This window comes from Oratosquilla oratoria, chromosome 30, assembly GCF_046742065.1.
Source record: "Oratosquilla oratoria isolate Oo_2021 chromosome 30, ASM4674206v1, whole genome shotgun sequence".
Classification (NCBI taxonomy): domain Eukaryota; kingdom Metazoa; phylum Arthropoda; class Malacostraca; order Stomatopoda; family Squillidae; genus Oratosquilla; species Oratosquilla oratoria.
In genome coordinates, this window is record NC_134806.1 from 46,584,876 (window position 1) to 46,696,966 (window position 112,091).

The 112,091-nt window shown below is 40.2% G+C and overlaps 1 protein-coding gene across 6 annotated transcripts; it reads right to left on the reverse strand.

Annotated features, from left to right (window-relative positions):
* Positions 1 to 26,024: 26,024 nt before the first annotated feature.
* Positions 26,025 to 101,574, reverse strand: LOC143041149 (uncharacterized). Of its 6 annotated transcripts, XM_076212949.1 has the most exons (14): positions 101,357 to 101,564; positions 94,499 to 94,591; positions 92,415 to 92,515; positions 76,191 to 76,340; positions 73,834 to 74,019; positions 72,186 to 72,501; positions 62,988 to 63,145; positions 51,874 to 51,998; positions 43,802 to 43,956; positions 40,795 to 41,513; positions 33,393 to 33,761; positions 32,564 to 32,674; positions 31,569 to 31,621; positions 26,025 to 27,622 (listed from the first exon to the last, which is right to left on the reverse strand). In XM_076212949.1, the coding sequence occupies exons 1-14, from the start codon at positions 101,364 to 101,366 to the stop codon at positions 27,502 to 27,504; spliced, it is 2,667 nt and encodes an 888-aa protein (XP_076069064.1). In that variant the 5' UTR covers positions 101,367 to 101,564; the 3' UTR covers positions 26,025 to 27,501. The 6 variants fall into 6 exon arrangements, with proteins under 6 accessions (XP_076069064.1, XP_076069066.1, XP_076069069.1 ...); XM_076212951.1 differs by lacking the exon at positions 31,569 to 31,621 and having other exon boundaries at positions 101,474 to 101,574; XM_076212954.1 differs by lacking the exon at positions 32,564 to 32,674.
* Positions 101,575 to 112,091: the final 10,517 nt, after the last annotated feature.

A 112,091-nucleotide genomic window follows, 5' to 3' on the forward strand; every position in this document is an offset into this window, starting at 1 on the left:
GTCTTCTCCTTTTCTGAATGAGGGGATGGAGAGGGGGGTCACCGAATTTATGAAGTGGCCTTGCTGTGGATGTGCTGCGTATTGCAACACTACTTCTGACCCAGGGCAGTGGACAGGATGCAGGGATGACCCATCATCCAGGAGGTGCCAAGATAAGAGGGAAGGAGGAGGGTGGAGGGGAGTGGAATATATAGGAAATGGAATGGGTGGGAGTGGTTTCTATGCCTTTTTCTTTTTGGCTACCCCCCCGTGTAAGGGGGAAAAACCCTTTGGTATATGTATGCCTGTATTTGAGACGAGATAATTTTGTACAAGATAATTTTCATGATATTCTATTGAAAAAAACTTCAGGTATTAGGAGTGGCGAATATTGGCTGGTTCAAGTCCTACCTTACAGGTCGCAAACAACTTGTACAGGTAAATGAAGCCTGCTCAGATGACAGAGAGATAACTTGTGCTGTACCACAAGGTTCAATTCTAGGACCGCTACTGTTCCTGGTCTATATTAACGACATGCCAGGTGCGGTGAACTGTAAGTTACTGCTATTTGCAGACGACTGCGCACTAATTGTCTCAGGTATGGACCCAGTTGAAGTAGAGGAGAAACTGAGTGTCGAACTGTCATCGGTCCAGGACTAGCTCATAGATAATAGGCTGTCTTTATGCCTCGGTAAAACGGAAAGTATTGTCTTCGCATCAAAACCCAACCTCAGGAAACACAGCGATGTACAGGTCAGATGTGGGGTTAATGTCTTGGTGTCAAAATAAGAGGTAACCTATCTTGGAATACCCTTAGATCAGTCCCTCTCAAGGAATGCTATAACGGATAAGATTGTATCCAAGTGTTCACATAAAGTCAAAATTTTGTACAGAAAAGCCAGAAATTTTGATCTGGAAACAAAGAAGCTTCTGGTCTCAGCCTTGTTACAACATCACTTTGATTACGCTTGTATCTCTTGGTACAGTAGTCTGAGCAGAAAAAAACAGTCTCGGCTACAGGCTGCACAAAATAAGATAATGAGATTTATACTAAATTTACCTCAATGTAGTCATATTGGTATAGAAGAATTTAGCAAGGTAGAATGTTACCTGTAAAATATCGTGTCCAGCAGCTGAAACTAAACCAGGTTTACAATGTCGTTCATAATTCTGCTCCCTCATATGTGAGCTGTAATTTTACATTATCAGCTGAGAACCGAACCCAGAACAGTCAAAAGTCTCTTATTGTACCTCATGCAGGTCCCTTCACCAAAAACAGCTTTCACTTCACAGGTGCTCAACTATGGAACTCACTACCTGTGTCCATTAAGAAGTCAAATAGCAAGGTTAACTTCAAGAGAAAAGACAAGGGTTACTATATGTCTCAGCTATGGAGAGAACAGACTTGATTTTATGTACTACTAGCTTAGTGAGGGATACCTGATTCCATGAGTAATACCATCCAAATCTGCGTTCACTCATAACTGTTCTGACCTCACCCCTTTTTTTGTCCTTCAGATGTTTAGTTTAGTATAACAATGATTGATGTTACAAATTGGTTTCCACCTTTGTTTTGCTAGTCATAATATGGTATATGTCTCAGGTAGGGTCCGAGAACAGTTATGATATGACCTTTTTCCTCATTCTCCTTCTTGTTTTACTCATACGAGTACTGGTCCCCTGTACCCTACCTCTGGTGCTTCAGGTTATAATATACTACTCCCTAGTGCACATACTAATTGCCCACTCCATCCTAAGATTCAGGTAAAATGTTAGATTTAATTAATAGGTGACCCTAGCTGCAGTGTAGCATTCACTATAACAACATGTTGATACAGCTGTAGAATATTGTAGTATATCATTAATGCTACTACTCTGATATAGTACTCACTCATACATGTTGATACAGCTGTAGAATAATGCAGTATATCATTAATGTACTACTCGGATATAGTACTCACTCATACTGTTTTGTTACAATTTAACATTATTTCGTTGTTCCTTTGCTTAATGCAATGTTCCTTTTTGTGATGGTGCTCAATTTTTGGTCTCAATATCTTATGCGTACAAACATTTTAGTAATATTAGCAAAACTATAACAATGTTTATGTGTCATATGTGTACTGACTGGTATTACTCATGATTGTCTCTGGTCCCCTTAACCCCCTATGTATGTTGTCTGTGTGACTTAGTGTAGAATAACAATCTGATGAGGACCACAATGGAAATAAGCGTACATGCTTTTTGTGTTATCCTCGGCAATTTGCAATTATTATTCTGAACCATGTGTTCTTGTCATTATTTGCACTTCATGGACATTGATTCAGTGCCAAATAAAGTCTATCTATCTAATGATTCTACATAATTTTAAGTATTCACAAAGATGTTTGCCAATCTGCAACCCTTCCCTATATCATCTGCTAGCCCATGTTTATATATAATAAATTCATAGTAATGTCGGCAACGATTTTTAAAACACTAAGACGAGCATCTTTACAGTTACCAAGAATTAGGTTGGGTTACATCATGCTAAATCTCAAGGCTGCAATTTTTGCCTGCATCATTAACTAGCTTTTATCAATCTGAGTATTTTCAACCCCAGATATAAATACCACAAATCTGTAGTAACATCAGTGGTGATTTGAAAAAAAAAGACAGGTAAACATCTTTACATATACCTAATTCATTATTCTACACTTAAGTCAAAATGTTTATTTACAACTTGGAATTGTTCTAAAACTTCAGTATATACTGTTAACTACTTCCTAGCTCTTAAATGGCTATTGTTATTTGAAATGCTTTCTTTGAATTTTGAGTGTCCGAACCCAAAACAAAATTTAACGTCCCTGCAGACAGCCCCCTATACAATTTTTGAAACGCTGGGTTTCTTTCAACAGAATAATATCTCATTTCGGACAAATTATAGTTTCACCCAATCACAGAATTTGATATGTGGCTTATGTGTTTCTGGTGAGAAATGTTGTGATATGAACGATGGTGTACATCACTCCCGTCGCAAATCCGTACTTTTCAAGTAATTAAATATTAAAGTGATGCACTTTAAACTTTTGAGTATTCCAGGCAATAATCATATAATGCATTAAACCCCGGTAGCCCATCAATACGATACCCTTAGAAAGTCTACTAGTTTGTAAATTTGCCTATAGTAATTGCACGTCTGATGTGAGAGAATGTAAACAGTGACTAAAGAAGCATGTGGTAATTCGCCTTCATTCTGTCTACAAATTTGGTGGCGGCGATTGCAACCCATGAAAAACCAGACCACTTCTACCAATCTTTAAGGTGGCGGCACACTACGCATTTCTTAATAATTATACTAGCTTGTGGTACTTACTTTGCTATCAAACTCTTGCGTACCTGTCACATAGGGAGTGTTTTGCTTGATAGTTTTTTTGGCTGGCAGCAAACGAAAACAATAGCAAAGCTTGCGGCTACGGTCTCACTAAACGCCGACCAAAGTCGACCAAAACCACGCAATGACGGTTTTTGCTCAAATGCATAATCTATATATAAAAATAGCATGTGGTTGCATTATTTGACCTATTTTCTTTAAAATGTGTGATTTCCATGTAAAATCATCAAAGAGAAGTTACGTTTTTATCCTCTGCAAAATTACCAACCGGCAACCAACGCCGACCAAACCCAAACAATGACGGCTTTTGCTCAAATGTATAATTTCAAATAAAAATTAGCATATGGTTGCATTATTTGACCTATTTTCTTTAAAATGTGTGATTTCCATGTAAAATCATCAAAGAGAAGTTATGTTTTTATCCTCTGCAAAATTACCAACCGCCGACCAAAACCACACAATGACGGTTTTTGCCCAAATGCATAATTTATATATAAAAAATAGCATATGGTTGCATTATTTGACATATTTTCTTTCAAACGTGTGATTTCCATGTAAAATGATCAAAGAGAAGTTACGTTTTTGTCAGTTGAGCAAAAGCCGTCATTGTTTGGGTTTGGTCGGCGTTGGTTGCCGGTTGGTAATTTTGCAGAGGATAAAAACGTAACTTCTCTTTGATGATTTTACATAGAAATCACACATTTTAAAGAAAATAGGTCAAATAATGCAACCATATGCTAATTTTTATATATAGATTATGCATATGAGCAAAAACCATCATTGTGTGGTTTTGGTCGGCGTTTAGTGAGACCCTGTTTTCTCGTATGTTTACAAACAATCTGTAATTGATGTGGTCAAATGAAAACCAAACGTTTCCATATTGTTTTTCACATTTTAATAGGTGTATAGTGATAATTAAAGATAATAAATGAATATATCAGCCATAATCACTTATATACAATTTTATTAATATTCTATACATACACCCCAGGAATTGTAGCTCATTTTTACACTGACTTGACTAGCAAACATCACCGAGGTGTCCGCACATTATGAATTTCTCGCTAACACTATTAGTTTTTCTGACGAGTTTTTGGCCTGCTGGTAGCTAAAACAACAACCAAACTTCCCGCCATTTTTTCTCCTACCACCCTGTAGAATATCACCACATATATTCCGAAAGCCTGGGTAATAGTACTTCATTTGCTATAACTTATGAAAGCTAGAGTTTTTTGGCCTGCTGGTAGCTAAAACAATAACCAACCTTCCCGCCATTTTTTCTCCTACCACCCTGTAGCATATTACCACATATATTCCGAAAGACTGGGTAATAGTACTTCATTTGCTAAAACTTATGAAAGCTAGAGAAACTGAAGCTGAAGAAAAGATTGTCTCGGCTTGGATGGCAAGATGTAGTGATAGAAGCGTTGTGGTGACGCGCCGCTGGTCAAATACAAAAAGGGGAGATAGATACTTTGAAGCTGGGTATGAGGAGGAGGGAGGGATGTTAGTAGAAGACGACAGTATAGAAAATGAAGTAAGTTAATTGGAACAGTGGGGCAGACCCGCTTGCATTGTTTTCGGATTGGTTAGTAGGACGTATTTTGGTTGACCAAGGGGTGCGTTCGATTTTTTTTTTCAGAAGTTTAGTTCAGCATAACAATGATTGATATTTACAAATTGGTTTCCACCTTTGTTTTGCTAGTCATAATATGGTATATGTCTCAGGTAGGGTCCGAGAACAGTTATGATCTGACCTTTTTCCTCATTCTCCTTGTTGTTTTACTCATTCGAGTACTGGTCCCCTGTACCCTACCTCTGGTGCTTCAGGTTATAATGTACTACTCCTTGGTGCTCATAGTAATTGCCCACTCCGTCCTGAGATTCAGGTTAAATGTTAGATTTAATTAATAGGTGACCCTAGCTGCAGTGTATGATTCACTATAACTACATGTTACAGATGTAGAATATTGTAGTATATCATTAATGGTCCTACTCTGATATAGTACTCATACATGTTGATACAGATGTAGAAAATGCAGTATATTATTAATGGTATTACTCCGATATAGTACTCACTCATACTGTTTTGTTACAGTTTAACATTATTTTGTTGTTCCTTTGCTTAACGCAATGTTCCTTTTGGATGGTGCTCAATGTTCCTATGTGTACAAACATTTCAGTAATATTAGCAAAACTATGATGCCGCGTCCACACGGTCGAGCTATGCCTGACAGACTTTGCCCTTACCGGGCAAAGTCCGCAGACTCTGCCCGCAAAGTGTCCACACGGCTGACGATGGTGGTTGGAGGTTAGTTGGCCGCAAGCAGAGGTTGGGAGTGGTTCAGTGCGGTACGATAACCATGGTTCCCGCCATACTTGGAAAGAAGGTAGCACTTTACAGCATTATAATTGCTGCCTGCCTTAAAAAGAAAAATAAGAAATCACGGAGACATGTCTGGTGCCGGGAGTGGTTACAAAGACGTGATTTAATGGGAAGCTCGGTGACAATCCTACGTGAATTGCAGGATGAAAATGAACAACTGTTTTGCAATTACATGAGAATGAACATAAGCAGTTTTTCTGTTCTCCTTTCGAAAGTGGAGCCATATATACAAAGGCAAGAGACAAATATGAGGAAAAGCATAGCACCAATAGCACGTCTTGTCGAAACCATTACACACTAGCACTATGTGCTGAGCGGGTTTGCTAACTTTGCTCGCACCTCACCTCGTGCGTTTGGCAGCGATGTCAGCCCTCCATCCATCCACTGCCCACAAATGGCGCCGGGAACGGACAGTTTGATGGTTTGCCCGATGAAATTGCCCGTTGTCGAGCAAAGCCCTCGTGCCCGGCGGCCAGTGCTCGACCGTGTGGGCGTGGCATAACAATGTTTATGTGTACTGACTGGTATTACTCATGAGTGTCTCTGGTCCCCTCAACCCCCTATGTATGTTTGTCCGTGTGACTTAGTGTAGAATAATAACCTGATGAGGACCACAATGGAAATAAGCGTACATGCTTTTTGTGTTATCCTCGGCAATTTACATTTATTATTTCGAACTATGTGTTCTTGTCATTATTTGCACTTCATGTACATTGATTCATTGCCAAATAAAGTCTATCTATTTATCTATCCATCTATCTCCATCACAAACCTCCGCCCCATTTCACTTCTTGAAACACATGGGAAAGTATTTGAACAAAATCCTTACCCGACGCCTCCAAGCACACATCAGAACGCACAACATACTGCCTCCTAACCAACATGGCTTTCGAGCCTTACACGGCACAGACGCAGCTCTTGCCACAACATACCAGACGACTGCCGCTGCTAAAGCCCGAAAATGCAGGTTAATCTGGTCTCGCGGGACGTGACCAAAGCCTTCGACAAGGTGTGGTGGCTCGGGCTAAAACACAAACTCATACAGATGAACATGCACCCAACCTTCACTAGAACACTGTGATTTCCTTACAGACCGAACCGCTTGCATACGTATACAAAACCACTATGGGCCATACTTCGCTCCACTCTGTGGAGTACCGCAGGGAAGCGTATTAAGCCCAACATTCTACATTTACCTAAAAGACCTCCCTTCACCACACCCACACTGTCAGAACATAGTATACGCAGATGACATCACACAGATTATAACCTATCCTGGCCGCTCGGAGCGTATGCTTGCGATAACAACTGCGAAAGCAGTCGAGCAAGTAAATGCATACGAGGGGAAACACAAAATACGAACAGACACAGACAAATTTAAACTCATTCCCATACAGGGACGTAGGCGTGAACCCGTCATCATTGACGGGGCTCCGCGCAATTACGCAGATAAGAGCAAGATCGGCTGGACGATTACCACCAATGGTGGGACGGCCTATGTACGCGACAGGAGGGTGCTTGCATCTCTCGGCCTACAACGGCTGCAGATTCAAAAACCTCTCTGGTAAGTACAAATACGGAGCACACTTACGTACCCGATGATACCGTAACACACATTATCAAAGACAGGCATTCAAACACTGCAAGCGGTTCAAAACAAAGCACTAAAATTCATTACAAACAGGTACTACCCCAACATAAAAACAGCACAAGCACTATACGAGGAAGCCCACATTCAACCACTGAACACTTATCTACACGAGCGTGTCTCCCGTATATGGGAGAAGCTCATACAAATCAACATTGAAACTACACGTTCACTTATGGACAGAGAACAGCCTTGATTTTGTGTGCTACTAGCTTAGTGAGGGATACCTGATTCCATGAGTAATACCATCCTTATCTGCGTTCACTCATAACTGTTTCTGACCTCCCCTCCCCCCTTTTTTCAGAAGTTTAGTTCAGCATAACAATGACTGATATTTACAAATTGGTTTCCACCTTTGTTTTGCCAGTCATAATATGGCATATGTCTCAGGTAGGTTCCGAGAACAGTTATGATCTGACCTTTTTCCTCATTCTCCTTCTTGTTTTACTCATTCGAGTACTGGTCCCCTGTACCCTACCTCTGGTGCTTCAGGTTATAATGTACTACTCATAGTAATTGCCCACTCCGCCCTGAGATTCAGGTAAAATGTTAGATTTAATTAATAGGTGACCCTAGCTGCAGTGTAGTATTCGCTATAACTACATGTTGTTACAGATGTAGAATATTGTAGTATATCATTAATGGTCCTACTCTGATATAGTACTCACTCATACATGTTGATACAGATGTAGAAAAATGCAGTATATTATTAATGGTACTACTCCGATATAGTACTCGCTCATACTGTTTTATTACAGTTTAACATTATTTTGTTGTTCCTTTGCTTAATGCAATGTTCCTTTTGGATGGTGCTCAAATATTTGGACTAAATGTTTCTATGTGTACAAACATTTCAGTAATATTAGCAAAACTATAACAATGTTTATGTGTCATATGTGTACTGACTGGTATTACTCATGAGTGTCTCTGGTCCCCTCAACCCCCTATGTATGTTTGTCCGTGTGACTTAATGTAGAAAAATAACCTGATGAGGACCACAATGGAAATAAGCGTTCATGCTTTTTGTGTTATCCTCGGCAATTTACATTTATTATTTCGAACTATGTGTTCTTGTCATTATTTGCACTTCATGTACATTGATTTATTGCCAAATAAAGTCTATCTATCTATCTATCTACAGACAACCCACTCCCACTACATGCGGAACACGCTAGATTACCGCTGAGCTTCGAAAGAACACGAGGTAGTAATCTACCCACCCCACAATATACACTATATACGTAGGAATAGAATCATGACCGAGGAAAGTATCCCCCCCCCTTTGATCGCAACGTAATCACAACCCTCCCCCTGTTTTTCAGACGTAATTATAGCCCCCCCTTATTTCATGAACAATAAAAAGCGAGCATAGGCACACATCAAGATATCAAAATTCAAAACTTAGAGTTAAGTAATAAAAAAAATAGGTTTAAATCATTAGGTTTAAGTACTGCCTCAACAACCAAAACACACACACACACACACACATACTCACACCTTTCCGTCTTCGGCAGTCTATCTATCTCTCTTCCTTCCGTTATTTCCATCTGTTCTTCCCCTTTCCCCCCCTCTCCCTCCCTCCGTGGTGCCATGATATTATATATATGTAATGTTAAGTGTAATGCGGAGTCATTTCGCCTCTCCCGAAAATAAAGGTCTTGCTCTCACCACCGTCGCCTCAGTTTCCTATATCCACCGTAACCATCTAACTTATTTCAAACTATTTATTCACGTCGATATTGATCGACGACACAAACTGTATATAAATTGCTATGATAAAGGTACACGTGGCTATTAATGGTATGATGTGTTTGCTACTATTATATCTCATTCAACGGCTCATCAAACGATTTACTAGAACAGTGGTCCACAAACCCCGGTCCGTGGATCAATTAGTACCGGTCCGTGGATCAATTAGAACCGGGCCGCACAAAAAACATTTAATTACTTCCATTTTATTTATATCCGAGTCTAACGATTTTTTATATTCCTTTTATTTCCCAGGTTACATCTCGGCACTTGAGGGGTGAAATTTAACCCACAAATTAGCAAAAAATGTTGAGCCAAGTTAGTTAGCCTTTACGCTGAATTCTAATTGTTCCGAGGTTGTATATTTTGGTAGTGAGGGTAAGCTTTGGGCTTTTATCTTGTAGTTTGCTTGTTTCCAAGTTCTCTGGGTGTCGTGGGGTCTTCAAAGAGATTCAACTTGCCAAGCAGTAGAATCTGTTGTTGAGTGGTTTAGTTTTTGTTATTTTGTGTGTTTTTTTTCGGTTTCTTGATATGGTGGTGCCTGCCCAGTGGCAAATCTGGGGATATTGTTTTGAAAGTTTTGTAATTTCTGAAACCGGATTTTGGATAGGGTGTTGTGGGGTACGTGTGGATATTCCATCATAGGACTTGGTAAGGTTTTGTGTAGGTGCACCTTGGGTTTTCTCTGTCATTGCTTTCAATCTTTTTAGTTTTGCCGCGATGACTTTTACTTGTTGCTGACGTGTGTTATTAAGCCCCATTTTGTACCCCACTTAACATATCCAGCATCCCAGATGGGCTCCCAGATGACTTTCTGGATCCGATAAGAGAAAATTAAATTTATGGAAGCTGTATTAATAAAGAATCACCTACCAGCAATTAATATACAATTAAATATGTGTGGAACCCTGGAGCTGTTCGGGGCATCCCACGGGGCGCCAAGAAGAATTTAAACAAAAAGTACCTATCCTAGTTCATTTTGTATACATTGTATATATGATCATGATTTGTAGATTTAAAAATTAAAATTACCAGAAGATACCTAAAGCATAGGCGAAACGTTGTAAGTAATGAATTTGTTTTTATTTCCAAAATCACTATGGTTCCATTTGGTGATATTGTGTTCTCCCTTCCTCCTACAGAAAGGAAAATAGCGAGAAGGATAGAAAGTTTAAGGAAGAAGATTTCCAGTGCTGAGTATGCTGTATTATTTAATAGAAAATGTCTCCAAGAAAACCTGCTCCCTAAATTTACCTATATATATGTATATATATATATATGTATATTTAAGTATATATATATATATATATATATATATGTGTGTATATGTATATGTAGATATATATATAAATGTACATATAATAATATATATACATATATATAAATGTATATATATACACACACATATATATATATATATTAAGATAACCCAGAGGAAGATGTTAACCCAAGAAATGAAAAGACATGCAGTCATTGTTGCTTTAGCTGCGAAACATAGTGATTTAAAAATCAGTAACTTTTTACATGTTGCCAGATCATTTGTTCATAAGGCTCGGTTGGAGCTAGAGGGATGTGATGGCAACGTTTCCCTTGTAGCAAAAAGAAAAAAAAAACATTCACAGCGCTCTGATACTGTGAGAACACCAGAATTATACCGAATGTTCAAAACATCATCGATGAGAGCCCCGGAAGATCAATGAGGTCCATCCCCAAAAAACTCCAGGTGTCAGAGTGGACTATCAGAACCGTGGTACATCAGGATATTTGATATAAGTCATATGTAATGAGGAAAGGCCAATTCATATCAGCGAAGACACAGGAAAACCGTCTCATGCGTTCAAACCAGTTGCTGAACAAAGTGAAAAATCCCCGCGGACATGGCATGCTTTGGTTTTTCTCTGACAAAAAAATAACTTTGACCAAGATCAGAAAACAAACAGGCGGAATGACAGGTGGCTACGTGCATCTCCTTCAGAAGTACCCAGGGTGATGCACACCAGATATCCGGCTACTGTGATGTTTATAGGAGTTGTGAGCAGGGAAGGTCATATCATGCCACCTTACATTTTTCCACAAGGTCTTAGGGTCAATACTGCTGGATACATTAATGTTTTTAAAGCGGTTGTTAAGCCCTGGATGAATAAAGTATGCAATGGAAGGCCATATGTCTTTCAACAAGACTCTGCACCTTCTCACAAAGTCATTGTAACCCAGGATTGGTTATCAGAGAATTTTCACGATCATGTGACCCCCAACATGTGGCCCCCTAACTCGCCACATATAAATCCTATGGACTGTTACGTGTGGAGTGTCGTTGGAAGAGAGACTGCACTGAAAGCCGTCATTGTCCAGGTGATGTCCTAAATGAATAGGGACCATTTAATCGCAGCTTGTGGACGGTTTCGAGCTCGAACAGAAGCAATCATTGAAGCCAAACGTGGTTTCATAGAATAATTAGATAAAGAAGTATTGACGAGGTAAACACCATATGAGGACGGAGCCTTTATTTGTACGACGTTTCGCTTATTACAGCTTTTTCAAGTACAAGTTGAGATACAAATGCTTGAGACTAAGTAAGGGGAAAGGAGGGAACGGGGAGAGAAAAGGGGGGGAGGAAGAGGAGGAGGAGGAGGAGAAGGGGGGGGGTTGGACACTTCTCCTCCTCCTCTTCCTTCCCCCCCCCTTTTCTCTCCCCGTTCCCTCCTTTCCCCTTCTTTAGTCTCAAGCATTTGTATCTCAACTTGTACTTGAAAAAGCTGTAATAAGCGAAACGTCGTACAAATAAAGGCTCCGTCCTCATATGGTGTTTACCTCGTCAATCTTGTCGGCAAACTGCCACTTTTAAGCATAAAGAAGTATCATGAAGGATATTTGTGTCAATTTGAATTAAATATATACATTGTTTCCTAAAATATTGCTGTTTACTTAACATACTAAAAATGTCCTCAAACAGCACTAGCACCCTGTAAGTATATATATTTATGATGGGTTTTGCCTCAAATAACTACTGTTTGAGTCGCTGAAATGAAAGAATCAGTGCTCTAGATAATTGTCTGATGAGCATCGATGAGACAAGGCTCACCGTTCAATACGACATTAATGCATCAAATATATCACTTCGATACTCGTTACAGTCCGAGCATAAAAGGTTTTCATGATGGTCAAATGTTGTCGATTACGATCGACGGAAAAAATATGGAACAAACTAAACAAATTTTAGTGTTAGGACAGTTACTACACGATCATAGGCAAATATATATAAGATTTTATTTTAAAATACTACTGCAATACAAACTTATATAAATAAATATTGTTCGTTACATTATATAGAATAATATTATAAAAGTAATAAATTTTTATATATTGAAACATATATAATAAACAATAATGTTTTTTTTATTAATATGAATGTTCTATTTCCCCAAAAAAAAATGTATAGGCAGAGTTAAGGGGGTAACTTTAAAAGATTTGTGCAGCGACAAATGGAACGAATGTGGTTTGTCAACACGATTATATTTCTGTATACGAGTATTCCTTACTAAGGAAGCACATTGGGTTGATAAAAAGAGGGACGACACTCCTTGTACAGTCATCCATGTGGGGAAAACGATTTACAAGATTGAAACAGCAAGTTGAAAAACCTCAGCATGTACAAAATCACAAACAAACCCACAACCAACCAAACTGAAACCGCATGAATAACAACCACGAAATTCCTCAGTGTTTCCAATCAAACTTATTGAAGTTTTTAGTTGCCAAGAACGCAATTTCGCCTAAAATATGCATCTTGCTTATGAACACTACATACCAAACTTGCACGGACAACGAAGGCTGTAAAATTGAAATTTATCTAATTAGTTTGAATTGATTTCATCATCTATTACGTCTTTAAGAAATTACTCAGTCTCATTAGTCATTAATATCAGTTATATCTGGTTTTCCATATTAATACGATCCATTCATATTGGCAACATCTCAAATATGACAGAGAACAAATCAACGTGGGTAGAGGATAAGAATGAGTGCAAAGAAAAATTTAAGAAGAGCTAAGAACTATGATGAAGTTTGGAGTGTGACAGAGGTCAAATGTGATATATATATAATACTGATGACCCACTTTCGGAGAATAATAAGTGAAAGTATAAAGATCTGTATATTTCGATCACTAACTGTGATCCTCTTCAGCAGATGTGAATTACAGAGTAGAGAACAATATGTATTTATACAGAAGCAGTGAGGTAAGCAGGAAGGGACCGGGGCTCAGGTCACGTGTCCGGCGTTGCATGGACCTTGGTGGCTTTTGTCCACTGCTAATGTGGAAGGTAACATTTTATCAATTACAAATAAAGATATACAATCTGGTGAACATTGACCATAAGAAATATTATAATTTGGAAAATTGTTTATCAAAGAGGATTTTACCATTTCTCTTCTGAAACTGCATTTAGATTTGTAAATTATTTCAGCAACGTCCCAATTTATCCGATGGTTTTTGTTGGCGACATGCTGAAATACGGCGTATTTCAGCATGTATAAATACATATTGTTCTCTACTCTGTAATTCACATCTGCTGAAGAGGATCACAGTGATCGAAATATACAGATCTTTATACTTTCGCTTATTCTTCTCCGAAAGTGGGTCATCAGTATTATTTTACAAAATGTGCTACGACATAACTTTGTGATATATATATATATATATATATATATATATATATATATATATATATATATATATATATATTCCACTACAATAATGTATTGTAACCTATTATAAAGTATTTTTATATTATCGGTATTAAAGCAATGATTGGTATTAACTAAAAATGTTTATTAGCATAATCATTAATACAGTGTAATTTTGTAGTTTGAAATTATTTTTAAATGGTCTCTTCTACTCCAGCAGTAAACATTCACCGACCCCCTGATTATTCATCGACCCCCTTTCGACCCCTTGGCTATTCATTGACCCCTTGGATGTTCCGATCGACCCCTGCGGGGTCGATATCGACCACTTTGAGAACCCCTGGTCTATATACTTTGGGAATACTATTGTCGCCTGGCCACGCCCTGATTCGTTGCATAGTCTATCTCAGATAGGCTATGCATATATATGTCACACATTACAGATAGGCTATCTGTAATGTGTGACATTTCTACAACGGGTTACAGGTGATTTGAGGCGTGGGTCATATATAATGAAAGCAGTTGAACTTGCATAACGCCGCAATAATACACATATATTGTCCTCATTTCAGATGGGGAGGGGGTTAATGGTAGGGCTAGCGCTGATGGCTGACAAATTTTTAGACCTGGCCATTAAAAATTCCACTTAATAAAATTATTTTAATGAGTGTTTTAAATTTTCAATTTGCTCATTTCAGTTGGGGTGGGGGGGGCGCTGACCACTTTTTTGGGAAGGCTTTCTCCTCTCTTTCCAGATGGTAGGTAATGTATCCAAGGTTGAGGGAGATAGTGCTGTAGTCGCTGAAAGCCGACCCTCCTTTCAACCCCTCATTTCGTTTCGTTTCCTCTCTTTACTTTTCCGTCTAATATTCCATTATTATTTCTTTGTCGTGTTCTGCCGTGTCATAACGTATTGCACGGAAATACTTTATTTGATGGAAAGGTATTTTTAATATGAATTTTTATTCATGAGTATCGGGTCCTGACGTTTCATTTTCACAATTTATCATTATTTCGGGAGGATAAGAGTGATATATATATATTTCGGGAGGATAAGAGTGATATATATATATATATATATATATATATATATATATATATATATATATATATATATATATATATATATATATATATATAATATTATTCTAAACAGGCATGTTCGTTTTTCAACGGCATATTCCCCTCAAAATTAGTCAAGATCTAAATTCAATATGACGACATAATTTAGCCAATCATATTCTAGCACTGCCGTCGAGTTGCCAATAGCCCATTTTCAATCAAATTATTACAACATTTCGCATTACTTCTCCAAAACAACAGTATGTATAAGCATGGAATTTTTTTTACTATATCAGTTAGATAGTAAGCATCGTTTTGGCAAGACAAAAACTAAATGAAGTAATGATTATGCTTTTACCTTAAGCTAAAAAAAGAACCATGTAACAATGCACAAGAATACGGCAGTGTAAGGGTAAAAAGTTTATTTTGTTTAATAATTTTATGGATCTATTTATTTATTCACTTATTTACATATTTTCGTTTAATGTGATTTAATTTTTATTTATTCCTTTATTTTTTCTTTATCAATTCTGTTTTTTTATATCTATTTATATTCTGAAGGGACAAAAACACCTTTACGGGTTTTGGGGGGGAAAATATCGTCTGTATTTTTGTCATGTCTGAAGGGAGTCCATGTGAGCAAATATTTACGGTATTTCTGTCCCGTTGAAGGATTTTTTTTTCGCGAATAGAACAAAAAATATACGATTTTTCTGCCAAATGACATAGAAAACCAAAGTCGACGGCAGTTTTGCCTAGTGTGAAGATGGAAATCGACGGCAGTTTTGCCTGGTGTGAAGGAGGAAATCGACGGTATTTTTGCTTAGTATGAAGATGGAAATCGACGGCAGTTTTGCCTAGTGTGAACATGGAAATCAACGTTATTTTTGCCTAGTATGGAGATGGAAATCGACGGGTTTTTTTGCCTAGCGTGATTATGGAAATCGACGTCATTTTTGCCTAGTATGAAGGAGGAAATCGACGGCATCTTTACGTAGTGTGCAGATGGAAATCGACGGCAGTTTTGCCTAGTGTGTTCATGAAAATCAACGATAATTTTGCTTAGTTTGTATATGGAAATCAACGTTATTTTTGCCTAGTGTGAAGATGGAAATCGACGGCAGTTTTGCCTAGTGTGTATATGAAAATCAACGGTAATTTTGCTTAGTGTATATGTAAATCGACCTCATTTTTGCCTAGTGTGTAGATGGAAATCGACGGCAGTTTTGCCTGGTGTGAATGTGGAAATCAACGTTATTTTTGCCTAATGTGTAGAAATTGACGGTATTTTTGCCCAGTGTGAAGATGGAAATCGACGATACTTTTGCCTAGTGTGAAGATGGAAATCGACGGTATTTTTGTCCAGTGTGAAGATGGAAATCGACGGTATATTTGCCTAGTGTGAAGATGAAAATCGACGGTGATTTTACCCCGGTTAAAGATGGAAATCGACTGTGTTTTTGCCTAGTGACGACGTTAAAGGGAAATCAAGATGTCATACTATCATTGAGAGAAAATTTCAGTTCAGCACGTGGCCTTACGTAACACTGAACGAAAAATTCTGAGAAAGCCTGTAGAGAGAAAAATATAGAAAAGACGATGAATTTTGACAATTGTGTTCTTATTCAAACTAAGCGAAACATTCTGAGAAAATCCTTGTATACATTTAGAGAGAAATGTTTTGAAATAGAGAAAAGACGATGTATTTTGACAATTGTGTTTATATTAACACTGAACGAAACATTCTGAGAAAATTTATAAACACGTGGTGAGAAAAATGTTATAAAAAATATAAAAAACACGATGAATTTTGACAATTGTGTTCATATTAACACTGAGCGAAACATGAGAAAATCCTTAAACACGTGTAGAGAATTTATTTAATATAGAAAACATATTAACACTGAGCGAAACATTCTGAGAAAACCTTAAAAACTTTTTAGAAATATAGAAAAGACAATGAATTTTGAAAAGTGTTCAAATTAACAGTGAATGAAACATTCTGAGAAATCCCTTAAACACGTGGAGAGAACAATGCTTTAAAGATATAGAAAAGATGATTTTTGACAATTGTGTTCATATAAACACTAAGCGAAACATTTTGAGAAAACCCATAAACACTTGTAGAGAAAATGTGAAAAACACTTGTACAGAAAATACGATAAATTTGGACAATTATGTTCATTTTAACAATGAGCAAAACATTCTGACAATTGTGTTCATATTACCACTGAACGAAATATTGAGGAAATTCTTAAACACGTGGAGAATCTTTTTTTAATATAGAAAATACGATGAATTTTGACAATTGTGTTCGTATTAACACTGAGCGAAACATTCTAAGAAAATCCTTATACACGTGTAGAGATTCTTTGTTGAATATAGAAAAGACGATGAATTTTTGAAAATTTTCATATTAACACTGAGCGAAACATTGAGAAAACCTAGAGAAAAACCTTTTAAAATACAGAAAAGACGATGAATTTTGAAAAGTGTTCATATTAACAATGAAGGAAACATTGAGAAATCCCTTAAACAAGTGCAGAAAAAATGCTTTAAGATATAGAAAAGATGATTTTTGGCAATCGTGTTAATATCAACACTGAGCGAAACATTATGAGAAAACCCTTAAACACTTGTAGAGAAAATATGAAAAATACTCGTACAGAAAATACGATAAATTTTGACAATTATGTTCATTTTAACACTGAGCAAAACATTCTGACAATTGAGTTCATATTACCACTGAACGAAACATTGAGAAAATCCTAAAACACGTGGAGAAAAATGTTTTAAAATAAAAAATACAATAATTTTTGGCAATTCTGTTCATATTAACACTGAGCGAAACATTGAGAAAATCCTTGAACGCATGGAGATTTTTTTTTAAATATAGAAGACGATGATTTTTTTTCATATTAACAGAGCGAAACATTGAGAAAACAGAAAAACTTATCAGAAATATAGAAAAGACGATGAATTCTGAAGTGTTCATATTAACACTGAACGAAACATTGAGAAAACCGTTAAACACGTGCAGAGAAAAATGCTTTAAAGATATAGAAAAGATGATTTTTGACAATTATGTTCATATTAGCGCTGAGAAAACATTTTGTCAATCTCTAGATATCTCGTGACGGATATTGTTGTTTCGAAAATATATAGAATATATTTTAATACAAATTATATGCTTGCAAGTTTATGATTACTTATATCATATAATTTGATATAAAGACAATAAGATATCCTACATTGGTAGTAGATACTATTACCTCCGATATCTAATAAATATACCAAGTACCTTTGTTCATTGTATAAGGAGACACTTTAGTAAACATTTCAGAATCCTTGTGAGGCGACAGGAAGCATAAATAGTTGTTAACACTTCAGCCCCTATGCTAAACGTTCATTATATTAACAAATAGAATGTATAATAGTGGTACAAAAAGAATGTTGCATTTCAACACAATGACTCTGAGTTCAGTAATGATTCTTCGTTTCTGTTAGTATTATTGTCGACTGGAAAATTAGATAAATGGTGACAGACCGTTTTCGTCTGCTTGAGACATCTTCAAGGAATGTCAAATGTAAACTGGGAAATATGGGCCAATGTGTTTTCGTTTCCTTTTTCTTATGCTTAAAGGGGCCGCTGTTTCTATATGTACGGTTGGGATTGAATCTTCCAAGTCCGGTACTATTTTATGCTTCAAGCCTGCATCTTACACCAATGGCTACTCAGTCGTTTTCTTTACTCCTATTCCGCTGCTACACTGCACATTAATTGACTGTAGATCGCATAGCTAAGTAGCACTTTTTTGTGGTTCCTACATGTTTTAACATAGTTTCTGTTGAATGACCAGTATAACAGTGTTTACGTAATCTATATATATACATTTCTAATGTAGCCTTGATCTCTGTGTGTTTCTATCGCTTTCTATTTGATATTATTATTGTGTAACCGTTTGTACGTAATGATGGGCAATAATTAAATAGATCTTTAATTGGACCTCATGCTCCTTGAGGTAATTTCACCAAACAACAGTTAGGCGTTTAGAATACTAAGGTTAAACCTAGGAAATGCAGTCTTTGAAATCCACATTATAATTACGATCCATTCATATTGGCACCATCTCAAATATGTCAGAGAAAAAATCAACGTGGGTAGAGGATAAGAATGAGTGCGAAGAAAAAATAAAAAAAAAGAGTTAAGAACTATGATGAAGTTTGGAGTGTGACAGAGGTCAAATGTGATATAACTTAGGTGCGTCGAATATATATATAAACTTTTTCCGACTGTGGGGTAAAAAGTTTTATATATATATATATATATATATATATATTGATAAGTATTTTAGACAAATTATTTGGATGATGGAGAACATATATACAGGGGAAGGCTCGGAACCCTATACACTCTAACGTTTCGTTCGCGTAGAACTTCTTCAGAGAGTGTATGTAGAACTGCAATTGGAGTTTATGTACTAAATCTAATTATCTTTTCGGACACTTGGGAAAGGTCGTTTTTCTGGCGTGTTTTAGAATTAAAATACTAGTAATTCATCGAGGAGGGTTTATCAATTTAGCTAAAGAAACTAGTATTTTAATTCTAAAACACGCCAGAAAAACGACCTTTCCCAAGTGTCCGAAAAGATAATTAGATTTAGTACATAAACTCCAATTGCAGTTCTACATACACTCTCTGAAGAAGTTCTACGCGAACGAAACGTTAGAGTGTATAGGGTTCCGAGCCTTCCCCTGTATATATGTTCTCCATCATCCAAATAATATATATATATATATATATATATATAATACTGATGACCCACTTTCGGAGAATAATAAGTGAAAGTATAAAGATCTGTATATTTCGATCACTAACTGTGATCCTCTTCAGCAGATGTGAATTACAGAGTAGAGAACAATATGTATTTATAGTGAGGTAAGCAGGAAGGGACCGGGGCTCAGATCACGTGTCCGGCGTTGCATGGACCTTGATGGTTTTTGTCCACTGCTAATGTGGAAGGTAACATTTTATCTATTGTAAATGAAGATATACAATCTGGTGACCATTGACCATAAGAAATACTATAATTTGGAAATTTGTTTAACAAAGAGGATTTTACCATTTTTCTTCTTAAACTACATTTAGATTTGTAAATTATTTTAGCATCGTCCCAATTTATCCGAGGGTTTTTGTTGGCGACATGTTGAACATCTGCTGAAGAGGATCACAGTTAGTGATCGAAATATACAGATCTTTATACTTTCGCTTATTCTTCTTCGAAAGTGGGTCATCAGTATTATTTTACAAATGTGCTACGACATAACTTTGATGTTATATATATTTATATGAATTCCACTACAATAATGTATTGTAACCTTTTATAAAGTATTTTTATATTATCAGTATTAAAGCAATGATTGGCATCAACTAAAAATGTTTTAGCATAATCATTAATAGTGTAATTTTGTAGTTTGAAATTATTTTTAAATGGTCTCTTATACTCCAGCAGTAATCAATCAACCGACAAAGTGAGTCTGCCCCACATCTGTCCTAACTCTAACTTCCTTCCATTTCATTCTTTCCATCCACTAAACCCCCCCCCTCCCTCATCTTATCTATCCTGCCCTCTAAGCAGTAATCATTCACCGGCCCCCCTGATTATTCATCGACCCCTTGGCTGTTCATTGACCCCTTGGATGTTCCGATCGACCACTTTGAGAACCCCTGGTCTATATACTTTGGGAATACTATTGTCGCCTGGCCACGCCCCGATTCTTTGCATAGTCTATCTCAGATAGCAGATAAGCTATCTGTAATGTGTGGCATTTCTACAACGGGTTACAGGTGATTTGAGGCGTGGGTCATAATGAAAACCGTTGAACTTGCATAACGCCGCAATAATGCACATATATTGTCCTCATTTCAGATGGGGAAGGGGTTAATGGTAGGGCTAGCGCTGATGGCTGCCAAATTCTTAGCCCTGGCCTTTCAGTTGAGGGGGATAATGGGGGGGCTGACCACTTTTTTGGGGAGGCCAAAGCCCCCCCTTGCACTTCTACTTCCAAACTGTCACTTAAATTCTTCATGTACATCGGATCATAGAGGGCTGCTCAGTCATCCTATTACAGTGACCATTGGGCCTACACTACCCCTCATATGGGTTGTGACATTTAGACCTTCCTTCTTCCAGGGATGATTTCTCCTGTCCATTATGCAACATTTGTGGAGAACTCTTGGGTGTTAGGTGAAAGGATGAAGTTATTTTTGGCAAACCCTACATGGGAGCATGTCCTGAGAAGCACCATTTGAAGGAGGTTGCAAGGCTGATGGTCTTCCTCCAGATGTCTAGTCCCTGAGTCTTACCTAAAGTTCCTGCCATCTTCTTAGTAAGGATAACCTCAAAACAAGATTCATGACAGGGGCAGGCAGGATACCTGGGGAAACTAACCTTCACTCCCCGATACAACAGCTTGCATTCATTCATCCTTTGCCGAGTCAGCAACTTTGGACTTTTCAGAACATTCAGTGCAACAAGCAAACTAGTATTCCAGATAACTCCACTTCTCCTACTGTGGCTTCCTCAGCGGCTATCATCCTATGGACTTACTGTGACATCACTGGACTTGGACTTAGTCAACCTGGAATGCAGAATAGCACCAGATTTCTTGCAGCTATTCTTATGTATATCAATATATGGTGTGCCTCCTTTCTCTCTCTCTCTGGAGGAAATGGATTGTTTACTTGGGGTAAACTGAGACGGGGGTGATGGGGAGGGGGGGTTGCCGATCTAATGAAGTGGCCTTGCTGTGGATGTGCTATGTCTTGCGACACTGCTTCTGACCCAGGGCAGTGGACAAGGTGAAGGGATGAACCGTCATCCAGGAGGTGCTAAGATAAGAGGGAGGGTGGAGGGGTGTGGAGTGTATTCAGGGATGGAATGGGTGGGAATGATTTTATGCCTTTTCCTTTTTGGCTATACCTCCCTTGTAAGGGGGAAAAAGCCTTGGTATATGTATGTATGTGCTTGGGGTAAAATAAAAAGATAGCTCTGCCAACTACAAATCACATTATTTGATCCCATGCTATTTGGAACCCCACTCTATGGTGCATTTCGACAACGGTTGTTGCGATAAAAGTTGCTTGATTAGGGAACATTCATAAAAACATCAACAAAAACTTTTTATTGCCATTAATGTTTGACCAGATCATACATAAAGCTTTCCATCCTTTGGCCAAAAGTGAGATTATTAGAAGCAGCACATCTGTCAAAACCTACCCATATATTGTTTCATACAGTACAAATCTCATGGTTATTTTGTAGAAATATAGTCTTTTCAACCACAATATTTTTGCTATTATTTCTATAAACATATTTGTACCAACATATCAAGTACCCAGTATGTTTAACAGCTATTTTTCAGGCAACATGAACTTTCCTAATTTCAGTCTTAAAATGAAAGAATGGACTTAAACATTCTACTTCTCTATAACTTTCATGAAAAAGCTACAAGAAATTAAATCAATTTGGTCACAGTGGTTTTTCACAATTAAACGATATTCTGCAAAAGAACACAGATGGGGTTCTGGCCACAATGGAGGCAACAGTTGTGGCAATCACTTCTGAAAACATTACAGTACAAAAGTGTACAATTGTAGAAACTAGACTTTTCATAAACATCAGGAAGGACAAATTTGTGCAATAACAATTCAATCTGAAGGCTTTACACAATTTGCTGCATTAAAAATAGCCTTTCTAACTGAGTAGTGAGCAACTTTATGCAGAAACATCTATTCAGAGGCTGTAGTGTTCCCCATCATAATGTTCAAATAACACATATGGCACATGTACTCAAATCTGTTGAGCTCTCCTGCCTCATTCACTCCCACCAAGGAAACAGACTCTTAAACTGAAAATAGTGGATATGATGGTTTCACATTACTGTTAACAGATGGCCATAATGTGCAGCTGCATCCACTTTCAGACTACAAATTTCAATATGGTGGATATGCAGAGGGGGGCGAGTCAACTCTTATAAGTGAACATCTCTTGCACTACAATCCATGGACCATGTCCTAGTACAAAACAAAAATTGACCATAAAAAAATTGATTACCTTCAAACTTGGACTGGTTATTTCATAACTAAAATAATTAATGTCAGTTACTTATATAGAGCAACATTAATAATTCAACATAATGTACGGTAACATTAATAGGCATGCATGAACTGAAGCATAAATTAGACAATGACATTAAAAGAACATGCAAGAAAAACACTGGACAATCAAACAGGAAGGAGGTATCATATTTTCCACATAAGGTATGCTGGGAAAAAAAAATCAGGTATTCATCTAATCAAGTATACAACACTTGAAGATTATTTTCAATTCTATCACCACTGCAGGAAGGCTACCTACCCCCCTCACCAAACATATAATTAGTGATATTGTTTCTACTTGTTTTATGGCAAGACTTGGAGCGTAACAGTTGATGTCCGCTGTTTGTCGTTTCATTTGCATTATGCAGGCAGAGCCCTTGCATAACTAAGTGCCACCCGCCCCATGGCAATGTCCTCAGTGATATCCCCCCCACCCTTCCCCATCACCACCATTTCTTACTGCCTATTATAGCTACCGGCTTCTGAAATAATTAAACAGATTTTAAAAATGTTATTTAATGTCCCTATTGCAGAAATGACAAGGGAAAAATATTTCATATTTTGTTGATTTTCATGCAAAATTCGTATATTACAGTATAATATTCAGGGCTCCTTTGACATTTTTTTTATTATAATTGTTTTGTGGGCTGCATGTCCAGACTAGAATTGCCACCCACCCCCCTAAATGTGCCTCCCCAGGGCATATGCACCCCCCCCCCAACTGAGGGCCCTGTATGCAGACCTCCCTTGGCCAGTACACGTAAGGCAGATGTATTGGACCTTGCACATTTGAAATGCTAAATCTCATCCACACACTCACACAATGTCTGCAACTACAACTGAGAATTTTGTTCAGTGATGAATTTACTGCCATTGTCTGCAGACGACACAAAACTTTCCAAGTTTGTCTGTATACACAGGCAGTCTCCTCTCAAATAAGTTTCTTGATTGTGTATGCTCCAGGAGCCAAGATAAGAGGGAGGGAGGGGTGGTGAATGGGAGTGGAGTGGGTGGGGATGAAATGGGTGGGAGTCAAATTATGCCTTTTAACTTGGGCTACCTACCTCCCTTATTGTAAGGGGTAAAAAGCCCTTGGTATATGTATGTGCATTTGTTTGCAAACACTGTATGTTCATGTGGACAAAGCTTTATATGTATGCTGAACGAGGTCTGGCTGGCACAGTGAGAGATAAATGATGAAGTTATGGGGCCACTAAACAAGAAATGCAGCAGTTTGTTCAAACCACATGTTCCTTATAAGGGTCTCCTGGCAATGTCTTTATCGGACCCCATATAAGAAGTCTTATAAACCCTGAGTAAATGAGCAATCCCCTAAAATTCTTTTCATTTTGCAATCTCATTGATCAGGTTTACCACACAGCCAAAATATTGATCACATTTATTTTTGTGCCTGCCTGTCTCAATATTGACCAATGATGGGGGGGACCTGCACATGGTGGTCCTGCCTCCCACATGCGTGGAGGAGGGATCTCCCTGCAACTGCAACTCATCTCCATATTCCATAAATACCTACATCTCCACCTAGAAGAGCAGCCTTGCAGGGTTGGCACTCACTCTATGGTTGGTCTCATCCCAAGATCTTCAACTTGACTCTTTCTTTCCTTAAATTGATCACATAGAGAATGCCGACATCTGGCGGCAACTGCTCCCTTCCAACTAGTGACACAGACCATACCCACACTAATACTACACAGACAACAGTCCAACATATCTTCCCAGTCGGATCTATGGGAGAGTCATTATTGCTGATTATTGTCGTCGAGTTGCTGGTTTCCAGTCAGTTGTATTCAAGGCAACAATCATTATTACTAACAAATATCAAATTGGCTTACTGAGAACATTCTTTTGAATAATGCATCAAGATATGATGTGTAAGTCAATAGTTTTTGTCTAAATATTTTTGGTTCTTTGTGATAGACAGCAAAGAGTTAGCTTCTGGGGATCTTAAATTAGGGCCCTCTTCATTTGCTGCCTTAGGCACTGCTCTTGCAGGAAGCCTTGGCATACTGTATACAAATATCTTTAATTTCAATATTATTCATTCCTGTAAGAATATTAATGACCCCCCAAAAAATCCTGTATCAAATGTTCCCCTCACATGTCTGACTAGGGATAAGGTCTTCAAACAAATCTATGCATATAACTTTCACAACAAATGAACTTGAATATATGAAATTAGATTAAAAAATACTACATATTCAAAGTAGAACTTTCCACAACCGATTCTGTGATAAAACAAAATTAGGATCTGCATTAGCATTCCAGCTGACCTTCACAAGCCATGTGGTCAAGTTTAAATACAACTTTTTCAATTTAACAAACCAAACTGTTGATTACGTCTTATGAAAAAATATAGGAACCAGAAGGATTACAAAAGGACAACTGAAAGCTTTGGCTTGGAAGAGTCAAAATGGGGTCTTGTTCTGGGGCCTCACATTTAAGCTCTAGTATTTAGCAAAACAAAACCTCTGACATGAATGCAAAGCTTTCCTTGACTTAATATTCAAAGGCATCATCAAGATTGTATTAAAATAAACTATACTAATTTCCTGTCTAGCCAAAACTGACATATCAACAGGTGATCACTATTTCTAGAAGCTCTATTTTCAATCAGGAACTCTGAAGATCTAGCATATTTTTATTTCCTGCTTTGCTGAAAATGACCTAAGGATGTCAGTACGCTCAAATTGGAATTTTTCAACATTTTACAAAAACTTAAGGAAAAATAATTTCAAGTATGCACAACCTATTGGTGAAGTAAGAGTATTTTATGGCATCTTTACTATTTTTGATTAATTTTTTTAAGTGTCTCGAGCGGCGATGTCCCTATTCAAAGTGAAATAGCGTAATACTAGATTTCTCTCTGACATTTACATTTGATGCTTTTCTTCATTATATCAAATTTTAAAAGGGTATATCGCACGTCTGCCAACATATACTGACAGTGAGATTTGAAGGCAAGAAATGAAAGTAACAATTCAGTGTGCATTGCTCAAGTGTTGCTAGTGACATTTCTCTCTCTCTCTCCTGTGTGGATCATTATATAACTAGGGACTGTGCTGAATGCTGGCAAGTGGTTCATCTCTGGTGAAACAAAACCCCAATATGAATCACATTCTTTCTGTCATGCCCTAGAGGTAATGCTCCGGTAAAAGTCAATCAAAATTTTGGGATAAAGTAATATGAATGTGAAAACTATCAATTAAAAGACACTGCACTTCATTTACAATATCTAATTTATCAGTTTTTATGCTTTTTTCATCTATATTGCTGATAGTTTTTCATATGGAGGGTCATAATTTTTGTTTTACCTTTGCTGCTCAATATCTTTAACAATATTTTTGTCACAATTATGCTAATAACTAAGAAACTTCTTTCTCTATATAAATTATTTTTTGCTTATAAAATATTCTTTTTTCTCAATCATCTTGTTGAATTATGTCTCCAAGGGTAAAACTATAGCTTTTAGCAATACAATTACACAAACTTTTTACAAAATTTGGGTATTCACAAAGAGAAGTCCACTATGGTGTAACTTTCAGACAAAGTAATACATTGAAAAGATAATCTTAATCAAAGCTCTTAGTTTTCTAAAAAAGTCATCAGATCACAATTTCTATTAGTTACTAAGATGAAAAATATAAGACATGAAATGATTCAACTTTTTTTCATTTTTCAATGGATTTCCACAAAAGTTGGCACAGATCATTTTACACTGTCTACAAAAAAAGTCTACCTTAATTATTTCTATATATGCATACTGACATCCTTAATGAACAAAACACGCCAATTGTTAACTCAAGCAAAACTTAAATTCTAGAAAAAGGAGTATGAGTTGGAAAGAAAAAAAGAAAAGGAGATTTACACAACATATCAAAACAGGTTAACAGTATCAACTGAGTTTAGCCTGTACATTTAAATGGAAATACAGGGCATGAAACCACAAACAACATCAACTATAGATCACAAGCTCAGAGGAATTGTGACCAATATTTGCACAGGCATGATTCCAGATCCTACATTTTAAAGTATACTGCAACAAGTTTAATAGAGCACAACAAAGACTTCATGTGCTGTAGCTGTAAGAATGGCAGTTCAGCCAGACAAACTGCCTATGGACTGTATGGAAAAATAAAAAAAAAATAAAAATACAAAAAAAAAAAAAAACTATAGAATAAAACTTTAGATACTGCAGCATGATGTCTCTTTTACATATTTTCCATGCTCTACTTTAATCATTTGATGACGTAATTTACCTCCACCACATTTAACAACACAATTTAACACATTTCTTTTGATGGACTACTAGGAAACAAACATGACTCTAAACATGAACTTGTGACCGTGCATGAGTTACTTAAAACTTTGCACTCTGTGGAGTCGGTTCAGATGGCCACCTAAAGTTGCTTGAACCTTTTTCAAAGAATCTTCCTCATCTAGTGAGAATGTAGCCTGCCGAACCAAGGGCTGCCCTGGCTTGGAAGAACTGATATCACATCTGGTCGTCTCCAAGTTTTCACTATGGTGGCTTGGCTGGAAGTTGGATGAGGTGCATGCCTGTGTATAAAATTCAACAAATCTTATTCACTAAAAAATACATCATCATAGGAAAAGTTATGCAAAGTGACGCTGCCAATACACCTGTGGAGAAAAGACAATCTTCATTATTCAATCAATCAATTAATGTGTTGTTTTTATTCTCTCTTACTAGATGCTTGTGTCCTCTAGGAAACTGGCCATGATTGCTTACAACAGAAGACAAGAGCAATGCAGTGCTTTTTACAGAACCGTGAAAATCTCAATATTATCTCTTTATTTCTGATACTCTTAGTTCAACATTAGATTTGTCTTTGCGCTCCTGAAATCTCCCATCTGGTAGGGACTGACCGTGTTCATGATAAATTCCAGCCACCCAACAGGATGAGAATAATGGCTGTTGTAGTTTCAAGTCACTTACCCAATGGATTTGACATATTCACATGGGGATTTACCATCTGATTGAAATTTACCCACAGCCTACCAAATGACCCAAACCCTCCACCTAACACCATCATCCCAAAACAATTTCTTACAATGGTGTGATCTTGCCTACAAAAATAGAGGCACCGGTGAAATGCAGATGACAAAATACAATACAAAATCTTTTCATGTGTAGGGACATTGTATAGAAGATAAGTGCAACTGTTGCATGTACCTCTAGCACAAAAGGGGACAACATTAATATCCTCATAGCATGCAACAGAAACAAGTTAAGCTCTTTCCTCCATTTCCTTTCATCACTTTAGAACAAGGACAAACTTAAACAAGGCCTCACTAAAATAAGATAACACATCTCAGAGTTTACAGCCCTTGTTAGCATGCATTCCCAAATGTCTATTTCTCATTACACTTTTTAATACACCAAGGCATTTACTTGCTTTTCTCAGTCTACATTCTAACTCCACCCCTACTCCTCCCTTTCCTGCCACATTCGCACCCAAGTATCTAAATCTATCCACTTCCTCCAGCCGCTCTCCCTTAATGCTCACTTCCAGTCTGGTGTCACTTTCACCCCTTGTACATCTCATCACCTTACTTTTACCCACATTTATCTTTAACTTTCTTCTTTCACACACTCTCCCAAACTCTGTCACCAACTTCCTCAGTCCCTCCTCTGATCCTGCTACAAGCGCAGTGTCGTCCGCAAACAACAGCTGGCTCACCTCCCACTTTTCTCCATTTTCTTTAACCATCTCCAACTACACCTAACAAGCTCCCTCTGAAACTACTACGCTCACACTTGTCCCCTTTTCCTTTGTAGAGTGGAACTATACAGGCACTCCAGTCCTCCAGCACTCTACCCTCTCTCTTACAAACATCAAATAACCTCACCAGCCAGTCCACCATCACTGTACCTCCTTTCTTTAGGCATTCTGCATGACATCCATCCAGACCAGGTGCCTTACCTGCTCTCATCATCTTAACAGCTGCCTTCACTTCATCCTTCCTTATTTCTCCTCCATTTTCCTCACTCCTCATGGACATTTTCTTAGCACTTCCCATTGCAACTGTCTTTCCCTCACTATCCTTCTTCAGTTAACAACTCCCTAAAATACTCTGCCCATCTTCCTCTTACTGCCTTCTCTTCCATTATCATCTCTCCATCTGCAACTTTTACTTTTTCTTCTCTACTTGATTCGCCTCCTCTTCCTCTCTTAATTTCTTTCCAAAACATCTTTTTATTACTTTCAAAAGTTTCTGTCACACTCTTACCCCATTTCACGTCTGCTCTCCTCTTTGCCTCCTTTACCTTGTGCTTTACTTCTCTTCTCTTTTCTTTGTACCTCTCGTATGACTCTCTCATCCAATTTTGTAACCAATCTGTCAAAGCTTGCTTCTTCTCTTTTGCAACTTTCTTTGTTTCCTCATCCCACCAATCACTACCCTTCCTTCTATTTCCTCTCATCCTTCTTATTCCACACACCATATTTGCACACTTTGTGATTCCCTCCTTGAACCATCCCCATTCCTCCTCCGCTCCTAATTCTACTCTATCCTTCACTCCATCCCACTCCTCTCTCAGCTTCTTGTACTCCTCCTTTTCCTTCTTATTTAAAGAGTTCACTCTAAGCACCTCCCTACCTTTTGTCCTTTTCCTCTTTCTCCATCTATCCTCCACTCTCAACTTACCTTCCCCTAAAAAATGATCTGATATTCCCCCACTCTCTCCCCTTTGAACATGTACATCCTTAACTCTTCCTATTATACTCCTATCTACCACTACATAGTCCATAAATGCTATCTTCCACCCTTCCATCCATCACCCTCTCCTATGTGTACTTATGCTTGACTTTCTTCCAAAACACAGTATTTGCTATCGACTCTCTAGACACATCACCATCAACTCTCCACTACAATTCTTTCCTGGAACTCCATATTTCCCAACTACTCCAATTGGTTCATTTCCTACCCTAGCATTAAGAACTCCCAATACTACTACATTGATGTTCCTCCCTAATCCCTCTATGCATTCATTTAAATCTATCCAAAAAGCCTCCCTTCTACACTCTTCTCACTACCAGGCCCATATACACTTACAAAAACCCACATCTCCTTTCCCAGTTTCACCTTCATCCACATTAACCTTGAAGAAACCTCCTTCCACTCCACTATACCTTTACTCTCTTCACTTACTAGTATAACCACCCCTTCTCTCCCTCACCCTCTCTTAACTCCTGAGACCCTCCCAACTACACTTCCAAACTCACACTCGCCATTCCCTCTCAACTTAGTTTCACTCAAAGCCAACACATCCATCTTTCTTCTCACAAACATATTACCTATCTCTTCCCTTTCACTCTCATCTGTACCACATCTACGCACATCAAAAGACCCAAACCTTAGGGTGCTAGTTGGAAAACTCCTGAGACCCTCTTATGCCTTTACTTTTTTTAGGAATGTCCCCGTAAAATACAACTTGGTAAATACATGTACGATACAACCACACCCCACTCTCCAGAGATACAAATCGCTTCTTTCGCAGATGACATAATTATATGCACACGTCTGGCTGCAGAGCTGCAGAAATAATACAACCATACCTTGATATGCTCAACCTCTGGTTCACTATAGACTTTAAATAGCCCCAACCATATCCACAGTGATATTTCTCACCAAATGGACAGCAAACAAATATGTTGTACCATGCCTCATAATCAATAACACACTCATACCACACACATCCACTCACCCAAGAGTCTTGGTGTAACATACAATACATCCATGTCATTCAAACAACATATCACAAACATAAAGACAAAATACACATCTAGACAACACAATTAAATGACTCACAGGTACAGCATTCAGACACAAAGATACCATTACAGTATACAAACAAAATATATGCTGAATTATGCAAGCCCTGCATAGGCCTCTAACCTCACTCAAACACACAACACCCTGCAAACTATACAAAACAAAGCCCAATAAATAATTACAGGGAGCACAAATACAACACCTACAGACCATCTTCACCATGAAATAAAAGTCTTTAAAGCCAAGGATCACCTTGACATGAACACAGCACACCCACTATACAACTAGGTAAATACATGGCAGACCACCCACACATGCCAAGAAACATCAAAACAAAACTCAAATACCTATATCACACACATATACTTTCTCCTCTTCCTCACAACCACAAGATACCCACCTCCACAAACATATCCATCATCACATTGCTCATGCTCTATCAACAGATTGAAAAACAACACACTATTGCATGCCAGACCCTCTGACATCCATCCTTCTGAATCATCTCCCCCTTGAGAGAATGGAGACCACCTGGCCAGCCACCATCCAGCCCTTCTAAGCTACCACAGATGAGATGAACACATTGCAGATATCTGTCCAAGATACTTCTCCACATACTATTCAACACATTATGTAAGACTGCATTGTACACAATCACACATGCCAACAACACAACATATATTCTATAAGGGATTTATGGGAAAACCTTGTTCCACCCATGGTGTTCCTCAGGGAGATGGGACTGCTCGGCCAGACAGCCTAGGGAACAACAACAACAATAACATTATCATCCCCCTTATACAGGAGGTAGCCAGCCAGCCAAGGCATGCACCTACCCCACCCCCCACTCCCATCCATCACCCTATTTGTTTCCTATTTACCTTAGCTCCTTGTGGATGATGGGTCAACCCTGTCCCCTACCCACTCCCCAGGTCAGAAGCAATGCAGCAAGGCACAGCACATCCATAGTAAAGCCCTACCATTTCATTTACATGGCAACCCTCCCTCCTCCTCTTATGCAAAAATAGAGAAGTTGAGGAGAAATCCCTTTGGGTTCATTTATATTCCACCCACTCACACCTACCTCACCTCTCCCATCCTTGCTCAACAGACATTCCCCTTTTACTAATCCCCCCCCCCCCATTTCACCCCATCTATCCATCTCATTCTTGGTCTTCCTCTCAAGTTCACTCCACCACTCCATACATTTAATGAAATAGTGCAGTTAAACCAGCTTTAGCTATTGGCCTCCTGTGGAAGTGCTGTGTCTCACTGCATTGGCTTCAATCATGTGACAGGGGAAAGACTCTTCCTCCAGAAGATGCTGGGGTGGGAGGGGTTTTAAATGGGTTTTGATAAGTATGTAGTCAGAGTGTACTTTGACTTGGCCACCCACCTTATAAGGGCGAAAGGGCTTTTAGCATGTATGTGTAGATATATCTAATCTGAACTTTAGAAAAAATCACTAGAATTAGCTCAAATTATGCCCAAATGAAAACTTTGGTGCATTACACATCTAACATTAAAATAGTAATCAAAAAATGTCACTAAAATTAAGCTCATACAGCATAAAGTAAAATAATAATCAGCCACTAGAAAACTGCAGCACAAATTCAAAAGATTTCCTTACAAATATTGATAGGAAGCCAGCCGATAGGGAAATCTAGATAAGCAGATATTAATGATCTGATATGAAAATACCTGAACACCTCCCACAAGAATTGGTTCCTCGTTTAAGAGCTGGTTTACTTTATGCTGGCGTCTCAAGTGGGAAGACAGTAATGAATTCAGCAACAATAAGTTCTCCAACCTCTGAAAAGTTATGATGAAAAATAAAAATCAAATATTTGTTCAGTGCTGATTTAACCTTAGCATAAGGAAAAAGGGACATATATAAAATGGGATAAGGTGCCTCATAAATGGCTTGGCCTACTATGGTAAATCCAAGTGTGGTAGTCATGTTAGAACTATAGGGAAGTAATCTGACTTTACAACAATTTGTGAGGTGGCTAGTATTCATTACAAACAAAGTTAAAAAAGAACAGTGATAGTGCTCAACGAACAAGTAATTTCAAATTGAAGTATGATTGAGGCACTTAAAAAGTACTAGAAAAAAGTAAACATGCACTCATCTCTACATTGCAAGACACATAAGAGGAAAGCACAATCATGTCTACATATGCTCATACTCACCCACATGCAAATTTGACACATTCTTACTACACCAAGGGGAACCTAAATGATTCAAGAGTTGAAAGGCACCTATCGTAACAGAACAATGAAAAGTAGTACACAGGGTATATCATTGTTGATTCAATCCTGTAGATCATGATTACGTGATTACTATATAATTATGAAATCTAAAAGTGGAAAGCTGGAGAAAACATAAATCCATCCAACAAATTCATTAATACATTATTATCACAATGAAAAGTACAGTAAAGAGTATTGAGTGCCAAGGAAGGGTTAATAATGACCTAATGAAGTTTCTTCATGAATGGTGTATAATATTTTGTCAACCAACACTTACCTCCTGGTCACTGGATGAGCGGGATATGCGACCGACTTCCTCATCTACACAGATGGGTTCAGCTGCCATTAAATCTTTTTCCTCTCTTTCTCTTCCTTCCAAATCCCTGTACAGGTCATCCTTGAGCTCTTCCTCAGCTTGCCACACGACATCCTCTCCTTCCTGCTTGATCAATGTTACTGTGTTTTGCCGAATCAACTTATCCTCAACTATCACAGTCCCCTCTTTTTCTTCCTGAGGTTCATCTGGACCACTAAGTGTTATTGTCCTCTGTCGCACCAAGGAACTTTGGTCAGAATCTTCAAGAATGCCATTTTCATTATTATTTTCAGCCCTTCTGTCTCTCTCTTTTCTCTGTTGCTTTTCTTCCTATGAATCAAAATGAAGTGGAAAATATGAAACAGGTGACAATATTCTATATACATTTACATACATGTCCTCATCAATCTTAAAAACAGCCTTCTCCCAAAGCTATTGTTGCAAGCTGAAATGAAAGACAAATTGTTATATTCAAGTACGTGTCAAATTGTTAGACTCATGAGCTGGTACCAATAGTCAACTTAAGGAAGTTTCTAACAATTCCACATAAATTTCTTCATCTCAACAATCTGCTATATATATCTTTCCTACGGACAAAATACATACATACATACATATACCAAGGCTTTTTCCCCCTTCCAAGGGAGGTAGCCAAAAAGGGAAAGGCATAAAAACACTCCCACCCATTTCATCCCTAAATACACTCCACACCCCTCCCACCCTTCCTCTCATCTGAGCACCTCCTGGATGACGGGTCATCCCTGCACCCTGCCCACCGCCCTGGGTCAGAAGCAGTGTCGCAAGACACAGTACATCCACAGCAAGGCCGCTTCATTTAATCGGCGACCCCCCCTTTCCGTCCCCCTTTGCATATAAGGCGAGGACGGGGAGAAATCCCTTCAGGCTGCGTCAAAATTAACTCACACATACTACCCCACCCCCCAACTCCCCTCCCTTTCCTCCTCATGCAGTCACATCATCATCCATATACAACCATTCTCCACTCACCTCTGTCTTCCGTCCTCTCCCTTCCTACCTCAACAGACATTCCCCTCTTCCCCAAAGCCCCCTTCACCCCATCCATCCACCTCATCCTAGGACGTCCCCTCATGTTCACTCCCTCCACATCTGCCTTCCATACCTCTTTTACTAGTCTTTCTTCACTCATTCTTTCCATGTGTCCAAACCATCCTAATATTCTTTCATCAACCCTATCTCCCAAATCCTTTTTCACCCCTGTTCTCCTCCTCACCTCCTCATTTCTCACTCTATCCAGCCTAGTAACCCCCACCATACTTCTCAGACACCTCATCTCAAACACATTCAAACTCCTTCTCTCTTCTTCTCTTATGTTCCACGTTTCTGCCCCATACACTGCTGTTGGCACAATCACTCCTTCATACAGTCTCCTCTTCGCATCCATTCCCAAATGTCTATTCCTCATTACACTCTTTAAACCACCAAGGCATTTACTCGCTTCTCTCAATCTACATTCTACCTCCACCTTCACTCCACCTTTTCCTGCTACACTTGCACCCAAGTATCTAAAACTATCCACTTCCTCCAGTCGCTCTCCCTTAATGTTCACTTCCAGTCTACTGCCACTTTCACCCCTTGTACATCTCATCACCTTACTTTTACCCATATTTATCTTTAGCTTTCTTCTATCACATACTCTCCCAAACTCTGCCACCAGCTTCCTCAATCCCTCCTCTGACCTACGGACAAAATAATGTACATAAATGATTTGGACAATGGGATTAATGGTGATGTTAGTAAGTTTGTGGACAACACTAAAACAGGATGTCTAATTAGGTCAGGAGATGATGCTAAGATTCTGTATGATGATCTTACCAAACTATTCACATGATCTGTGAAATGGCAAATGTGCTTCAACATCTCAAAGTGCAGTGTGTTAAACATAGGGCTACATAACCCCGAAAACAGATATAGCTTAGATTACACATCTTTAGAGAAAACTGAGTGTGAGACTTGGGAGTTCTAGGGAGGCCTGACCTTAACCCTAGAAAGGAATATGTCCCATTTTGAAATGTTACTGGAAAACCTGTATCCAATTGGCATCACTTGTGGGGAAAAAAAATTGAAACTTTGTCATACTGGAGAACAAAAATAAAATTTCTGGTACCTATACACGTATAAATGAATAATAATTAACTGAAATAAACATAATTGCCAGATAGCAATTTTTTTTGGACGCAAGTGACCGTGAAACTCAAAATCTCCTTAAGCATGTATCCAACTGGAAACTGTATTCCTTACTAGCGTTAAATCTGGGAAACATTGCATTAGTGCCAGGAATAAAGCCAACAGAGCATTAGGTTTCATTGCTAGAACAGTTACAAATACAAATACAGAGGTAAATATCAAACTCTATCTAATGTTAGTTTGACCCATCCTTGATTGACTATGTGGTACAGTTTTGGTCTCCATCTTATAGAATGGACATCAATTCACTAGAATCAGTACAGAGGAGAATGACCAAAATTATATGTGGGCTCAGAAATTTACCTTATGAAGAGAGGCTTAGGCACCTTAACTTACACTCTGGAAAGACACAGAGTGTGGGGTGATCTAATAGAGGTGTTCAAGTGGATCAAAGGCTTTAACAAGGGTGATACAAACAAGGTCATCATATTAAGATAACAGGGCAGGACTCATAGTAATGGATTTAAATTTGACAAATTTAGATTTAAGAAGGAAATAGGAAAGAATTGGTTTACTATAGGATGGTCAACAAATGGAATAGACTTAGTAACCATGTAGTGAATGCTGAAACTATCTGTTGTTTTAAGAAACGGTTAGCCAACTTTATGGATGGGGGTGATGACAGGTGGTAATGAACATGGAACTGCCTAGTGTAGGCCTTCTGATCTCTTGCAGTCTTCTTCATGTTCATACACCCTCACCTCCAACCATTGCTGTGACCTCAACTTGCTGGCACCCAATCTGGTACCTAGATCTATCAACTTCACTATTTTCCGCCATTTCTTTCTTTTTTCACCCAAGGAGAGTTGTCAAACAATGACTGCCCCCCTCATCCTCCTACCTGTCAGATCTTAAAAGGAAGTGACTACTTCCCTACTCAACAGACACTCACTTTTTGCTCAAAGCCCCTTTCATCCCCATTCATCTCATTTTTGGGTGTCACCTCAAGTTGACTATCTACCTCTGCTCTCCAAACTCTTTCTGCTGAACTTTCTTCACTCATTCATTCCATATGTCCAAACTATCCCATTGATTTTTCATCAGCCCTATCTGCCAGCTCCTTTCAACCCCTGCTCTCATCATTTCTCACTCTATCCATCCTTGTAACCCCGACCAAACTTCTCTGACACTTAATTTCAAACATATTTAAACTTTTCCATTTTGTCTCTTAAATTCATCAACATCAAAAGTGACAAAATTTTCACACTGAATGAGAACCTGACAAGAAATAATGGTCTCACACTGTCAGGAAATAGATTTAATTTGGAAGTGGGTAGAAACAACTTTGCCAACTGTGTAGTTAATGAATGGAATAAACTTCCTGCAGAGGCAGTGTAACATAGTTCAGTTCAAAGCTTTAAGATTAGATAAACACCTAAGCAAGATGCTGTAATGCCTTCCATTTATTTTACATTATTCATTTGTTTGTTTGATATTATTTGTCTATTATTTCCTTGATTATCATTTACTATTATCTATCTGTAAATTTATTATTTAACTTTACAACCCGTGTAAGGGGAAAAAGCCTTTGGTATATGTATGTATCTATGTACCTATTTATTTACCCTGTCTGGGGTATTGGCTGCATGTTGTTATGGCAAAGTAGCATCATTTTGTCTGTGATAGAGGAGGGCTTTGTTCACAGAGAAATGATGAAACTTTTATTTTACTACTACTGTCCCTCTGTTATGCTGTCCCCCAATCCCTTGTTGCTTTCCTGTACCATTTCTCTGAATTTCATTTCCTTGTTTTGCCTACCCTGTGGTGAGGGGAAAAGAATACTGTCACCAAGTATTTCCACTTGGATCGTAAGAGGTGAGAAAAAAGGGACAGGGATTGGGACCAGGCATCCTTCATCCTGTAGCCCCACAGGGGACATTCCTAAAAAAAAGTAAAGGCATAAGAGGGTCTAGGAGTTTTCCAACCAGCACCCTAAGGTTTGGGTCTTTTAATGTGTGTAGATGTGGTACAGATGAGAGTAAAAGGGAAGAGATAGGTAGTATGTTTGTGAGAAGAAAGATGGATGTGTTGGCTTTGAGTGAAAGTAAAATTGAAAGGGAAGGGCGAGTGTGAGTTTGGGAGTGTAATTGGGAGGTTCTCAGGAGTGAAGAGAGGGTGAGGGAGAGAAGGGGTGGCTATGCTAATAAGTGAAGAAATAGGTAAGGGTGTAGGTGAGTGGAAGGAGGTTTCTTCAAAATTAATGTTGATGAAGGTAAAACTGGGAAAGGAAATGTGTGTTATTGTAAGTACATAAGGGCCTGGTAATGAGAACAGTGTAGAGGAAAAGAAGGCTTTTTGGATGGATTTAAACAAGTGCATAGAGGGATTAGGGAGGAATGTCAATGTAGTAGTATTGGGAGACCTTAATGCTATGGTGGGAAATGAACCTATAGACGGAGTGGTTGGGACATGTGGAGTTCCAGGAAAGAATCGTAGTGGAGAGCTGATGGTGGAGATGTGTCTAGAAAGAGAGTTGATGATAGCAAATACAGTGTTTCAGAAGAAAGTCAAGCATAAGTACACATGGGAGAGGGTGGTGGATGGAAGGGTGGTAGATAGGGCATTAATGGACAATGTAGTGGTAGATAGGAGTATAATAGGAAGAGTTAAAGATGTACATGTGCTAAGGGGAGAGTCGGGGAATATTAGATTATTTTTTGGTGGAAGGTAAGTTGAGAGTGGAGGATAGATGGAGAAAGAGGAAAAGGACAAAAGGAAGGGAGGTGCTTAGAGTGAACTCTTTAAATGAAAAGGAAAAGGAGAAGGAGTACAAGAAGAAGCTGAGAGAAGAGTGGGAGGGAGTGAAGGATAGAGTAGAGCTAGGAATGGGGATGGTTCAACGAGGGAGTCACAAAGTGTGCAAAGATGGTGTGTGGAACAAAAAGGACATGAGGAAATAGAAGGAAGGGTAGTGAATGGTGGGATGAGGAAACAAAGAAGGTTGTAGAAGATGAGAAGTGAGCTTTCACAGATTGGTTACAAAATAGGATGACGTAGTCATATGAGAGGTACAAAGAATAGAGAAGTAAAGCACAAGGTAAAGGAGGCAAAGAGGAGAGCAGATGTGAAATGGGGTAAGAGTATGACAGACACTTTTAAAAGTAATAAAAAGATGTTTTGGAAAGAAATTAAGAGAGGAAGAGGAGGCGAATCAAGTAGAGAAGAAAAGGTAAAAGTTGCAGATGGAAAGATGATAATGGAAGAGACGGCAGTGAAAGGAAGATGGGCAGAGTATTCTAGTGAGTTGTTAAATGTGAAGGAGGATAGGGAGGAAAAGGTAGTTGCAGTGGGAAGTGCTAAGAAAATGACCATGATGAGTGAAGAAAATGGAGGAGAAACAAGGAAGGATGAAGTGAAGGCAGTTGTTGAAATGATGAGAGCAGGTAAGGCACCTCGTCTAGATGGATGTCATGCAGAATATGTGAAAAAAGGAGGTACAGTGATGGTGAATAGGCTGGTGAGGTTGTTTAATGTTTGCTGGAGAGAGGGTAGAGTTCCCGAGGACTGGAAGAGTGACCGCATAGTTCCACTCTACAAGGGAAAAGGGGACAAGTGTGAGTGTAGTAGTTTCAGAGGGATTAGCTTGTTAAGTGTAATTGGGAAGGCTTAGGGGGAGGATCTTGATTGAGAGGATTAGGAGAGGAACAATGTGGATTTAGGACAGGTAGAGGTTGCGTAAATCAGATTTTTGTGGTAAGACAAGATATGTGAGAAAGCTATAGGAAAAGGTAAGGATGTTTTGGGCTTTTGTGGATCTGGAAAAGGCTTATGACAGGGTAGACAGGAAGGCACTGTGGGAGGTTTTGCAGGTATATGGGATAGGAGGAAAGATTTTAGGAGCTGTCAAGAGTTTTTACAAGAGTGGTAGAGCATGTGTCAGGATTAGAAATGGAGAGAGCGAGTGGTTCTAGGTAAAGGTGGGACTTCGTCAGGGATGTGTTATGTCACCCTGGCTGTTCAACTTAATGAATGGGGTGGTGCGAGAGGTAAATGCAAGGGTGATGGGTCAGGGATTGGAGATGTTTAAAGAAAATGGAGAAAAATGGGAGGTGAGCCAGCTGTTGTTTACGGACGACACTGAGCTTGTAGCAGGATCAGAGGAGGGATTGGAGAAGTTGGTGACAGTTTGGGAGAGTGTGTGAAAGAAGAAAGTTGAAGATAAATGTGGGTAAAAGTAAGGTGGTGAGATGTACAAGGGGTGAAGGTGGCAGTAGACTGGAAGTGAGCATTATGGGAGAGTGACTGAAGGAAGTGGATAGTTTTAGATACTTGGGTGTGAATGTGGCAGGAAAGGGTAGAGTAGAGGTGGAGGTAGAATGTAGATTGAAAGAAGCGAGTAAATGCCTTGGTGGATTAAAAAGTATAATGAGGAATAGACATTTGGGAATGGAGGCTAAGAGGAGATTGCATGAAGGAGTGATTGTGGCAACAGCACTGTATGGGGTAGAAACATGGAGCATAATAAAGATAGATGGAGTTTGAGACGAGGTGTCTGAGAAGTATGATAGGGGTTACTAGGCTGGATAGAGTGAGAAATGAGGAGGTAAGGAGAATGGGGGTGGTAAGGGAGTTGGGAGATAGGGTGGATGAAAGAGTATTGGGATCGTTTGGACACATAGAAAGTATGAGTGAAGAAAGACTAGTAAAAGAGGTATGGAAGGCAGAGGGGGGGGAGTGAACATTAGGGGCGACCTAGGATGAGATGGATGGATGTGGTGAAAGGGGCTTTGGGGAAGAGGGAAATATCTGTTGAGGAAGGAGGTGCCAAAATAAGAGGGAGGGTAGACGGTGGAGGAGAGTGGAGTGTATTTAGGGATGGAATAGTTTTTATGCCTTTCTTTTTGGCTACCTCCCTTGTAAGTGGGAAAAAGCCTTGATATATGTATTATTTATATCATTATAATTTTTATTTATTTATCATTATTATATATATATTTTGCATTTGACCTGGTTATGGACTAAAAGGTCTCCTGTCAGCATGCTCCTCCTTTGTAATTCTAAATCTCCACCCATTACAGTATGTCAGTCCCCTCCTCGATTCAAAATAAATCATGAAGCTTGCCACTAGTACATAAAAAAGTAAATTGTGTAAACACTGATACAGAATTCTGAATGAGTCACCATGACAAATACTCACCTGGTATTGCTGTCTCTCACTAAGCTGTGGTGACTGAGGTGAGCTTAAGTTTTCTGCCTGGTCATGTCTACCCATTGTAGACTTTGGACTTTGCACTTTTGAGGGTGAACACTGAGGTGATGAAGCAACTGAAGATGACTTTGATGGGGATGACTTGGACGGCGATGATTTGGTTGGTGATGATTTGGAAGATGAGGTTTTGTTTGGTGAGGAAGCAGACTGTGATTTTGAAGGACTATATTTAGCCGGGCCTCTTGAAGTGGATCTTGAGCTACTTCCTGACTTAGAAGGAGACCGTGGAGAAGGAATAGATTTGCTGCCAGTGTGAGAGAGTGGTGGGTTGGTTGCTCCTTTAACCTGAGGTGTCTTCTTAGGTGAACTGTACTGACTTGACCTTGACGGTGCTGTCATTTTCCCGGTCTTCCCATTTCCTGCAGCAGACCTATTGACAGGGGTGGGCTCCACTGGTTGCTGCCGTGGGGATGACTGCGACCTGCCCCTGCCTCGTCCAGTCTTCCTATTATCATTATCACTTCCTCTCCCTCTTCCCCCTGAAGAAGATACAGATGAACTGGTCTTTATACCCTTCTTGCCTTCGGGGACATCACGTGGCTCACTGGATGCTTTGGAACTTCTGCCAGGCCGTGGAGCTGCTAATGGTGGCCGAGCACTGGATGGGCGTGATCTCCTAGTTGGTGTTGTTGAAGTACTGCTAGAACCTGTGAAACAAGCTGTATCACTGCTCAGCTATCATAAAAAAAAAAAAAAAAAAAAAAAAAAAAAAAAAAAAAAAAAAGATGCCTACATAGGCATCATGGGGCATGAGTCGGTATGCAAAGATGCCGGCATTGGCCTCTTGATTATATTCATTTTGTAGTTGTAGCTGAGTAATCCCTGTATTCTGTGAAATGGTTTGATAATATTTTCTGTGGATATTAATATTCAGAGTGAAAGAGAACTAGTATTACAGCTGGAACTATATTTCACAATGCACATATTGTGATGCATTATCAAACCATCATACATCAGGCAGCCAATGTTGCCTGCAAGAATTTTATTCGTATTAAGAGGTTACAAGTATGTGTCCTTGGAGATAAATTTGGGAGTGTTGAGGAAAGACAACCTGTCACATGACAGACATATCAGTAGGATTATGGGAGAGACTTACAAACTGCTGCAGAAGATCACAGTGCCTTTTCACTATACGATGCTCAACATAGGATTGGTCTGCCAGGGCTGCAAAGGACCAGTGTAATGTCGAAAATGGAAACACCCTTAAGGGGGTGAATTTTCGTGCCATTTGAATGTGCTGTCTACCATTGCAGAGTTGTGGATAGAGCTAATCATCCTGTCAGAAACCAACAAGCTCAATTATTGTCTTGCCACTGTAGGGGGAGGATTTGTATCAGAGTGTCTTGTGTGTCCCCACCTCTTGACTCCCACTGCTGCCTGTTCTAAACCCCTTAGTGTTGTGAATATGGGCTCTAGTAAGGATTTATCACAGGAAACCACTGCCCAGATTGTAGCCCTAAGAAAATCAGGTGATACAACCAAGGGATAGCCTCTGTTTAAGGGTGAGAGGGGCTTCTTGATGGGTCAGTAACTCATGTACCCAAGTGCTGTGATCCTACAGTTCACAGTTTGGACTGACACCTTGCCAAACAGTTCAGGGTTACTTTCCTTGATTTTCCATAAAGTCACTCATGGATTAGACTCATCCTGACATTTTACAGTTGTCTAGGCCCTTTTATTGGTCTTCAGTGTCTTTCCAGGCCTCTTTTTCTGAGTGGGAGAGGAGAGGTCACCCTCCTGGTCAAACTTGGCAACCCACCGTCTAATACTTTGTGAACACATGCCAACCTGTTCAGCTCTTTCCTTCATTGCACAATCATATTTCTTTAGGGCTACGATCTGGGCAATGGTTTCCTGTGATAAATCCTTACCAGAGCCCATATTCACAACATTGGGCGGTTAAAAGAGGTAGCAGTGAGGGTCAAGAGGTGGGGTACAGGACACATGCAGCACAAATCCTCCCCCATGATGGCAAGACAACAACTGTGTTGGATTCTGGTGGGATGATTAGCTCCACCCACAATGCTATGATGGTAGGTGGTACATTCAAATGGCATGAAAATCCATCCCCCTTAAGGATGTTACCATTTTTAACATTGCATTGGTCAACCATGGCCTTGGTGGATCCTATGTCAAGCACTGTATGGATGAAGAGATAATGAAAAGACTCATAGGAACCCTGATCCGTCCAAGAATGGAATATGTGTCAGTGGTATGGTCTCCACATAGAGTGAAGGATAAAAGCAAGATCGAGAGAACACAAAGGGCAGCAACCAAACTGGTCCCTAGCCTGGCAAATAATAAATCATACGAGTTGAAACTTAAAGCACTGGGTCTACCAACTTTGAAATATTAAGGAGAAAGAGGCAATACTAATACAGTATTCAGGTCACTAATGGGGACAGATTGCAGTGACAGAAGAGATCTCTTGATTAATGACAGGAGGGCTTTAAGAGGTCATGGGAAAAAATTAATAAAGTGTCTTAAGGATGTTCAGAAATGCAGTTTTCCATTAGATGCACAAATACTTGGAATAGCTTAGAGGGTGATATGGCCTATGCTGGAACAATGCATGAATACAAATCTAAATATGATATTTAGAAAACAAGGATGTAGATTAAGTTGGAATTGTACGTGAATTTGAGGCTATGATAAATTGGAGAGTAGGAGATGGGAACCAACAAGCATTGCTCCTTTCCTGTATACTACAATTAGGACAATACATTTAGACAGACATCCAAACTTTCTTCCCAGAGAGACCTATGGAAGGGCACGAAGACTACTACCAGGTGTTGTGAAGGTGCAGGATTCGTTAAAGAATCTGGAGTATACAATTACTACCAAGTTCATTAAGTGACTACATTTCCAGTAATCTATGCTAAATAAACATGAAAAACCAGTGCTAAATAATCACAAGTTCTATAGTTTTACTGACTTGAGGTTGTGTGCCGCTGAAGTGGGTGTGGTGTCCGTGGTTCTCGTATGCTTGCAGAAGATTGCTTGAACATTCTTATACGCTCAGCCTCCTGTAAATCTAGAAGCTCCTGTTGAATGGATGCCAATTCTAGTCGGAGACTCTCCAGTTCCCCACTTGAAACAAGAATAAATAATTGCAAATAAAGTATACATATATATATGCACACATGCATTGAATACATATAATGCAAGAAAGGGACAGATGGGCAGACTGTACTTTCCTGGACCTACAAAAGGCATTTGATAAAGTATCACACAAAAAACTATTAAGAAAACTTGAAACAACAGGAGGCGTACAAGGAAAATTATTGAAATGAATGGTAGATTTCTTGCATGGGAGAAAAATGAGAGTGCTGCTCAGAGATAAAAACTCTACCTGGGAAAAAATGATAAGCAGAGTCCCACAGGGTTCAGTATTGGCCCCGATAAGGTTTACTATACATGTAAATGACATGGATAAAGGTGTATAATATTTCATGAACTTCTTTGCAGATGATGCAAAAGAAGGAAGTTCAAAATAAATGTGGGTAAAAGGTGATGAGATGTACAAGGGGAGAATGTGGCAGCAAATTGGAAGTGAGTATTAAAGGAGAGAGACTAAAGAAAGTGGATAGCTTTAGATACTTGGGTGTGAATGTGGCAGGAAGAGGAGTGGAGGTGGAAGTAGAATGTAGATTGAGAGAAGCAAGTAAATGCCTTGGGGGATTAAAAGTGTAATGAGAAACAGACATTTGGGAATGGATGGTAAGAGGAGATTGTATGCAGGAGTGATTGTGCTGACAGCACTGTATGGAGCAGAAATATGGAACATATGAGAAGAGAGGAGTTTGTGTTCAAGATGAAATACCTGAGAAGTATGGTAAGGTTTACTATGCTGGGTAGCATGAGAAACAAGGAGGTCAGGAGGAGAGGTGGTGTGGTAAGGGAGTTGGGAGATAGAGATGATGAAAGAGTATTGGGATGGTTTGGGCATATGAAAAGAATGAGTGAAGAAAGATTAGTAGATGAGGTGTGGGAGGCATAGGTGGAAAGAGTGAATATGAGGGGACAACCTGGGATGAGATGGATGGGATAAAAAGGGCATTGGAAAAGAGGGGAATGTCTGTTGTGGGAGGAAGGGAGAAGACAGAAGATAGGGTTAAGTGGATAATGGTTGTGTATGGATGATGCGGTGTTGCATGGAAGGGAGTGGGTGGGGGATTGGTAGGGTAAGGGATTATGTGTGAATGATATTTTGATGCAGCCTGAAGGGATTTCTTCCCGTTTTCTCTTTTTCTGCATGAGGGGATGGAGAGTGGGGGTCACAGCCTTGCTGTGGATGTGCTGTATCTTGCTGCATTGCTTCTGATCCAGGGCAGTGGGGAAGATGCAGGGATGACCTGTCATCCAGTTGGAGCCAAGATAACAGGAGGGGGGTGAATGGGAGTGAGGTATGTGGGGATGGAATGGGTGAGAGTGGATTTTATGTCTTTGTTTTTTGGCTACCTCTCTTGTACATGCATACATATACCAAAGCCTTTTCCCCCCTTATAAGGGAGGTACCCAAAAAGAAAAAGGCATAAACACCACTCCCACCCATTCCATCCCTATCACACTCTACTCCCATCCACCCTCTTATCTTGGCACCTCCTGGATGACGGGTCATCCCTGCATCCTGTCCACTGCCCTGGGTTAGAAGCAGTGTTACAAGACACAGCATATTCACAGCAACCCCCTCTCTCCGTCCCCACATTCAAAAAAAGGAGAAGATGGGGAGAAATCCCTTCGGGCTGTGTCAAATTTTTTTCACACATACTACCTCACCCCCCATCCCCCACCCATTCCCCTTCATGCATCACATCATCCATATATAACCCTTCTCCATTCACCTGTCTTTTGTCCTCTCCTGTCCTTCCTCAACAGACATTCCCCTCTTCCCCAAAACCCCTTTTACCCCATCTATCTATCTCATCCTAGGTCGCCCCCTCATGTTCACTCCTTCCACATCTGCCTTCCATACCTCTTTTACTAGTCTTCCTTCACTCATTCTTTCCATGTGTCCAAACCATCTCTTCAACCCTATCTCCCAACTCCCTTTCCACCCCTGTTCTCCTCCTCACCTCCTCATTTCTTACTCTATCCAGCCTAGTAACCCTTATCATACTTCTCAGACACCTCATCTCAAACACATTCAAACTCCTTCTCTCTTCCTCTTATGTTCCATGTTTCTGACCCATATAAAGCTGGTGGCACAATCACTCCTTCATACAATCTCCTCTATTTCTCATTACACTTTTTAATCCACAAAGGCATTTACTTGCTTCTCTCAATCTACATTCTACCTCCACCTCCACTCCTCTATTTCCTCCCACATTTGCACCCAAGTATCTAAAACTATCAACTTCCTTCAGTCTCTCTCCCTTAATACTCACTTCCAGTTTGCTGCCACTTTCACCCCTTGTACATCCCATCACCTTACTTTTACCCACATTTATCTTCAACTTCCTTCTTTCACACACTTTTCCAAACTCTGTCATTAATTTTCTCAATCCCTCCTCTGATCTTGCTACAAGTGCAGTCTCTTCTGCAAACAACAGCTGGTTTACCTCCCACTTTTCTCCATTTTCTTTAACCATCTCCAATCCCTGACCCACCACCCTTGCATTTACCTCTCGAACCACCCCATCCATGTATAAATTGAACAGCCAGGGTGACATAACACATCCCTGACGAAGTCCCACCTTTACTTCAAACCACTCACTCCCTCCATTTCTAATCCTCACACACGCTCTACTACTCTCGTAAAACCTCTTGACTGCTCTTAACAGCTTTCCTCCTATCCCATATTTCTGAAAAACCTTCTACAGTGCCTTCCTGTCTACATTGTCATAAGCCTTTTCCAGATCCATAAAAGCCCCCAAAAAATCCTTACCTTTTCCTATAGCTTTCTCACATATCTGTCTTACCACAAAAATCTGATCTATGCAACCTCTACCCGTCCTAAACCCACACTGTTCCTCACCAATTACTCCCTCTCTTCCTCTCCAAATCTTCTCAATCAACACGCTCCCATAAGCCTTCCCAACTACACTTAACAATCTAATCCCTCCGAAACTACACTTGTCCCCTTTTCCCTTGTAAAGTGGAACTATACAGGCACTCCTCCTGTCCTCTGGCACTCTACTCTCTCTCCAACAAACATTAACCTCACCAGCCAGTCCACCATCACAGTACAGCCAGTCCATCATCACAGTACATCTTTTTTCAGACATTCTGCATGACATCCATCCAGACCAGGTACCTTACCTGCTCTCATCATCTTAGCAACTGCCTTCTCTTCATCCTTCCTTATTTCTCCTCCATTTTCCTCACTCATCACGATCATTTTCTTAGCACTTCCCACTGCAACTACCTTTCCCTCCCTATCCTCCTTCACATTCAGTAACTCCCTAAAATACTCTGCCCATCTTCCTCTCACTGCCTTCTCTTCCATTATCATCTTTCCATCTGCAACTTTTACTTTTTCTTCTCTACTTGATTCGCCTCCTTTTCCCCTCTTAATTTCTTTCCAAAACATTTTTTTTATTACTTTTAAAATTTTCTGTCATACTCTTACCTCATTTCACATCTCTCTCCTCTTTGCCTCCTTTATCTTATGCTTTACTTCTCTTCTCTTTTCTTTGTACTTCTCATATGTTTCCCTTGTCCTGTTTTGTAACCGATCTGTGAAAGCTCGCTTCTTCTCTTCTACAACCTTCTTTGTTTCCTCATCCCACCATTCACTACCCTTCCTTCTATTTCCTTCCATCATCCTTGTTCCACACACACCTTGTGACTCCCTCCTTGAACCATCCCCATTCCTCCTCCACTCCTAGTTCTACTCTATCCTTCACTCCCTCCCACTCCTCTCTCAGGTTCTTCTTGTACTCCTTTTCTTTCTCATTTAAGCAGTTTACTCTAAACACCTCCCTACCTTTTGTCCTTTTCGTCTTTCTCTATCTATCCACCATTCTCAACTTACCTTCCACCAAAAAATGATCTGATATTCCCCCGCTCTCTCCCCTTAGAACATGTACATCCTTAACTCTTCCTATTTCGCTCCTATCTATCACTACATAGTCTATTAACGCTCTATCTACCACCCTTCCATCCACCACCCTCTCCCATGTGTACTTATACTTGACTTTCTTCCTGAATGCTGTATTTGCTATCATCAACTCTCTAGACACATCTCCACCATCAACTCTCCACTACGATTCTTTCCTGGAACTCCACATTTCCCAACCACTCCATCTATTGGTTCATTTCCTACCCTAGCATTAAGGTCTCCCAATACTACTACATTGACGTTTCTCCTTAATCCCTCTATGCACTCATTTAAATCTATCCAAAAAGCCTCCCTTTCTTCTATACTCTTCTCACTACCAGGCCCATATGCACTTACAAAAACCCACATCTCCTTTCCCAGTTTCACCTTCATCCACATTAACCTTGAAGAAACCTCCTTCCACACCACTACACCTTTCCCTATCTCTTCACTTACTAGTATAGCCACCCCTTTTCTCCCTCCTCTCTTCACTCCTGAGAACCTCCCAACTACACTCCCAAACTCACAATCATCCCTCCCTTTCAACTTAGTTTCACTCAAAGCCAAAACATCCATCTTTCTTCTAACAAACATACTACCTATCTCTTCCCTTTTACTCTCATCTGTACCACATCCACACACATTGAAATACCCAAACCTTTGGGTACTGGTCGGAAAACTCCTAGACCCTTTTATGCCTTTACTTTTTTTAGGAATGTCCCCTGTGGGGCTACAGGGAGAAGGATGCCTAGTCCTAATCCCTGTCCCGTTTTTCTCACCTTTTATGATTTAAGTGGGAATACGTGGTGGCAGCATTCTATCTCCCACCACAGGGTAGGCAAAAAAGGAAATGAACATTTAGAGAAATGGTACAGGAGAGCAACAAAGGGTTGGGGGACAGTGTAACGGAGGGACAGTTGCAGTATAATAAAAGTGTCATCATTTCTCTGTGAACAGAGTCCTCCTCTATCACAGACAAAATGATGTGTGGCTCTGGTCCATAGGAGCGCCCCATATAGATCCTAAAGTACTGCATGCTACTTTGCCACAATAACATGCAGCCAATACCCCCCTTGTGAGGAGGAAAAAGCCGTTGGTATATTTATTTACCTAGCTGTATTACATGGGAAGGGAGTTATGCTTGTGGTGACCCATCTTTATATCTTTCAGCATAAATTTTTTTCTTAACCTCTTCACTCCGGGCCAAAATCTCGCGGGCAGCATTAGCTGCCAGACGTACGATGTGTCGTAATAATACTCGCGTCATAAAATATAGTCACTGCTTATATTGATCGTTCTCTCTTTCACCCGTGAATTTTGATAACCATAGAAAATGTGATGAAGACAGTTTAGAGAGTATGTCATTACGTAGGGGCAACTACAATAAATATAATCACATTTTTTTATTTTTTTTATTACACCAAGTGGCTATTGTACTTACGTCAAGATGTCACTTTGCAGTTTCCTTATCACTAAATTCTTTGTTTATTTCATCGATTGTTGTTACTGATCGTGCAAATATAATAATTGAAAGAAAGATACAAAGACTTTCGGTCACATTAACTATGATACTCCCTTCCCATATGTAAACAACCAGGCAGCTGTTGTAAACAGATGAATGTAGAGATGGTAGGGAGGAATTGATGGTGGGAGTAGGAGGAACTAAGAAAACGATGTTGATGGAAGAGGAAAATGGAGAAATAAGAAAAGATGTGGCATAAAGAGTTTTGAAAATGATAAGAACAGTAAGGCACCTGAGTTGGATGGACGTCATGTGCAGTGTCTGGAGAAGGGAGGTACAGTAATGGTGAAGTGGCTAGTCACATTATTTAATATGTGTCTGAGGGAGGGGGAAGTGCCAGAGGATTGGAGTGCCTGTATAGTCCTGCTTTACAAAGGAAAAGGGGCAAATTTGAGTATAGCAGTTTTAGCAGGATCAGTTTGTTGAGTGTAGTTGGGAAAGCTGGGAGGGTTTTAATTGAGAAGATTAGGAGAGGAACAGAGGGAGTAATTGGTGAGGAACAGTGTGGGATTTGCATAGGTAGGGGTTATGTGGATCAGATCTTTGTGATAAGGCAGATCTGTGAGAAAGTTTTAGCAAAATGTAAGGATACGATTTGGGCCTTTATGGGTTTAGAAGGGGCTTATGACAGGGTAGGGAGGAAGGCACTGTGGGAGGTATTGCAGATATATGGGATTGGGGGAAAGCTTTCAAGGGCATTCAAGATTTTTTACAAGAGTAGTTGAGCCTGTATTTGAATTAGAAATGGAGAGAATGAGCATTTAAAATAAATGTGTGACTGCATCAGAGCTGTGTCATGTTGCCATAGCTGTTCTATGTATACTTGATGGGAAAGTTTGGGAGGTAAATGTGAGAGTAAGAGGCTGGGGATTGGAGATGGTTAAAACAATGGAGAAAAGTGGGAAGTGAACATGTTTTTTGCTAATGACACTGCTTGTGGCAGGGTTGGAGGGGGGATTAAAGTTGTTAGTGATAGAGTCTGGGAAGGTATGCAATGGAAAAAGTTGAAGGTAAATATGAGTTAAAGTAAGATGTGCAAGGGGAGAGGATGGCAGCAAGTTGGAGAGAGGCTGGAGGAAGTGAACAGTTTTAAGTACTTGGGTCACATGTAGCAAGAGAGGTAGGAGTGGGGATTCAGGTAAATTGTAGGTTGATCTATCTATCTGTACACCAAGGGCTTTGTCCCCCTTACAAGGGAGATAGCCAAGTCAAAAGGCAAGTACCCACTCTCACCCATTTTAGTCCCACCCATTCCATTCCCATCCACCACCCTCTCTTCCCTCTTATCTTAGCTCCTAATGGATGACGGGTCATCCCTGTATCCTGCCCACTGCTCTGGATCTCATACAGAAAACAGAGATGGGGAGAAATCCTTTCAGGATATGTCAAAATATCATTCATACACAACCACTCCCTACTGCCTCATCCCCCACCTTCTCCCTTCCTTGCATCAAAGTATCATGCATCTACAGCTATTCTTCACTTACCTAGATTGAAACAAGCAAGTAAATGCCTTGGGGGTTTAAAAAGTGTCATGAGAAATAGGTCTCTGGGAATGGATGCAAAGAAGTTATACGATGGGGTGATTGTCCTGACAGAACTGTATGGGGCAGAGACTTGGAATTTAAGAGAGGCAGATAAGAGAAGTTTAAATGTGTTTGAGATGGAATTTCTGAGAAATATGGTAGGGGATACAAGGTTGAACAGAGTGAGAAACAGAGGTGATAAGAACTGGGGTGGAACAGGTGGTGGAAGATTGGGCTGATGAAAGAGTATTGGGATGGTTTAGACACACGGAAAGAATGAGTGAAGAAAGATTAGTAAAAGAGACATAGAAGGCAGAGGTTGATGGAGTGAACTTGAGGGGACAACAGAGGATGAGATGGATGGATGGGGTGAAAGAGGCTTAAAGTAAAAGGGGAAGATCTGTTGAGCAAGGAAGGGAGAGGGCAAGGGATAGCCTGGGTGAGTTGAGAATGGCTTTGTGTGGATATCATGTTGTAGCTTCAAGGGATTTTCTCCCCATCTTCTCTCTTTTCTATGTCTGTCAAGCAAGGATGGGAGGGGATGGGGACAGCCCAAAGGGGCTTCTCCTTGTCTTCTCTATTTTCCACATGAGGGGACAGAGAGGGGGTTTGTCATGTAAGTGAAGCAGCCTTGCTGTAGATGTGCTGTGTCTTGGTGCATTGCTTCTGACTTGGGCATAGGGCAGGAGACAAGGATGACCCTTCATCCACATGGAATTAAGATGAGAGGGAAACAAGGGTGGTGGGTGGGAGTGAGATGGGTGGGAGTGTGTGTATTTGACTTGGCTACCTCCCTTTCATGGGGGAAGAAGCCTTTGGTAGAGAGATTGATGGCTAGAAGCAAATACCACACCAACACCAAAAAATTATGTCACATTATTTTCCACACTGAACCACTACACTACATCATGACTCACTCCTTCTTCTGGGCAGCTTCCTTATAAAATATGCGGTCATCCTTAAGAGTTGCAACAAGTTCCTTCAGACCAGCACGTTCCCTATGCCATTCAACCTCCCGTGCTTGCAACTCGGCAATACGTGCCTGCAAAAAAACAATAAAAAGAATTATCTACATGCCATTACAGCAACATAACAAAGGAGATAATCTGGCTCAGTATATTCCTTGGGGATGAAGATCTCTGCCATTAGAGATCCTAGGCAAGAGCTGAATATACATCTTCCTTCAGGGTTTCATTTTAATTTTCTACCTGTTCGTAGATGTCTATGACTTTCTACCTGCTCCATTTATTCTCCAAGCAAATGTATATAAACCTTGTACCTTCTGCTCTTTTTGGGGCAGAAACATTGAGTGTAGAAGAGTAAGATATCAAATGCATTTGAGATGAAATGTTTGAGAAATATGGTAGGGGTTACTTGGCTGGATAGGGTGAGAAATGAGAAGAAGAGGAGAGTGGGGGTGGAAAAGGAGTTGGGAGATAGAGCTGATGAAAGAGTATTGGGATGGTTTGAACACATTGAAAGAGTTAGTGAAGAAAGATTAGTAAAAGAAGTGTAGAAGGCAGAGGTGGATGGCCTGAACAGGAGGGCAGTGACCAAGGATGAGATGTATGGATGGGGTAGAAGGAGCACTGAGAAAGAGGGGGATATCTGTTGAGGAAGGGAGAAGACAGAAGATAGGGGAGATTGGTGAATAGTTGTGTTTGGATGATGTCGTGATGCATGGAAGGGAGCGGGTGGGGGATGAGGGTCAGGGAGTGGTTATGTATTTACCTAGTTGTATTATATGGGAAGGGAGCTATGCTCGTAGTGACCTGTCTTTGTATCTTTCAGCATCAAGTTCTTTCTTAAAATCTTGAATAGTGTTTGCACACACTGTTTCTTTATCCAAGTTATTCCAGATATCCAGCACTCTGTGTGGGAAGCTATTTTTTTCAGATATCTTCTATAGTTATCCTTTTTGAGTTTCTTTTCGTGTCCTCTTACTTTTCCATTGTCATTTTTTAGTAAATCATCCCTATCAAGGATTTCCATTCTTTTCATGATTCTATAGTTAGTATATCACCTCTTTCTCTTCTCTGCTCCAGTGTTGGTAGTCCCAATTTGGATAATCTTTGTCCGTTCATTTGGACAGAGCTGGAGCCAACTTTGTCGTTGCTCTCTGTATTCTTTCTAATTTCCTTATATTCTTTTTTAGTACTGGGTGTCCATACTGTTGCTGCGTATTCCAGTTTTGGTCTTATTAATGTAACTAATATTTCTTTAATAATTTCTTCATCCAAATAGTCAAATACTACTTTCATTGACCTTAATAGGCTGAAGGTCTCTCTGACTATTTTGTTGATATGTTTATCTGGTGTCATGTCTCAGCAAAGACATGACACCGGAAAAATGAACTCGGAAAGAGATCTTGGAGTAATAATTATTACTCCAAGATCTCTTTCAGAGTTCATTTTTTTGTTTTTTCACCAATTTTATAATTTTTTTATATTCTGTTTTTACTTTTTCCAAACTCCATTATACTACATTTCTTGATATTGAAGTTCACTTTCCACTTTTGAGTCCATTTTCAGATTTTGTCCAGGTCTCATTTTAATGATTCAGTCCTCCTCTGTTCTTACTTTTAGTATTTTAGCGTCATCTGCGAAGAAATTCATATAACACTCGACTCCTTCATCCATGTCATTTAGATGTATCAATTTTCAGTTTTCTTCTTCAGCAAACTTTATTAAATTCACTCACCAACTAACCTTCTCAAGCCATCCTCCATCCCTGCTTACAGAATATCATCAAGCCAATAAGTAAATAATATTTACTAAATCACATAAAAATTAAAGTAAATCATATATACCAAGGCCTTTTAATTCTTACCAAGGTGGCCAACTCAAGAGCACAAACCTATATACACAATTAAAAGCTATTTTTATGTAAGTAGCAGTTGCCAACAAGACTGACAAGTTATAACACCATATGAGGATGGAGCCTTTTATTTGTACGACGTTTTGCTTATTACAGCTTTTTCAAATATCTGAAAAAGGTACTTGAAAAAGCTGTAATAAGCAAAACATTGTACAAATAAAAGGCTCCATCCTCATATGGTCTAAAAGCTATTTATCACCTCTCCAATCTCAGCCAGCACTTTACAAATCAAGGGTCTTCACTGTCCCTTGTCAACAAGGGTCAGTTCCTCTGCAGCAGGGTGTGATTGGTAGAGTACTTTACCATAACCACCACTTCATACTACCTCCCTCCTCAACCACAGGGCTCTGTTCTATCCCCCACGCTCTTTAATCTATACATGCATGACTTACCCACACTAGACACCTCAGAAATACAAATCTCTTCCTACGCAGATGACATAACAATCACATGCACACATCGTAACACAGACAAAGCTGCAGAAATAATCCAGCCATACCTTGATACACTCAACACATGGTTCATCACAGACTCAAAATAGCTCCAACCAAATCTACAGCAACACTTCTCACCAACTGGACAAAAGAACACAAATACATACCTCATCTCTACATCAACAACACTCTAATACCACACACAAACACACCGAAAATTCTTGGTGTAACATACGATACATCCATGTCTTTCAAACAACACATCACAAACATAAAAAACAAATGCACACCTAGACTTAATGCACTTAAGTCAATCACTGGAACAACATTTGGACAAAACAAAGAAACTAATACAACAATATACAAGCAATGCATACGCTCAGTGATGAATTATGCGAGTCCTGCATGGGCTCCTAATCTCAGTGAGACACACCACAACACCCTTCAAATCATACAAAACAAAGCCCTAAAAACAATTACAGGCTGCACAAATACAACACCTACAGACCATTTACACCATGAAACAAAAGTCCTCAAAGTCAAGGACCACCTCGACATGAGAGGCACACAAACACTTGCTGCAGCCACCACAAACACATCACACCCGCTACACTACATAGCAGAACACCCACACACACCAAGAAACATTAAAACAACACCCAAAGACCTGTATCACACACAGATACTCTCTTCTCTTCCTCCACAACCACCAAATACCAGCCTCCGATAACATATTCATAATCATATCACTCACCGCTCCATTAACACACTGAAAGACAACACACTGCTGCATGCCAGACTCCCTGATATTCCCCCTTCTGAAGCCTCTCTCCCACGAAAGGACAAAGTCCACTTGGCCAGACTCCGGTGCGGCCACCACCCAGCACTTCTAAGCTACCAGAAGAGGCTGGATGACCGCATTGTAAACAGCTGCCCAGGATGTAACACTTCACCCCATACCATACAACACATAATGGAAGACTGCATTATACACAATCATGCACGCAAACAACACAACATACACTCTATATAGGATTTGTGGGAAAACCCAGTTTCGGCTGTGGCATTCCTTGGGGAGACGGGACTGTTCGGACAGACAGTCTAGGGAACGACAACAACAACAGCCTCCCTCCTCACCCATTGAAAATAATTTAATCTCTGGGTCATATCCTTTCATCCATTCACCTTTAGTATTCTCAGGAAAATATAGGTACCCTATAAACTTTACAAAATAAACTAGAGAGAATAATGATAGGATGCATCAAAACCATCCCCAATACAACACCTTCCATAGAAATCAATCCTTCCAATAAAACATCACATGAAAATGAAACACACATTTCTACACATGAGCTCTCAGCCTTACCCACCCATTATATTAAATCACACCAGCATAAACAAATGAACTGATGATTATAAAATTTATCATATATATATATTTGCCTAGTATCTTATCGGATGGGGAGCTACACTCTTGATGTACCGTCTCTGCATCTCGCAGTGTAGTTTGCTCTTAAATTCATGTATGATTTTTGCACACACTATTGTTTCATCCATTTTGTTCCATACCCACCACTGTGTGTGGAAAGCTGTTCTTTTTCAGGTCTCTTCTATAACTGTCCTTTTTGAGTTTGCTTTCATGTCCCTTTATATTTCTTTTATCACAATTTAGAAGTCTTCTCTATCAAGGACTTTCATGCCTCTCATGATTCTATAGATGGTCACCTCTTTCTCTTCTTTCTTACTGAGTCAGTAAATCCAGTTTTGAAAATCTCTCCTCATATGACAGTTTTGAAAGTGTTTGGGCCATATTTGAAGTTATTCATTGGATTCTTTCAATTATCCTTATATTCTCTTTAGTACTGGGTGACCATAGTGTTGCTGTGTACTCCAGTCTTGGCCTTGTTAGTGTGACTAATATTTTCCTCATCATTTCTTTGTCCAAGTATGTAAAACCCACCTTCATTGATCTTAGCAAGTTGTGGGTTTCTCCGACAATTTTGTTTATCTGTTTATCTGGGGTCATGTGATAATTACTCCCACGTGTTTTTCAGATCCCACTTTCTTTACTTCCTTTGTATTGATTTTGTATTGTCCTGATATTTTTGTTTTACTTTTTCCAAATTCCGTTATGCTACACTTCTTAATATTGTAAATACATACATACAAACATATATCAAAGGCTTTTTCCCCCTTACAAGGGAGGTAGCCAAAAAAAAAAAAAAAAAAAAAAAAAAAAAAAAAAAAAAAAAAAAAAAGAAAAAAAAAAGCATAAAAACCATTCCCACCCATTCCATCAATAATACACTCCACTCCCCTCCACCCTTCCTCTTATTTTGGCACCTCCTGGATGAGGGGTCATCCCTGCATCTTGTCCACCGCCCTGGGTCAGAGGCAGTGTCCCAAGACTGCTTCATTAAATCAGCGACCTGCCGCCCCCTCTGTCCCCTCATGCAGAAAAGGAGAAGATGGGGAGAAAATCCTTCGGGCTGTGTCAAATTTTTCTCACACATACCACCCATCCCCCAACCCATTCCACCTCATGCATCACAACATCATCCATACACAACCATTCTCCATTCACCCGTCTTCTGTCCTCTCCCGTCCTTCCTCAACAGACATTTCCCTCTTCCCCATAGCCCCTTTCACCCCATCCATCCACCTCATCCTAGGTCACCCCCTTATGTTCACTCCCTCCACATCTGCCTTCCATACTTCTTTTACTAGTCTTTCTTCACTCATTCTTTCCATGTGTCCAAACCATCCCAATACTCTTTCATCCACCCTATCTCCCAACTCCCTTACCACCCCTGTTCTCCTCCTCACCTCCTCATTTCTTACTCTATCTAGCCTAGTAACCCCAATCATACTTCTCAGACACCTCATCTCTCTTATGTTCCATGTTTCTGCCCATACAGTATTGGCACAATTACTCCTTCATACAATCTCCTCTTTGGATCCATTCCCAAATGTCTATCCCTCATTACACTTTTTAATCCACCAAGGCACTTACTTCTCTCAATCTACATTCTACATTCTACCTCCACCTTCACTCCTTCCTTTCCTGCCACATTCGCACCCAAGTATCTAAAACTATCCACTTCCTCCAGTTGCTCTCCCTTAAAGCTCACTTCCAGTCTGCTGCCACTTTCACCACTTGTACATCTCATCACCTTACATTTACCCACATTTATCTTCAACTTTCTTCTTTCACACACTCTCCCAAACTCTGTCACCAACTTCCTCAATCCCTCCTCTGATCCTGCCACAAATGCAGTGTCATCCTTAAACAACAGCTGGCTCATCTCCCATTTTTCTCCATTTTCTTTAAACATCTCCAATCCCTGACCCACCACCCTTGCATTTACCTCTCACACCACCCCATCCATGTATAAGTTGAACAGCCAGGGCGACATATCACATCCCTGATGAAGTCTCACCTTTACCTCGAACCACTTGCTCTCTCCATTTCTAATTCTGACACATGCTCTACTACTCTCATAAAAACTCCTGACAGCTCCTAGAAGCTTTCCTCCTATCCTGTATATCTGCAAAACCTCCCACAGTGCCTTCCTGTCTACCCTGTCATAAGCCTTTTCCAAATCCATAAAAGCCCAAAAAACATCCTTACCTTTTCCTTTAGCTTTCTCACATATCTGTCTTACCACAAAAATCTGATCTACGTAACCTCTACCTGTCCTTAATCCACACTGTTTCTTGCCAATTACTCCCTCTGTTCCTCTCCTAATCCTCTCAATCAAGATCCTCCCATAAGCCTTCCCAACTACACTTAACAAGTTAATCCCTCTGAAACTACTACACTCACACTTGTCCCCTTTTCCCTTGTAAGTGGAACTATACAGGCATTCCTCCAGTCCTCCAGCACTCTACCCTATCTCCAGCAAACATTAAATAACATCACCAGCCAGTCCACCATCACAGTACCTCCTTTTTTTTTTTAGACATTCTGCATGGCATCCATCCAGACCAGGTGCTTTACCTGCTCTCATCATTTCAACAACTGCCTTCACTTCATCATTTCAACAACTGCCTTCACTTCATCATTTCAACAACTGCCTTCGCTTCATCCTTCCTTATTTCTCCTCCATTTTCCTCAATCATCACAGTCATTCTCTTAGCACTTCCTACTGAAACTACCTTTGCTTATCCTCCTTCACATTTAGCAACTCCCTAAAATACTCTGCCCATCTTCCTCTTACTGCCTTCTCTTCCATTATCATCTCTCCATCTGCACCTTTTACCTTTCCTACTTGATTTGCCTCCTTCCTCAATTTCTTTCCAAAACATCTTTTTATTACTTTCAAAAGTTTCTGTCATACTCTTATCCCATTATACATCTGCTCTCCTCTTTGCCTCCTTTACCTTGTGCTTTACTTCTCTTCTCTTTTCTTTGTACCTCTCATATGACTCCCTCGTCCTATTTTGTAACCAATCTGTGAAAGCTCGCTTCTTCTCTTCTAAAACCTTTGTTTCCTCATCCCACCATTCACTACCCTTCCTTCTATTTCCTCCCGTCCTTCTTGTTCCACACACCGTCTTTACACACTTTGTGACTCCCTCCTTGAACCATCCCCATTCCTCCTCCACTCCTAATTCTACTCTATCCTTCACTACCTCCCACTCCTCTCTCAGCTTCTTCTTATTTAAAGAGTTCACTCTAAGCATCTCCCTACCTTTTGTCCTTTTCCTCTTTCTCCATCTATCCTCCACTCTCAACTTACCTTCCATCAATAAATGACCTGATATTCCCCCACTCTCTCCCCTTAGAACATGTACATCCTTAACTCTTCCTATCATACTTCTATCTACCACTACATAGTCCATTAACGCTCTATCTACCATCCTTCCATCCACCACCCTCTCCCATGTGTACTTATGCTTGACTTTCTTCCAAAACACTGTATTTGCTATCATCAACTCTCTTTCTGGACACATCTCCACCATCAATTCTCCACTACGATTCTTTCCTGGAACTCCACATTTCCCAACCACTTCATCAATTGGTTCATTTCCTGCCCTAGCATTAAGGTCTACTACTACATTGACGTTCCTCCGTAATCGCCTCTATGCACTCATTTAAATCTATCCAAAAGGCCTCCCTTTCTTCTACACTCTTCTCACTACCAGGCCCATATGCACTTACAAAGACCCACATCTCCTTTCCCAGTTTCACCTTCATCCACATTATTCTTGAAGAAACCTCCTTCCACTCCACTACACATTCACCTACCTCTTCACTTACTAGTATAGCCACACATTCTCTCCCTTGCCCTCTCTTCACTCCTGAGAACCTCCCAACTACACTCACATTTGCCCTTCCCTCTCATCTTAGATTTACTCAGAGCCAACACATCCATCTTTCTGCTCACAAACATACTACCTATCTCTTCCCTTTTACTCTCATCTGTACCACATCCATGCACATTATAAGACCCAAACCTTAGGATGCTGGTTGGAAAACTCCTAGACCCTCTTATGTCTTTATTTTTTTAGGAATGTCCCCTGTGGGGCTACTGGAAGAAGGATACCTGGTCCCAATCCCTGTCCCGTTTTCCTCACCTCTTACGATCTAAGTGGGAATACTTGGTGGCAGCATTCTTTTCCCCCCACCACAGGGTAGGCAAAACAAGGAAATGAAATTCAGAGAAATGGTACAGGACAGCAACAAGGGGTTGGGGGACAGCATAATGGAGGGACAGTAGCAGTATAATAAAAGTTTCATCATTTCTCTGTGAGCAGAGTCCTCCTCTATCACAGACAAAATGATGTGTGGCTCTGGTCCATAGGGGCACCCCATATAGACCCTAAAGTTTCAACTGCATGCTACTTTGCCATAGCAATATGCAGCCAACACCCCAGACAGGGAATAAATACACATGTGTATATATATATATATATATGTGTGTTATCCCTTACAAGCACAATTGCAAAAATATAAGAAAGTTATTAAAAACAAATGGATTAAACACTTGGAAGAGAACAACATACTAAACCCCCAACCAATTTGGATTTAGAAGTGGAAGATCATGTACTACAAACTTAATATGCTTTTATTCAAGATTAATAGAAATAATACAAGAGATGGTTGGGCAGACTGTGCCTTCTTGGACTTACAAAAGGCTTTTGACAAAGTACCACATGAAAAGCTACTAAGAAAAATTGAAACAATAGGTGGAATACAAGAAAAGTTATTGGAATGAATGAAAGATTTCTTGAATGGAAGAAAAATGAGGTTGGTCCTTAGAGAAAAGAACTCAAATTGGGTAGATATGATAAGCGGAGTCCCCCTAGGCTCTGTATTGGCTCCAATAATGTTTGCTGTTTATATAAATGACATGGATGAAGGCATGGAATGTTATACAAACTTCTTTGCAGAGGATGCAAAACTACTGAAGAGAGTAAGTACAGAAGATTGCAAATCTTTTCAAGAAGACCTGGACAAAGTCTGGAAATGGAGGAAAAAGAATGAAGTGAATTTCAATATTAAGAAATGTAGTATAATGGAATTTGGAAAAGGCAAAAATGAAATATCAGGTCAATATAAAATTGGTACAAAGGAAGTTACAAAAGTAAACTCAGAAAGGGACCGAGGAGTCATTATCTCAAACGACATGATACCAGACAAACATGTTAACAAAATAGTTGGAGAAACTTATAACTTAATAAGATCAATGAAAGTGGCCTTTGACTACATGGATGAGGAAATGGTAAAGAAGATACTAGTTACACTGGTAAGACCAAAATTGGAATACGCAGTGTCTCTATGGACACCTAGTAAAAAAAAAAAAAAAGTGACAGCAACTATAAAACTGCAGCTTAACATTCTTCTGTAAGTACTACTAGTACAAATTTTCCTTTACATATCCAAATGATGTATGGTTTTCATACATTACTGTGCTGCAAAGTGTCCCTAAATACAATTATGCTGTCACTATCCCAGAGAGTATTAAAGGTGGAAATAAAAATTATATTACTAGGTAACAAAATGTAAAACACTGATCAATCTATTCTTGAATAGCAATAATAATGGGTTGTTTGAATTTCGTGGATTGGAATCCTGCAGGCCCACAGTGGCTAGCAACAGTCCTCTGGCCTTCCCACAGATCTCTCTGGTAAAAACCTTTGGACTGCTCTGTGTTGCATTGATTTGAGTCCAATTCTATGTCACAGGCTGAAAGTAGTGGGAGGAAAGGAGCAGTTGCCTGTGGTGAGCTCTCCATATGTGAGATGGAGGAGCAAATACAGTTAACGTGACAGAGACATCTTGGGCCTGGTCCAGAGACTAAGGGCCAGTCTCTCAGGGCTGCACCTCCAAATGGGTCTTGAAAATGAGCTGCAGGGAGATAATTCTCTTTGCTATCCATCTTGCAGGACCACCACTTGAAGGTAAATGTCACTGGTCCCTTGAACCCATACAGAGTCAACAGCATAAATTTAATGCTCCACCATTCAACTAACTTGAGTGTCACCTGCATTAATTCAATGCCAAAATAGTTACCATAGCAGCTGCTTCCTGAGTATGAGCAAAAAATATCTGAAGTACATGAATATATAACTGATAAATCATAAACATACTGATAACTCACCATTTTTATATACAAGTGCTAAATTGTAAATAATGTGAACCATTGAAAATAATATATTACAAATATTTCCATTAAAAAGTGGAGCAAGATCAAAATATTTTGCAAAATGGTGTATTGCATTTGAAAATGATGAAATGCAAGAGAAACTAACCTCAGGTAGTGGTACATTGCCAAAAACATATTCATTCTTGAAAATCTTCACATGACTATTGACCCATCTTACCAGGGTCAATAGAGTCACAGATGCATATACTGTATATTCAACTGTGAGTACTTTTTTCATGCTCTAGCTTTGTTATCTTCAGGCAAATTATACAAAAAATGAAAATTTTTAAACTAACCAATGCCAGCATGTATTTGTATCTGCATTGGCTGAGAATGTATGGTTTAATTTTGAATCAAGGGAGGATTAACCAAGTTATGGTACAGATCTCCTGGACTACCCATAGAATATCTGCATCAGCACATCATCAAACTAACAATATGAACATTTCCGAGCAGTCCCGTCTCCCCAAGGAATGCCACTGCCGAAACTGGGTTTTCCCACAAATCCTTTATAGAGTGTATGTTGTGTTGTTTGCGTGCATGATTGTGTATAATGCAGTCTTCCATTATGTGTTGTATGGTATGGGGTGAAGTGTTACATCCTGGACGGGACTGCTCGGACAGACAGTCTAGGGAACGACAACAACAACAACAACAACAACAACAACTAACAATATGAAAGATGACAACCCCACTTTACCTGACCAGCTCTTCATTAGATTAAAAAATTATGAAGAATAAAACCGTGTTTTAGCTGCCTCAAATGTATGGGCAGCTATAGAGTAATCAAAGCTCATGCAAGATTCATTCTCATGCTGTATGCAACTCCCATGGCTACATCACATTTTGTGTTATTTATCATAATAGCAGACCAGACAAGCCTGTGAAGCACCAGTGCAGCTGGTTTATGCATCATCCAAGCAGAAACAGAACATGCATGCCATTTTCAGCAACTGCATTATTCATAGACACACCTATCACAGTATCTACATTTAGTTTATGAATTGTGCAACAGATCTGTGGGCGTTTTCTCATGCTATTGTGCCTCAACAAGGCTTCCACTGATACCTGCAGAAGGGCTGTGCTGTCCTCCTTATCTGCTGCCTGAGTGCGGTGACTTAATGCTTCCATGAGTTGTTGATGCTGTTGCTGCCACTTCTCCACCTCTCGCTTGCCATTCTCTATGGCAGCAATCAACTCTGAGTGATTTAAGCCTTCATAGTTATCTGTAACACAGATACAATAATCAAGTGCAGTTAATGAAGACCCAAATTTCAGAATTTAGCTGGTTGTGCACATATATATGTGGAGGTAAGGCATAGATTGGAGGTGGAAAGGGAGCTATCAGATAGGATAGATCAAAGAGTACCGAGGTGGTTTGATCCTGTGGAAAGAAAGATCAAAGGAAGACAAGTAAAAAGGTTGTGGAAAGCAGAAGCATATGGATTGCACTTGAAAGAAAAAAAAATGAGAAAGATGGATCAAGTAAAGGGGATTTTGATTGCTCATGGTATGTCTGTTGTGCAGGGAAAAAACTGCAAAAACACACAAGTGCATGGAGGGAGATTGTGACTGAATAAAAGTTTTTTTTTTTTTTTTCTTTTTTTTTCAAACTATCATACTACATTTCTTGATGTTGAAGTTCACTTCCCACTTTTGGCTCCATTCCCAGACTTTGTCCAGGTCTCTCTGTAGTGATTCAGTCTTTTTCTGTACTTTCTTTAGTAGTTTTGCGTCATCTGCAAAGAAGTTCATATAACATTCTACACCTTCATCCATGTCATTTATATATAGATAGCAAACATTACTGGAACTTGCGGGACTCCACATATCATTTCTTCCCAGGTCGAGTTTTTATCTCTAAGTACCACCTACATTTTTCTCCCATGCAAGAAATCTTCATCCATTTCAATATTTTTCCTTGTAGTCCTCCTGTTGTTTCGAGTTTTGTTAATAGCTTTTTGTGTACTTTATCAAATGTCTTTTGTAAATCCAGGAAAGCACAATCTGCCCATCCATCCCTTTCTTGCATTATATCTATTAACCTTGAATAAAAACAAAGTTTATAGCAAATAATCTTCCTTGTCTAAAACCAATTTTTTTTATTCAGTATATTGTTTTTTCCAAATGTTTAGTCCATCTATTTTTGATCATTTTTTCACATACTTTAGCTACTGTGCTTGTCAGGGACACTGGTCTATAGTTTGTTGGGTCTTCTTTGTCTCCCCCTTTATATAATGGCACAATATTGGCATTTTTCCAGTCTTACAGTACCTTTCCTTCTTTGAGTGAGCAATCTATTATCTTACATATTTTGTCTGTCAGTTCATCTATACATTCTTTTAGTATCCAATTTGCAATTCCATCTGGTCCATATGATTTCCTGACATCAAGGTTTATTATTTAGACCCTTATTTCTTTCTGTCACAATTTCCATGAGGGAGGGATCTTTCTCACTTTCCTTCATTCCACTTGTATTTACCTAGTTGTAATATACGGGAAGGGAGCTATGCTCGTGGTGACCTGTCTTTGTATCTCTCCGCATCAAGTTTTAACTTAAAATCTTGTATAGTGTTTGCACATACTGTTTTGTTGTCTAATTCGTTCCATGTATTTATTGCTCTGTGTGGGAAGCTGTTCCTTTTCAATTTTTTTCTATAACTGTCCTTTTTCAGTTTTAAAAGGATAAATGAACATAAAAATTATGTAAAAGCCCATAGGACATCTAACTCCATAGTAATGCATGTGGATAAACATGGTCATCTTCCAGACTGGAACAACACAACCGTATTAAATAAAGGATCATCCAAGAAACTAAGGAAGACAATTGAGGCAGCATATATCAACACTAATAACAACATTTACCATAGAGAAGGCTTTATATGTTTAGCAAAAGCCACAAGCTTATTAATAATAAAAGAATATGCAAATAAAATAACAAGCTCTCCGAAGCGTCCCATGAGATGACCCGTCCATGTATAAAATATCCGGTTACGTTTGAGTTGTTAGCTTTGTGATCAAGACCCTGAGGGTCGAAACGTTAAAGCGTGAAATTCTCCCATTACTCCTCGTCTACTTCTTTCACCTTCAGTCTTATATATACTTATATATACATATATATTTCAGTGGCTTTTATGACTATTTTTCAGCTACCTCCCTTGTAAGGGGGAAGAGGCCTTTGGTATATGTATGTACAGGGTGTTTGGGATAAATTCGATAATATTTTATCTTCTGCCATTTCAGAACCATTTGAAGAATTTAATAGCAGTAAAGTGCAAAGAATAGCTGATTCTGTGTACTATTGGTGGGTGTGAGAGCTAGAGAACATGGAAAACTGGAAAGCATCGGAATATTGGAAGAGAGTGACCTGGATCATGATGATTTATACCGGATTAAAAGTTAAAAAATTTGGAAATCTTTGCTGCAGCTCAGTGCTCCTTGAATACCATGAGATGTGAACTGGATTGCAATGGAGATGTGGAAGCAGTGGCTAGCAGGATCACAGCAGTCGTCCTGACTCTGTCCACACAACGAAATCGAGAAGCTACAAAAAATGGTGCAGCAAGATCCAGGCAAGGCAATGTGGACCATATTTCTCAGGCATTTAATTTCAAACACATTTAAATTCTTCCTCTCTTATGCTCCATGTTTCTGCCCAATACAGTGCTGTTGGTTCAATCATCCTTTTGTTAATTTGTGTTGTCCTACATTGGTTGGAGGAGCTGGAGATAAACTATTCATGGGTTCTGGTCTTTGTGTTGCTGCCGTGACTGGTGCTTTCCATCAACAGAGGTAATGAAGAAAATGGTGGTGTTTGCCAACATTTTATAACTTATTCTAATATCTTCTGTGAATGGAACTTCCTCTCTTTGTTGTCCCTAAACACGATGGTTCCTTCCACCCAGTAGTAAGACTTCAGATAGTTAAACTTAAATATCAAATCGACATCCCATCCCTCTCTTACAAAACATTCCACTCCATCGGTGAAAACTATATAGTGTTCACTACTTTGGACCTTATGTTGGGATATTTCCAGATCCCCCTTTGCTCCAGAATCTAGGTCATTATCCTTTCAAATGACTAGCCATGGGTATCATTTCAGCTCCTTCAGTGTTCACATGACTTATGCACACAGTACTTGCAGGTCTAATAGGTCATTCAATGTTCATGTACCTCAATTATGTGATCATTGCTTCCAAATCCATTAGCAAACACTTAAACACTCTACACACTGTCTTCCCACTACTTGAAAAAGCTGGTCTCAAACTAAACCTTCAGAAATACTCCTTCCTTCAGAAATACGCTACTTAGGGCATGTCCTCAACTCACAAAGAATTTTAATCTCACAGGACAAGGTCAAGACAGTCATAGATTTTCCATGCCCTACTTCTGTAGAAAACATACATTCATTCCTTTGTCTATCAGGTTTTTACAGACGTTACATTCAAGGTTGTCCTAGTATAGCAGCACCATTAACTTCACTACTTAAGAAGGACACACCCTTCATTTGGACACCTGACCAAGAGAAAGCTTTAACCACGGCACCTGTCCTTGCCTTCCCAAGCCACAAGCTTCCTCTCACAATTTACACTGATACGTCCTACACAGGACTTGGCACAGTCCTCTTGCAACAAGGCACAAAACTCAGAGCAACTGCCTATGCTAGCCACACACTCAACATGAACAAAATTACTCAGCCACATAGAAACTTTAGCTGTTATATACACACTCAAACATTTCAAAGAGATCATTCTTGGTTATGATATATACATATACACAGACCATCCACCAGTCTTACACCTCTTCAAAGGGAAGAATCTTTCAGGAAAACTTGCCCGCTGGTTCCTTAGTATACAAGAGCTCATGCCCACTTTTCAATTTGTTGAAGGAAAAGTGAGCCTAGTTGTAGACACACTCAGTCACCATATTGCGATCATCATTCAAAACCCAATTTCAGTAACTCTTACACATGCACATGTTGCCACAGTGCAGAGATCAGACCCTCTTTGGAAATGTGTCATATACTTCCTCGAATCTGCAGATACAACTGGCATAGAAAATTTTCCTCCCAATCTTGACAATTACACATTAGTTGATGACATTCTGTATCACAAAACAACACTAACGAGCAAACATGAACCCAGCCAATCAGTGTTTCAACTTGTAGTCATTACGGAGCTCATTCTAGATGTTTTACAACTTCTACATGATTCACCCATTGCTGCACACCCTGGCAAAGGAGAAATGCTTTACACAAGTCAGATTGCACTACTTCTGGTTAATTATGAGGAAGGACATACATGACCACATTGATGCTTGTCACTCTTGTGCAACTCACAAAGATCATATCAGCACCCACGCTCCAATTCTAAGTTACCCTACCCCTTCTAAACCATTCGACACAGTCGCTCTTGATCTTCTTAAGTTACCACTTACACATAGCAGAAACTAATAGCTTTGTCTGTGCCGACCATTTTTCACAAGTCTATATTCTTTCCCCCCTAATAGACAAGACAATACATGTAGCAAAGACCCTTACTGACAAACTCGTATGCCCTTTCACTGCATCCAAAACTCTGATTTCTGACAACAGAACTGAATTCAACGAGATTCTTTTGCACATTAGTAATTACTTACAAATGAAAAAATGCAACACTACTGCTTATCACCCTAGTTCAAATAGCTTAGTTGAATGCCAGAATAGATTCTCAGTGTTCTTAGATACTTTGCTTCTGATCCTCACCCTTCTTGGGATGAACATGTTCCCATGATTCAAGCTTGCATAAATAGTTCCATTAACAGGTCAATATTGGAATCACCTCATTTTGTCCTCTTTTATCTTGGACAAAATGTTCCCATATGACCTTTCAGAATTACCTCCCATTTACAATTTTAATGATATCAAGGTCAAAGTAACAAATTTCAATAATCTTTTCATAAGAATCCATAATACTCTTCATCTAAGGATGAAATTGTCTATTTGCATAACGAATCATCCAGAGCTTTGAACTTGGAGACATTATTTACGCCCTTAACCACACCCCACCTCAAAGCTCTCCCATAAATTCTTTGGACCCTATCACATCATTGGACAAGAGTCAAAGAACAAAATCAAAGCACTCAAGTTGCAAGATCTTACAGAGACAGTCTTCCACACAAACTCACACTAATCCTGCAATACAGGACCATCACTAATCCTCTCCACCAAAACCTCCTACCCACTACAATTTTTTAAATCAAGCAAAAACTTCATAAGTACATTTTGCTTAGGTGAACAGAAATAATATCTACTTCCGCATGCTCATACAATTAAGTCAAATTCATTTTAATAATGGGTATTTTCTGCTACCATCATTATGTGTATGTATCTTCATGCCAAGGTTCTGCATAGGCCTTGTATTACTTCTTGTCTTCCTTGAGCATTAACCTCACTGTGGACAGTGAGTGGTAGCTGAGCCGAGCATCTATTGCAAGATGATTGAGAGGAAGAGTCATCCCTGTAGATGTCTAGCATGTGCACGCCTGCATGTGTAGTGACAGTGAACTCAGACATCATCAGACAACTCTCAGGGGACACATTAATGTGCACGAATTTTCCTCCCAAGGAACACCACCATTGTCTACAGATCTAAACACTGACCAGTGGAGCCAAGCGTTTCACGCGATGCCCAACACCTGTGAGAATAATAGATACTTCTCCTTTCACCATTGCTAATTTTTCCTCATCAACTTGTGTCAACATTTCTTTCCTCATCACATTTTTTTTTTTTTTTTGTACATCTCTATCCTTTGTAAATTCTTATGTAGATATATTCCATGCATGGATACTGAGAGTCCAGATGCAGTCCATACATTGTACATAGTAAAGAAAATAATGTATTATGGCAGCAACAGCCTACTTGTACCCGTGTAAATTAAAATTTGGCAACTTCCTGAGTTTCCCTCGGAGGTTGCTCCATGAATTGTAGACAGAAAAGACTGAAACATTAAAGCAATGACAACCTTTCCAAGTTAATCTCACCAAACCAGTAAATGTAATTCATTCAACTACAAATCTACACCAAGTGCACACGTCCAAATCCTGATACTCACACAAACACTCTCCCAAGCTCAGCTCTCTCTCGTACCAAAACACGTATCAGCTGACACAAGACCCACAAAACTGCTTAAACTTTAAAAGAAGTATGCAGATACACATACATTTGTAACAGTATTCTGAATAAAATAATCAAAAACAATTAAGTAAAAAATAATGTTAAATTTACCTGATGCATGGCGATGTTGTTTGCTGGGCCTAGTGTAGGATGATATTACATCATAGAATTTAATGGCTGCATATCATTTGGAGACAAATAGTCAGCAGACAAAAATATGTTGTATAGGGACTTGTTTCAGGAACTTATCAAGACTGCCTTGAATTCTTTTGCTCATTCTCTCTTCAAGGATAAGGTTATAAAAAGCAAAAACTTCATGACAAGTTCCCATAACCTTTGAAAAGCACTGAGCATTTGGATCTATCTCTTCAAATAAGGTGAGACACTTATCCATTTGCAAATGCCTCTTGCATTTTCTTGATGGTAAAGTGACAAGGCTCAGGGTCTAGTTCTTGTTCTTCTTTATTTTGTTGCTCATGAAGTTCCATGAACTCTTTGCTCCTCAGGGATTCCTTAACTTTCTTAAATAGTTCTACGTAATCTTCCTTGTTTAAATCTATCTACAGCTCACTACTCAACATCACCAAGGATTTGTTGTTGGTAGCCTCACCAAAGCCCTTGAAGTCCTGCACAAATTGTGGGCACAGCTGATATCAAATGCCATTCATAGCCATGCTCTGAATCTCATTCCATTTAGCGGATATGTTCATTACTGCTTTGTAGATGTCATATCCTTTCCAGAAGTCATGGACTATGATAGACTAATTCAGGTCAGTTTGGAAAAAGTACATACATACATATACCCAGGCTTTTTCCTCCTTACATGGGAGGTAGCCAAAAAAGGAAAAGGCATAAAATCATTCCCACCCATTCCACCCCTGAATACACTCCACACCCCTCCACCCTCACCTCTTATCTTAGGACCTCCTGGATGGGTCATCCCTGCACCTTGTCCACTGCCCTGGGTCAGAAGCAGTGTCGCAAGACACAGCACATTCACAGCAAGGCCGCTTCATTAAATCGGCGACCACTACTCTCTGTCCCCCCATGCATAAAAGGAGAAGACAGGGAGAAATCCCTGTCTTCTCCTTTGGAAAAAGTAAAAATAGAATATCAAGAAATTATCAAATTGGTGAAGAAGTCAAAAAAGTGAACTTGGAAAGAGACCTTGGAGTAATAATCAGCAAAGATATGACACCAGACAAACATATCAATAAAATAGTTGGAGAAACCTTCAACCTATTAAGGTCAATGAAAGTGGCATTTGACTACTTGGATGAGAAAATGATAAAAAAAATATTAGTTACACTAATAAGATAAAAACTGGAGTGCACAGCAACACTATGGACATCCAGTACAAAAAAAAATATAAAGAAATTAGAAATACAAAGAGCAACGACAAAGCTGGCACCAACTCTCTCTAAATTAACATACGAACAAGGATTGTCCAAACTGGAACTACCAACTCTGGAACAAAGAAGAGAAAGAGGAGATCTGCCAAATATTTATACAATCATGAAAGGAATGGAAATCCTAGATGGGGATGATTTATTAAAATGGGACAGTGGAAAAACAAGAGGACATGAAAAGAAACTCAAAAAGGATAACTATAGAAGAAATCTGAAAAAAAAAAGCTTCCCACATAGTGGTGGATACCTGGAATATATCAGATAGGGAAACAGTGTGTGCAAACACTATTCAAGATTTTAAGAAAAAACTTGATGCTGAAAGATACAAAGACAGGTCACCACAAACATAGCTCCCTTCCCATATAATACAACTAGGTAAACTAGCTAAATACATATAGAAAAGGAAGACTAATGTACAACAAAACGGATTTTGAAAAACTGAGAATTTTTTCTCCAAAATTCTCACTGGGAAAAATTTTTAAATGAAGAAACAAAGATGGAAGAGAAATGGAGCAAGACACAGCACATCTACACCAAGGCTGCTTCATTTAATCGGTGACCCACCTCTGTGTCCCTTCATGGTAACTCTGAAGAGCTGCATATGAGTTTTGGTAAAAGTTCATAGAAACACTGGTTTTGTCATGTTTAGTCATTCACCAGGTGGCTAGATGTGGTGTAACTCCTTTACTACAATTCTGTATAGGTTTTCATTTTTCTTAATATAATAATCAGTATACAAAATCTACATTCAGCTACATACATACATACATGCATATACCAGGCTTTTTCCCCCTTACAAGGGAGGTAGCCAAAAAGGGAAAGGCATAAAATCACTTCCACCCATTCCATCCCTGAATACACTCCACACCCCTCCACCCTCCCTCCCATCTGAGCTACATGAAAGATTAAACTTAATTCTAAGCAAAATGTTCATGTCTCACTACATACTCGTAAGGCTCTAGTTACCAGAAATGGCTGCTCTGTTTTTGGTGTCTGCATTAAGAATATTTTGTCAAAAGTTTGTAAAGCCTGCTGCTCAGCATATTTGCCATAAACAAAAGTTTCTGTTAAAACCATGTGAAATTAAGAATTATTGCCTACTTTTTTGTTGATGTTAGAAATTACATCACTGAACTGTGCAACAGCTAGAACTGCCAATAAAAGCAAAAACAATGTTTAAGTGAAAATTCATTCACTAAATTTTATATTCAATCTGACATATCCACTTACAATATTCTTTGATTTTACCTCTCAAGTGTGATTTTTTTAGTATTTGAAAAGGTTCCCCCAATACTTAAAAGATAGTAAATAATATGTTTCCATCAATTTTAGTAGCCATGTGAGGAATTTTTGTGTCGAAGATTGGCCGATTTTGGCATATGTGCAAAGGTTGCCCATCCCTGCCAAGTACAATCACTCTGTCCCACTTGGTTGCTTTTTATTAAACACATGGGAAACTTACTGCAGAATTCTTTTCTCCCCCATATACCTAATATGGTGGAAAATTAAATGAATTTCTACCTATTTCATGGCAAAAAATATGGTCATACAGTTTAAGCCCACTGTTTTTGTCAATTTTTTATTAAATGTAGGACCCATGGCTCTTCTTGAAAGTTCTCAAGACATCACAATCTGCATGTACAAAAGTTTTTGTCTACATGGAAGTTAAACTTCACTTATTACCAAACCCCCTAGCAGCTTACCTTTGATTTCATCTGTAATGCCAAGAACCCTATCTAGGTCTTCTGCTAGCTTCTTCTTGTCTTTCATGATAGATGCAACTTCTTGATTCAACTGGATGTTTTCTGCCTCTATTTTGATCATGGTTTGCTGTAGATGTTTCATTTGTGCTTCAGTCTCTGCCTCATTAAGCATTCTGTGATCATGACCACTTTCTCTTACACCTGCTCCATTCTGCAAATCACTCTGGTGATCAGTTGCAGGTGGTGTAGTGTGTGCCATTTGGTGTTGGTGCTGCTGCAGCTGTACAATATTAAGTTGGTTGCGAAGTCGTACCACCTGCACAAATAAAATCTTGGTAAATCCCAAATATTTTTTATTAATCATCATCCATATTCTTAAACAACACTAGATATCAGAAAAAAATACTGCATTCATAAAGTTGATATGGTGCAAGTTTCAGGTATGTAACTCGATAAGAAATAATGGCAATTACTGCTGCCTTGACAATGAAAATTTAAGAAATCATTAGGTGTTGAGAGATGTTGCCTTGGGAATATGGTGGTTGGTATATAAATATTTGTGATGTAACTTGTCTTCTTTGTACGTGTTTGCATTGTGATTATTCCAACTATGGTGTCTGTTGGTATTTCAGTGTCTTGTTTTGTTGAAGGTTATGCTGTTGTGCATTAGTTATCAACCCCCGTGTTGAGTGCTGTCTCCCCTGACTGTTGTGTATTAATTAAATGTAGGTAGTGTGGCAGTGGGCAGGGGACAGGGCTGACCCTTCATCTACAAGGAGCTAAAATAAAAGGGAAACAAATGAATGACAGATGGGAGTGGGATGGGTGGGGGTGCAGTAGGTAGTGGGCAGGAGAAATGGGAGGGGCGGAGGTGAATGCATGCCTTGGCTGGCTATCTTCCTTGTAAGGGGGATGAAGCCTCTTGGTATACAGACAGATAGAATAGGTAGTGTGGATTGTGGTGATAGTTTAGTTTCCTGAAATAGTGCCATGTGTATGATGTGTTTATGTAGGAGTTGCAGCAGCTCCTTGTGTTGGCTCATGATACCAATGATGTTTACTGGTAGTATATTTACTATCTTTGTACCCAAGTGCTTTAGGGTATGCACTAGTGTGTGGTGACTGCAGCTCCAATTTTTTTTTTTTTTTATGTACTGGTTTGTGTTGGCAAATGTGGTGTATGCGAGGTAGATCCAAGAGTAGCATGTGTTGCATTTTATGGGTATGTGTATTCTTTTTCTATGTAAAACATATGTATGGGCCTGGATTGATTTTTTGTCTCCAGCTGGAAAGAGGTGTGGGAAGAAAGACACCAGAGTACTAATCTTCTTATGTGATAAAACTGAAATAAAAGAAAGGAAGACAGGTTTGTATGAAGTGACAGATCAGAACAAGTTTCTGGGCTTGATCTGGAGACCAAGTAATGGTCTCATTATTTTTGTAGTCAGAAGGCATCTGGGTTATCTCCATCAGTACTTTGTCCTTTCCCGTTCAATAGTGCTGCCTCTTGCAGGTACACCTGATAACACCTCTTATACTTCAGTCATAGACATAAGACTACTTCATTATTACATGCATAGCTGTGTAACCATTCGAAATTGTACTTAGAAGCTCTCAATATCTACTACAAATACAGTCACTGCCTTGCCTCTTGATAGTAAGTTTCAGTTTGAATTTTCATTTCTCTCAAGGCTGTTGCTTTGGTAGATGAATGAAGCTTTGATAACTGTGTTTCCTTATCCCGCAGTGCTCCTTCCAGACGTGAAACTCTAAGCTGTAGACTAGACACCACTGCTGCTCCCTTGTCCGTCAGCTTTCTCCGTGCCATATCATTCTGCAAGTTTTATATGACCTTGTCCAAAGCAATGTTAGTTTTCAACATGCACCAACTGGGTTAACTGAAGTACACCAATTAAGTACCAACAAAGAAAAAACACTAAATCAACTAATGATGTACAGTAGAATACATCATGCATCACAAACCATTACTGTATTCACTGTATTCATTACTAACTGAACATAATGCACACCACCACACTGGTCCCTCAAACTGCATCAACAGTCTCTTCTAAAAACTCCAATACTCTATGAAATAAAACAATGCAAACATTTAGGTATACATATCTAAGCTGCTGAGTTTCAATCCAGGTCTTCACTGTTCACATGATCAAACTCAACCCACCACTCACACACACATAAAACTGGATATTGAAAGATATATATGCGGGTCACTGTGAGCAAAGCTCTTCCTGTAACATATAACTACGGGAAAAAAAAAAAAAAAAAAAAAACACTCATGGAATTTTAGGTCTATAAGGTTCACCATGCATACATACATATACCAAGGCTTTTCCCCCCTTATTAGGGAGGTAGCCAAAAAAGGAAAAGGCATAAAATCATTCCCACCCATTCCATCCCCGAAAACACTCCACACCCCTCCACCCTCCCTTCCATCTTAGCACCTACTAGATGATGGACCATCCCTGCACCCTGTCCACTGCCCTGGGTCACAAGCAGTGTCGCAAGACACAGCACATCCACAGCAAGGCCGCTTCATTAAATCGGCGACCCCCCTCTCCATTCCCCCATATAAAGGAGAGGATGGGGAGAAATCCCTTCCGGCTGCATCAAAATTTTGCTCACACACACTACCTCACCCTCCATCCCCCCATCCATTCCACTTCATGCATCACAGCATCTTCCATATACAACCATTCTCCATTCACCCGTCTTCTGTCCTCTCCTGTCCTTCCTCAACAGACATTCCCCTCTTCCCCAAAGCCCCTTTCACCCCATCCATCCATCTCATCCTAGGACGTCCCCTCATGTTCACTCCCTCCACATCTGCCTTCCATACCTCCTTTACTAGTCTTTCTTCACTCATTCTTTCCATGTGTCCAAACCATCCTAATACTCTTTCATCAACCCTATCTCCTAACTCCCTTTCCACCCCTGTTCTCCTCCTCACCTCCTCATTTCTCACTCTATCTAGCCTAGTAACCCCCATCATACTTCTCAGACACCTCATCTCAAACACATTCAAGCTCCTTCTCTCTTCCTCTCTTATGTTCCATGTTTCTGCTCCATACAGTGCTGTTGGCACTATCACTCCTTCATACAGTCTCCTCTTAGCATCCATTCCCAATTGTCTATTTCTCATTACATTTTTAAATCTCCTAAGGCATTTACTTGCTTCTCTCAATCTACATTCTACCTCCACCTCCACTCCGCCCTTTCTTGCCATATTCAAACCCAGGTATCTAAAGCTATCCACTTCTTCCAGTCTCTCTCCATTAATATTCACTTCCAGTCTGCTGCCACTTTCTCCCCTTGTACACCTCATCACCTTACTTTTACTCACATTTACCTTCAACTTCCTTCTTTCGCACACCTTCCCAAACTCTGTCACTAACTTCCTTAATCCCTCCTCTGATCCTGCTACAAACGCAGTGTCGTTAGCAAACAACAACTGGCTTATCTCCCATTTTTCTCCATTTTCTTTAATCATCTCCAATCCCCAGCCCATTACCCTTGTGTTTACCTCTTGCACCACCCCATCCATGTATAAACTGAACAGCCAAGGTGACATAATGCATCCCTGGAAAAGTCCCACCTTTACCTTAAACCGCTCACTCTCTCCATTTCTAATTCTACCACAGGCTCAACAATTCTCGTAAAAACTCGACTGCTATTAACAGCTTTCCTCCTATCCTATATATCTGCCATACTTCCCACTGGAACTGATATCTAATTAAAAATATCAGTACTGTAAATCCCACCTACTTGGCACACAAATATAACTAACTTAACTGTATGATGTACATGTCATCTGTGTACATATACAAGTTCATCAAGTGTATAAAAATATCTACCTTCCACACGCACAATCCAATGTCTAGCTTAACCACAATGCAAGCAAGCACCTGTGCAGTTAATAGCCCACATCCAATCCTTGAACCATCCAGCCCACAACCACAAATCCTAAGCCAATTGTAGTAGTCAAACCTTTGTTGGGTCCATTAATTGATCAATCTGTCGGTCTCGTTTCAACAAATCTTCCTCCAGTCTCCGATTCCTTGTTTTAAGTGATGAATGTTCTTCACGAATTTCCCCGAGGGTCTTTCGCAATTCTTGGATCTCCTCATACTGTTCCTCCTGTAGCAATAAAAACAGAAAAAGGTAAGGAGCATCTGCCAAGAAGCAGCAGCAACCAAGCTGGTGCCCAGCCTGTAGATAAACCATATGAGAAAAGATTAAAAGTACTGGGTCTACCAAATTTGAAAGATCAAAGAGAAAGAGATAATATGGTTAGTAATCAGGTCACTAACGGGGATAGATTACAATGACAGAAGAGATTTCCAAATTAAAGACGGGAGAGATTTAAGAGGTCATGGAAGACCACATGTCAAAGATGTGAAGAATACAATTTTTCATATACATACATATACCAACGGCTCCCCCTTGTTAGGGAGGTAGCCAAAGTCAAAGGCATAAATCCACTCCCATCTACTTTATCCCAACATACTCCACTCACACTCCCCATCCCTCCCTCCCTTTTATCTTTGCTCCTCCTGGACAATGGGTCATCCCTGCATCTCACCCATTGCTCTGGGTCAGAAGAAATGCAGCAAGAGACAGCACATCCATAGCAAGGCCACTTCATTTAATCATCAAACCCTCCTCTCTGTTCCCTCATACAGAAAAAGAAGACAAGGAGAAATCCCTTTGGGCTGTATCGAAATATCATTCACACATACTCCCTACCCTCCTCACTACCTTCCAGGCATCACAGCATCATCCATACACCATTTACTCACCCCTATCTTGTCTTCTCTCTTCCTTCCACAACAGACATTTCCCTCTTTCCCAATGCCCCTTTCACCCCATCCATCTCATTCTTGGTCACCCATCATGTTCGCTCCCTCCATCTCTGCCTTTCACACCTCTTTTATTAATCTTTAATCACAAATTCTTACCATGTGTCAAAACAATCCCAATAATCTTTCATCAACCCTATCTCCCAACTCCCTTTCCAGGTCCTGGAGCTGCAACGTCTACGTCGTGGGACCACCCCCCAACCCCAAGAGTTGGGGGCCAATCAGCAGCAACCACCCCTGGCCATCAGCTCTACGCAGATGGCACCGATCCCCAAGGAGGAGCTACGCCTACCTGGGGGAGTACCACAATCCTTTTTTTTCCAACACACAATGTTACGTTTTTTCTGCACTGAGGGGTCATTTTCCGGCGATCACCCCTCTTCTTCTACTTTTAGCCGGAGATGTAGAGAGCAATCCTGGGCCCACCACAAAATACACATGCCCAACATGCTCTAAACCCATTACTTCGAGCAGACAGACAAAGGGCTCAGTTCAGTGCAATATGTGCAAAAACTGGGCCCACCTCACTTGTACAACACTTGCTGACACAAACCAATACACAAACACTTGGACATGTTCTACCTGCCCTCCAGTAACCCCAATCCCACCTCCCCAACCACAGCCAACACCCTTACCCACTCCCAATTTCCCTTTGCCCTTACCCCCGATTAGTACTCCCCTTCCTTTGTCCCCGATCTCTCCTTTCCCCCCTCTGACCCAGATCCTACACCTTCCCCACCACCACCCCAACCTCAACCCCAAACGGCAACATACAACACATACAAAACACACAACATCAACATATTACAACAAAACATTGACGGTATTAACACTAAAAAACATGAACTCAAACACTTTCTTAAACAACACAACATACACATTGCGATTTTACAAGAAACAAAACTAAGACACTCACACAAAACACCATCATTTCATAATTACACCACCATCAGACAAGACCGGACTGACGGCAATGGCGGTGGACTCATCACCCTGATCCACCATTCCATCTGTTTTGTGGACACAAGTGCCACAACCAAAATTCTCCTCCCTACCACAGATAACACAACAGAAACCCAATCCATTCGTATCCGCACAGGCAACAACTCAACACTAACAATAGTTAACATGTACATTCCCCCCCAATCATCCCCCACAGTTCCAAACACCATCAGACCTCAACTCAGCCAACTAACCTCAATCCCCAACCTGATCATGGGTGGTGACTTCAACGCCAAGTCGTCTGCCTGGTTTGTCGACAACCCTGACACAGACAGAGGGCTTGATATACAGACTCAATTCGACTCATTGACTATCATGAACAACATGCATAATCATACACATATCCCATACCAAGCCCTCTACACTCCCTCCTCTCCTGATATCACCTTTTGCTCCCCCTGCCTAACCCCAACAACATCATGGAGAGTGGTCGGAGCCCTTGGCTCTGACCACCTTCCAATCATCATCACCACCAAAACAAGATGCACCCCAGCTGGCCACAGACACACTTACACCAATTACAAGAGAGCTAACTGGGAAGCCTTTACTGAAGAGACAGAACAACATTTTGAAACACTTAACAGTACACCAATCACAAACATAAACAATGCTGTGCACGCTTTTAATACAATCATACAAAACGCAGACAAGAGATACATCCCTAGAGGCAACAGAAAATCACACAACCCCAACTTCACACCAGAAATCCAAGGCCTCATCAGACAACGTGACACACTTAAACACGATACCCCCACACCTATCCCTCAAAACATAGCAGACCAAATACAAACACTAAACACTGTGATTGCCAATAAAATACATGAACAAAAAACACAAAATTGGCAAAACTTTATCAATACACTTGATCACAAAACAAACACCAGCAAATTGTACAAAACACTCAACAGCATCACACTATCCAACACTAACACTACACGCTCTCACGCAGCAATAATCACAACAACAGATAATCTACCCTCAAACAGACAACAAGCAAACGCTCTCATACGTCATTTTGCACAGACAAGCCATCTTACATCTCACCCTGACGACCGACGCACCATTCGACGTAAGAAAGACTTCCCCACAGACTCAGACTATACACCCTTCATAGACAGTCAGACAAAACTCATAATGCATAATCTCAAGCACTCATCTGCCTGTGGCCCTGATAACATAAGCAACATCCACCTAAAACACATTGGACCACAAGGTATACACGCACTCACAAACATTGCAAACTACAGCTATTCACACAACACTATAGCTGACATCTGGAAGCATGGTAAAATAATCACCATTCCAAAACCGAACAAAGACCCAACAATCCCAACATCGCACCGCCCAATCACACTTCTCTGCACCCCCTCTAAAGTCATTGAACGCCTAATACTTAAACTTGTCACACCATATATTCCCCTTGCTGACTCACAACACGGTTTTAGGCCACTACACTCCACAAACACTCTTCTGACAAACCTCACACAAAGAATTTTAGATGGCATCAATTCAGATAGGCCCCACCACAGAACACTTCTTATAACATTGGACATTAGTAAAGCTTTTGATGCTATCCCCCGCCACAACCTAACAAATAAAATATATAACACAGACATGCACAATAACACCAAAAGATGGCTGGCCAATTATCTGGCAGGCAGGAATGCTCATGTGTCATATAATGGCCAATCATCGCACATCAGAAACATTAAGAACGGAGTACCACAGGGCTCAGTTCTATCCCCCACATTATTTAATCTATACATGCATGACTTACCCACGCCAGACACCTCAGAAATACAAATCTCTTCCTACGCAGACGACATAACAACCACATGCACACATCGTAACACAGACAAAGCTGCAGAAATAATCCAGCCTTACCTTGACACACTCAACACATGGTTCATCACAAACAGACTCAAAATAGCTCCAACCAAATCTACAGCAACACTTCTCACCAACTGGACAAAAGAACACAAATACATACCTCATCTCTACATCAACAACACTCTAATACCACACACAAACACACCCAAAATTCTTGGTGTAACATACGATACATCCATGTCTTTCAAACAACACCTCACAAACATAAAAAACAAATGCACACCTAGACTTAACGCACTTAAGTCAATCACTGGAACAACATTTGGACAAAACAAAGAAACTAATATAACAATATACAAACAATGCATACGCTCAGTGATGAATTATGCGAGTCCTGCATGGGCTCCTAATCTCAGTGAGACACACCACAACACCCTTCAAACCATACAAAACAAAGCCCTAAAAACAATTACAGGCTGCACAAATACATCACCTACAGACCACTTACACCATGAAACAAAAGTCCTCAAAGTCAAGGACCACCTCGACATGAGAGGCACACAAACACTTGCTGCAGCCACCACAAACACATTACACCCGCTACACTACATAGCAGAACACCCACACACACCAAGACATAAAAAACTACACCCAAAGACCTTTATTACGCACAGATACTCTCTTCTCTTCCTCCACAACCACCAAACACCAGCCTCCGGAAACATATTCATAATCATATCACTCACCGCTCCATTAACACACTGAAAGACAACACACTGCTGCATGCCAGACCCCCTGATATCCACCCTTCTGAATCCTCTCTCCCACGAAAGGACAGAGTCCACTTGGCCAGACTGCGATGCGGTCACCACCCAGCACTTCTAAGCTACCAGAAGAGGCTAGACGACCGTGTTGTGAACAGCTGCCCAGGATGTAACACTTCACCCCATACCATACAACACATAATGGAAGACTGCATTATACACAATCATGCACGCAAACAACACAACATACACTCTATAAAGGATTTGTGGGAAAACCCAGTTTCGGCTGTGGCCTTCCTTGGGGAGACGGGACTGCTCGGACAGACAGTCTAGGGAACGACAACAACAACAACAACTCCCTTTCCACCCCCGCTCTCCTCCTCACCTCATTTCTCCAGCCTGGTAACCCCTATCATATTTCTCAGACATTTCATCTCAAACACATTCAAACTCCTTTCTTCCTCTTATGTTCCATGTTTCTGCTCCATATAGGGCTGTCAGCACAATCATCTTTTAATACACTCTCCTCTTAGCATCCATTCCCAAATGTCTATTTCTCATTACACTTTTCATTAACCCAAGGCAATTACTTGCTTCTCTCAATCTACATTCTACCTCTACCCGCACTCCTCCCTTTCCCTTCACATTTGCACCCAGGTATAGAAAACTATCCACTTCCAGTCCCTCTCCATTAGTACTCGCTTCTAATTTGCTCCCACCCTCTCCCCTTGTACATCTCATCACCCATATTTATCTTGAATTTCCTTCTTCTGCACACCTTCCCAAACTCTGTCATTAACTTCCTTAATCCCTCCTCTGATCCTGCTACAAGCACAGTGTCATCAGCAAGCAACAAATTAGTTATCTCCAATTTTCCTCCATTTTCTTTAACCATCTTCAATCTGTGACCCATTACCCTTGCGTTTACCTCTTGCACCACCCCAACCATGTATAGATTGAACAGCCAAGGTGACATGACACATCCTTGATGAACTCCCACCTTTACCTCAAACCACTCTCTCCATTTCTAATTGTAACACAGGCTCTACTATTCTCATAAAAACTCTTGACTGCTCTTAACAGCTTTCCTCCTATCCCATTTATATTCAATCCCTCCCATAGTGACTTCCTGTCTACCCTGTCATAAGCCTTTTCCAGATCCATAAAGGCCCCAAAACCATCCTTATCTTTTCCTGCAGCTTTCTCACATATCTGTCTTATCACAAAAATCTGATCCACGAAACCCCTTCCTATCCTCAACCTACACTGTTCCTCACCAATTACTCCTGGTCCTCTCCTAATCCTCTTAATCAAAAACCTCCCATATGCCTTCCCAACTACATTCAACAAACTGATCCCTCTAAAACCACTACGCTCACCCTCGTTCCTTTTCCCCTTGTAAAATGGAACTATACAGGCACTCCTCCAGTCCTCCGGCACTCTACCCTCTTTTAAACAAATATTAAGTAACCTCACCAATCAGTCCACCATCACTGTACCTCCCTTTTTAGACACTCCGCATGACACCCACCTAACCCAGCTGCCTTACCAGCTCTCATCATCTTAGCAACTGCCTTCACCTCATTTTTCCTCATTTCTCCTCCATTTCTCCTGTTATTTTCTTAGCGCGTCCCAGTGCAACTACCTTACCCTCCCTATCCTCCTTCACATTTATCAACTCCCTAAAATACTCTTCCCATTTTCCTCTTACTGCTGTCTCTTCCATTATCATATCTCCATCTGCACCTTTTACCTTTTTTCTACTTGATTGACCCCCCTTCCTCTCTTGACTTCCTTCCTAAACATCTTTTTATTACTGCTCTCCTTTTTGCCTCTTTTATCTTATCATTTACTTCTCTTTTCTTTGTACTTATATGATTCTCTCATCCTATTTTGCAACCAATCTGTGAATACTAGCTTCTCTTCTACAACCTTCTTTGCTTCGTCATACCACCACTCACTACCCTTCCTTCTATTTCCTCCCATCCTCCTTGTTCCACACACCAACTTTGTACACCTTATAATTCCCTCTTTAAACCATCCCCATTCCTCCTCCAATCCTAGTTCTCCTCTATCCTTCCACTCTTCTCTCAACTTCTTGTTCTCCTTTTCTTTCTCATTTAAGCAGTTTGCTTTAAGTACTTCCCTACCCCTTGTCCTTCTCTTCTTTTTCCATCTATCTTCCACTCTTAACTTACCTTCAATCAAAAAATTACCTGATATTACCCCGCTCTTTCCCCTTAGAACATATACACCCAAAACGCTTTTCCTAGTTACCACTACATAGTCCATTAAAGCCCTATCTACCACCCTTCCACTCAGTCAATTACTTCATTTCCTACCCTAGCATTAAGGTCTCCCAATACCACTATATTGACATTTCTCCCTAAACCCTCTATGCACTCATTTAAATCTATCCAAAAAGCCTTCCTTTCCTCTACACTCTTCTCACTACCAGGCCCATATGCACTTACAAAAACCCACATCTCCCTTCCCAGTTTCAAAAATGAATAATAAAAATGTGAATATGTAAGTTATGAGTTCAGGAGTGAGGATGAAGTAAAATGGGCAAGAATGGGTGATCAGCAGCTTGTATGCAATTGACACCGCTTTCATATCAAAGACGGAGGAAGGCTTAAAGAGGGTAGGTGAATTTTACGAGATTTATCAGTTTCCCCTTTGACAGGGGAAAAGAATGCTACCACTGTGTTCCATATGTGTAAAAGAAGGCAATCAAATGGGGTCAAGTGAGGAGATTAGGAATCACTTACTGTATCTTACTCCCACAAAAAGTAAAGCCCTATGAGAGTATGGGAAGAGATCTCCAATGAGAAACTATAACCAGGTCATTAAATGTGCACTGATGTGGTATAGATAAGACTAAAGAGGAGGACACTGGTAATATACTTGTGAGAAGATGGATGTGTCCTCATGGAGTGAAAGTAAACCAAAAGGAAAGGGTAAGTTGGAGATAGGGAGCATGTGACAAGGGGGTAAGGGAGGGAGGAAGCGGCACTGGTGGTAAGTGATGAGATAGGTAAGTGTGTGGTGGAGTGAAGTCTTTACAGGTATGGGTGAAGATGAAATTAGGATGAAAAATAGGGCTTTTATGAGAGCATATGAACTTGATAGTGAATAAAGTGAAAAGGAGGGGGGGGGATGGACTTAAAAGAGTAAGAGTTTTGGAAGGAATGTAAATATAGGTGTTGAGAGACCTCAATGATAGAGTAGATGAGCCAGTAGATGGAATTGTAGTGAGATACAGAATGTTAGGTACAAATTGTGGGGAGATGTTGCAAATGAGTTTAGAAGGAAAATACTGTCAGCAAACAGTATCTAGGAAATGAGACAAACTTATGTGGGACAATGTGGTGGATGAGATTTCTTGATTAAGTAGGGGAAGATTTCAAGAGGTCATGAGAACAAATTGAGAAAGACAAAAGTCTACAGGATGTTAAGAAATACAGCTTCCCATACACATGCATAAATACTTGGAATAACTTAGTAAGGCATAGCCCAACCTGGAACAATACATAAATTTAAATCTATCTATATACTAATGGCTTCTCCCCCCTTACAAGGGAGGTAGCCAGCCAAGGTGCACACCCACTCCCATCCACTCTACAAAAATGTAAATCTTAGTACAATAACTGGAGAACAAGGAAACTTGGGATAAGCTGCATGCTATTATATGGATATCAAATGGTTCAAATTGTAACACCTATTCATCAGTTAAGTGTTAACACAAAAAACAATGTGCAATGTTCTCTCTCTGCAGATTTAGATGTTTAAGTAATCTTTCGCTAGTCATCTAAGTACCCCAGTAAACTGTCCTCAGAACCCCTGCTTTAGGAACTATATGGGGCACCCTTATGGACCAGAGCAACACAATTTTGTCTGTGTTAGAGGAAATATCCATTATGCTGTCCCCCACACTTAACCATTTCAGTACAACTCAAATGCTCGTGCACAGCATCGGCTACCATATGAACAATTCATCACACTACTCACATTATAAAATATAAAGTCACTGCTGTATTACTTGTTCTCTTTTACTCTGAGTAATAATAAACACAGAAAATGTGATCAAACAAGTTTACAGAATCTGGGGGTAACTTGTGTACAGCTACAAAAAATATATATACAGTACTACCTCTCATTAATGGACTAAAAGGGGGTAACGGTGTCCGTTGATGTGAATAATCCGTTGATTTGGAGTGGTTTTTGGGTGGCATAGTGATTGCATGCACTAAACAACAGCACCAAAAACACCGAAAACACAGCGAAAACACCGCAAACGCAGCTAATTAATGTCCGTTAATGAGAGGTCACACTGTATAATCAAGATGTGGTGCCAGTATCCTCGTGTACCCACTCATGCCTCGTGACACCATCTTTGTACCGAAGTGGTTAATACTGTCCTGTACCACTTCTTGGAATACATTTCCATTTTTCCCTACCCCTGTGGTAGGGGGAGAGAGAACACTACCACTGAGTTTTCCCCTCTCGAGTCATAAAAGGTGACTAAAACAGAACAGAGGATGGGACTAGGTATCCTACTCTCTGTAGCCCTAAAGAATAAATTCCTACAAGAAGTCAAGCAATTAGAGGATCTGGTAGGAGTTTTCAAACCAGAACCCTAAGATTTGGGTCTTTTAATGTGCGTGGACGTGGTACAGATAAGAGTAAAAGGGATAGAATAGGCAGTATCTTTGTGAGACGGCAGATGGATGTGTTGGCACTAATTAAAACTAAGTTGAAAGAGAGGGGTGAGTTTGAGTTTAAGAGTGTAGTGGGGAGCGTTGGGAGTGAGGAGAGGACTCGGGAGGAAAAAGGGGGTGGCTATACTAGTAAGTGAAGAGATAAGTAATCGTGTGATGGAGAGGAAGGAGGTTCCTTCAAAGTTGTTGTTGTTGTTGTTGTTGTCGTTCCCTAGACTGTCTGTCCGAGCAGTCCCGTCTCCCCAAGGAATGCTACAGCCGAAACTGGGTTTTCCCACAAATCCTTTATAGAGTGTATGTTGTGTTGTTTGCGTGCATGATTGTGTATAATGCAGTCTTCCATTATGTGTTGTATGGTATGGGGTGAAGTGTTACATCCTGGGCAGCTGTTCACAATGCGGTCATCCAGCCTCTTCTGGTAGCTTAGAAGTGCTGGGTGGTGGCCGCACCGCAGTCTGGCCAAGTGGACTCTGTCCTTTCGTGGGAGAGAGGATTCAGAAGGGTGGATATCAGGGGGTCTGGCACGCAGCAGTGTGTTAATGGAGCGGTGAGTGATATGATTATGAATATGTTTCCGGAGGCTGGTATTTGGTGGTTGTGGAGGAAGAGAAGAGAGTATTTGTGCATAATAAAGGTCTTTGGGTGTTGTTTTAATGTTTCTTGGTGTGTGTGGGTGTTTTGCTATGTAGTGTAGAGGGTGTGATGTGTTTGTGGTGGCTGCGGCAAGTGTTTGTGTGCCTCTCATGTCGAGGTGGTCCTTGACTTTGAGGACTTTTGTTTCATGGTGTAAATGGTCTGTTGGTGTTGTATTTGTGCAGCCTGTAATTGTTTTTAGGGCTTTGTTTTGTATGATTTGAAGGGTGTTGTGGTGTGTCTCACTGAGATTAGGAGCCCATGCAGGACTCGCATAATTCAACACTGAGCATATGCATTGTTTGTATATTGTTATATTAGTTTCTTTGTTTTGTCCAAATGTCGTTCCAGTGATTGACTTAAGTGCGTTAAGTCTAGGTGTGCATTTGTTTTTATGTTTGTGATGTGTTGTTTGAAAGACATGGATGTATCGTATGTTACACCAAGAATTTTCGGTGTGTTTGTGTGTGGTATTAGTGTTGTTGATGTAGAGATGAGGTATGTATTTGTGTTCTATTGTCCAGTTGGTGAGAAGTGTTGCTGTAGATTTGGTTGGAGCTATTTTGAGTCTGTGATGAACCATGTGTTGAGTGTATCAAGGTATGGCTGGATTATTTCTGCAGCTTTGTCTGTGTTACGATGTGTGCATGTGATTGTTATGTCGTCTGCGTAGGAAGAGATTTGTATTTCTGAGTTGTCTGGTGTGGGTAAGTCATGCATGTATAGATTAAATAGTGTGGGGGATAGAACTGAGCCCTGTGGTACTCCATTCTTAATGTTTCTGATGTGCGATGATTGGCCATTATATCCATTATGCTGTCCCCCACACTTAACCACTTTAGTACAATTCAAATTCTCAGGCACAGCGTCGTGGGACCAACCCCAAGAGTTGGGAGCCAAACTGCAGCAACTACCCCTGGCCGTCAGCTCTACGCTGCTGGCACCGATCCCCAAGAGGAGCTATGCCTGCCTTGGGGAGTACCACAATCCTTCAAAGTTGATGTGGATGATGGTGAAACTGGGTAGGGAGATGTGGTTCTTTGTAAGTGCATATGAGCCTGGTAGTGAGAACAGTGTGGAGGAAAGGGAGGCTTTCTAGATAGATTTTAATGAGTGCATAGAAAGTTTTGGGAGAAATGTCAATGAAGTGGCACTTGGAGATCTCATTGCTAGAGTAGAGGATGAACCAGTAGATAAAGTGGTTGGGAAGTACAGTGACAGGTAAAAATTGTAGTAGAGAGTTAATGGTGGAGATGTGTCTAGAAAGAGTTGATGATTGCCAATACAGTATTTAGGAAAAGGACAGAAGTTAAGGTGCTTAGAGTAAACTGCTTAGAAGGAAAAGGAGCAGGAGTACAAGGACGAGGAATGGAAGTGTTTCAAGGAGGGAGTGACACGATGTGCAAAGATGGTATATGGAACTAGGAGAATGGGATGGAATATAAAGACGGTAGAGTGCCAAAGGACTAGAGGAGCACCTGTATAGTTATGCTTTACAAGGGAAAAGTGGACAAATATGATTGTAATAGTTTTAGAGGAATCAGTTTGATAAGTGTAGTTGGGAAGGCTTATGGGAGAAAGTAGAGGTGTGGATCAGATTTTTGTGTTAAGACATACGTGGGAAAGGTTTAGCAAAAGGTAAGGATGTTCTTTGGGGCCTTTATGGATTTGGAAAGGCTTATGACAGGAAGGCACTGTGGGAGGATTTGCAGATATGTGGGTTTTGAGGAAAGCTGTTAGAATTGGGAATAGGGAGAGTAAGTGGTTTGAGGTAAAGATGGGGCTGCAGAAGGGATGTGTCATGTCACTATGGCTGTTCAATGTGTACATGGATGGGGTGGTGCAAAAGGTTAAGGTGAGGATAATGGGCAAGGGACTGGAGATGGTTAAAGAAAATTTAGAAAAGTGGGAAGTGAGCTAATTGTTGTTTGCAGATGACACTGCACCTGTGACTCCGGGGAGTTAATGACAGAGTTTGGGAAGGTATGAGAATCCAACAAGAGATAATGGTCGCAAACTATCAGGAAATAGATCTAATTTGGAAGTGGCTAGAAACGACTTCGCCAACACTGTAGTTAATGAATGAAATAAACTTCCTACAGAGGCAGTGTAATGTAGTTCAGTTCCAAGCTTTAAGATTCGTTTAGATAAACACTTAAGCAAGATGGTGTAATGACCGCCATTTATTTTATATTATTTGTTTATTTGTTATTGTTTGTTTATTATTATTTGTTTGATTTCCATTGATTATTGTTTAATTGTCAGTTTAGTATTATTTACTATTCACCTGTCTGTTTATCATTTAACTATACCTATGTATCATTTATTTTATCTATTATCATTTCGCTCGCTGGCTGAGCGGGTTAGGGCGTCGTTACATGCGGCGAAGGTGGAGGGGATGGCAGTTTGAAGCCTGCCACCGGTGAAGTTGGACCAAGGGCATGGTTCATTAAATTCCACGCTACAAAGCCCTCTGTGAGGGGTACCGTCCTAGCCTCCCGATAGGGGGGAGTGTGACACATTAAACCATATCATCATCATCATTTATATCATTATAAATTTTATTCTATTTTATCAATTCTTTATCATTATATATTTTTTTCACATCTGACCTACTTATGGAGCAAAAGGTCTCCTGTTGGCATGCTCCGCCTTTGTAATCCTTTGTAAAAAGTTGAAGGTAAATGTGGGTAAAAGCAAGGTGATGAGATGTATAAGGGAAGAGGATGGCATAGAATTGGAAGCTTAAACAAGAGATACTGGAGGAAGTGGATGGATAGCTTTAGGTACTTGGGGTCAGATGTGGCAGGAAAGGGAGGAGTGAAGGTAAAGGTATATTGTAGACTGAGAAAAGCAAGTAAATGCCTTTGGTGATTAAAAAGTGTGATGAAAAATAGGCATCAAGGAATGGATACAAAGAGCAGGTATTATGAAGGGGTGATTGTGCTGATGACTTTGTATGAGGCAGAGACTTAGAATTTAAGAAAGCTAGAGAGGAAAAGTCTGAATGTATTTACCTAGTTGTATTTTACAGGAAGGGGAGCTATGTTCGTGGTGACTTGTTTTTGCATCTCACAAGATCAAGTTTGTTCTTAAATTCTTGTACTGTGTTTGCACACACTATTTCTTCATCCAATATGTTCCATATATCACTCTGTATGAGAAGCTGTTCTTTTTCAGGTCTCTTCTATAGCTGTCCTTTTTGAGTTTCATTGCATGTCCTCTTGTTTTTCCTCTGTCCCACTTTAATAAGAACTCTAAATCAAGTCATTCTTTTCCTTTCATAGATCTGTAGATGGTTAGTAGGTCACCTCATTCTCTTCTTTGGTCTAGGGTTGGCAATTCCAGTTCGACCAGTCTTTGTTCATATGTCAGGTTTGCAACAAGTGTTGGGACCAACTTTGCTGTTGCTTTTTGTATTCTTTCTAATTTTCTTGTATTCTTTTTTGTACTGGGTGACCATATCAGCACTGCATATTCCAGTTTTGGCCTTATCAGTTTTTGTAATATTTTCCAGATCGTTTCCTTATCCAGGTATTTAAAGACCACCTTTATTGATCTAAAAAAATTGTATGTTTCTCCGAATGTTTTATTTATATATCTATCTGGCGACATGTCTTTGGTGATGATTATTCCTAGGTACCTTTCAGAATGTGTGAGCATATTTTGACGCAGCCCGAGGGGATTTCTCCCTGTCTTCTCCTTTTATGCATGGGGGACAGAGAGGGGGGGGGGTTGCCGATTTAATGAGGCGGCCTTGCTGTGGATGTGCTGTGTCTTGCGACACTTCTGACCAGGGCAGTGGACAAGGTGCAGGGATGACCTGTCATCCAGGAGGTCCTAAGATGAGAGGGAGGGTGGAGGGGTGTGGAGTGTATTCAGGGATGGAAAGGGTGGGAATGATTTTATGCCTTTTCCTTTTTGGCTACCTCCCTTGTAAGGGGGAAAAAGCCTAGGTATATGTATGTATGTACTTCTTTTCCATCAATTTTATACTGTCCTGTTATTCTCTTCTTGCTTTTTCCAAATTCAATTATACTGCACTTCTTGATGTTGAATTCTACCTCCCATCTCTTGCTCCACTCTGAGACTTTGTTCAGATCCCTCTGCAATGAGTCACAGTCTATTTCGGAGTTTATTCTCTTTAATAATTTTGTGTCATCCGCAAAGCAGTTCATGTAACATTCAATGCCTTCGTCCATGTCATTTATATATATAGCAAACATTATTGGAGCTAGCACTGACCCCTGTGGAATGCCCTACTCATTTCTTCCCACTTTGAATATTTGTCCCTGAGTACCACTCATTTTTCTTCCATGTAGGAGGTCCTCCATCCAATTCAATAGTTTTCCATGTATGCCTTCTATTGTTTCCAGTTTATATAGTCAAAATGTTATCTGCCTTTTTGCATATTTGGAGTAACATCATTTTGAAGAACTCAAATTTATAAGAGCTAGTGCTCTGGAGTGATGGATGTGGTTACAAAATCGAAACATGAACGTTGCCAATATCTATTCTGTTCTGGCCAGGAGACATGGCATCACCATAGTTCAGAAGTTCCCTGCTGCAGAGCACACACAAATGGAATGTGACTTCGCGTACAGCACCATAGAACAAAAGAAAGTGAATAATGTATTCACTGAATAAGATTATGCAGTTCTTATCCAATGTGCAAAGATGAAACCATCACCATACACAGACAAATGAAACACCAAGATTTTCTGAAGATGGAAAATTCATTCTTCAGAGGCAATAGGCCCAGGAAAGTCTGAAAACCAGTGGTTAGTGAATTAAGGGGGCTGATGTACTAAATTAATGGAACGTTAAGTTCAAGCTACCTTTCAACAACCACTCTACCTGGGAGTTTTTACCATAACAGGTTCATAATGCAGAAATCAAGTAGATCCTATTGTTCATATCAAGACTACCAGTCAAGTTAAGGAAATTCAATGACCTACATTCAATGAAATCAGTTATACTCTCAGCTGACTGTTATAACTCTTGACACCCTGCCTCATGAATAAAGAACATCAGAAACAATTTTGCAAAGCAATAAGGAGACAATATTCTGAAAAGAATTTACTTTTCTATTTCTTTGTGTTTCTTTCTGGAAAATCTGAATAATTAATTCCAAAGATGTAATTTTAATTTTTAGTGAATTTCAGGATGCATGTGTGTTTAGCTTAGTTATTTCAAAGTGATGCATGATAAACTTGAAAAAATAAAAAATATAATTCTTAGAAAAAAAATAATATACATACACACATATTCCAAGGCTTTTTCTCCCATACAAGGGAGGTAGCCAAAAAAGGAAAAGGCATAAAATCATTCCCACCCATTCCATCCCTGAATACACTCCACACCCCTCCATCCTCTCTCTCGTCTTAGCATACATATACATACATATACCAAGGCTTTTTCCCCCTTACAAGGGGGGTAGCCAAAAAGAAAAAGGCATAAAATCATTCCCACCCATTCCATCCCTGAATACACTCCACACCCCTCCACCCTCCCTCTTATCTTAGCACCTCCTGAATGACGGGTCATCCCTCCACCTTGTCCACTGCCCTGGGTCAGAAGCAGTGTCGCAAGACACAGCACATCCACAGCAAGGCCACTTCATTAGCACCAGAAATTAATGTGAAAAGAGCCTTCTGTTTATTTTCATTTCATATGATTAATCATAATTTTAGTTCTATTTCCTATGTATTGGTTCTTAGGCATCATACCTAAACCACTTGTAAACATTACCAATAAAATTGCTTGTCACTACTTCATTTTGTTTCAATATATAAAAATTTCTACTTGAAATAATCATACAAATGTCTTTTTCCTACAAAGAAGCAATGTTAGGAGTAATGTTATGTAAATTTATAAAACAGAAATGAGGAAGTTTTTTAAATTTCTCAAAAAGTTGGAAAAATTACTTAGGCACTTTCTTTATGAGGGTGAATTTGTAGCCAGGTATAATAATTGTGGAGTGCGAGACAGGAAGCTAGCTGGCTGAGCGGGTTAGGGCGTCGTTACTTGCGGCGAAGGTCAAGGTGAGGGCGGTTCGAATCCTGCCACCAGTGAAGTTGAACCAAGGGCATGGTTCATTAAATTCCATGCTACAAAGTCCTCTGTGAGGAGCACTGTCCTAGCCTCCCGATAGGGGGGGGAGCGTGTGACATTAAACTATATCATCATCATTATCATCATCACGAGACAGGACCCATAAGCTTTGCTCCTTTCTTACACACTACAATGGATAAATACATACTTGGTCTCTGTTAACAACACTGAGAAGTCACAAGGACAAAGACAACAACATGGAAGACCTTAACAATTTCAATTCAAAGCCCTTTGTCCCCCTATATATAAAATAAAAAATAATAATTAACTCAGCCTTTGATGACTCACCTGAGATTTGTATGCTGGCTTCCCTATTTTGGAATTTTGATGACGACCACAATGGATCTCTGCCCGACTCAGCAAAGGTTTGATTCCTCCAACATCAATGTCTGATTAAATACATTGGTATTATACACAAACAAAACAAATTTGATGAATGAGCATATGGTATTTGGAAACCAGACATGTAGTTATATTAAAATGTATATATGTATATATATATATATAAAGTGGATGATGGGCTGAGAAGGGCAGTGGATGCATGAGGAAAGTCTGCCAAGCAAGAAAAAGAGAATGCAAAAGAGAGGAATGAGTGGAGAGAAATTGTGAATGCATGAAGGAATGATGCATCATGAAGGGATGGTTTTCTCGTCTACTATGTAAAACTTTTTAGGGGACAAGGAAGGGTCACCATATGAAGCAGCAGGGGATAAATCAACTCCAGCTGTCAGACCCTGCTACAGAGACACTGCATCTCACTGCATTGTCTTTGAACTCAGCAGTGTTGTGGAGTACAGGGTCCTTCATCAACGAGATGCTAAAATGGAAGGGGTGACAAATGGATTTTGATGGGTATAAGTTATGACTCAGTCACCCCTTTTACCTGGAAGCCATGAGTCTCCTGAAAGAGACCTAGAGCAAGGGTTTGACCGATATCTGGGAGATGAGGTGAAGACAGTGGGACCTCAAAACAAGATTCATGCAATGCACAGGATATCTCATGGTGAAATTAACCTTTGCTCCCTTTAAATGCATACCATCCTTCAACAAGTACTATCACTGGGTACCTCACATACTTATGAGGTAGTCAACAAAGCTTTTGGGGATAACTTATGAATCTGCAGCGTCAAGCAGGTGGCATGTTCCCAACCTGCACTTACTCAAACAATATTACACATCTGCCTTTCTGCCAAAAAGATATGCGGCATAACTCTTGGATCCACAGCAGACACCATAAGCTTAATTGCCCCATACCCCATTTGTTCACTGCAGTATCCTTAGGTGCTCTCACCTAAGTATTGCAATTGCTATACAAGACCCTTGCTTATGTACTGCATGTGTTGCATTGTTGTGTTGTGGAGTGTCCTTGCCTGTGTAGTGCATTTGTTGAGCAATCCAGTGTTGTGCCATTGTGCCATGGAGGTTAAGAGAGCAATTTCCTCTGATGCTACGAGCACCTCTAAAGCACCAGAAAAAAATGGTGATCTTTAAGGAAAAAGTTAAATTGCTTGAGAAGTGTAAGGAGGGTATATTGTTTGAAGCAGTGGGCTGTACATTTGGTGTGAACATGAGCACATGAAAAGTGCATTCTAGTTGCGCCATGCTTGGCCTAGCATGTGTCACTGCCATAGGATAAGGGAAAGGTGATAACAGAAAATGCTCAGTTTATGTGGACTGTGGATCAACAATGGGAGTTGCCATGGATACAAACATCATACAGGAGAAAGCTACATCCTTGTATGTCTGGTTCAAGCCCACCACTGATGGCCCAGTGGCTCTTAGCTCCTGCCTCAACGAGTAACAGTGACGATTGTCCATCCCGCCATCCCTCAGTAATGAAGACAACGAAGGTGCCGAAGGAGGAAATACTGTTGGAGACAGTTGGGGGGAGATATTGGGGAACAGTCTATACATCTGCAGACCCATCTAACACTGCACTTACATTTCACACCATTATTTCAGTCATTTGTCATTATTAGTGCATCACTAATCACTGTAATATTATGCCTAACCTTGAAAAATATATATGGGCAACTTATGATTATATCATAGGTGCATTAAGAATTTGTAGACTAAGTTTTTCTGGGTTTTTGTCCCCAAACCACCACAAAAATTTTAGCTGTTCATTTGTACTCAAGTACAAAATAAAAACTCCAAAATGTCAAGTGAAACTTAAGTGCACAGAATATCTCATCCCTGCAAGAAACATTTAGTTAAGTACCTGTCACAATGCTACGCTGTTGTTACGACCAGATCAATATCTACACACAAACAACACAAATTTACAACCAATTGTATCATCATGAAAACTTTCACTGTAATCAAAACTTCACAACTAATCTTGAGTGTTAAAACAATAGGAAGTTACTTACTTTTCATGTTTCTGCCAGTCCTCCCATGAGGACTTTCAGATCGCATATGATACTGTCGTGGCATTGATGTGGGACCGGACCAGTGTTCAGCAGCTGCAAACATGAAATCTATGTCAGAACTGTAATGAAATTATTTACATCTAACAGATATGTATAGAGCCTAGCAAATCTTGAGGCTCTGGGTATTGGCCTTAGAGCCTCAAATTCTACAGTATGGGTCCCAAATCCTATGTAGAGATATCTTACAGGTATCCCTTAGGACAATACCAAAATACACTTGGTCCTGGGTTCCAAGTACAGAAAAGAAAGTTTTTCTACAATTAAGGAGTGGTACAACCGGTTTAAAGATGGCTGAACAATGGTGGAGAGTGAGCCATGCTCAAGTCAGCCATCAACATGCCAAAATAACTATAGACGCTGTATCGAAAACTGGCCGTTAGGGCGGAGCACGGGGATTCCCCGTGTTGCCACATAATTATCTTATAATTTTATTTTATCTTAAATTTTATTTTATAATGTTGCCACATATAATTATATTATACAACCACTCCTCGTTTAATGACCTACTCGGTTTACAACAACGCGAAGTAACGATGGGCTTTATGACAGACCAATATTCGTTTAACGTAAATCTCCCGAAGTTACGACGTTGTGTACGATGAGTTGGCTGAGGCAAATTTGTATGATGTTATTGTACAGCCGCGACAGTCACGTGGTATGGAACGTGACTGATGTCCACGACCTGACGCTTCTCTGCCTGTGCGACCATGCTTGACCCGACCTAACCTAACCCAGTGCAATTATTTAATTACATACTGCGGGTAACTTACACACACAGTATATATAGCGGCTTCCGCCGCATGTAAAATCAGTTCACTCGCACCTTACAATAAAGGAGACGAACTCACCAAAACCTCTTTCTATTCACCAAATAGTAGCATCTCTACATTATAAATGAACTTGTACGGTGGATATTAGCTGTGAGGTAAAGTGTTCTGAAGCTTAGGTCTACATTACCATCCTGCAAGCTGCAAAAACTACCTGGGGTACAGTATATACCGGTATTGGTAAATTTTTAGTTTCGACCATGGGCGCAATATAGCAATAGAAAATTAATTATTAATTTTGTAAATTATAATGTATCAACGTAATATGCAATTTTGTGAGCGGAAAAAAGGTGCTAAAACAGATTTCGTAAGTAACGAAGTCGTGTCGGACGAATGGTACGCCATGTTTGTTATGATAGATGCCGACGTCGAAGAAATGAAAGGATGATAAATTCGTCTAACCTAAACTAATCTAACCTGTGTTTAATAAATCATTACCTGCAAATTAAATGTCATCTGGCTCGTCCTCGTTGTCGTCGTCGGGAGAGACGTTGGCGGGCTTTTCAACCACTCTCTCAGCTTGCAGGGTATACAAAATTCTTGCAGCTTGAAGGAATGCATGTATCTCCGCTCCATAACATTCCTTCAAGAAAATGTACCTGGCGAGGTACTATCGGAAGTACCTAGGCCGTCAATTGACAGTTGACAAGATGGCGTCCTGATCCGATGCTACCGACTTCGTTCATTAGCATATTTGCTTGTAGCAAGGTATTTTTTATTTTCATTTCCGCCCACAAAATTGCATATTACATTGATACATTTTAATTTACAAAATTAATAATTAATTTTCTATTGCTACATTGCACCCATGGTCAAAACAAAAAAAATACCCCGGTATTTAATATGGAATGTCAGCATACGCAGATTTGGTCATACACGGTAATTTCAGGAACCTAACCACCTTTAATGTACTGTATAAAAGAGGGAAAATACACGAAAATAAAGATACATGTATTGCTGGACATTGTACATACAGTACATGTACGTATATGTACAGTATACACTTTCGCTTAACGACCAATTTGGTTAACGACAGCCACGCTGGTCCCAATTGTCGTCGTTAAACGAGGAGTGGTTGTAATTTTTTGTCACACACCACCACTGAGGTAAAAATCAAAGCAATGTTTTCTATACAAAGGTTTCGTTTCCTCGAGTCGTGGACATGGCATATGAGCGGGAGAGAGTGACGTTGCCCCTCCATCCCTTCTCTCACCACGCCCCCACACTGCATTCAGAAAGCATTGCATCCACATGCACGTTCTCGCCATGGATAAATACATTATATATATATATGTATATGTAAGAGAAGATTTGGAATCTGGTATCCATATTGGAAAACTGTAAACACCAGATTCAATTGAAGGGTTTATTTGCCCGACATTTCGATTACCATCCAGGAATCGTCTTCAGGGGGTATAACGGTTACAAGAATGTGAACGCCTTATAAATCACCGAAATGGTAAACCTGGGAAAGGTTCACCCTCTCATTCAATTGTACAAAGCATACCTCATTACATTAATAAAAAATAAATACATTACAAAAGAAATTAAACATTGGTACCAATTAGAAAAAAATAGAATTCAAATAAAAGTTACATGGCTGTGAACATAAAACAAGCGAAGCAAAAGTAACCATAGGTGACACTACCGTAAAAACAACAGACCATAGGACTGAGATATAAATAGAAGTGGACCAAATGTCCGCAATGAAGAGGCAAGAACAAACAACTAAATTACAATCAAACAAAATACTACTCACAATAACATGGAGCCAATACCCCAGACAGGATGTTTATTATTACTCAGAGTAAAAGAGAATGAGTAATACAGCAGTGACTATATTTTATAATGCAAGTAGTGTGTTGCACTGTATATTTGGCAGCCAATGCTATGTACAAGAATTTGGCTTGTACTGAATTGTCTAAGTGCATTCCTAATTCATTCCACAAATAATGTTCATGCAGGAATGGATATTCCTTAATGTCCTTCTTCAAACACCCCAGTTATTTGCCATGTACTCTTGATTCTCTTGCATCCCTCACTAATGCAGAATCCTCTCAGCTCAACTAAATCTTTTGGCATCAATCAAAACAGCACTTGGTACCAATAAGGGTGTGCTGTGGAGAATTTTGCCTGTATGTTGAATCAGTGCCTTCTTCTTACTTTGATCATATAGTGCCTTGTGCTTTGCACTTTGACCCCATTATGCAAAAAAAGATGCAAATTAGAATGATACTCTGAGAAAAGCAGTGTCACAAAATTGAGTCTATAAACCTGGAAAATGTTTAGCAAACCAGCATGAACAGTGCAATAACCAATAGTGAAGTTTGAGACCAATGGGGACAGGGAGGTACTCTCAAATGAAAATGGGAGTCAGGTCCACCAAGCTGCCCTGGCTTAACCTCTTCGATACAATGGCGTCTACGTAGGTGTCATGAGGAGTGAGTGGGTATACGAAAATGCCTGCATTGGCATTTTTATTATATTAATTTTGTAGTTGTAGCTGAGTTACCCCTGAATTCTGTGAACTGGTTTGATCACATTTTCTGTATTTACTATTACTCAGTGAAAGAGAACAATACAGCAGCGACTTCATATTCTATAATGCAAGTAGTTTAATGCATTATACATTAGGCATCCAATGCTGCACGTGAGAATTTGACTCGTATTGAAGAAGTTAATGTGAACATTGTGCAAGTTTCTTCCCCTTACTGGCAACTGCTTTCCTTCTCCTCCTCCTCCTGTTTGCAAGGAACATAGAAACAGAGCCACATTGTGAATACTGTGTCATCTCTGTCCCATGCCCACTGCTCAGATCTGATGCAAAGCAACAAGACACATCATCCCCACAGCAGGCCCTGACACCTAAACTGATTAACCCTCACTTCTTACATTAGATGAGTAACTGAGCCAGATAATTTGTGCTTAGTAGAGGCCAAGCTTCCAGGGAATGCTGTTCTACAGTTGGGAATAATAGATACACTATCTGGAGATGAGACTGGAAAGATTAAATTGGTGGTGTGGAGATGTTTGTTATGAGAAACCATATAATGGTGGAGGAAGTCTGAGTTACAGCAAGGACCCTCAAGACTGGTCATCTCTAACCCCTCAACATGCTACCAATGGGGAACAACTACAGGTGAACAAAATAATCTGGCATCAGCTAGGATAAAACAAGTCCCATGGTATTTGGTATGTTAGCCATTTCCAGAGGTGTAGTGCTCCTAGAACTGGACCACCACTCTAACACCTCTTGTTTAACATTTCAATACACATAACTTTCATCTTCACTTCCTCCCCACCCCAACCAAGTTCCTATGCCATTGTATGGATGTAAGATATGGAACAATTATGAATAAAGAAATATAAACCTGTACATTAGATAGGTCATCCCTGATTACTCCAGCCAGTTGTCCAGTGACCATAATATTCCATTATATGGTTCTATATAAAGTGTTCATTTAGAACACTATCAACTGACAACACATCTTAAAACATTTTAAAAATAATATAAATAGATTATATAAAATAAAAATAAGGCAACCCTCAGGAAACCTTAACTTCAGAAGGAGGGAAAAGGCACAAAATTAACCTTTTCAATACTAATCAAATTCTCGTGGGCAGCATCAGGTGCCTGACGTACAATGATTTGACGATACAAAACACAATACTTGTGTTATAAAATATAAAGCTACAGCTGTACTACTCATTCTCTTTCACTCTGAATATTAACAACCACACAAAATATGATCAAGCCAGTTCACAGACTACGGGGGTCACTCATCTACAACTACAAAATAGATATAATCAAGATGCCAAGACTGGCTTCCTCGTATATCCCCTTGTGCCTCATGACACCTACAAAGGCATCATCATCTGGAAGGGGTACTTGCTTCTACCAATGCCAGAAAATGGGGGAAAGGGAGCTTGCAATATTCCCTAGATTAGGTTGGTAGGCTAGGTTCATCAAGAGTTGTACAAGGTTAGGGTGGCCACATTAGGATAGGCATGGCTGATTACCATGATCCAAACATGGGTGGGGAGGAGGTGGTGGTTTTAAGCACAGTCTCAACTCGATTAGGATAGTATGTTCAGTTTGCCACAGGTGAGGGAAGAGACAGGGCTCCCTCTCTCATACTCAAAGGATACAACCCCCTAGATCAGATCTATATCAAGTCTATACAGAATTATTGTAGCCATTTCCACACAATTTTACCAAGCTGAGGGAGGCCCTTCTAAAAAGCATGGGGTTAAACCCCATCTTAATTTACTTGTTAAAGTCTATATTCATTTCCAATCTTTAATCTTGGTATTCATTTCCCACACTCTTGCAAAGATCTATGGGTAAATGTTTAGAAGTGCACACCTATTCAATACGACAACAGAAAATAAAATATTAATTCTTTAAATCATAATATATCAATGTAATGTATATTTTTCTTGGCGGAAATCAGTAACAAAAAAAGTTGCTAAAAGCGATACATTAATGAATGCAGCCGCAGAAACTGCTTGAGACGCCATCTTCCTTTTGATAGATGCAAAGGTTGAAGAAATTATAGTATGATAAATTTGTCTAATCTAACCTAACCTGCATTTAGTAACATGGTACCTGTAATTCGGTCATCAGGGTCATTGTTGTCAGGTATGGCGAGGCCAGTTTTGGTATCCAATCAGACTGCAGGGTGTTCATAGTTTGAAAAATAGCACAAAGCTTACTACCATAGCACTGTTTTAAATATATGTAGTATGGTGACATCACCTGGAATGGGAGAACACCCGGTACACATCATCAATGCCAGTGTCAAACTGACATTGACAGAACTGGACAAATGACAACATGATGTCTCAAACCTATCATCACAACTCTGTTCATTAATGTATTTACTTTTAGCAAGATTTTTTGTTATTGATTTCCACTAAGAAAAACATATATTGATGTATTATAATTCACACAATGAAATCTAATTCTCTATTGTTATATTGTGTAAGTACAGTACTGTACTTTATTTGGCATTGAATCAATATCATTAAGTGCAGATAAGGAAAAGAACACAGGTCGACATAACAATTACAAATGCCAAGGATAACACAAAAAAGCATGTAAGCTTATTTCCATTGTGGTCCTCATATAAAAGAAAATACCAAGTATCCTTCTCTAAAAGGCTTTTGTATCTAATTTGTCTAATTCTTTTCACATTCCTAATTTCAATTTATGTGAGATTTACATATTTCATTTATGGCACTGGCATCTCTTATGTTTATTCAGGCAGCTGCCAGATGATCCCATTCTTGTATTAACTGGAAAAACGACGACCACGACCAACCATTACCTCAAACAGACTCAACACTGTAAGGGTAATTATTGCCTGATAATGAGGTAAGGAACCTCTCAAAATTTTAATGAGGCAGTAAAAGGACTTCTACGATTTCAATTGTATCTAAATACAACCCAATTTTCATACATTAGCTGTACTTACTGCTGGCCTAAATACTGTTTATCAACAGCAACTAAACAATTCCACTTCATAAGTCAAGAGGTAATTAATGTAAAAAGAGAATGTTGTTCCCAAACATACGTAACATGCCCATTGGATTGTGATTGTATGAAATTCTTATTTCCTTTCGGTATAAAAAATAAAGATAATATTCTATCCATTTTATATAATTACTATTAATTCTAACAAATTGTGCCATCCTCGCTACCAATAAATAAGTTTAAATGTCTCACCATAATTTTGTTCAATGATTTAAGGAATAGCTCTCAACCTCAACTCAACGCCCACCTGCCACTATAGTTCTGATGATGAAAAACAATAAAACTAATTCACAATTCTTGAAACAATTATATATCAATAGAATCGTCTATATGATTCACATTACCTTAGTCCACATTCCAAACCACTGACTTGTCACTTGTACATTCAAAGACGAATATTTAACTTTGATGGTCGACTTATTGAATGATCGTTACCTGCTTTCATCCTAATTTGTGTAAGTACTTCATGCTTTCCACCCTTTTCTCGATGCGCAGCCTTATCGAATATCTTACAGAGAATAGAATCTGCAAGAGGTGTGAGGAGCGTCTCACCAGTGGTCTGCTGGTCAATGTTGACATTAAGAACTTGACATGTTGGTTGGTTGGATGAGGTGGTCACTGATGTGTCGGATTGTCGTCTGTCGGGAAGACGATATGTATGCACAAGCTGTCGAGCGATTCTGCAGTTCAATGTTAGTAAACAGGACAATCACGTCATTAAACAAATTATCATTAGAAATAATACAGTGGCAAATACTGTACAAACAATATTATCATTACTAGTATTTTCGTCTTCGTTTACGCTGCACTTTGAATAATTTTACTCTCGAACTCTATCTCAGCTGACGACCTACCATTTTCAAACCCGAGGTTTTGTTTGAACCTACGGGAAGTAACGGTCATGCAAGTAAGATAATGTTTTACAGAACACAGAGATGGGGTTGGCATATTTAATTAGACACCAGGGCCACCAAAGAAATAATGGGGATCAAAGATACCTCCTACAGAATGACCTTGAAAACGTGTACATCTGGGCCGTCGACAACATCAAGTTCAACGAAACCAAATTCGAACCGATGAGCTATGGCAAAAGCCTCGCAAATAACATCCAACCCTACACCATAGTCAGCTCACGGAGAGATCATGAACAAGGCGAATGTTAGAGATCTGGGAGTAATGTTGAATCGAGATGGCAAGTTTACCACACACATTGACAACTTTGTTGACAGCGCCAGATGTTTATTTTGGATCCTCAGAACATTTACATCAATAGACGAAGATTGCACGATTACACTGTGGGAAAACCCAAGTACTAATTAAACCCGAATACTATTACCAATTCTGAAATCCAGACAGTATAGGGGAGATAGATAAATTTAAGTGTCCTGTAGTAGTTTTAGTTCGGAACAACGGCAGGACAAATGAAAATCAACACATAATATCTAATCACTTTCTTTTGGTAATTAGCCTCAAGGCGCGACACTAGAAGTGTCACATGAGAAATATAGGTGAAGCTCGGACTAAGGCCACAGCTTAGTGGAGCTTATGGTTGTAGCTGGACGTGGAGCCTAACGTCAGCGAGGCGGTAGCAGATGATGACGGCGAGGCTCGATGGGACGGCTAGAAGACTGGACGAGGAGATGTTGTTTGTGCGCTGGTCGGTACTGTTCTGCCCATCTCGGCGAAACGCCGACCTTTTAAAGGAGGCTGGCGGGAACGTGAGGAGCTTTCCAAGTTCCTGATTGGCTGACCGCTGGCTGGCAGAGACACCCTTGCGAATTACGATTGCCAACTACGGGAACTTGGAAAGGCTAGCTCCAAAGATTTCTTTGATTAGTGTGTGACGGGTCGTAGGATGCATCACGTCACTACACCACTCCCCCCGCTCTTCGAAAGCGGGTGTCGAGGAGGATAGGGAGCGACGCGCGCGACGTATTTGAACCGGTCTGGCCTTCGGATCAATCGCCCCGAACGAGTGGTCATGCCGTCAGGGGGCATGTCTGGCGAGGAGGGCCTTGATGGAGGGGGGCTCGAGTGCAGGGTGGTGTTGTCGAGGTCGGAGGCCTGGCGATGGGAGGTCGGTTGAGTATGGAGCTGTGGAGACATAAGGTTGGGTGAGAATTGTTGCATTGCATGGTAGAGCGGGGGCGTGGGGTGGAGTGCCGGGAACAGTTGTAGAAGGGCGTGGTTGTGGGATAGGAGAAGGATAGGGGTTCGCCGTCGCGTACGCGTGATCTGTGTGAGTTTGGGGAGTTAGGGGCAGGAGGGGAGTATTGGTTTGGAGGGGAGATTTTTTCGGGGGATGGGGAATGACTTGGTTCGGTGGTGATGATGGGGTTAGGACCATGTTGTAAGAGGTATTGTAGTGGCCCTAGAGTTTTGGTACGGGGAGTGGTGGGAAGGTGGGCCGGCTTGAGCAGGGTCTCCGCGGGACTGGAGGGGACGTGCGTATAACATACCACACACTGATGCCTCTTCTGCTCCACTTCCACGTCAATCCCCGGCCAGTAGAAAGACTGTCTCGCTCTGCACAACATCGATTCTCTCCCCTGGTGTCTCGCTTAAAGGTTCGTGAGGACTGCTCACCTAAGGGTAGCGGGTACTACCAGCAGTGAGTGTTTCTCCCCACAGGTGTACAGGACGATGTTCCCCAGGCAGCAGGCAGGAGAGGTGGCGTCGCACGCATCCTGAAGTATAGACGGAGAGCGAGTGGCTCCTGGTCCTTTCGTTCGACGGCCCAGCCGTCGTTGGTTACGCACTCCCACAAGAGCCGATACTCGTCGTCCGTCCCGCACGGCCTCTTCCTCTACCTGATGAAGGTCCATAACACGCCCTACCTTGTCCTCGGTGGCCGGCCGCGACCGTGGCTGCTGATATGTCCGCACATACCAGCTCTTCGTCCTCCTCCTCGTCCGATTCCTCTTGTTCACATGACAAGACCGGGTAGCGCGACATGGCGTCCGTCCGCCGCGCTGTTGGTGTCACCCTTCAGTTACTTGATGAGGAAGGTGAACATAAGTGCCTTCTTTAGGTTGAGGATTCGCGGGTTGGCTATGTCCCTGGGCTCCTTTTCCCCGAAAATTCTAGTAAGGGCCTTGTGGTCTGTGACGAAAGTGAGGTTCTCACAGCTCAGGAGGAAGAGACGTGCCTTCTTCAGGGACCAGGCGATGGCGGCTGCTTCCCCCTCAAGGGTGCTGTAGTTCTTCTCGGCCGCCGTAAGATGTCGGCTGCCGCACAAGGTTCCATCCTTCAAGCCAGCATAACGGCGATCTTTCTGAGACGCACTCACAGTACTGCTGCAAAATAACGAAGCCGAGGCCCTGGTGGCTGTATTCAGTGAGAGCTGCTGTGGGGCGGGAAGTATCGTAGAGGCGCAATCTCTCGGGTACCAGTTGCCCAATAGTGTCTTTAATGGAAATGAAGAGCTCTTCCAACTGCGTGTCCCATTACAATATATTCCCATCCGGATTCTTCAGTAGTTCCCTGAAGGCCTCCATGACAGGTGCTACCGCTAGGAAGGGCGCGACCTGGTTAACAAGGTCAAACTATGACTGCACGTCAGTCAGGGTGGGCCGGGGAGCATTGTGATGTCGGTTATAATCCCGGTGAGATCGTGGTTTGGCTGGTAGCTTTCTCAGCCCAGGAGGTAGCCGGCGAAGATGACGCTCCTCCTGCAGAAACGAAACTTGTCGGGCCCCCGTAGAATGACGCCATTCTCCATGCATCTATGGAGAAAGTCGTATGTGTGGCAAAAAGGCGTCGCTGACGCTGCTGTCATGGAGTAGAGCGTCGTCCACGCACTTGGGCTTCCTGGGCACGCTAGGGATGGCGTCGTAGAAGCATTTAGTAAAAGCGTCCTGCGACGAGCAGTGACCCATGGGGGTGCGGCAGTACCGGTAACACCCCCAGGGGGTAATGAATAATGTGAGTTTGCGCCTGTCTTCGTCGAGGGGGGCCTGGTGGTAGCCTGAGTATGCATCTGCCATGGTCTTGAATGGATGCTTAGGCAGACTGGTGACGAGATCAAAGGGCGGCTTGGTGTGGTGTGTCTCTCAGGGTCGCGTGGTTTAGGCGCTGAAAATTGACCGTGCGACGGGGCTTTCCGGCCTTTTTCGGCACCACCACCATTATAGAACACCACTCAGTGGGTTCGCTGGCGGGCACAGCCTCGATGATGTCCTTGTTGACGTCGTCGTCCGACTGTCGTCGAAGAAGTGGAGCGGGACCGTGGCCGGGAAGTGGACCGCGTAGGGGCGGCATCGGGCCGTAGATGGATGTGGTGTGGTGGGCCAGTCGTTTTTGGAAGCGGCATGCGCCCCATGGCAAACACAGTGCGCCCGAAGTTCTCTAAGAACCATCTCTCTAGGTGACCAAAGTTCTCTTCCACGAGCTCGTACGGTGGCGATTCCGGTCGTGACGGAGCTTGCAGGGAGTTTGATGGTTTCACAACATATACACCGGTGGGCGCTAGGGGGCGAGGGAAGGTGTGATGGACCAGAAGTCGGGTCTTGCATGCTTTGAATGGAAGGTACAGTCGTTGCACCCTGGTTGAAATCCATGAAATGTCAAAACATCAAGGATTTACTGGCTTTTTCATATGAAGGACACTGAATGAAGAAAACATATATTTCTATCTGTTTTTAAAACTATTCTTAAGGAAAAACTTGCAATTAAATTTAGCAAGAGGATTACATTTTTGTTATCGAAATATGTAAATAGTTTTTAGGGAAGTGCTTATGTTTCAAAAGTGTTTGTTCAGCTATATATGAATTTCATTTTCATTCATGTAAATGTTTTACAAACCGTAAAACCTTTTTGTTTTTGTTTTTATTTCAATTTTTGTTTATTCGACAATTGAAGAAATATAGCCTACTTCAAGTAATGTTTCATGAAGCAATTTACACAGACGTATATGCTACATGGGTTAAAAGGGTGATTAGATGCCAGGGCCCACAATACTATATAAGAAGCTTTTGAATTTCCACATTGGCCCTGAATTTCCTATGGCATGTACTGCACGATGAATTGGTCACGGTAAAAATATACAATTGATTTCCTTCTTACCCAATTACACAATTTGATAATTGACAGACAATAATACCCCATTCATAGACATTTAATCCAGCTCAAGAAACCCTAGTCACAGCATGCAGGACATGTAGAGGGGGTTTTGATTACAATCCTGCCCAAAGTACCGTGTAATTTTTTGCAACCTAAGTGGAATAGCAGCTCGGTGAAGTGATAATAATAGACTTCCAGCAGTGGGTTTGGAAACTCGATATACCTCACTCGAACAATAGATAATTGAGGTTAGAAAATCAACTTTTTTTTTACCGGGATCAAACAGCATGGTATGCCTCCCATGTTCAGATGTTCGTGAATGATCATCATCTGAGTTTATTTTCTGAGATCCCCCACCTCGTCAACATGTTGAGTCCTTCCTCAACCCCCAACAAAAAATCCTAGCAGAGCTCCCGTCAGGGCGGTGCCCCTGGACCCCACCAAGGACCCTAGGCCGGCCCCTTTGATTCCACTACAATAATGTATTGTAACCTATTATAAAGTATTTTTATATTATCGGTATCAAAACAATGATTGGTATTAACTAAAAATGTTTATTAGCATAATTATTGATACAGTGTAATTTTGTAGTTTGAAATTAGTTTTAAATGGTCTCTTCTACTCCAGCTGTAAACATTCACCGACCCCCTGATTATCCATCGACCCCCTTTCGACCCCTTGGCTATTCATTGACTCCTTGGATGTTCCGATCGACCCCTGCGGGGTCGATATCGACCACTTTGAGAACCCCTGGTCTATATACTTTGGGAATACTATTGTCGCCTGGCCACGCCCTGATTCGTTGCATAGTCTATCTCAGATAGGCTATGCATATATATGTCACACATTACAGATAGGCTATCTGTAATGTGTAACATTTCTACAACGGGTTACAGGTGATTTGAGGCGTGGGTCATATATAATGAAAGCAGTTGAACTTGCATAACGCCGCAATAATACACATATATTGTCCTCATTTCAGATGGGGAGGGGGTGGCAGGGCTAGCGCTGATGGCTGACAAATTTTTAGACCTGGCCATTAAAAATACCACTTAATAAAACTATTTTAATGAGTGTTTTAAATTTTCAATTTGCTCATTTCAGTTGTGGGGGGGGGGGCTAATGGGGGGGCTGACCATTTTTTGGGGGAGGCTAAAGCCCCCCAAAGTCCCCCTTTGGCGCCGCCGCTGGGAGAAAAACTGTTAAGAGCAGTCAAGAGTTTTTACAAAAGTAGTAGAGTTTATGTTACAATCAGAAATGGAGAGAGTGAGTGGTTGGAGGTAAAGGTGAGACTTCGTCAAGGATTTGTTAGGTCACCTTGGCTGTTCGATTTATACATATATGGGGGTGGTGCCAGAGGCAAATGCAATGGTAATGGGCCGGGGATTGGAGATGGTAAAAGAAAATGGAGAAAAGTGGGAGATAAGCCAGTTGTTGTTTACTGACGACACTGCTTGTAGCAGGATCAGAGGAGGGATTGAGGAAGTTAGTGACAGAGTTTGGGAAGGTGTGCGAAAGAAAAAAGTTGAAGACAAATATGGGTAAAAGTAAGGTGATGAGATGTACAAGGGAAAATGTGGCAACAGACTGGAAGTGAGTTGGGAAGGCTTATGGGAGGGTCTTGATTGAGAGGATTAGGAGAGGAACAGAGGGAGTAATTGGTGAGGAACAGTGTGGGTTTAGGACAGGTAAAGGTTACGCAGATCAGGTTTTTTATGGTAAGACAGATAAGTGAGAAAGTTATAGGAAAAGGTAAGGATGTTTTTTGGGCTTTTATGGATTTGGAAAAGGCTTATGCCAGAGTAGACTGGAAGGTACTATGGGAGGTATTGCAGATATACGGGATAGGAGGAAAGCTTTTAGGAGCTGTCAAGAGTGTCAGGATTAGAAATGGAGAGAGTAAGTGGTTCGAGGTAAAGGTGGGACTTCGTCAAGGATATGTTATGTCACCCTGGCTGTTCAATTTATACATGGATGGGGTGGTGCGAGAGGTAAATGCAAGGGTGGTGGGTCAGGGATTGGAGATGGTTAAAGAAAATGGAGAAAAGTGGGAGATAAACCAGCTGTTGTTTGCGGACGACACAGCGCTTGTAGCAGGATCAGAGGAGGGACTGAGGAAGTTAGTAACAGAGTTTGGGAGAGTGTGTGAAAGAAGGAAGCTGAAGATAAATGTGGGTAAAAGTAAGGTGATGAGATGTAAAAGGGGTGAAAGTGGCAGCAGACTGGAAGTGAGTATTAAGGGAGAGAGACTGGAGGAAGTGATATTTTTAGATACTTGGGTACGAATGTGGCAGGAAAGGGAGGAGTGGAAGTGGAGGTAGAATGTGGATTGAGAGAAGCAAGTAGATGCCATGGTGGATTAAAACGTGTAATGAGAAATAGTTATTTGGGAATAGATGCTAAGAGGAGATTGTATGAAGGAGTGATTGTGCCGACATGGAACGTAAGAGAAGATGAGAGGAGTTTGAATGTGTTTGAGATGAGGTGTCTGAGAAGTATGATAGGGGTTACTAGGCTGGATAGAGTGAGAAACGAGGTGAGGAGGAGAGTGGGGGTGAATAGGGAGTTGGGAGATAGGGTTGATGAAAAAGTATTGGGATGGTTTGGACACATGGAAAGAATGAATGAAGAAAGATTAGTAAAAGAGGCATGAAAAGAAAACGTGAAGGGAGTGAACATGACCAAGGATAAGATGGATGGATGAGAAAAGGACATTGGGAAAGAGGGGAATGTCTGTTGAGTAAGGACGGGAGAAAACAAGATATGGGTGAATGGAGAATGGTTGTGTATGAATGATGCTGTGATGCATGAAAGGGAGTGGGTGGGGTGGGAGGGGTGAGGGAGTATGTGTGAAAAATAATGTGACACAGCCCAAAGGGATTTCTCTCCGTCTTCTCTTTTTCTGCGTGAGGGGACGGAGAGAGAGGATCGCTAAATAAATGAAGCGGCCTTGCTGTGGATGCGCGCGCTATGTCTTGTGGCACGGCTTCTGGCGCAGGACAGTGGGCGAGATACAGGGATGACCCGTTATCAAGGAGGAGCCATATGAGGGAGGGAGGGGGTGAATGGGAATGGAGTATGTGGGGATGGAATGAGTGAGAGTGGATTTTATGCCTTTGTGTTCTGGCTACCTTTCTTGTAGGGGGAAGGGGCCTTTGGTATTACGTATGTATAAATGTGTATAGGTGTGAAGACAGAATGAGTGGTAGGGTGGTGAGTTTAAACGCTAAGAATCCGTTGAAGTTTTATTACTGACGTTTCGTCCAACTAGGACTTCTTCAGAGTGTACACATATAAGATATTGACAACTTATATATTCACACAGCTCACCCCGTTCCTCCCCGGCCAATGTTGTTGTCATCTCACTTTCGTCTGGCTTCGTGGAGAATTAGGCTGCTTGCTACCCTCGCTAACTTGACAAAACCGTCCTGATGATTGCTACATGGGAGTGAAGTAATGTACGCTGCCTCAATTGTCCTCCTCTCCTTTTTGTCAAGTCCATTATGGAGCACCTGTTTTCTTTTCTCCCAATCGGGCAGGTGGCCAAAGTTGTCGATATGTACCACTAATGAATTGGAGGTCGAGTGGGTTTTGATGTTATTTTTACATTCCATTGTCCGCTCGTGCATTCCCCTGCTAGTTTCACCACAGTAACTAACGGGGCAGCTTTTACATGGTATTCTATAAACTAAACAGTTATCTTCATCTTTTACTTTGATACTGGCTTTATTTCTCACAATATCGCCTATTTTTTTTCCCATGCTATATGCCAGTTTCATGCCTGCCTTGGTGAGATTTTGTTCTATGACATTTGAGCACTCTGAGTTGGGTACGGACAGATACCCACGGTTCTCATCACTAGCCTCTTTATTCTTGCATCTCTATTTCTTATTTGTAACGCCTTTTCCTTGTTTCTATATAGAAAACCTACTGGGTAACATAATTTCTTGAAAATATAAACAATGTAATTAAGTTCCTCCTGGAGAAATTCCTCACTACATATTCTGAATGCTCTCAGGAAGAAACCTTTAATGATTCCACATATTATTTTGTTGTGGTGTGCAGAGTAGTAATGCACTATGTCGTTTTTGTTTTCTTGCATTTTCTGTGGACTGAAAATGCTGTCTAGTTACCTCGTCTCCATATTACCGTATCCAGAAAGGCCAGGTGGTTACCTTTCTCACGTTCGATTGTGAATTGGATGTCACGGTCTATCCTATTTAAATCATGCAATTTACCATCAAAATCATTATTTTCGGGTGCGACGACAAGTACATCGTCCACATACTTTAAAACTTCTTCTGTATCGATTTTTATAAATAAGGACACTACATCGAGAATTAGTGTTTTACTGTTGGCTGGTATGTTATGGCTTGTGATTTTACTTATGAAGTCTTCCGAGTGCTTTATGCGAGACAGTGAAAACATCGTACAAACGGCGACAATATTTTCGTGAGCCATTTTGAGGTCTTATTAATGCACAGAGTTCCTATTAGACCAATAATATCAAATAGGAATTCCTGCACTAATAGGACCTCAAGATGGCTCGCGAAAATATTGTCGGCCGTTTGTAAGATGTTGTTTCAATGTCTCACATGAAGCACTCGGACGACTTCATGAGTCAAATCACAAGCCATAACTTATCAGTCAACAGTGAAATACTAAGTCTCGATGTAGTGTCCTTATTTACAAAAATCGATACAGAAAGAAAAAGTTTTAAAGTTTTTAGATAAATTACAACAATATCAGAATCAGCTTCCACTCTCAGTAAATAAAATCATACAACTAACAGAGCTTTGTATTAGCACAAATATTTTCTCTTTCAAAGAAAATTTCTTTAAGCAAAAAATATGGTTGTTCGATGAGATCAAATCTCTCTCCTGTATTAGCAAATCTATACATGGAATATTTTGAGTCAGTATTATTACCAGATATCAAACCACCCGAAATGTTCTGGTATAGATATGTTGATGATGTTTTTACGATTTGGAACGAAAAATGGGTTTCTTTTAAAGAATTCTACAAAAAAACATAAAATTCAGAGAAGAGTGGGAAATAGATAACAAATTGCCTTTTCTAGATATCTTAGTAGTCAGAAATCAGAATTGTTTGTCTTTCACATTTTACAGAAAACCAACTCATAAAGGGAGCTACTTGCATTTTTCATCCACCATTCGGACAAAATAAAATATAGTTTTGCTTCGGACTTATTTTCATAAGCACTTAGAATTTGCAGCCCACAATATTTAGATTCTGAAATAACATCAGTAAGAAAAAAATATCAAGATTAGGATACCCTGATTGGTTCTTACAAAAAGCCCTCAGCAAGGCTAAAATAAGCTTTCACAAATCTACTTCCCATTCTACCAACAAGCACAAATGAGATAACAAATGTATAGATTACTTTTTAGTAACTCCAGAGATGAAAAGTCTCAATTATTACCACAAGAAAATATCAACGTCATCTTCAATTATCCTAATACCTTGTTCAGACAAATAGTCAATGTACAATGTAGGCCATCAAGTGACATCATCCCAGGTGCTTATAAGTTGCCATGTCTAGATTGTGATAATGTATATTGTGTAACAAACTGGAAGAGACTTGGCAACCAGAATCAAAGAGCATAAGAATTCAGTAAAATATGGTCAAGAATGCTCCGCGGTATTTCAGCACATTGCAAATAAAGATCATCGCATGCATTGGGATGCTGCTGAAATTATTGATAAGTCAAAATGCAGTTTCACAAGGAAAATAACTGAGTCTTCCCTGATGAAATATTTCTCTAATTTCAATATTTCAAATGGTCAATGGTCACCTGACTGCATTACCACCTCAGCTGTCAAACGACTACTACCTTCTTTGTTCCAGGTGGACAAAAGCTCAGAAGGCCCACGGACCGTCGGCCACGTAACCTGAGCTCTCAGCTCTCCCCTTGTTCCTACTTCTCACCTCACATTTTTTGTATATATGAATATGTCTTCTACTATGTACTCAATCTGCTGAAGGGGATCACAGTTAGTGATCGAAATATACAGAACTTTCGACTTTAGTGTCTCCTTTTCCGACGGTGGGATAAAAGTTTATATTACTAATGTACTACGACATCAC

Bases quoted from the DNA above. Each gene is read 5' to 3' on its own strand.
- LOC143041149 (XM_076212948.1), bottom strand. The intron at 63,146-72,185 runs GTAAGCTGCTAG...TCTGTGTTACAG, and splicing joins CATTACAGATGAAATCAAAG to ATAACTATGAAGGCTTAAAT. The intron at 43,957-51,873 runs GTGAGTCATGAT...TCTTGTTTCAAG, and splicing joins GAAGCTGCCCAGAAGAAGGA to TGGGGAACTGGAGAGTCTCC.